The sequence below is a fragment of the Seriola aureovittata genome, chromosome 10 (genome assembly GCF_021018895.1).
Source record: "Seriola aureovittata isolate HTS-2021-v1 ecotype China chromosome 10, ASM2101889v1, whole genome shotgun sequence".
NCBI classification, from domain to species: domain Eukaryota; kingdom Metazoa; phylum Chordata; class Actinopteri; order Carangiformes; family Carangidae; genus Seriola; species Seriola aureovittata.
In genome coordinates this window covers 16,558,712-16,698,262 of record NC_079373.1, presented here as the reverse complement: position 1 = coordinate 16,698,262, position 139,551 = coordinate 16,558,712, and the positions used below count along the sequence as shown (strand labels likewise).

Below are 139,551 nucleotides of genomic sequence, written 5' to 3'. Positions count from 1 at the left end.
AAATGCAGCTTTTATTGTAAAGAGCAAGAGGCTGTAAAGCAATTATCATTTAGTTAGGAACCTCATGAGTCTCCTAAAGTACCCCCATTTCCCCTCCACACACTACTGTTATATTATGGCAGAGCCCTGCAGTTTTCCATTTCCACCAATAGATGTCACAATGTCACCATAATGGACGAAACTCAGAGCAGAATCGTCCAGTGTGCTAAACTGAAGCTCCTCTTTTCTGTCTTGCTATATTGTATATGTCAAGTTTTGGTTTTGTCAAAAATAGTTACTGATATTGATTTCGATGTAAAAAAAAAAAAACAAACAAAAAAAACCATTCAATCTCATATCTGCATATATGTTGGATTCATGGCAACTATCTACATCACTGACATCAATTTTTGTGAAAAGATGACTGACTGTGTACTATCTCACTAGTCGCCCCCTATTGTAATTGTAATGTCCCCCCTTCCCCTAAAAGAAACCCTGCATCTCATCTTACCCCTCCCATCCCAATATCCGCATCACATTATGATACATCAGATAACATATGATACCATCTCTGACAGCACAACACCCATCCCCTCTCCTTTCCTTCCCATCACTCTACCTGCCCCTCGCTTCCTAATAGTCCTTTATCCCAGGCTCATCTTTCATCTTCTCAACCTCACGCATCCCGTAATTTTCACCCCCCCCCCCCCTCCTCCATCCTCCAACGTTAGGAGCATTTCTGTCATCACCCCACTCGCCTCTACTTCATCTTAAACTCTGATGCTGGAGGCCCATGTTTGCTTAGCCCGAGCCCTTAACCACACAGACTTTAATTAAAAGCCTGCACGCTTCTCTTCCACTGTCTGTCCCTGTCTCTCTCTGCCCGGCAGCTGGTGAATTGGCAGAAGGGAATTTCTACATGTGTTTTCTGGCCCAGAGGATGCTCTCCCTTCAGTTATGCCCCACAAGAGATGAGACCAGGCCAAAATGAACGTTAAGCCAGTGGACCTTCAGTGGGCACTGACGCAGAGAGCAGTAAACATGATGTGAAAGATGACAATAAGAGAGAGGGGTAATAGCGGTAGTTGTGTTGGGTGTAGTAGCAAGGAAAGCGGTGACGTTAATGTTCATGCAGATGAGGATTATTGTTAACAGACTCCATGGCGATATTCCAAGGTGATGGAGGAGAGAGACTAGTTTTTCTCTCTTGGGGGTCTTTCATTTGGCATTACCGTAGCCGCTAGCTATTGGATACAGTGCAAGTGTGATAAAGCCGGCTAATATCCCACTGATAAAAAAGACCTTTAATTCTAACTAGTGCTGAATGAGACTCTTGAGGTGACTGAATATTGAATTTGCTCATGTGGTCTCTCATAATGTTTCTTTACCAGAAAAAGAGAAGAGAACTAAAGCTGAAGTAGGGACATAAATACAGATTTAGCTGCATAAGAGGTCCACTGTTCACTTCACTTTTACTCATGCAGCTCTCTCTCAAGGCCACTTTCACTCACACATATACCAACATGCACACTCACTTGGCTGTTGTGCCATAGCTCCAGTGAACTGGAGATAAGACCCAGTGTTTTCACATGTAAATGGTGTGAGCGTGGAGGGGAAGGCGGGTGCATTGTTAGCATGGAGCAGCTCTGAGGGGCTCTGAGGAGCTCCGCTGAGGGTTTGGCCAGCGCGGCCCTTATCAGATGAAGAGCAGGCCTCTGAAGGAAGGAGGGGTCGGCGAGGGACGAGGGCTGGGTAGGGTTGAGGGGGCCAACAGGAGAATAGAACAGCTGGCGGAGTCACGCGTGCAACCCCAAAAACACACAGAGCCCAGACACGCTGAGCACGGTGGGAATCTCCTCAGCTAAGAGATCCACAAACACACGGCCTCTTGTGTTATTATCAGCCACCAGCCAGCAAGTCTGAGCACATAATCACACACACAGCAGCACGGAAAGAGGAGCATTTCACACAATCACGAATCACAAATACACCCAAAAACACAATCACTGAGAACAATCACAAATACACATTTCCATACAGGCGTCTTTACACATCATTAGGCTAACATGTACACACAGCAAAAGAAAGAGCGTGGTTACCCCGACACACACACAAAACTAAATCGCCATTCGGATATTCGCTTGTTTCACTGACCGAGAAACTCAGCAATAATTTTGACTGCCACCTGGTTTCAACTTCCATGTCTTGTGCCTGTTCACACATTAGACAGACTGCGATCCCTGCATTCGTCCTGTTTGTCAGCGAAGGTCAAGCCATTCTTTCATGCCATAAAGGCTCTAATCATGCTGATTCTGCACATCTGACAACAAACAATATGTATTTTTGTTCCCAAATCAGTGCATGTCACAGTCTGATAACCACTGCAGGGCTCAACGCATAAGTTCAAAGCCAACCATAAAGTTGAGCTATGGCCTTAAAATCTTAGATTTTTTCATAAATGATAAAGAAACTAACTGGTTATTGAATAAACAAGTTTTAGGTGTATAACTTTGCAATGCAATTTAACAACATCAAATTTAATCTCAAATAGCAGAGCTGTCATTAAGTCAGTCAGCATACCGATAGTAAGAAAAATTCCTCTCATATGTATGCATGTATGCGTATATATGCATAAGTCAGGCCGGCATTAGCAGCTGAAACAGTAACACTTCCCTGCTTAAGAATAGGCCGGGGTGCTGGCTCTTGTCCTTTCCATTCAGGCCAGTGTTAAACACACAGACTAGCATGCTAATGGGTAATCCCTGAGGACCAGCCACCTTTGTCCCAGCCCTAAGAGGATGTCTCTCTCTGGGCACTGGGTGACAGCCACCAGGCTGCCTGCTACTGGACAACCAGCATGTTGCCAGATAGTGATCTCAGTCGTCCAGAGGGATGCCAGCAGGTTGCCAGGCCTTGATTGGTATCTGATGGGCGGAAGATTGGCGTCTGCCCTGATTTCCTTTTTGTTTGTTTGTTTTTTTTGTTTGTTTTTTTCCTGTCTGTGATTCACCGGGAGGAGGTTTTCTATCTTTCTTGGTGAGAGGATAGTGAATATGTGGCGTAGGGGCGCTTTGTCATGCAGCAGGTGGTCTGTATGAGTCGACAAAGAGCTGCAGTTAATCTGATAGACTACAGTGCGAGTGGTATGAGGTTTCTACTTTTACTGTTTGTCTTAAAGCTCCATTCAATGGCCTCAACAATGATCTGAAACATTTCAAACAAGCTTTGAAAACAAATAATTGATCAACAAGATAAATGAGCAACAACAGCTGATCACATGACATTGAATTATCTTTTGCAATTATCCGGCAAATGACAGGAAATTCTGAATTTGAATGCTGTCAGGTGGTAGAATGGGTGTTTGTTTTTTTATGCAAATTGGTGAAATGTGCTCCTGTGGTTATAAGCACTTGTGTGTTTGTATTTCTATGGATTAGGGCATTCCACATCGCAAGGTGGACAGTAGGAGAGGGAAGCAAGCTGAGAAGCAGAACGTCATTGATTTGCCAAGAGGAAATTCCATAGTGCAAGGTGCAATAAGGAAGCTATAGGAGGAGGTTGATCCCTTGGGAATACTAGTATTTCTAATCCCTGTGATGTGATGAAATAAAGAAGATGTTATGTAGATTACACAAGAAACAGAGGGAGGCTTCAGAATTGATGAGCACATCGTGTACCGTGTGTGTGGTATTATAGGTTGCTGGCCATAGGATAGCCATATGATGATTATTTTAAACAATTTATCCAGCCCTGGTTCTATACTGTCTATGATGAAATATTGTGGCCTCGTCCCAGCACTGAGCCCTCATCTGTCTTTTCACCCCCAGAGAACTGAGCTCCACATACAGCAGCACCCAGCATATGTGCACACACACACACACATACACACACACATACACAAACACACATTCACACTACAAGCACATATGCACACACAGGTTACACAGTGGAATGCACAAGTCTCGTCTCTTTTCCTATTAAAATATAGATTCATTTTATTTTCATCATCCGAATGTAATAGCAATTGATAGATCATGAAGATATTTGACATTTAAGTCAAACATATAAACATTGTTGAATTTTTACAATCGTGGCCAATGTTTATCAGCTTGAGAACAGATGTGCTGGTGTTAGACTTTTCTTGCAGATTCATCAGGGAGCTGGATCCCACACGATGCTCAAAAGTGATTCTTTTTTCCTCAACATCCTCCTTCATCTCCAGCAATTCCCCACCCGCAGCTACATCGTTCTTCACACGTACTTCCTCAACTATATATACGGCATGGGCCCTCGCGTCCCTTACACACTTCTTCTCACCAAGGCTTGTGCCCTCCCCCCCTGTTTCCATCAACACTCCAACGACATAGAAAACCATAACCCCCCCCCCCTGGCCCAAGTACGCCTACCACCCAGGGCCACCCCATGCCTCGCACGTTCCTCTCAGACAGGGAGCACGACACTGGGCCCCTCCATCCCCGTCTTCCCTGTGGCCCCCCCAGCATGTTCGTACCCCCCAGTTCCATCCATCATATCTGCCCCCCGGCCTCCATCACGTCCCCACAAAGGCAGCTAACCCAAAGAAAAGAAAAGGCAAAAAAAAGAGGGGAGAAGAATACAGCCGCTACCATGCAGAACAGTGCTGGACGGAGGACCGTCTTTTGTCCTGGGCCCTGCCTCTCCTCGCCTGGTCTCTCCTGCAAACACACCCTCTTCTCTGGGGGAACAACAGCCCGGAGGCTTGGGGGATGGAACCGGGGTGTGGTTCGATCTAAAGCAGTATAGTATGGCCCCTTCGATGGCCCCCTGGTCACCAGCAGACCCTGTGTGTTGAGCTGTCAAACGGGGCCGCCCTGGCCCTCCCCTTGCGTCCACGGGCACTCCCTCTGGGGGGCAGTAGGGGCCCTGAACTCCTGACTCAGGGGCCCGCAAGCCGAGGCTCACCGTGGTCTGCTGATCTGACCACTGATAATCTGTGAAGTGGAACAGTAACACTCAGGTGAGGAGGGGGACTGAGTGCACATCTGCAGGGAGCTTTTAAAGGGAGATGGATAAAGTCGAGGATTTACATAGGTTGACATCAAAGACACCTTTGACTTTTGTGTGATATGCTCACTCAACTGTACTGCTGCTCGAGCACAGATTTTATTTCTGATAGCACAGAAAAGGAAGAAAGAAAGAGAAAACCCTTTTATAGCAGCGCCTTTGCTGAAAGAAAAGAGAAAAGAAACCAAAAATCAAAAAGAGCTAAGACTGAGGAGGGGAGCGAATAAGTGAATGGGCAGCATCCATTAAGTGCAAACAAAAGCGGGTACCTTTCTGTTGGTGCTGATGTTCTGTTGCAGGCCATCCTGCCTTTGTGACCCAAGGAAGAGAGGGAAGTCCCCGCTTGGTCACGTTCACACCCTCTGCTGATAGAGCACCTCTCACTGCTGGTCATGGACGTTAGAAAGCCCTGCAGCTGCATGGGCACGAATGGAGGTGATGGGGATGAAAGACAGAGACGGGACAGAGGCAGACACAAAAACAGAGTGACATTTAAAAGATGGATTTAAGAGAAGGATGAAGAAACACAAGAAAAGACAGAAAAACACACCAATCATCCTCAATTTCCAACTTATATAAAGAAATTAATGAAAGGAGTTGTATAAAAGAGAAAAGTTAAAATATATATATATAAAGAACAAATGAAACAAACCTGGAAACTGTTGAGGAAAAAAGGTTTATGCAGAAAAGGTTAGAAGACAGGGAAATTATTAATGAGGAGAAAGCCCTGGTCGGGGGAAACAAAGCACATGTTGGATTGTCCAAATTCAGTGTGCTAGTTTATGAGACCCCAGAGACTTGTGAGGCAGATAGCAGACTGGTGGAATGAGAGGAGCCTGGAGGGGGTGGAGAAAGGGACCGAATGTGGCACTATACTATTGTTAATTAGGGCCTAACACCAGCATGAAGAGAGGTGGGGGCCATCACATCTTGTTACATATTCTACATATCCCACTGATGGCAAGATTGGTCATTTATTAAATATAATATTAATTCTTTGATGATGTTAAAAACAAGGAGTGTAACAGGGAATACCTACAAGACTGGAGAAATTACACATAATAACACAAGAAAACATTAACACAAACACACACACACACACACACACACACACACACACACACACACACACACACAAACACACACACATCAGTCTTCAAACACACAACACACCCTAATGGAACCGTGACTGACCACGTTCCAGCTCTATTCACTAAAAGGACAATAGTGTGCTGAGGCTGCAAAAACTCAGTTGAATATGTGTTTCTGGTTTTGTGTATGTGTGTGTGTGTGTGTGTGTGTGTGTGTGTGTGTGTGTGTGTGTGTGTGTGCATGCATGTGTGCGTGCGTGTTTATATACATAGGCCTGTGTGGCCGGTGCACAGATTGTGATTTTCCCAGGTGAACAACACCATACGGAGCACTGCATCTTCAAGCTCATTAAAGACCATTCTAAACCATTAGAAAGCATTCAGCAGGGTGTGCATTCCCCCAGACTCCGGTGTCAGGGCACAGAGCCATGCCCGAAGGCCCCAGGGTGGGGACCTATGCTAAACGGGCCGAGGGAACACACCAGAAGGAGCTGATCCTTTTTCTTCAATGAGCACTGGTTGCTGTGTAGATGGATAGGAAAGGGGGTGGGGGGGGGGGGGTTGTAACAGCTTGTTGAGTTCCCTTACTTGGGGAATTCAAAAAAATCAAAGTAACTGTTGAATAGAGTGAAAGATGAGTTTCCAAATGAATATCTAATTTCATTTTTAAGAATTTAAAAACCAGGGGGAAGAAAGCAGAAAATTCTGGACAATCATTAGTAGAATGATCAATAAAGATTTTTTTATGTCTGAATGAATAGAGGATGACATAACGCTGTGGTGACTGTGATGATAGACCAGCAAAGACAAACAGTCCCCCTTGTGGACAGCAGCCAGATCTTCAAGCATCAGCCATCCATTGATTCCGCTGACTATAGAGCTGGACCACGGAGCAGTGTGATGCCATTCAGTGCTGAGCGTTGCTAGGTAGAGTGCAGTAGTCCATAGTTTGTGTGTGTGTGTGTGTGTGTGTGCGCGTGTGTGTGTGAGTGATGGAGAGAGAGAGAGAGAGAGAGAGAGAGAGAGAGTGAGTGAAGGAGAATGAGCTTGGTAGAGAGACAAGGGTGCACCATCCACCCCTGATGGTTATAAATGAGAGTCATGTCAGCAAAGGGACCCCAGACCATCTGTGATACTCACAGATGATCTCATAGTGTGCATACACAGCACACACACACAGCACACACACACACACACACACACACACACACACACACACACTCATGTGAAAGTGATCCTCTTGGGAAGCATGTTACAAAGAGGAGAAATATATACACAAGTTTCCCAATCGTCTGTGACAGGGATACCAAAACTTCAGTACATCTGACAACCTAGTTTCTAAGTTTAGGTTGTTTTTTTTAGGTTAGAGGAAATTTGGGATATTTTTCAACCTGGGTCTTATTCTCATTGGGAATGGGTTTCTACAGCCATACATGGCTCAGATCTGAGACGAGACTGCAAAGGAATGTGGGTAGAAGCGGGGCAGGCTTTAGCGGTGTTTTACTGATAACAGGCTCAAATTTACTGCTGAATAAGAGGTTCTGTAGGATACAGAGGATAGGCCCAAACTTTTTCTAGGTCTCCCAAAAAACATGATCTATGTTCTCTTTAAGTCAATTAATCAGACGGCTTGCCACCCTGTTCCCTCTGGTAAGGAGAGCAGGAATAGGCAGAGCCTCTTCTCAAGATGAGGGCTCGAGGAAGGAGAGTCAAATATTTATAGAGCTACACACCAGGATTCATTTCTCTCTTGTGACATTCACTAACTCCTGCTTCAGCGAATAGTGTTTTGGCAGCCTTCTCCAGGTAGATAAATAGCTGAGTGTCCAATCAGATGTGAATTTATTTTAGCTCTTCGAGAAGTCAAATATAAACATCAACCGGCCCATATAAGAGAGTGAATCATGAATCATACCCAGAGGAGAGAAATTAAAAGTCAAAGTGACCTTTTGGGGAGAGTCACTGGTGAATACATGACCAGAGGAGGAATGCTGCCATTTCCTCCAAACTACAGTAGGGTGGTTAAAAGGAAAGGCAGTTGCCGCGGTAACTTGTGGCGGTATGTTTCGGTGGAGGCCGAGACAAAGCAACACGTGACAGGCTCGCCGTCCCCCTACAGCTGTGACCTGTCTCCCACCCTGGAGAGGGAAAGAGGAACAGGAAGGGAGAATAGATGGATTGAAAGAAGGAAAGAAGTGGAGGAGAAGTGCCTCTGATAGAAAAATGGAGAAGAGGAGAAGAGAAGAAGAAAACTGGACTGAATGAAAGAATAACAAAAAAAACAAAGATGACATCAAACAAATCAAGAGAAGTCATTTTCAGCATGTCTGGAGCAATACATTTCCCCACCAGCTCAACCAGTCCTGCCCACTGCTACTTCTACCCCTCCCAACAATGAGGAAACAAAGAAATCGTAAAATAGCACAAAGTTGTAAAAGGCAAAGAAATAAAAAAATAAAATAAAAGAGTGGCTTCACACAAAAAAGTGCTGTAACAGTGAGGGGTCACAGTGGCAGGGGGCCGAACTCTTGACCTCCCCAATGACTGGGACTGCCACCCAGTTAAAACAATACACTCAAAATCTCTCCCCCTCCTTCACCGTGTGTGGGTGTGTGTCCGCTTGTCTACTAGTGCCTATGGATTGAGATACGTCCTGGTAGGCGTCTTTTTCTTTTTTTTTTAAATGTCCTCTTCATCCATAACCATGTCTCCCATCCTCCCACCTTCTGCTCCTTTCCTCCCCCCGAGACCTCCTCCATCGCAGACCCTCTCCAGCTCAGCTCGAGTGGGTTGCCTGCCTCCAACAAAAGACATCTTCCTCTCATCCTCCGAGGAGGAGACAGAGGGATGAGGAGATAGAGGAGTGTCAGCTCATCCCTTTAATCCTGGGTAGACAGAGGGACTCTTCAGTGAAGAGGTGGGAAATCCACTGATCAGGGGCTTAAGATGCAAACTCTTCAAAGGACCTGTGGATGCGTTTGGGGTCATCGCAGCATTTCAAAGTGTTAATGCACACTATGCAAATACACACATTAACATAGTAACACATGGTGCGACATATTCATACACATACACACAAATATGGATATAGATGGAAATTAAGGGAGGACGATTATGGCTTGAATCAATATTACGAAATATGATTCCGATTTTGACACATGGTGAATATTTGTAATATGGCATAAGAGAAAACTGACTTATGTTCAGTGCAGGAAACTGCCATTATAACCAAACCACTGATTGTGTAAGGTCTTAATTACAATGTGCTCTGAATCATTAACTGAAAGCTTGCTAATTATTATTGTATTATCACCCAGGATTAATTTGGGATATTCTCATTTTGGTCAATAAGACTTTTGAACACAGAGCACACATGATCCTCATATTGTTCATAAGGTGACACAACATTAGAACAAATTTATATTTTTAGCGGAGTTAATGTTCAAATCTCTGTGATATCTATTTAGTCTAATTTTGGTTTGTAAAGTTATGTTGGTTAACCTTGAGCTCGGTTAGGTTCAGGATTAATTTTTTGGGGGGATTTAACATGTTTGGCTTTGTACAAAAAGGCCTGGTTCAGTCCAAACTGCTCCGACCTTTTGTGATCATCATATAAACACAGGCTCACACAACACTGGAGGAATGGTTTTCACACATTATAAAAAGTGAATAATTCTTGTAAACCTGCAAGTGCTTGCATTTGTGTATCAGTATGAGCATGCATATCCTTACGTGTGTGTGTGTGTGTGTGTGTGTGTGTGTGTGTGTCATTGTGTTTCCATGTGTGTGCGTGTAAGGCGGCGAGCGAGTGTGTGCCCGCATTCAACATCTCCCTGCAGCTAATGAGTGGCGGCCCACCTCTCCAGCAGGCCTGGCAGTCCTTGGCTATGGGGCTGGAGCTGGCTGTTTTCTCATGGTAATCACACACTTTGTCCCGGGGTGGATAATCCTGCACTGGCTTTGTCTGGGCCCCAGAGGAGAGCCCCACAAGGTCGACCCCGCTTCACAGAGAGCCACAGAGACCCAAATGCAGTAGCAGCACCCCACTCCAGGCCTGCGCTCCTCAACACGCACCCGTACACGCAGACACACACAAAAACTGCATGCTTGCACACAAATGCACGCACACCCACCGGCGCACACTCATTAGTTATTCTCGGTTTCAACAGCGAGGCCTGGAGTCATTAAAAACGGACTGCTTGTGCAAAAGCACAGACACACTCACTCTCATACACATATGCACAAACTGAACATGCAGCAGAACATTTTAATACATTTTTAACAGTTTTGTAGGACAAGTTATTTGTGATATTGCAAGCCAGCTAACAATACAAGATCATTCTCAGTAGTGTCTACACTCATATAATGTATAAGTCATACCTCTTCGATCAAAACATATTTTTGCAGCCCTTAGCTTCTCCCACCATTGGCTGCATTCCACTCTCTATAACTCTGATGTGTATAAATAGGCTGTATTGCTGGAGGGGAGAAACATGCTCAGGGCTTGGCGTGGCGTCAGGGAGGATCAGCTCACTGAGAATATCTGGAGGGGCAGAGCAAGAAGACGAAGACTGAAGCGAAGGAGTGTGGAAGACAGGCTCCCACAGGTCTCTCTTACACTCCATCTACTCCCGAATCATTAATGAGCTGGCCTGGGAGGAACGAGGATAACAGTGCTGACCTCTCGAAGCATTAGAGCCACAAGTTGCAAACAGCGCTGAACAGCAACTGGAGCTCAGTGGTTTAGACTCGGACTTCCTTCAAATGACTTCAGCATCATTATAAGCCTGCAGGCCATTAGCTTTTGAGACAACCTTTCTGTGGTGCTTTAAAAATCCTGCTCAATAAATGCATACAAAGAAGAAACCAACAAGTTTCTTGAAATTGACAAGATTTGTGCAGTTTATAAGCAATGAAGGAGTGCACAGGAATCTACTGCTGTGATTTCTGAATTTCCCAGATTCCATGGTAACCAGCCTCTGGTGTTTAAATGTTTAATGTAAAGGAAATATCAGGGATGAGCCCAGATCTGAGGTCTGTTTGAAGGAATGAATGTGTCTCACTGGGTCATTAGCCAGGGGGAGTGGAGCACTGTGGGCCAGTGTGAAGAGGCAAAGAGAGGGTTTGTAATCCTCTATGGCCAATGGGACACAGCCAAATGTCTGTCTAAGGACACACTAGGACATTTTTGTTCCACCAACAAGTGAGACACACACACACACACACACACACACACACACACACACATACACACACATGGCCACACATGCATACATAGACACACACAGAGACACACAACTCTAGAAATCCCACTGTTTCCAGTCTAGTAATCCTCATTGGGTATTCCGACGGAGTTTTGCTGTGGACACCAAGTTGACAGACAGAGTTAGAGAGTAAAAGAGGAACAGAGGGGAGGGAGGAAGGGGAGAGGAAAACAGACAAAAAAAAAAACTTCACCCTTCTCTGCTCTCCCAGCCGTCATTGGTTGATGGCACAGGGTCTTTTCTTTCCTTTTTGCTAATTGGCCACCCAGGCATTGACTCTGGCGTGAGTTGTACCCCAAAACACGTGCATGTCCCTCAGTCCCATGAAACACCCCCTGGCTATTCGCCACTCACCTTGCCATTTAAATGGCTGGTGAGGGGGGTGGGTTGGGGGTGGCTTGTTTCCATGGCAAATGGAGGCAACTCCTAGAGGAGACGGTGAAAACATTTTGCCACAGGTGCAAAAACAGTCATCCTTCACATGAGTTATAATTCTGTTTGCAGCTGTAACTGCAAATATTCATAGTGTGAAACTTTTCACTTGACTGTGTCTCTCCAGTTAATGTGAACAGAATTGATGCCTAAAGAAGTGGAGAGACATAAAGAGACTTCACATTTATCTATTTGTAACATGAATAGGTTTATTATTTCGTGCTGCACAGCCTTTTTCTAAAAAGGGCACGTTTTTCCATGGAGGTTGTGATGTTTGACCCCCTGAGGGTCTTCACCTTTAGAGCAAGGCATTTCCCCCAGAATTCTTTAGGGCATGATGGACAAGGGATGATCTCGTTATTTCATTAACTTATTAGGAGCGGCGGAATTCGGTCACCTCTTCCACTTATGCCATCCCTGCCTTGAGGTCTGCGATAATTTCTTTAAGAAAATGAAAGAAGAAAAGACGAATAGGGGGAGGTGGAAGAAGAGAGGAGAAAAAAGTAATTTGATTGTCTGGAGGCTCCATATGGTTCCATGACTTTTCGGTTCACCCTGGCTGACTGCTAGCAGACTGAGTCCTTTCACTGTTTCAACCCCGATGACAAACTTCCCTATCCTCCCTTCATCCCACTTCTCAATACCCCCCTTCCCCCCATCAAAAAAAAAAAAAAAAAAAAAAAACCAAAACACCCTGAATCTGGTTAGGGGAATAATAGAAGAGGCTAACAATGAGGGGGCAGGAGGGGGGTGTTGGAAAAAAGAAGGGGGGGGGTGTCAAGTGACCCACAGAAAACACTATCAAACAAGACTGGAACTCTAAGGGGTTGACAATGGAGCGGCCTGCTCTTTTCTGTGCTACGCCACTGGTGGGGCGAGATAAGGGAATTCCTCAATACAGCAAAAAGGGAAGAAAGGGGAGCACTGCTTTTGAGAGATTCAGACCTCAAATCCAAACACTCCCCCCATAGATTATAGCTTGTGTGTTTTAAAGGGTGGCTGAAATAAAGCAGCACTTTGTTGGACAAGTTAGCCTTGTTGGTGTTGCTCTGCGCTGCCATTGTGAGATGTAGTTTTATGCAGTTCTATGCAGATGACAGGGAGATTAGCAACGGCCTGGACTACACAGGGCCTTTAAAGTTTTTATACAGCGATCTATCAAAGTAATTCAAAAGGTAACACAATGGCACTAACTGCTGCAGCTGTCTGAATTTATTGAGCCTTAAAACGCTATAGAATAAACAGCGGATTTAGCTGTTGGTCCCATATTCCTTATCAAACCTCTCGGTGCACTCTGTTTGACTTAGGTGCTCCGAGCCAGAACGTCTGCTGTGTTTGAAAACCAATGCTACGATAATGTTATAGACTGACTGATCTGAAAGTCAAACAGTGGGCAAGGTAGTAAAGTCGGCTTTGGGCCACATGAAAGGAGACTCGAAGTTGTGGAGAAGTCAGTGTGTCAGAACATTTAGATTTACAGTGACGCATCGTCAAAACGCACGCAACCCGGGGCCATGAGAAGAGGCTGGCTGCTCCACGTCAAACAAGGTGAAACATTTCGCAGAGGCCTCAACATGCCAACTAACTGTCACACACACACACACAAACACGCACATACACAGTGCACAGCTTTTATTGGCAGAGAAGGAACCACTGTCTCTCCTGGCATATCATCATAAACTTAAAAAAAGGCATCATTACTACACCACAGTGGTGTGTTACACTGTCCTCTGCTCAGGCTGAGACTGATGGACCTGGACCCCATCCAACCAGCAGACTGACTGATGGTCTTTTTTTTTTTTTTTGCTTTTAGGTATAACTCAAAGCATCCCGCGTCTAACCCCACAAGACATTTTGGCGACAGTAAATTATCAGAGGAGTTTCGGAACTTTCATCTGAAACATAAAGCTTGGGTGGCAGGGCAGGTAAAAGAGAAGAAGGGAGAAGAGAAAAAAGCACAAAGAGAGAAGGGAAGAAATGATGATAAAAACTGAGTCTTGCAGTTCCCTACTTTTCTATCATTCTTCAGTGTCTTTTCTGTCATACTCCACTGTCTGTTATCCAGTAAGAGAAAAATGTTATAACTCATCCCGTCCTATCTGTCTACAGATACAGGTGCTGATAAGAAAAATTGCTGTGAGATAAGAATTTCACAATTGCCTCTGCAGCAGCATTCAAGTCACTCCCGATGCCAGTATATCCAATGTGATTTGATGTGTTGTGCGGCTCTGATGGAAAACAAAATGGCATGAGAGAGAGCCAAAAAAATTGACCGTTGAGACATTGCTCTCTGAATAAAAACCAAGCCCAATGCTTATCTCAACGTTTGGGGCAGAAGGGGCTTTACTTTGGAGCAGAGCTGCTCAAATATGCGCTATTTGCACAGCGTACAACTTCCCAGTCACTGCGGATTAGGCAAACAATACAGCTCCCCCATACTGCCCCCTCCGCCAAAAAAACCTCCACCCAAATTAGTCTTTCTTTGGCCAGTTATAAAGACCTGAGTATGAATGAGGGCCTCTGTTAGTCCAGGGAAGATAACACACACTCACTCACAGTGAGGGGGAACTAGTGTTGTGTATTCCAGCCTTGCTCAGCATCTGATTGGTGAGAAATGATTTATCTTGACTGACTTCGCTGTCGTGATTCGCTGATGAGCATAACTGACAGCGGCATGGTTTACACCATCCAACTGTTCACTTTCATTGTGTATATTCAGCCATGTCTACATACATGCATGCGTCCTTACACATGTATGTTTGTACCAGAGATGAAAAGCCGTCTGCTACCTCCTGATTAGCGCTCAGAGAGCTTGGTCATTAAGCCATGACAACCTGCCAGACTTGTACCAGACTTGCAGACAGACAGTGGAGTCCGAGCCGAGCCACCACACAAACAACAACATACACACACACACACAGAAAAGCCAAATCACCAAAGTTGAATGGCAACAACCAAAATGTCCCTTTTAAGACAGTAAGTTCCATTTCTGGAGAAAATTGCTTGTGTGGTTGTCTCCGGCATGTACAGTATGTACACAAAACTGTGTGCATGCATGGGTGTTTTGTGGTGCACAATATGGGAGCCACAGGGTGGAGGTGTGGTGAAACGCTCTGATTTATGGAGCTCAGACTTTATCAGCCATATGAGGTTGCAAAAACACCCAGAGCAAATTTCCTGCAGTCAAATAAAGTGTAACATGCCGTCCACAAATCACTAAGTGGAGGAATAACATGGCCATTTGGCAATACTGCCTGAACTGAGTCATGAGAGAATGTCTTCCAAAAGAATTTGTATGTGTCAGCCAGAGAACAGTAAAAACAAACATTTGAGCAAATGAGGGAGTGACTGACACATATTCAGATGACTTGATTTGCATCGCTGACTGACGGTGCTTTATCAAAACTGTGGTGTGTGTGACAGATGACTGACTGGGGGATGAGGCACAGCCGCCAGGTTAGACGGTAAACATGATGTGCTTTAATTCCACTAGTTGGATGCTGTTGGGGGTAAAAGAGTACCCACATGCGTGTGCATGTCTGAAAGAGAGAAAGAGAGGAAGTGCAAGGTAACACAGCGACACCAAGAATGTTTAATTAAATTCTGGAACAGGCTCTGGGTGCTTGTGCTCTAAATGGCCCTCCAGCTGAAAGGAAGGATTAACACAGAGCACGGACAGGCCTGCAGCCACAGCACGCTCATTACTGCAGGATGGAAAGATAAGTCAGAGAAGAGGGAGAGAGACAGAAGGCGAGAGAGACAGAGAGCAGAGGGACAGTTGAAATGTAAAACGGAGAGATGGTGTGAATTTGACTGAAAATGTGCACGTACAGACTTCTAAACTGTAAGAGAAGGATGTGGGTAACGGTTAGTGACTTGAGGAGCGGAGAGCGGAAACTAACAAGAAATCCTCATATTTCACATCCACAGTTCTCATATATGCAAACCTATTTCTCACCACATCAAAGGAAAATTTCAGCCTATTAAAACTTGGGTCTTAATTTTGTACTTTTCACCATCTTCCTAATGGTAATAAGGAACTTTACTGAAAAGTTCATCAGACATAAACCTCCAGGGTCCATAGGAGTTGACTTGTAAGTTGTGTTTCTATTCTCATCTAAATGTATTTTGTGTATCCTCACAAATTGCACTGAATACTTTACCTTGACACAAAACGTAAAGCCAGTTATTTCAAATATTGCAAATCTTGCATTTTTCTGTACCTACCATATCGTTTTGAACAAATGTGTTGTTGCTGTTTCTTTTTTTTTTTTTTCTACACTTGTCTGTTCTCATTATATTTTATTTTTATCTATTTTTGTCTCTCTGCTGCTGTTAACAGTGAAACAGCGTGGAATCATCTGTAGTGTTTCACATCATGTTGCTGCATGCACATGCACATGATGCAAACAACCACACAGTTTTTCACTTGCACTGCAGGATATTATTCATGACATATATGTTTCAGGCTCTCATTTAGAGTTTAACTTCCAAAAAGAATAAATAGATACAACTAGATAATCTAGCTAACCTGCGGGGTTGTTTACAATCTGTCTGACAGCTCCACCTGCCTGTTTTGTAGTGTTCACACTTCTCAGCAGTGACTCAGTGACTACAAAGTTGCCATTACCAATATAAGTTATGGCCAAAACTACAAAAATAAAATTATAAATTGATAAATTGTAATAAACCAGAATTATCATTTAGCACCATCTCTACATTTATATTAAAAATTGATCAAGTTGACTTTTTATTGTAAAGTTTTAGTGAAATTATTTGATTTTGGTTGAGGTTGATATAATTAGAGTTGATTAATTAGGGCAAATTGTAATAAGGCAATGACATTAAGGCAATAGTATGAACAGACATGACTTCAATGGTGAGCAGAGGAGAAATAACGGGGGGAAAAAAAGTCTGTAACATTTCCATCACTTTTGAAGATGGACATTATGGAGAGTGGGCTCTGGCGTGGCCGCTGCTACAAGGATTAGCGTCCTTAAGCTCAGACATGCAGACAGGCTCTCTCCAGGGCTTCTGACCGACTGGGCAGAGCAGGGTTCGACCCCAAGCCAAGCCCCCTGAGCCCCGGCCATGTCTGCATTATAGCCACAGCCAATCTAACTGTGCTCAGTGTCAACAGCTCACACACTGGACTCACAGGGGGCAGTTTGCTCAACATGCAGGCTACACCCTCAGACGTCCTGTTGACCCGGCTGCTCCAACTGGCAGGCAAATACGCACATTTACACTCTCGCCCACAAACACCACTTCATTAAGCTTCTTGAAACACTGCAGTGGAAGCGGGTTGTTGGGGAAGTGCAACACAAATAAAAAACACACATGTACTTTTGGTCCATTCAGCTTCTACTGGGATTTTTGTAAGACTTAGCAAACGTACTCAAGGAACGTATGTACGCGCTGATAAATGTAAGCATTACACAAACATCATCCTTGTTAATGGACTAATTTAGTAATTGGAATGTAATGGCAGTAAGTACGTGAGAGTGTGTTTAAGTAAGATCAACATTCTTGTGCAGAGCAAAGTGCAATGTCAACAGGCAGGGATAATTTGATTTATGAAGCGGCTTTGCTGTTTTTTGCACTTAAACAAGTAAAGCTCCATTCACAGAATCATTCTTTTCCTCCAATAACGGAAGGAATTTAAATGGCAAAGAACCATATATGTTTGAGACACTGTAGGGATTTAAACTACCTAGAGATTTATATTCAACATCATATCATAGACAGTATGTAAGATTTTTACAAAAAATAGGATGAAGTAGATAAGGAGGAACTTAAAATTCAAACATTTGATTCTAAAAAAACAAAACATATTCAAGAACATCAACATAAACAGCTGCTGATGCTGAAGTCTGCATCGCATTATACTATACACAACATGCATTTTTCTTCAAAGGAGACTGTAGGTGGTGGACGCCTATGGAAACTATACAATGAATGTTCTTGATGTTTCATTTCCTGGACTCATGGTTCTGTTCCCTTGTCCACTTATTTTTGGAAAGCAGCATTGAGTCTATAAACTTGGTATCCGCACTCACGGCCCTTTCTCTTTATGTGTTACTGTTATTGGACATTTCTATCCTGCACATAAAATTTTATAAATAAATCACAAGCTGTATTTTCAAATGCATCCTATGGTCCACTGAGATACACTGAGATGTGACTGAAAGCTCCAGGAAACGCTAGTGGAGCAGACCTTGGTCAAACTACCGTCTCCAAGATCAAGAATTTCACTGCACTATAATGCTTATGTGTGGTTAACAGTTAACAGTTTAATTCCAAGACTGAAAAACCAGGAAGAGGTTCCTCAATGCAAAAGTTGTGCTAAATTATAATGGAGTACTTTAGTGTAAATTTAATATATAAGTTACAAAAAACATTATTTAGCACAAGAGATTTTATAGAAAACTTGGGAATATGTTTCTGTAATTTGAATTATAGAAACACAACAGCACATTGTCTTCATGGTTTAATGATTGTTGGTATAGACAGGAGCCTCCTGTGCTAGAGTCAGCCTCTTTGTGCATCTATCCCTCCATATAGATCAATCAGTTATATTTAATCAGCAACTCTTTAGGGATCACAAAGAATATAAAACTCACCATGAAGTCTGTCTATGAAAGTACTTTTTTTTTGTGCCTCCTTGAAAACAAAGCAACATGTAAATATTCAATTCAAGGTCAAACCAGTGCAGACGTATAAAAAATACAGGAAATGAGAAGCAGTTTATCTCTAGACAGTTAACACTGACTTCTATTTAGACAGACACGAGCAGACAGAAAGGTCTGAACGGCACGTCTCTTCCCAATCACTCCTGCTTTGTGATAGCTGTGAAGGTAAAGACCTGCCTGTGAAGCTGCTTATCTCTGTTTATCTAACTGCACATCAGCATCTGAATCATACCTCTGATAGTCAAGGTGTTGTCATAGTGACAGCGCAGTGGGTCAACATGACTGAGGAGATGGATTGCCGGTGAACTTGTGTTCAAGTTCAAAGGAAAACCTAGATGGGTGAGAAGATAACGCCGTTACCATTGTTTCAACCTGTTGTGATTGAATCTTGGCTCTGAAATTTCTACTGATTTGTTAGTTGGTGGAAAAAACAACATTTACGAAACAAAACACCTCCCATTCATAAATCAACACATAGTTTCCCAGCCCGAATCCAAGCCTGTCTGTGTGTGTGTGTGTGTGTGTGTGTGTGTGTGTGTGTGTGTGTATGTGCTCATCTCCATGTATGTAAGCCTTTTAAGATTAAGAGTAAGCACCAAAGAGAGAGCGAGAGAGAGGGTGTGTGTGTGTGTGTGTGTGTGTGTGTGTGTGTTTGTGTGTGTGTGTGTGTGTGTGAGTGTGAGTGTGAGTGTGAGTGTCTTGAAGTTGCCTGTGGGATTTGGATCCAAATGAGTGGAGTGTTGGTGCATTAATGAGTAACACACAACCCTCATCTCCAACAATAACCCTCACACACACACCACAACCACCCTATGCCTTCCTCCCTGTCCGCTGACATTTCAAGGCTGTGTTGGGAGCCAGAGGAGGAACTTCTTCATTTGGAGTGTGAGACAATGTGGCAGGCCGGTTGGCTTTGTGCTCCTGACATCCCGCCGAGGCACAATATGGCCCCGTCAGGGATCAGTGGGAATACACAATGCCCATTACCCACGGGGCCGTGCGGAGGGCCTCAGGGGCAGAGTTGGGATGGGCCACTTTCCAGACTACGGGGTGTCTAGGCCACACTGAAAGAGAGATGGAAAGAGGAAAGAAGATCAGAGAAGAGATAGAGAGACAGAAGATTAAAGATAAAAGGGAGGGTAAAAGATGAGATGGGGATAAAGAGACACCGAAATAAAAGTTGAGCGAAAGAGGAGGGAAAGTGGAGGAGAAGGAACTGAAAAATGGGTAAGGGTTATGAGAAATAGTAGAGTGCGGGCGTGATCGTCTAAGAGCAAAAACAAGGGGGATACAAAAGAGGGGGTATTGAAAAGAGAATAAACAGGGAGCAGGTCCTCTGCCAGAGATGGGGTGCAATGAAAGAGAGAAGACACTGCCTGGGGGTGCATCTCCCTGGGGATACAGAGAGAGGAGAGGGTGGTGGGGAGAGGGGAGGTGGGGAGAGGGGAGGTGAGGGGGGGGGTTGGTTTATCTTGGAGCTGAACTTGGTTGCTTGATCACACCCAGCATAATGGCAGCCTTGAACAAACAGGCCGGGGAAGAGATGCATTTTCACCTTCACTGCTGCTGCTTTGACCCCGGGGACGCAGTGGGTGGACAGGAGCACACTGGGGGTGGACGTCAGGGGCCAGGGGGCCAGAGGTGGTGACCAGGGGCCACAGAGGGGCATCTAGAAGGACAGAGAGAAAGATAGAGAGGGTGGACGTGGGTCAACGAGCCAACTGAACTTAACCATCAGTCTCCCACGAGAATCTCCCCTCTGTCAAGTCTTTCCACCTTTCAGAAACCGCTAAACCAGTTAGCTGGGCAAACAATCTGTGATGTAGAAATCCTACCTTGAAACGAGCAGGGAGGGTGGGAAAGTGTAGCAAAAGGGGATACCATGACCTCTGTGTTGAAACATTAGATTATCCCAAAATCAACCAGCCCCATTCAGATGTTACCTGTTTCCTTTTTAATTTCAGATGAAAGACAGCAGGGCACGCATGATCTGAAGTGCTGCTGTAGCTCCTGACCAACCGTTTGCTCTCACCTTAGTTAGGGGTCAGTACAAGTCTGATTAAATGGGTCAGTGCTCAACTATTTTCAGCCCTGGCTGACAGGGAGATGCATTAGTAATCTAGGAGTACTTCCCTGGAAAGAAGGGGAAAAGATAAAACTGCTGTGCCGGTGGGTTTGCATGTGCCCCAGGAAGTTTCTCTGCAAACCTCCCAATGGTGCATCTTTCCTGTGATAGAGGTGCTCTTATCTACATACAGCCTGTTCTGGCAGAAATTAAGTGAATTTGTGTCTCGCTGTGGTTTGTACTCCTTCAAAAATATCCTGCGCTCATTTGGAGCTGTGCGCCGAACTCTTCTCTGCCCCCCTTTTTTTTTTCATAGCAGCCGGCTAAAAATTGCCAGATGACTCTCCATCTTTCTATCGCTCCCTCACATTTATTGTCTCCCAGTCTGTTCCCGCACCGTTTTCTCACATGCATATTTAAAGTCTTGTGCAAATAATCTCATATAGTTCGGATGCATAACAGAAAACTGGGATTTAGTTCACACAGGGTCAGGGATGGAGGTGGTTATGTAGAGGTTCAGTAATGCAGAGCTGCACTGTTTTGTACAATGAGGTAAAAACTATACAAAGAGCGACACGGACCTCTGGAGAAAATATGTGACAGCGCACAGTATGCACCCAAAACAACAAATAGGCCCTTGTTATGTGTCGCCTTCAAAATGTCTTCACTCACTTTATCCTCTATCTCAGCCTCCTATCTACTGCGCTCTGTGCTAAAGGCTCCACCCTGGGTGCTGCCACAGGTTTATTTAGAGCTGGGGGCATGTCCACACTGCACAGCTTGTCTGAATGGAGACTCACAACATGTGGCACCCCCCCCCCCCCCACCAACACTCACCATCTGGCCTGGTCTTCTATGAAACCCACACACAGCAACACGCTAGGGAACATACTGGGAGTGCACAGATGTGCAATCAAAATATTCCCATGCTCATGTGCATATGGAGACACCATGATTCTTTTCTTTTCTTTCTTTCTTTATTTCTTGCAGTACAGAATCCAGCTCGTATTCCTTTTTGCTGTTGTGAAGTTTCTGTTTTTATCAACACTGTCACTGCGTAAAATACTAAAAAACAGCACAAGATGATTTTTTTAAAAATATTGAATAGTTGTGTTTTTGTCCAACTCTTGGTCAGCGATCCCTAAAAGTCGTCTAAGACCTGGGTAGACAGACTGTTCTCCAACAAGAGCTGAATGCCCATAAGCATGTTGACCTTTTGGGGTCAGAAATCATTGTGTCCTCTCCTTCCACTGTGTGGTCTCTGGTGTATAATTGACATTTAATGAAGGCCTCCGTTAGCATGAGGCCATAATGGCACTGGGTAAAAGAATAGAGAGAAGGGGGGAAGGGGGTGAAATAGGGGGAACGGTAAAGAAAACATTTTCATGGCAAATGTCGTGGGTGAGAAGTGGAAAAAGGTAGATAGGGTGAGCGACGTGGATGAGGAAAGGGTGTAAAAGACAGAGATAAAGAAAACAGGGCAATACGAGGAGGAGGTGGAGGACAAGGGGCACATGAGATTACATGGGAGCGAGGGAAGAGAGCCGGGTAACAGACGCAGAGGACGGCAGCCTGTTGTCTGGCTGCCAACCCCATCTGTCTATTTTCACATCACCTCCATCAACCACCCAGACCACGAGAGCAAGAGAGATGGAGAGAGAGGAGATGAATATGCTAATGTGCCACATGTTGACACCATGGCCTGATATGTCGTGATAATGGCATACCACTGCATCAGCGGAGCACATAAGTGATCTGTTTGTAGAGGCCGGAGCCTCTGAATAAGACAAATCACTGTTATATAACTACTGGTAATTATATTCTTCTCGGGGCATGTCTGGGCACGAGGTTCATTCTTTTCGCCAATCAAACAGTTGAAGGAGAATCTACAACAGTTGCGTGCCGTCAGGACGAGCAAAGAAACGAGAATGACACCAAAGTAGACGTAATATCTCTCCTTAGGTCTCAGAACAGCGTGCTGTCCCATAAAGGATCTGATATTGCCTGTTTGCATTCATCTTGTAATTTACTGCCCTCTTTCTTAGAAGCTAGACTACGAGTTGCTGCATCTGTCATTCCTGTCATTTTCATCGGCACGGTCGTGTGCCGTTGACAAAGGCTGGGACTTGTGAAGCAGAGGCGGGTGGGGGTGAGGGGGGGCAGCATTTTTCTGGACGTTTGCTCATTGTGGATAGTCATGGGATCTTTGACAGGTGACTGGCTATAGCCAGCTACAGACAAGTGTGCTTGTTAAGCTGCCCTTGACTCAGCTTCCACCACTCTGAGATCGGTTGTGATATTGAAGGCTACGGATTATTATTCACATTGCACAGGTGTGTGTGGAGACTGTACTTTACTGTACTTTTTCTACACATCAGAAAAATGACTTCAACAATCTTTTCTTCTTAATCATGAAGGGGTAGCAAATAAACAAGCAAATTGCCATGATTTATCATCTCAAATCAGTATACGAGGGGTGATTGAAAAGTTTGTGGCCTTATGTAGAAGGAAATGAGATATAGGCCTAGCTCTTGTTACATGCACGCCCAGTTCAACTCTTTGAGTGATTATGCGGAAAGGTTGAAGTTAATAACTTTTTTAATAACTTTTGTGAATTCAAAAGATATTTCCACTGTCATGAAAAAGTATGTTTTAGTCTGGTCCAACGTCACAGCTGAACAGCTGAATCACACATTTAGATGATGGTTTGTGGGCGGCAGAAGGGGTGGGGGGGTGGGGGGTGGGGTAGTTGCATCCTCAGCACTACTGCTTGTGTGAAAGTCACTGCATGCCATTGATCTACAGTTCTAAAAGGTGTGTGTTCTTTCCACCGTCTCATTTGCCTAACTCTTAGTAATGGAGCCTGTGTTTCTAAGGAGTGGCTGCTTTTTATCTGCTTTGAACCAACTGAAGTTGGCCCGGTGTCAAAGTCTACACTTGGGGAAAACCAAGTTGAATCATAATGGTGCAAAAATGTGATTAATAAACAACTGTTTGGCCAGAGGTTAGCCATTGTGGTGTGTGGGATGTGGGATTAATAATGCTGCAGTAAAAAGGGTTTTTCCTGAGATCAGACAACAAGCAAGCAGCGAGAGAAGTTAACAAAGCACACAGCACGGAGAAGACACCCCCAAAAATATATGTTACAGAAAAACGTGACAGCTTATTTTAAATCAGATTAGCTTTCTTGCTACATTTTTAGCCTCATAATCTGTTTGCTTTAAAATTCAAAGTACAGTTTTTCATGACTGGGTAATGTCCAGCTTGCCTAGTGTCAACACTTTGCCATGCGGCACTTTTCAACTAAAAACCACCTAACAACTGTAAAACTTGGTGAAGTGCTGAAGTTCATAATGTGTTGTTTTATATGCTGAAAAGATAGCTGAGGCAGTATAATGATTTATAACTATGTGGAAAGACAAAACAATCTGTCTTGTGAATTCTAAGTAGATAGCGTGCATTTATATGCACTCTCAGTCTTTTATATTAATACCCAAATCCATTTGACACACTTAACACATCTGGGGATTGTATTTTCACAGAGATTACAAGCATTTTCAAACCTCAAGCTGAAACCCTTCTGCGAGGAAAGAGCAGGGTAGATACAATATTAAAGTAGGGCACACCTGAGGGCTGAGGAAGTCATTCCAAAGAACATTTCATTGGGGGAATTTGTTTAACTCACCTACACCACTATGATGTTTATCATATCACATAGTCCCAAATAGCATTTGAATGTGCATGAACACACTAAAGACAGAACAACAAAGAATATGTTGCTTTCAGTTGAACCCACAGGCCTCTCAATTTTGAATACATTTTACATTGTTTGTTGTTTTTATACGTCTCAAATTATGGTGTAATTATTTTGTGTTGACTTCTTGGCTGGATCAGAAAAGTCACATTTAGGAATATATTGGCTGGGTAATTATACCTGGATATGGATCTGTGACTCTCAGAACAGAAAATGTATCAAAAAGCCACATTAAAAGTCAAGAGGAATTTCCTACCCAATAACTGCCGTGAGAGAAGGGAACAGACACTGCTTCATTTTATGCTGAACACCCATACAACAGGGTTACAGACCCAGCACTCTTGAATACATCAAATTGCATCAAACACATATACAGTAATTATACTGTGACCTATCTAAAGGTCTATTAATCAGCCTAAGTATTTCTTTTTCCCCCTGTAATTTCATTGCTGTAACCCTATTAGCAGTTAAATTGAATTCAGCCATGGTTAATTATGTTGTTATATTATTGTTTCCATGTAACTAAATTGCTGCATCAATACTTATTTTATAATTAATTGTAACTGAAAACATAGCCACATCATAAGGGATTTGTAAGTCTAAATACCCCGTCATTGGGACGCTTCAGTGTGAGACTTCATTGCAGTGTCAGGGCAGTGTGCCATCTCTTTTCTCCAGTGGCTTGAGTTCATAATCTGTTTTTATGGCTTGGGATATAAAGCAAGCAAGCACTCTGCTCTTTCCTGTTAGAAAACATTGAGAATCATTTCAAAGAGTACATGTTTTGGAAACGCTCACTTCTTTAGTTACCGGAGAATGCAGCCTTGCAGAGTGCAAGGCAGGCAAAAAACTAATAGAAGTTCTCTTTCTCTGGGATTCAAAAACACTCGAAAATAGAGAGCGGTGCAGCAGAGTCAGTCCTCAGGGAGGAGCGCAGAAAGGTCATTCTTCCTAAACAAACTTTACTTAGCCATGCAGCTCTCACAGCGCTGTGATCTCTTTGCAAGATTATACATTACGGCTGTTTACAATTCACTTTGCAATGTCACATTAATAACATAACACAACATAATTACACCTGAGATTTTTAACCCAGTTTGCAGATGATTGGCTAAATGAATGCATGAGATAAAAACAACCACACATCCCTCTCTCTGCACCTCCCTGTCTGTCTTATTGGATTCCTATTTAAAGTATTTATCAGCGCCTGCACAAAGAGCCACAGAGACGAGTGCATCGAATATCTAATATGTAATCATAAATATAGCAAGATTACACAGTGTCATGGGAATACAAGAAGTGTGACAAAATAGGAACACAGAGAGCAGAATGGGCGATATGTCAAGCTTGGGAGCAGAAAAGAAACAGGAGTTTATTTTCACTTGAATGATCCCAGTCATGTTGAGTTTTGCGAGGCTGAGACTGGTCAGACACTCAGGAACTGGTTTTCTGAGTTGGGCATGATGTTTGTCATACCAGTTGAACTGAGGACTGAGGTCATGCAGGATCACATGGGATTTTCTGTTCCCTTATACATAATTTCTCATCACATCTATCTCACTCACACACATACACCCATTAACACACACACACAAACACACACGAAGAGGAAGACTTTAACTTTCCATACGCCTGTCATCATCCTTCCTCTTTTCCCGTATTTCCCCTTTATGAGTGTCTCCCATTCCTTCAGTCTAACTGCAACCGTACACTTTAAGCAGTTAACGGTCGCAGTAGTGTGAATGTGTGCGTGCGCGTGCGCGTGTGTGTGTGTGTGTGTGTGTGTGTTTGTGCGTGGGTGTGTGTGTGTGTGTGTGTGTGTGTGTGTGTGTGTATGTGTTTGTGTGTGTGTTTTCATGGACATGTGTTTAATATAAACAGACTTAGAGACATCCATCTGTCAAGACAAATACCCTGTCAACACAGGGAGGCAAACAGTAAATTATACACACATGATTTTTGTTCAAGTGCTTTCTGTGTGTTTGCATGCGGGTATATGTGTGTGTGTGTGTGTGTGTGTGTGTGTGTGTGTGTGTGTGTGTTGACTTTTTCACGCTGTCTTGGAGATTGGCATGTGAGAGGTAATGGCTTGTAACTGGGTGTCAGGATTACCAGGCCCACAGCTATTCTTGCCATAATGAGAAATCATTAGCTAAACCACAGTGAAGACACTCACAGGCCCCAGCAGTTCACTGTGTTCCCTCATACAGATGTAGTTGAAAAAAAAAAAAAAAATTATCGAGGGATTGTTGTTTTGTTGTTGCTGGAGGCATCTTCACCTTATATTTACACACAAACACACATGCAAACATACACACACACACACACACACACACACACACACACACACACAAACGAAGTTAGGGCTGTGTGTTTGCCTGTCACTAGCTATCAGGTGTTCACACATGTGGAGATGGAGGGAAGCGCAGTGTGCATACCTGGCTCTCTTCCCTGCAGGTTACCTGTCAATCACAGCATGTCACGGCTCACAGAGGCTGCCCTCAACACTGTTGAGTAAACTGGATATTAGTGCTCACACAGCGCTAATAATCTCAATCACTAGTCATAGGTAGGACCAAACAGCATGTTTTTAAATGATGTGACTGAAAATCATAAACCATGTCAGGAGCCTTTTCCAGCAAATTGAGATACTATAATTAAAATCCAACTGTGTCAGGACTTTTCTTCATGTGTATGTTTCTGCCAAGACTGAAATGATCCCCGCTCACTGAATTATTTTTCTACATTTACGTTAACAGACAATATTTTAAGGATAAAGTTATTCATAAGTTGCTCAGTATCGTATACAGGCAAAGTTATAGCAATAACAGGCATGTATATGGGATTACACCAATCAGGAGGTATAGTTAGATAATCTACTGGCCACTGTCTGGAAGCTAATGGTTGTTTCTACCATAGATTTTTCATTTTCAGTTAAGAGTTCATACAAGGCCTGAAGCTAAGCTGAGGGAAAGTTAAAAAGGTCAGAGATGTGAAGAAGACGACACTGTTATCTGTCATATTTCCGAACTGAGGCATGCTTCACCTTGAGAAAGGTTTGGTGGGAAAGTAGAAGAACAGCCGCCCGGAGGGTCACTTCATTTCCTTGTAACTGCCTTCTCGTTTTTCCGTCTCTCCTATCTCTCACTTTTCTCAGTCCACTTCTTAAGATCAGCTTCTCATTCACCTCAGCCAAACAACCAAACAGTCACAAATTCAGGGAAACTGAAACCAGGCGAGCACATGTATTTTCAGAATTCATAATATCTGACAGTAACCTATGCATTTACACTACATTTGGCACAGGAGTACTTCTGATTTTCTTTTCTATGATATATGATAACATCAACTAGTAATCCAGCTGTACAATAGTCTCTGACTGGTGTAGGGAAAAGCGGCTGAGCCCTGAGTCATTTGAACTCAGTCCCCTTTCAATATTTTAATATTGCAGTTGCACGTTTGTCTGCATGAGTCAATGCAAAGCCATTCACTCAATGAAAACTTTAGACACATTTGGCTTTCAAAGAAAAAAAAAATGGGCTGAAAGAAATGTTCGTTTACCTACAACTTTAAGGTAACTGCCGCCACTTTAATATAGAACATGTTGAGTCACATGTTGGTGGCAATCAAGGTTGGTGAAAATGAAAACGTCCCCCTGAGAAAATCAGCATTAAAAAAGTTTTCCTCTAGCTTTAAGTAATCCAGATCCTGTACTCATCTGCTTTATGTCCTGTTCTCTTTCTCCCTCACACACAGAACAGTATGGGAACCTGCAGGCTATAGGTTTCATAATGCTTTAATGGAGCATGTGCCATGTGTGTGGTGCGCATGTGTCTGTGTGTGTGTGTGTGTGTGTGTGTGTGTGTGTGTGTGTGTGTGTGTGTCACTTTCTCTCTGGTTGACAGGTATAGAGAGAGAGAGAGCAATTCCTTACATCTCACAGGTAATCGTCTAATGAACCTTAAATTACAGGGAGCATCCAAAAGAAAACACACACAGTACTGGACATACAGTACGTACTGTACTATAATCTATACATGTAGTACATATATAAATACACACTACCTGTCAGAAGTTTTGGAAAAACCCTATTTTTTCCAGTTTTATTGACATTTAAATTGTTCAAGTTCAGTCAATGACTTTAGTCAAAGGTAGGTGGTAAGTGAATGACAGTGCTGTATATTGCTATCACAATGGTGAGTATGTGTTCATCCTACAGCAAAAAAATGAGCCAAAACATTAGAAGAAAAGAAGTAGACGATGACTTCCCATGATGGAAGACCAGCACAGTCTCCAGACTTAAACCCATGGAGCGGGTTTGAAATGAACTGGACAAAAGGTGAGAAGTAACGTAACAGTGTTGGGACAAACTTTAAAACACAATGTTTCATTTCAATTGTATAAAGATTGTCACGAGTGTGTTCGGCTGCTGATTGAGTCGGAAATTTACACATTCATTATGCTATGTAAATTTCAGAAACAATAGGAAGAATGGAGATGTTCTAAAAACACAGCTTTTTTTCTGCTTGGCATGAAACTGTTAACCTCAACCTGCCCTGCCTGTTTTCATATATGTGAGTTAAGAGGGGACACAGAAAAGGTGAATTAGAAACAAAGGAAGAGGGTGAAATGGATACAGTGTCAAATTATAAAATCTTTATGTGTTTGCTATATATATTTTGTATGCTGTGTTGGCATGATGTGAGCATGCACTTACATATGTCCATGAATACCTTTGAAAGCATGAACAGAGGCTTTCAAGTGTGTGTACAGGGAAGGGGTACCCAGCAGCATCAGGGACACCCAGCAGCCATTTCTTGTGCTTGGCGGAGCTGTCAGAATGCATCGGCTCGTCCCCTCTCTTTCAGGAGCGCAGGGCATGTATTCTTCCATCAGAGAATGAAAGGATGAGACCTGGGAGGTGTCTTCGTCCATAAGGACAGACAGAATCACAGAAAAAAGGTACGGTAGACTTGTCAACATATAGAATCTGACAGTGTGAGTCTGTGGAGTGGGACACAGTCCGAGTCTCTTGTGCCAGTCACGCTAACGCACCTCAGTATCGGACGGCAGGGCAGAAGCTGGTGTACGATGTGAGACATTTTACTTTACACAGCAAATATAACTGAGCTGACTAAAGTTTAAACAAGCCTTGGATGCTTTCCCAAACAATGACAGCAAAAATATTGTTCTTGCCTTATGCTTTCGACTTAACTTTCTGCTGACACTGAAATACATGCTTAGAGAGTCAAATCCATCCTTGCTCCAGGCTTCTTTCATTCTCTCCCATGTGCTAAGACATGAGCAGACCTGCCTTTCACATCCTACGCCAAATTATAGCAAGAGAATGCCCTCAACCGTCATCTGGCTTCTAATAGGTGTTTGAGGATATATAGTACAGTATATGTATGTGTTAAACATATAAGCACATACATGATAAATACACGATAAATGTATCAGCCCAATCTCAGCTACTAATCCATTTTATAACTGTAAATTAACCTATTGCCAAAAGTTCACATTCATAAATCATGCCTTACAACTATCTCAATACATTCCTCGAAGTTCAAACATTCCCAGTAACTGTGGCATATAAAACTCATAACTCATACTGACTGTAAAAACATTTGATTAAATACCAGCTGCAGAATTTTGAAAAAAACAAACAAGTACAGATCCAAAGAAAAGCAGCGTCGGTGAAATTATCAATGTATCAAGTTGAAGAAAATTGGAACTGAAAATGCGACGTTGTTGCTGAAATCTTGTTTGGTCACCAGGCTGGAATCATCACCGGTGGCATGTCACAGCAACAATAGACCAGTATCTGACTCCTTCACGCCTGATATAAATATAAACATTGGCAGGAGCCTCCTTTACAGCTCCAGTGCTGTGTGTATGTTTGGAAGCTTCACACACGGAGGGATGGAGCGGTTGGCCTACACTTTGACTGTCTGCTGCCAACACCTTGTCTGGTTGTTTACTGTACAATGAGATAAGCAGAACCCAAAACATAGTAAATGCTCAGCATGCTCCAACACTCATCCTTTTCTCTGGAATGTCACTCAGCTTCTCCGAAGGCAATCGGTTTTCACTTGAGGAGGAGAGGGAGGAGGGAGAGTCATTCATTTAAATCGCACACAGTTGTTCACCCAACTGCAATATAATTTATAAAGGTGATGTCGTTGAAGCTCCTTGGTTGGACTGTGACCGGATGAGGAACGTGAGATATTTGTACTATTGTAAAGGTGCTGGTAGGTGGACTTTGTTACCTTTTAGAGCACAGCCAGGTTTACTATTTCCCCCTGTTACCAGTCTTTGTGGTAAACTAAGCTAACTAGCTGCTGGATGTAGTTCCCTTTCACTCCATCCAGCCTTTCACCTTCATCCTTGTTGTGTTCGCTGTCCAGTTAATGGGCTTGCTAGCATGTGAGTCAGCCATTGTGACGCTCCACCAGCTAGTACTAGCTTGAAGCCTCTGTACGAGAGGAGCAGTACGCCAGAAGCACATTCACGTACTGATTGACACCCCCCCACACACCCCACCCCACCCTCTTCACTTTGGCCTTGTCTGATTGGTTAGAAGGGCAAGGCTCACTCAAAAACTTTAAAAGGTAATATCTCAGCACTGCTGCCTGGCTGTTCAATGACTCCGGGTCGCAGAAGCGTTTGACAGCTCCACTCCACATCGCAAAATGATTGGGAGCATATTTTAACTATATATATTATATTATTATAATCATTGCTTGGAGGTCAGAGATTAACAACTCTTTGATTTACCTCCATATGGAGCAACAAGGAGTGGAGAAGCCAAGGGCGTGAATACAGGCACTCACCAACACCCACATGCATACAAATCAACACACACACACACACACACACACACACACACACACACACACACATGTATGGGCACATTCTATCACACAAATGCACAGCACAATCCTGTTTTTTGATCAGCCTTTTTAATTGTGCATTCCTGCATCTCGCCTGGTGTATTTACAGAAAGCGTAACAAGGCCATTGGAGCCAATTATACAAAGAACTGTCTTCAAACCCATCGTCCAGGCGGAGGAATCACAGAAATATTTATCCTGTTTAAAAGTTTAGGAAGGAGAGAAAGGGCCTTGGCACTAAACCCTTTAGTGAGGCAAGGGGAATGAAAACCTCCAGTGTAAAAAGACCTATTAGTCTCAGGACATGGGCATTAGCATGATAGTAGACTTATCCTCGGGGCTGAAGGAGAGGGACGCTGTCTCTACGCTTTCAGCTAGCAGGAGAAGGGGGGTTTCTATACATATACACACACACACACAAGCTCTCTGATAGGCAGGCAAATGCAAAGTGGGGCCCTATACAGAGCATGAGGCACACCAGCGACCCAGTAAATAAGGAGGAGGAGGAGGCAGGGAGGAGAGAGGGCGGGTTGGGGACTGAAGGAGGGTGATGAAGAGAGAGGAGAATTAAACTTGCTAACAACAGACCAAGAAGAGGAGAACCATTAAAAGATGTAAGGAGCAATTTGTAAAACTGCAAGTGACAACAATGCTCTGCAAGCATGAAAAGGGAGTTTATACCTTCTTTTCACTCTTCTTTTTTACTTTTTCACTCTTTTAAGCCGCAAATGTTCTGCTCTGCTCCAGTCTGCAGCGATGAGTTAACAGTGGAGTGCTATTGTGTGACGGAAACCTGTAATATGAGGCATGAAAAATGTAACTCGATAGTTTCAGATGGTCAGAGAGTCCTGAAGATTTCTACGTTTGGATGCACTGTGAAGAAGAAAAGAGGAGGAGATAAAGGGAAGGATGCTCAAGAAGAAAACACACAGAAGGGTTCAAAAGAATGGGAGGGGTTAACCTGTGCAGAACAAGCTGACCAACACTTCACGCTGAGTTTGGAGAGAAAGAGTGCACACAGTCAGACATCACTATTCCAAACACACACACAAACAAACACCGAGTGTACGTTCAAACACGAACACAAGCACAATCATGTGTGGTCACATAAACATGCAAATGTGCAAATGTATGTGTGTGTGTGTGTGTGTATGTGTGTGTGTGTGTGTGTGTGTGTGTGTGTGTGTGTGTGTCTGTGTGTGTGTGTGTGTGTGTGTCTGTGTGTGTGTGTCTGTGTGTGTGTGTGTTGGGTGGGGGGGGGGATTGGGAATTGATGAAGGAGTTTCCTCAGTCTGGTCACAGAGGGCATTTATGTACAAAGCATGTGTTGATATAGTGTAAAGATGGAGGACACACAAGCAACTCATGCAGGGAGAGGGCAACAAGTGAAGAGAATGAACCTCATTGTACGTCCATTATGGAGATGCCGAGCATGATGGCGCAGTGGTAGCGCTGTTAGTGGAGGGAGGGGGTGTCTAAAGCTAAACAACAAAACTGAAAGTGCATACAAGCATTGAACTGTGCACTGACAAAACAATCAGTAGGGAGGAGGGGGGGGGGGGCAGGTTACAGAGAGGAGACACCTCCAGTGAGTCTCTGAAAATATGATAAATGGGCTGTTTAATGTCAGCATTCAGAGTTTTGAGACAAGGCAAGACGTTGAGGGATTAGGCCGTAAGAGTCAATATTAGTGTTGGTGGCATGACGAAAGCCCTGTCTGGTTAAACAGAGCAGGGAAATAAAGCATTTCCAGCTGATGTCAATGTTTGAACAATGATTCTAATCATTTGCACAGAGATGAGGTCTGCCTCGGTTTATCTGATAGATCAGTTGCTGTTGTGGGGCCGATAGAAAGAACTGCATAGTAAAAGGGGCTCAGTAGTTTCGTGAATGGACCAATGGGGTTGGAAAGTGCTGAAAACAAAACCATAGCTGGAATTCTGTTTAAAGGTATCATATTATAATTACTCTTTTCACAGAATAAGTATAAATATCAGCAGTGCATTGATCAGCAAGTGTTACTGATCAATGCTAGTCACTTTGCTATATTGCATCAATGGTTGCTGAGATTTAATGATCCTCGAAGAGTGAAGACTGAACTGGCCTAATTTGGTGGATTAAGCTCTAAGCCTCTGCCACCCACTGAACCGCCCACAGCATGCAATGCTATTGGTTTATATTTTTCACGTCAATGAAGATTCTTAAAGATGAAAGGAGTTTGGGTTTAATGCTTCTGAAAAGTTGGGATACTATATATTTATTGTAGATGCCACAAAGCAAACATCAGCTAACCTAGTAGTACATTGCACCTTGTCTTATTTTGTCAGAGATGAAGTACACGGGTAGAAATGTATGCGATATCATCCAACCAAGTCTATGGGCAAATGGACACGCTTGAAGCGCACATCCAACTGGCATTTGCAGATCACTCTATAAAGTGGGCATGACCTTCAGATTATCTGTTCCAGGAAGTTTCAAAAATCAGTTTGGTTTCATGCTGTTTATCGATTATCCAACAAGCACTTTGTTTTAAACATATTCCTGGCTCCTATATGTAAAATGACCACAGGCAGGGAAGAGAGCAACTGCTTGCACTCACAAAACCACACTAAACAAAAACTGGAGGACCAAAGTTCCAGTGTGGTTGATCATTTGCCACCACTTCACCAGTGTTCAAAGATTTCAGTTGAAAAACTGCAGTAGCTTCAAAGTTGGATCATGTGCTGTGGATCTCTAAACAGTGTTTAAAAAACTTACCAATGTTCAAGCTCTTACATTGCCACCATCCGCCCACATAAGTGTTTTCACTTGGATGATCTGAGATCTTAACAGGGTCATGTGGTTGTTCATAGATTGTGCTTGTTTTATGTCTACTTCATTATCTGTTTAGTTTTCATTGCACATATCAAGGTGGGACAAATTTACACCTTTACCATTCTTATTTGTTCATAGTTTGGTGAGTTTGATACCTCCACTAAACTTCACCCTGAGCCGAAGTCTATTCAGTGAGAACTGAAAACACTTTTGTGGATGTGCCGGTCCTTGAATCCTGCCATAGTGTTAACCATTCCCTCTATTTGAAGCCACACCACAATGAAAAATATTGTGATGAGATGAAGATGAAGAAGGTGGCCAGCAGCAACGTCTTGTATTTTTTAAAAAGTACAGGTAGGCCCAAATGCAGCCAATAGCCGCAGTGACAGATTTACTCGGCAGCAGCAACTGATCACTATCTGAAAGCACAGTTGTCCCTACTGAAGCAGCTTAGCTGAGCCAGTTTACCAATGTTACACAAAACATTGTTATGCAATCTCAGGTCTTGTTATCTTAGAGGCAGTTATTGTTTTTTGCAGGTGGTGATAATTTACAGACAGCACGTTATATCAACATCTATTGGCAATAGATGCAAATAGGCGTCTCTAGGCAGATATTCTGACTTTTCATAGTAGGAAAAGCACAGGTGTTACTAATAAGGTTAATGATGACTCTGTTCTATTGTATAAGCGTCCCAGTAATAATCCAGCCATAATCGTGTGAAAGTGAGCCAGCATGCACATTACCAGGACCCTGAAACTGAAGCAGCTAAATGCAATTCAGCCATCCTTAATTGTATAATTTACACCTGTGTTTTTCCTGCTCCAGCATGTCAAAAAGTCTTCTGTGAAAATGGCCTATCAGCACAGTCGTTACCCTCCCAATCAGTCCTGAGAAGGAGCCTAACTAGGCCAGATGATTGAAAGCACCTGTGTATAGGTGGACCTTCTGTGTGTTGAAACAGAAATGTCAATCTAAAAATACTGACTTGTTAGTAAACCTGAAAGTGTGCTGTATGAACATGAGCTTTGCTACCTCTGTATGCTTACAAAGGGGGGGGGGGTCTATCTACAGCATGTATATGATTTTTAATTGGGCAAAGTGTGGTCACCCTCTGAATTTGGAAACAACAGAATGATCATATCTCATGATTTATGGTTGTAAGTTGCCTAAAATGTGGGCACGCATAAATTATCCAATTGTATTTTTTGCAATCCATCACACAGCAGCTGTCAAATCAAGACTATGGAAGGCAAAAAAATAAATGAAATCAAACAAAACGAAACAGGCATGGCAACATTTACACTTAAAAAAGGGTCCCATTGCTTTTCAAGGGAGATTTTGAACCTCATGTTTCAACAGTTTGTTTTGCTCTGGATGATTTGTGAGTCTAGTACAGTAAGAGGCCAAGGATGTAACTGCAATCTCAAAAACGACCCCACACTTACTGGAAGTTCAGTTCCTGCTACAGTATGTCAGGTAAATGAGGACGAATGGCAAATCAGATAGGACAGATAACAAGCAAATGAGACCGCAGTCAAGATTTCCCTGCTAAGTAGGAGAGTGAACACTTGTGACTCAAATTTATGTCCCTCAGAATAACTGCTCTACAAGTGTTTGCATACACATACCATTTAGACAACAGCAAACTGGAACTATACAGTTATGCTGAATTGTGTGTGTATGTGTGTGTGTGTGTGTGTGTGTGTGTGTGTGTGTGTGTGTGTGTGTGTGTGTGTGTGTGTGTGTGTGTGTCTGTGTGTGTGTGTGTGTGTGTGTAGAGGTATCCCTATAAGACAGGGGGAATATGCTTGGCCCGCCTACAGCTGTGATGAATGGGTCTGAGGCTTTGTACCACAATGCCCCTCACTTCATTACTGTCACACGGAACAGATGGTGCCTTTCACCGTTGCATCACATGTAGACACACACACACATACACACACACACTCACACTTTCTTTCCGGGGATGCCGTCGTTCTGTGATGTGCACACATACACACGCAGGGGACAAGCAGGCTTAATGAATTCTACACCACATGCAGCTTCTGTGCTCAGCTGAAGCATTAATTCACAGATCTGAGGAGCAACCAAACACAAAATTAGATCATGAGTATGAAATGTTAAACAAACCAAAGAGGGGGTAATTGAATGAAGCAGGGAATAAACAAAGACCTGTGTTCCATCTTCCAAATGGAAAATTGTTTTGGTGCTTGGGAATCTTGATTTGCCAGCACAGCAACTCAAAATCCCAAGACGTTTGAGGGAAAACAACAATGTGTTTGTGCGTGGGTACATGAGTGTGTGCACTGGTGCCTCAGGGAAACAGCAGGTTACACACTCTTCTTTTCACTGTGTACCTCAACTGGTGTTCAGCCTACGACAAAAATACAAAGTGCAAAGCTTAAGCAAATCATTTTTCTTTATTATGCATGCAAACAAATTTACTAAACCAAATATGCCATAAATCACATCAAATATTGCACTTATTTTCAGAGTAAAAGAGATGCGTGAGATGAGAATAAAAATCCACCTACTTATTGCACACTTGTCTTTTTATTCTTCTTTTTCATTCAGGCCCAAAGGTCCTGAGCCTGGGGATGTGTGTCACATTTGTGAAGGCCCGCTGCTTGAGCAGCCTTCTGTTCCCTCTGGCCTCGAATCAAGTTTCCCCACCAAACCCAAGCGTTATCCACTCTCCTCCACACGGGTCACAAATTAACAAGTCCCCGAGCACTCAGCCACACAGAAGCATCCCTGCAGCGCACCAATGTGGTGGGGAAATGGAGCAAAAGCCAAGAGGGCTGAGCTGTGGGGTGGAGATGTGTGAGGAAGAGGGGCAGTGGTTGGCAGAGTAATGATGGTTGTACAGTAGGTTTTACTGATGGGGAACCGGCGACTCGTACAGCTAATGTCCCTCCTCGTCCTTCTTCTCCATCTGTCTTTTGGCACAAACTGGGTCTCACCTGTCCAAGAAAGTGAAAAGAAGAAAAAAGTCAAAAACACTCGCTGCCTGAGGAGCAAAGTTCAGAGGACTGCACACTCTGCTTTAAAGGTACACCTGCCTATGAGTGGGGGCTGTAAACACTATCTTTAACTTAGCACACACACACACACACATATCATGGCTTCACTATCTAACTGAAAATCAGAGCCACTGATACAGGGACTAAGACCACACGCCACACATTGCCCAGTCCAAGCTCTATCTCTGAATGGAGCGAGTCCAGACAATATGGTCCCGGCATTATCTTATTGGTTTAACATTAAGCAAACTGTGGCAGCACACCACACCAACAGCTATTGGTTCCTCTTTGCTTTATTATATTTCTATTTACTCTGCTTTCCTTCTGCTATCTTGAAGGGAGCTATTAAATCTCTCTTATTTACAAGTGAACTAAAACAAAGTGTGTGTGTGTGTGTGTGTGTGTGTGTGTGTGTGTGTGTGTCCATTTGTGTTTGGGTACTTTTACTTAATTGAGGTTATGAGAAATGGAAGAGAAGGAGAAAATGGGGTAAATAAGAAGGTTTTTTTTTACCATACCATGTATGCCTCATAGAATTGATGAAATGAAAGGAATGACAAAAACCCACATAATTGCTGTCTTTTAAATTAGTACACAAAGTCAAATATGAGATATTGAAATGAAATACAGTTTTACAGTTTACAGGAAAGACACTGCGTCTTTATTTCAAACAACAGTGTACCACAATATACCGACAATGCCTGAATGAGTGGATGTTTTTTGGACTATTAGTAGAGTAACTGGTCCCAGTGGGCAGCAGATGCAGGACAACCTCCCCACCGTGTAACAATAGCTCCCAGTCCATGCTGTCCATCCATCTGTATTTGTCCAGTACTGTAAAGAATCCCTGCAGGAAAACCAACTGGCATTCTTTTGTTGTCCATTGTGATGAAACTATAACAGGAATGGATCACTAGGAAGACAATCCAACCTAATTCTTTGATCCCAAACCAAAAAGAAGGCAACGAATGGACTTTGATTGATCAGGGAACAAATGGACCAGATTCTCCCCGCCTGCATTTCTCTGCACAGACTAGCATCTGAATGCCTAACTTAGTTAATTTCCACGGCCTGTGGCTTCATCCCTGTCAAAGTCTGACGGAGTGGCTTTTTTCAGTAGGTGGCTCTCGTAATGACCGGGAGGTTCATACATGCTACTGCTGCTGCTGTAGGTCTTCGCTGTTGTCTCTGGGGTGGGTGAATGTAGACCCCCCAGTAGAGGTGAATGCACATCACACATTCCCGCGTCTCCAAAGGGAGATTACTTATCACTATCACTGCAGTGACACTGAACCCATCGGACTCAAACATAGACACATGTTTTGCATCGGTCCCTGGAGTAATATATGAAGTGACCTGATGCATTGATTTATTGGTCCAGAAATATGCCGACTTAAACTTCATTAGCAATCAGAACGGGGCGATGCACCATCTCAACATTTATCAGTTTAAATCGCTGTCTATGTCCTGTGATTGCAGCAGAGTGATCTATCGCGTTTATGAGCTGGAACCTGTCACAGCATGAAAAACGGTACAAGCTTCTGGGCTAGTCTGAAGCATCAACTCTCTCTGCTCTCAATGCCTCCACAAGTTTTATGAGCTAATACACCAACTCTTTTTACATTTTTTTTCATATTTTACACACAAAGAGAGGTAGATATTGTTTTGTTTTAGAACATGAAGATTCATAATGTATGTAATTATCTTAATATTATACATATGGGCTACCAAAGAAATACTTACCAGGAACAACTAGAAGGGATAAGAGAGTAACACATTTGTGTTTAGGATGGATGAAGATGTAACCAAGTAATTAAATAAGTACTTACAGTGTAATTTATAAACTACAAGTGCTTGTTTGCAGTTGTTGACAAACGAGTTTAGCGCAAACTACTTGTGCTCTTTCACTTAGTAAAGAAATCAAACTTAAAACTAAATTTTAATGTAAAATATGACTTTCAGTTAGCTACAGGAATCTCTGCAGTGTGGTAAATGCTACCTTTGTTGTTGCTAGTACCATCATACATGTTGTTGGTGGTGAGTGCTAATAGGTGGATATATTTTTGTTTAATAGTATTTCTTGTGATGACAGACTTTGTTGCTGTAAGTAATACAAAATATCATAGCCCGCATTCCCAATATTTACTTTGTGATGGACTTTAAAAAAGATTTACCTTCATGGTTAATGTTACTACCAAGCTACATAGTAGCAGTACCCGAGCAGGTTGAGTCCCAGAGAATCCTGCAAGAACAGGGCAATTTCTTACAATTATGTCATTAGTTTTTGCTGCGCAAGGCCGACTTGAATGTGTAACAGCCACAGGTTGATGTGCTTGCTGCCTGTCTGCAAGACGGTAAAGCCCCAGACCTGGACTCTGCCCAGAGAGGAGGACTGGGGGTTAGATGGAGGGATGAAGGAAAGAAGGGTTTCATCTTTATAGCCCATAAAGACCCAGGAGTGGAGTCACTCGTGTGCAGTAAAAAGCGCTCGACACCTGCCGGCATGTTGACTTAAAATCTTTATCACCAATATCTAATCGCTTGCCTTCTCCCCCTGATAAATGGTCTCATGTCGGAATTTTCCCCCTCCAACTAAAAGACATGCTAAACACAGGTGTGTGTGTGTGTGTGTGTGCGTGCGTGTGTCAGTGTGTGTGTGTGTTTGACAGATAGAGAGGATATGTGAGGACCTGTGCATTTATTCACTTATGGGTGACGTGGTTAATGCTTAAGCAGGTGTAGGTGTGTGTCATATTGATGCCTGTGTGTTTACCAGTGGATCTTCTATATACCTGAGGAGGCCATGAACCTGGACAGGACATGAAAAGGAAAGAGAGAGAGAAAGGTTGTTATCTAACGAACTGCGATTAATGGTGAACAGAGCAGACCTGCTGCCACATGCCACTGAAATTAACCCAAAACACATGCACAAAAATTCAGAGAGATATGCTGTTTAGGCTTATTATAAGGCACATAATTAAACTGAATGAATGTGGTGAGTCACATTTTTCTTTTTCTAACTTTCTTTCTTTCTGTCTTTCTTTCTTTTGTATTTCTGAAGACATTGCCTCTGACCCACAGTACCTCTCAATGAGTAAAAAGCAGAAAAGAAAAATCAAGTGACGTTCAAAGCTGAAAGCAGGCTGAAGGTTGCTATTGATAAATAACAATGATCGGTCTTTTCCAGTGCTCTGTGTGATGTGAGGTACTGAGATCTTACACACTTCAAAGTGTTAGGATTACACCCTTTGCCTCTGTTAATCCCAGGAGTCAAATGACAAGAGCTGCCTGTCCTGTTCGCTCACAATGACGGCAAGGGCCAAAAACTGTTACCGCCGGCAACAAAAACACAGAGGGGAGAAAGACGAGTGCTTTCTACCTGAATCTAAATATTGACTCTGAGGTCTGTCACTGCGTCCAGTTTTGCTTGACTGCTTTTCACACAAGAACAAGATGATTCGAGATGCAAGCGCCGCACTTAAGGGAAGCATTACAAAAGCACGAACAAGAAACATGTTGAATGGTAAAACTAAACCACATTTTTCCCTCACTCGTGACTACAGAGCCATAAGGACAAACATCACCCAGAAAGTGTTCATAGAGGTAAGCCTGCCTCCGTGTGCAGGTACAGACGATAAATTGGTCAGGTTTGACGAGTGACAGTAATTGTGATGTGTTATGTCAGGACCTCAGGAGCACGGAAACACAATGTGCTTCGGGGGCTCCAGAATAACCTGAAGGTCTAGCACGTGTGTGTGTGTGTGTGTGTGTGTGTGTGTGTGTGTGTGTGTGTGTGTGTGGTGTGTGTGTGTGTGCGCGCGCTTGTGTGTGTTCGTCTGTGTCATTGGTCTGACCATGTAAACAACGACACTGTCAGTAGAACTAAAATCTTGCCACACCCAGAGGTGCATGTTACAATGGTCCAAATACAATGTGAACAGACTCGACACACACACACACACACACACACACACACACACACACACAATAAAATACACTAAAACACACTTATGGATGCACACACAGTGACCTACACTGTCTGAAAAGATATACTGCAAAGTCTTTGTCAGGTGGTGGAATGTAATAAAGTACATTTACTCAGATATTGTACTGAAGTACAGTTTTAAATTACTGAATGTGTAATTTTTACTTGAGTGCTTCCATTTCATGCTACTTTGATGCATTAAGTACTTTTACTCTTGATACTTTAAGTGCATTTGCTGATGTCCTGTCACATACTGCATACAGTTCTTATTGTTACTTATCTGTACGCATGCTAATTATGACTGCTGTCCCACTCGGCCATTAACTCTGTTACAGGCCTGCCAAAAATAAATCACTCTCCCTTTCACTAGTCTGGCAGAAATAACAGATTTACTATGTTTGAATGGACTCTCTCTTCAGTGGCTTTATAGCATCCTTAAATTGAGCCAATGCAGAATAATGACTCTCCTTACCCACATGTGACCCCTCTGAACTTATTGACTGCACCAGAACGTGTTTACTTGCTTATCTGCAATAAAAGAGACTTTTACGAATGAAAGTGAAGTAAAATGAATAAATTATAAGGCAGGCTAGGGACAGAGCAGGTGAGTACACACAGACACACACATCTCAAAATGGTCAGCAGATAGGAGCTGTCACTGAACAATGGAAGCAGGGCTGAGGCCCAGCCAGCCAGCGCTGCAACAGCAAGGATTCACAGAGGGGACAGCAGAGGGGACGCAGACACATACTGATAGTGGACGACCTGATAAAAGCAGAGAGAGTGAGAGAAAGGGAGAGGAGGAAGACCACCTACCAACAAGGCCACACAGGATCAGTCACATTTTACTAATTTATCTGACCCCCAGTCGGCTTCTGTTTGTGTTCGTTTGTTTATTTGTTTGTTTGTTGGAGAAGGGCATTTTTGCCAGTGATAGCAGTAGACTGGCACTCTGCTCTATGGTAGAAGTTTGTCTGGTTTCATTTATTTGAAATTCTGGGCACAGAAATTGTTCAGTCTCCTGGCATCAATGAATAAGGTTGAAATAGGATTACACACTGACTTGTCTTCATCTCAGTCCTCCACCCTTTTTTTTTTTTTTTTTTTTGTCTTTTTAGAGTCTGCTCTGGACCCGGCCCTTCTCTCAGGTCTACAAAGCCACACTGATGAGCCTGACTGGCCCGAGCTCTTAGGGCCAGTAATAATCTCTCTTTAGGAGGCTGAGAGGGTGAAGTGAGCCATAAGAACCCTCTCTGTCAGCTTTAACCGACCAGCAGAAAGAAAAAGTCATAATTATAGTACTCTCTCTGGCTGGATTTAAATAAAGCTTCCTGGTTGGGCCCCTATAGACACACACACACTCTCTTCCTCACACAAACACACACACACACGCACTTCAATAAAGAGGCACTAATCAATCAGGGGTTCCCCTGCCACGGCTTCATTGGAGCCCCTGTCTGAAAGAAAGACTGACAGCCCTCAACCTCCCAGTATTGTCAGACAAGACTGATTAGGCTTCTGACTGGCTACCTCAGCCACCAGCTAGAAAAGCACAGAGGTTAAAGGGTCTCCATTTGAGATCGACGAGCACTGAAAAGTTCTGGACACCTGCTTTTTAAAGTGATGCTTGTCTCTGTGTTTCTATCCTCCTTTTTTGTTATTTGCAATTTGAGGGCAGCACAGGGGAGAGGGAGAGAGTTGTTTGAGAGAGTAAAAAAGGGTGTGTGTGTGTGTGTGTGTGTATGTGTGTGTGTGTGTGTGTGTGTGTGTGTGTGTGTGTGTGGCTTAAGTTTTGAAGGGGGAGCTTGGCTGTGGGCCCAAGGCTGGAACAAAGAGGGGACACTCTTTACATGCATAGCCAGACAGAGTAAACTGGCCAGCAGCACTGCAAGCAAATACAAGGCACAAAAACAGACTTAGAGAAAACGGAAAGAAGAGGGGGGAGAAAAAAAAAAGGAATATCAGACTAACCCAACCATCAGCTTGCTCCACCTCTGAAACTTTTCATCCTTCGTGTTTGGATAAAATGAGAAATGTATTGGGTGGAATGCTTATAAGGCATTAAATGGCACAAGCTGCTTAGATTTTATTGTGTTTGCATTCAAAATGAAGCTGCGTGGCCATGAGTAAACGGAAGCTATCCCTTCACAAACACCCACAGGATGAACAAATACAGGCAATTAGTGGAGACTGTGCGGCAGCAACAGAGAGACAGGTGGAGGGGAGCAGAGGAGAGGAGAGGAGAGGAGAGATTGGATTCACCTGGAAGTATATCCATCGGGTATTACTTTTTCCCTTACAAGCATTTTCTCCATTATCTGTCGTGTGTGTGCTCTCTCTGTGAACATGAAACCCAACAACACTTGGCATGTCACAACACTGTATCTCTAACCTCTGAATGTCCCAACAGCAACTGAACAATTCCTCAGTGCCATTACACTTCAGAAGAATGATTTCTAAAGGCCACCTTTTTTTTTCTATCACTGTTATTTTTAAGAAGGAGGTGCAGTGGATTCAATTTCTTTTTATTCCCTCTTTTTCTTCCCCTCTGAAATCAGCTTAAAGCTCTGCAATGATTTCGCCCTTTAAAAAGGAGAGCCACTCCATCAGTGAGGGACAATAGTATATTCTGACAAAAAGTCTGAGGGCGTTACGCCACCCTGCCATCACCGGGTTCCTTTCCATACAGCCTCTGCTGGTGACTGGTAAATGCCACTTTCAATCTTTCTCTTTTCTCTCCTCTTCCCCTTTCACTCCTCTTATTCCTCGCCCTCAATGGGTGTGTTAAGTATTGTGCATTCTGATGGGGGCGGTGAGTCAGTCAGGATCATTAAAAGCAGGCCAAGCCTTTGGCCAGATCAAAATAATTAACTGGAGAGGTCACAAGCTAATGAAATGAAATGGGGGCCTGAAAGGAGCCCCTAAATGGTGCTCACTAATCCTCCCTTTACCTTGTTTTAGGGAGGGGGCAGGACTCTATAAGCCAGGGCATCTCTGCTGATAATAGGTTGTGGGTTGCATGGGGACCTGGTACTATGGATTTGTGTGTGTATATATAGTGTGTGTGTGTGTGTGTGTGTGTGTGTGTGTGTGTGTGTGTGTGTGTGTGTGTGTGTGTGTGTGTGTGTGTGTGTGTGTGAGAGAGAGAGAGAGGGTGAGAAAGAGAGAAAGAGAGATATCACATGATCACATTCTGAGTCATTAAAAGAAATATTTTTCTAGAAAACAAGTGAAACAGTTGCCAGGAAAATGTGATCTTTTCAGTTGCTCTGATGCAAATCAGCAATTACGTATGTATCATGGAGAGCAGTGAAGCGTTCTTCTTGTTTCAGGATGTTAACTGTTTCTTTAAAGGTAATGTTGAATAAGAAGATAAGTAAGTTCATTATGGAAGCAGGGTGTCCCTCGTCGTTATGTCATACTCTATATTATAGTCATTGTTTCTCAAGTTTTAAGTGTTTAATTGTTGTAGCTGGTCAAGGTGGAGCTCACACTTTATATACAGTTGGGTAGTAATTTTTTCAATAAAAGTGCATATTTTATAAGCTGGTTGTTTATAAGTGACGAGAGAATTAAAGCTGTCAAGCAAATGTGGATTAATGAAAAGTACAGTATTTGCAGCTGCAATGGACTGAAGCAAAAGTCTAAAGTAGCGAAAAATGTCATTATGTTCAAATTATAATAAATGTACTGTGCTTAGTTATGTTCCTCAAATGCATGTAAGGAATACAAAGAGATCAAAGAGAGTAAGAGAAATATTTTAGGGATAGATAATACCCAAATGTATTTATATAGCTCTATGTTGCCAAGATCAAGGCTGCGAAACCAGACAACTCAACTGTGGTTTAACGTCACTGAACCACCTTCACTTAGAACTCCAATTTTTTTTTTTTTGTCGTTGTTGTTGTTATTCTAATCCTGCATGTGCTTTCATGTTTCCATTCAGAATCCTTACTCACAACCCCTTTCATGACCAGAAGCAAGTGTACACTAAGCTTTGATACCATAAAGAAGGCACCTCTATTGTGTCATGCAGAGACATTCACAAGACATATAAAAGAAAATATCTAAGTGTCCCACTGTCTGTGTGAATCGAACAATAGGAGAATGAAGCATGTGATTTGAAGCTGAGGGCGATGCATGTCAGAGACTGAAGAAGCCATGGTGTGTCACTGTGAACAGGTTCTCCAGGGGCAGGCTCCAACCTGCTGAAGACCCTGGGACGTGACGTGTGTGTGCGTGTGTGTGTGTGTGTGTGTGTGTGTTTGTGTGTGTGTCTGTGTGTGTGTCTAGGGAGGAATCATTCTTGCTCTGAGTAAAAAAGAAAGTAGAAGTAGAAAAGTGGGTTTCAGGGTTAGAGGTGAGACCTCTGACACATAGACTTTCATAAAAATTTGCACACCAGCCCGCACGTACACAAACTTTGAGACATTACAATGTATTGATGAGTGAAGGAATGCACCTGATCTCAACAGAGGAATGGGTGAAAGCTATTTAAACACACACGCAAACACAAAGACAAACGCACAGGCACACACATACACACACACGCACACACATACACACACACACGCACACACGCACACACATACACACACACACACACACTCACACACACACAAGCCCGCACATAACATGTTTTTTAGAGAGACAGTTAAAGGGAGTTACCCTCTTTTTTCATGTCATCATCACAAAAGTGAGGGCAGAAGAGGACAGGATGGGTGAGGTCCTGGTGAACTGACAAGTGGTCTGTAGAGCTGCAAACAAATTGATGGTGATACTGAAATCAAATCACAGTGTGCTTAACTGATGTATGAAAGAATATAATGGAGCGAATAGTAGCTATTGTATCATATTTAAGAGGTAAATGTCGTTGTTGAGTCTGACTTGAGGAGGAATCACTACAGCTGTGTTGAAGCCGATGCCCAAGTGTCTTTAAGGTCCCATTTTGTACAAAGGTAGATGTCCCTGTGTTCCTTGATTATAAAGCAGGTCTAGGTTCTATGTTAATACTGTGAAAGTATCAAGCGCTCAGTCCACATAAAAATGCACACAGCCTATATTCAGCAACTAATCCTTAAAATGAGCCGTCAGGACTTCTGTAACTTTGTGATGTCACAACAAAACAGTCACCTCTGTCAGCCTGGACCAACCACCCAACCTTGCAGGATTTGGTTTCTCTGAGTATTTACCTGCAATCTGCTGTATTTTTATTCACTCAGAAAACAGTCAGCCAATCAGAAGAGAAGCTCAGAGCCTCTCTTCTCCTCTCACCAACCTGTTGTGACTAGAGCTCCAGAGATATATGTATATATATTCTTATGGATACCAAAACTTCAAATAAAACATCAGAAAAGTGTAAAATATGGGGCCTTTAAAATGTAGCTTCGCTATGCTGGCTCAAAGGCAAACCTCTATTCTATCAAGGAGATTAGACAAACCCAAACTTCTTATTATTCTACTTAATATTGTTCCATTAAAGGGCTAATCCAGGCAAATGATTACTGGCAAAATCACCAATATCATGTGAATGACACCATGGGAGATAAGTGTCCTTCACACTGCACTGGAATGCAGCAGGCCTGAGGCTAAATCCCTTTGTATCACCAGTTCATCTTCCTGTTCTCATTTGTATATTACAGCCTGCTGCATGTTCCTCCTGGCCAACCTCACTGTGATCCCTAACACTATATCTTGTCATGTCCATCACCAACTTCAATCTCAGCTTGTGACAACCTCCACCTACAGTTGCAATTAGTTTCCTGTATTTAAGGGTATCATCCCATACCACTGTTTGAGTAGCAGCCCCAGTTTGTTGTCCCATTACTAACTCCACTATCCTCTTTCCTTCACCTAACCATAGACATTAACTCCAGCTCGGCTCTTCTTTCCCAATCAGCCCACACAAGTACAAAAATAAAAAAAAAACATCTCCCTCTCCAGCTCTGTACAAGCAGTCCACTCCAGGCTGCAGGCTGCAGTCTCTCTGAACCATCATTACAGTCATTAGGCAAGAATAAGCTCTGTATCACAGGAGTCCACCAGCATCCAGTTTAACCCAGCACAATTAGCACATCCGTTGGAGTAGAATTACCCTGTAAAATGAGAATGCTCTGGACAAAAGAGGCAGGAGAGTTGGAGTTGAAAAAAGAGGGTAAGTGTGAGGGAGAGGGGGAGAGAGGAGGAGAGGAGAAATAAGGGAGGACAGGGAGAGATTAAAATTGTTTGAATTGAGTCCACGCTCGCCCCATTCATTTAGTATTCTGCTCAAATCACGGCTTTTGTTCAGCCTGGCGTAAAGTAGTGTCAATCATCTCGACCCGGTTTTGTAGAATGGGGAAATTTATTATGAATTTGCTCCTGCAAATAATGAGGACTACCCCCTGCCTGCTCTCCCTTTTCCCTCCTCCTTCTCCCCGCGAGCCACTTCTCCTCACTCCCCCTTGCCTCCACCCCCATATCAATGCTGCAGAATAGGCAATAGAGAGTGAAGTTAGCAATCTCAGGGCCACTCGCACTCTGGACCCACATCAAAGTGACAGAGACGTCCAATCAGATTTGTCTTACAGGCATTACATGATGAATATGGTGCGGCTGTAGCACAAAAGCGCCTTTGTGTCTCCTCCGAGCAGAGACTATTCACAGCCCGCCACAGCCAGCCAGAGTGGAAGTAAATGGCCAAAAGGGCCCAGGCCAAAAAAAAAAGCACCCAAACTTGTGCAGCACAATGGCCCATGCAAATCACAGCCCCCGCCGCCTCCACCCTACCACACATCCCCACCTCTTGCATCCCTCCACCCTTCAGGCCTGAGCTTGGTTCCTCCTCTGCTGGGTCGTCTGAAGTTTAGGGCCTATTCAAACACATACAGAGGTGTCAGTTAAAAGTGCCGAGCTGCATTGCATTCAAACTCCTTTTTCATTTCCAACATTCATTTGAAAAGAGAAAGATTTCTTTCTTTTTTTCTTTTTTTTTTTTAGAAAGATAGAAGAAAAACATGAGTCGAATGACTGACTTTTTTGTCAGAGAGTAAGAGTGACTTGGCGACTGTCAGAAAGACTCCTATTTAGTTAGACTTTTTGGTGTCGTGAAGAGGTTTTCCAGAGAGAGAAATTATGAATTGAAATGTGATGGGCCTATTTTGGTACTTCTTAATGATCCACATATCTATTCCTTAAACACAGTGATGAACAACTGACTGCACTGAATGGTATGATGACTCTTAAGCAGATATTAAGCGGGTAACTCACAACATCTCCCACTCTGGGAATGGAAAATCTTAATGATGAAGTCTGAATTTGAAACCCAGAAACTAAACAATCAAGAATGTTTGGACTATGGACTGACTTCATTACAGCAGATATTAGCATCCACATTTTTCAAATGTTAGCCCCTGCTGTGCTTACAGGCTAAATGAGCTTCTCTTTTAAGAAGAACTGACAAGGAAAACTACATGTTCTATGCAGAAGACTTGCTTTGAAATTTAAAAGGTCTTTATCATCATGAGTCAGGACCAAGTGACTCGACTGACCATAAGTTCTATCGGGGCAAAAAAGAAGTAATGCAAAAAACTAGCGTGTCTATAGCACTTATACGAACCAGGACCTTACTCAATCAATAGCAAAAGGGTCAACAGAGAGAGAGAGAGTGTGTGTGTGTGTGTGTGTGTGTGTGTGTGTGTGTGTGTGTGTGTGTGTGTGTGTGCGTGTGTGTGTGTGCAAATGAGTCTACTCCAAATCAGTTCACTACGTTTTCTGTCTGTGTTAAATATAAACATGTCTGTGCCTCTGCTTAAACATTAACACCTCTGTAAGCATTGCTCAAGGTCGTGCGCCACCTCTTCATCCATCCACATCACCGCTCTGTCTCTGATCATCCTGCCTTCGTCTGAAACTGTATTTATCAAACATTTGCATCTTTACAGCTGTGGTTCTGATCACTATTTCACAGAGCAACAATAGTGTGTGTGTGTGTGTGTGTGTGTGTGTGTGTGTGTGTGTGTGTGTGTGTGTGTGTGTGTGTGTGTGTGTGTGTGTGTGTGTGTGTGTGTGTAGTTTAATTTATTTGGATCAGTTGAAAATCCGTCTGTGAAAATAACATCAATGGCTTATTAAACTGAAAACAAAATTATTCCAACTTTATGGGCAACAGTGTATCATTTTGACTGTTAAGCACAGTGAACAGAGATAGATATGTCTTTGATTGGTAATCATTAAAAAATCTGACATGTAGACAGATGGAAGTGTAGTCTCAGGTAAGGTAAGGACAAAGTCAGGTCTCCTCAGTCCACTTCTTGCTCTAGTCTGCAGTTCCTGATGCACCTGTTGCTCTGCAGGTGGATGGAGGTCTAAGCTGCGATTGGATGAGCCATGCATTCACATCTTCCACTCTTGGTGGGCTTTAATTACTTCAGCAACTGCATTACCTCCTTAATACAGCCATTTCGATCTGATATTTAGGACCCGAGCAGCGAAGGTGCCAGGGCCGGGATGTGATACTGAACCATGGTACTGAGGGTGCAATGAACCTATTATTTTTCAGGGGCTTGGGAAAACACAAAACTCATGAAAATAGGCACACACATCAGGTCTGCCAAAAATTGCATTATTATGTAGTGACTGGTGACCTCAGGTGTGGCCAGCAGACTCCATAGCACCCCCAAACACAAGGCCATGTTAGGATAAAGTTGCTTGGATGTTCACGAAATTCGATTTGATTATTGAGCTCATCATTCTGGACATGATACATATATTTATTCTGACAGGAAGTACGCCATGGATTTCATGCATCAATTTTCATGCCCTAAATGCAACAGGAAGTCAGCCATTTATAATTTATTTTGAATTTTTAGTGTAATTTTTATGCCATTTAGAGGGCTCATACTTTAATGAACTCCTAGAGAATTAATCAGAGCGGCATCATATGAGGTCAGTCTCATCTAACGACATTTGTGATGTTAAATTGCAAAGCTTTTGAGTTTCCATTGAGCGGTGTGTCCGTGGCGACAGGGTAACTTTCGATGTTATCACTCTGACATGGATGGTTCAGTCTGCCGCAAACTTCACATGTGTGACCCCCGGCCTGAAGACACCTACATGCTAATTTTGAGACATAATTGTAGCACCATCTCAGCTCAGTAAAAATATGACTTGCTTTATTGAAAACAAACTCACTTACTTACTATTTTGTGTTTGTTTGTTTATTTGTTTCAAGTCAAGGTAACTTAAAGCAGGTAGGCTACTTATAGGTCACGTCTTGTGACTTGAAATGAGTTGAATGGATTTCCCACTGATCATTTACAAAACTCTTCAAAGTTTATAAAAAAAAAAGTCCATGATGATGGAGACCTGCTGTGTGTTGCTTCTTTCATGATTTTTCTTTAACTCTCTCTTAGACAAAAATCACAACAGAGCAACCATGAGGACTTGCATCCACTCCAGCCTTTACCCTCATAAAATTTAGGGCAAGTCATCATCATTATCATCATCATCATCATCATCATCATCATCACAGCTGATAACGAGAAACCTTGAACCTGAAATTTGATAGCCAGATGTGTACCTGAAACTCCTTCCCTTTTGAAGGAAATAATGTTAGTGGAAAGCAAATTTAATCCAAGCTGGTTTCTCAAGTTTCTTTAACTTAGAACAAATAAAGGACAAACAAAGGATTGAAAATTTGGTCAGTTATCTCACATTTTCACACTTATATTTTGAAGTTAGTATAACTTGCTATTTTTCACTAATAATAACAGGCCTACCCATTATATATTTTCTAAAAAAAAAAAAACAATTAAAGAGAAAAGTCATGAGAGAGAAGTTCATGGCAGTTAGACTGTTATTATGTAAATATTGTCTGCCTGAATGCCTGAAAATGAATCATGTTGTGGGGCATACACTGATAAACGTTTTTTGCCAACGGGGTAAAAACATAATCCACAAACTAGTTCAGCAATGTGCAATTTACTCACACACAGGGAGAAAGGACGGCTTCCTGTTCCTGCAAAATGTTCCTAAAAGCACGGAGCATTCTGATGACTGCATTCAGAGCAACAGATGACCTCTCACCACCCGACTCTTGGCCAATTTTGCCCTATATTATAGTCCCCAGTGGTTTGCGCATATATTATGGCTTTGCGCACGAAAACGCACGCATAAATTGGCTGCATGTGATTGATTGTTAAGAATTGGATTACGCCAAAATTAACATCGCCCTTATGTATTGTCAAAGTGAAAATGACCCACCGACAAAATGACATGAATAAATGTATTTTCGCCCCTGCTCCTCCTTATATAGCTGAGGAGAAAATTGCATATTAATCTTAGGAGGACAAGAGACAAGCGCTTATTTTCACTTTGCGCTATGGCCTCTGTCTGACACTGAAGGACATAAGAAACACCATTTCAGCTCTATAATAATAGAGCCGCGGGGTGTTTTGCGTCCAACATTGATTTGTCTTTTTGAGTCCTGGTGACGTAGGAGGATATAAAGCAGAGCGTAATTAATGTCATTTATCACTTGTTTGATTTGGTCACTGCAGGACGCTCATAGACTACGCGAGCCATTAACCAATGGGAGAAGCAGAGCCTTTGTCACCGCGTACAGGCACGTGGCTTACACCTGCAGGCCTCAGTATGTGTGTGTGTGAGAGAGAGAGAGCGAGAGAGAGCGAGAGAGAGCGAGAGAGAGAGAGAGAGAGACGGGGTGTGCATATGCGTGTACCACACTTTCAGGTGCAAAAAAGAGAAAGTATCCCACACGTCTTTTAGTGTTCTGAATGTAAGCTACTATAAGACCAGCTTCAATCAGCCTCTCTTGGTCCCAATTTTCTACTCCCCACGGAGAGCACCAGGTGAAATTAGACTAGTTATTTCTCGTTCTGCCTCGCTGAATTTGGCATCAGTGTTTATTTACAATGGAAGATCTTCCATAATTCGCATAATGAGGCGCAAAGGCGCACATAATAGTGCTCACAATGGGGTGTTGTGCCTCCTATTTCGCCAGGAGATAGGCTTTTTGATTGGGCTGTGTGTGCCATGAAAAACACAGTTGGGGATACAACTAGTCTACAACCCCGGGTTTTATTTAGATTGATCTCAATCGGGCAATAAGAATTTTGACCCGACTCATTGTCTTGCTGACTTTCCCCAGGCCGTATTTCAAAGTGTCTATACCCTTTGAGCGGAGTGAATTGTACCCCTCCTCCCCCCTCCCTCTCTTCCCTCCGCTCCAGGCCCTCTGGGCTATTGGGTAAAAGCAGAGTATGCAAAAGAAACAATGCAATGCATGAAACGTAATATTAATCTCCCGGTCGTGAATGCAGACAAAGCGCTGTAGAAGGTGCAAGTCTATAATGGTTATTGAGTGCTCACCCAGCTGCGCAATTTTCCCCCGTGTGCCCAACCAAGTCGGGAAAAGGTCATGCAGGGGCTTTGAATAGAAGAGAAGCTCCCTAGTTTGCTCAATTACTGCCGCCACTAACACACACCCCTCTCTCCCTTACACACACGCACACACAAACACACACACACACACACACACACACACACACACACACACGCACACACACATACACACACACACACACACACACACACAGCCTTGAGTATAAATGTATGTAATGCCATCTGAAGAACCAAACCACTGCAAAAGCATATAATATAAATAGATTCATATTTATTTATAAAACTTGTTTTACACAAAATATATCTGTTAAAATCAAATATTTACATTTTAGGCTACGGAAAATGGAGAACAAGTGCATACATTAATAAAGGTGTCCTTACCACCTATTAAAAAACAAAACAAAACAACTACAATCTGTCACAGGTAGTAGCCTTGATATTGCTGTCCAGTCACACAACTCATACATGCTAACAACTGCTTTTCTGACAGCTGGTTCTCAAAACACTGTCAGGAAAAGTGGCAGTGAATGTTGTTCAAGAACATTGTTTGTCTGACTCAATGTACAAAAATATGTCTTCATGGTAAAACATTTCGTTGTATGATACAGTTTTGTTATGAAAGGAGGAGGGATGGGGGGGTAATGTACATCACGTAAGAAAGTCTGTTGACGCATCATCTTTGTTGTGTCTTCCAACAGATGTGGCAGCAGAGGAAGGCAGTCCTGCTCTGATGAAACACTCATCAAACAAGTCCTCTGGAGCCACAGCACCGTCTCTACAGAGCCTGCTGCTGTATCACGTATTAATTGCACTTATTCAAGCATGACATCAACAGTTCTTTACTTCCAGTGAGTCCAACTCCCTCCTTCTTGTGGGGACTTCAGGGCGACTATTTATGCTCTATGCAACAAGAGGCTCCCTCTCTCCCCCCTCTCTCTCTCTCTCTCTCTCTCTCTCTCTCTCTCTCTCTCTCTTTCTCACTATTGCTTTGCTCCTGCAGAAGCAGCCCGCGTGAGGGAGGGAGGCAACAGATCACTTCCAAGCACCGTGGGCGAGACGGATCTGACGCCTTCATCAAGTCTTTGTGAGCATTTCTGAAAGAAGTCAGCTGCTTTTACGCACAGACGCTGCTGTGTGGGGTTGACGCTGTCACTCTCAGTACCTGTCGAACCAGGTTGTAAAGTCCAACAGCTCCTGTTCCTCGGAGCTCAGAGGCTCGTAGCCACCTTCATCTGATGAGTAGGTGGAGTGAGGCGACTCCGGGTCGGCAGAGTAGCTGTTGGAAAGTGTTGGGGATGGCAGCCCGCACTGGAAAGCAGCCGACACGGCGTCATGTTCGTCCAGGAGTTGCTGTAAAGCCCTGATGTACTCCACCGCTGACCTCAGGGTCTCCACTTTGCTCATCTTCTTGTTGGCGGCACCATTGGGCACATGTTGACGCAGCGTCTGGAAACCCATGTTAACCTGTTTGACCCGGTTCCTCTCTCTTTCGTTCCGCCGGGCTACGGCCACGGGCTGCTGCTGAGGGATGGAGTAGCCGAGGCCATTGAAGCTCAGGCGCCGCTTGCAGCGCAGGAGCTCCGGCGAGCTGGAGCGCTGTCTCTTCAGCACCTTGGTTTTGCTTTGGTAGTCGGCAGCGCTGGTGTTGTTGGGGTGCACGGCGGGGACGGCGCAGTCCTGGGCCGGGGCATGCAGGCTGATGCTGGCGCATCTTTCAGTAAGTCCAAAGGTAAATGCAGTCTGCGTGGTGGTGATGGTTGTAGTTTCCATCTCGCTGACAGTTGTTGACAGTTGTTGTGAAGTGATGGATGCAGGGGGCGAGTGCGGGGCCCAAAGAGTGTGGGACTAGAAGAGGAGGAAGAGCAGAGAGGGTTGGCAGTGCACAGCTCTCGTGTCCTTCGCGTGGGCACCGTGTGGCTAACTCTAGTCCAAGTCTCTCTTCACTGCTTACTCCACGAGCCGATCTGACCCAAACTTTGGCAGCACTCCTCTTTTTCAACACGCGCCCCAACCCACCCCTTTTTTTTTTTTTTCGGAGACGCACGCTTCGTGGCGAGGCCCCGCCCCCGCTGTGTGATTCTTCTGCACGCCGACTCCCCCGGGCCAGGCGCGTGGCTCCGGGAGCTCAATAAACAATCCCGAGCTTTCACTGCGCCGGGAGCACGCGCTGGGCTCATTTACATTCCAATGTCTCTAACTTGAAGGCCCATTGGTCGATTCAAACGGCCTGCAACCGTGCGAAAAGAAAGAAAGGAGGGGAAAAAAAGACAGAGAAGGAAGAAAAAAAGAAGAGAGAATGAAAAAGTGAATGGATTGGTTCTTTGAAATGCCTTTTGAATTTGACAATGTACCCCTGGCAAGTCTTCAAATTATCAGTCTTCCCCCCTCGGCCATCTTTCTCCTCTGGCTCTTTACAATCACAAATACCAAGGACGCTCTCTCTTGTATCTAGGCTACAGCTTTACACAACTAAATAAATTGCAAGCGTGTCTCTGAGCACAATAATTGGCACTTATAAAGCTTGCAAAGGGGCGCGCGTCAATTTAAGAGTAAACATCATGTTTATCACATGCAGGCGTCCGGATCAGCATATTGCAGTTACCTCTCACCTCAGTTCCCCGCAGGTCCACTTTGTTGGCACATGTTTGACGGGTTATCTCTGCAAAGTCTTGTTCAATCCTGTAGGCTCTTAAACTCCTTTCTCTGCTGTATATTCTCTTTTGTACGTTCATCGGGACCACACGGTGAAAGCCAAACCCAGTGCATTTCAGCACCACATCTGACCGGACAGTTAAACACATCTTCCTCCTCTAGTTTTGCATTTGTACCGATTTAAGTAGCATTAGGTTTTTTTTTTAAATTCAGACTTAGTTTAATTGAGTATTGTCAAAAGCTCTTCGAAAAACGTTTTGATTGTGGAAAAGTCTCATTACCAGCAAACTCCAGCAGAGCAATAGTGTGTTGAGACGTGAAGTCAGTCGCACATATAATACATATGGGACACTTGCGGCCTCTGGCGGCGAATAAAAGCAATTACTTCCTGCAACTCAAGTTTTGTGCTTTCTTCTAGTCTGTTTAATTCATGGAGAGGTGGATTCCCTGACAGCCGGATGTGAATCATTTCTTTCTCTGGGCTGAGACTACTCTTGACTATAATAAGTCCATATGAGTTCACAGGACACCATAAATTCATATAAACAAGAGTGCTAAAATAAAGGGAAAACTTTCACGATCACATCTTCAGACTTTCAGTGTTCACAACAAAACCATAAATCATTTAAAACACTGTATAACACTAGAGATCAGAGTAAATACTAATTTGATCATCTATCTTGGCGTCTTTTCCAAGCTTTTGAGGCAAATTTAGAAAACATGGACAATCACTCCATTTTGTGATCATCTTACCATCGCACAGCTGTGGCTTCTATAAGGGTCGGTGCATGAAGTGTAATTCTTTTGCAGTTGTTCACTTTGTATAAATGAAAAATGCCATCTTATTGCCTTATTTCATTGTCCTACTTGTGCAAGTGCAAATGTATGTGGAAGTTGCCAATGAACACTGGGATTAATACAAAATTCAGGTATGTAGTTATTCATCAATTTATTAATTTTATTAAGGTTACTTAATCTGTTACTTTGGGTGAATATTAAAGGCTACTCATATGTGAAAAGTGAGCGTGTCACACACACACACACTTAATTGCTGTGTGCAGGTTACCATTTATTGTCATTTATAAAAGGTATTGAGGAGAAAGAGAGGTGAGGGGGTCAGCTTGATATATGGTTGGAATATAAAAGGCTTAGGGCTTGTTGCACAGCTTAACCCAACCAAAATGACTGAGGAACAATGTTGAGTCTTTGTAAATAATGTGGCAGCCTAATAAAAGTAGACTACTAAAACATCTCAGTGATGTATAATATAGTAGACAGTTGACAAATTAAAGAAAAAACCAAGATAAAGTGTAGTAAGGTGTTGAACCAAAACAGCTTCAGTGGTTGTTAAACTGGGTTGAGATCTGGCGACTGTGAAGGCCACAGCATATGATTCACATAACTGTCATCATCAAACCATTCAGTGACCCTTCGTATCCTATGGATGGAGACACTGTCATGTGGTCTCTCCACTCAGTCTTCAGGTTTTAATTTTTCACCATCTGTATATTCACATACGTTCCATTTCCAAGGTCAGGGATACACTGTCACTTCTGTTAACTCTTTATCTACATACAGTATGTAGTGTATGTAATAGATACTGTATGCATATATGTGAATTTAATATGTCTGTAAATGATAAGAACAAGGTTTTTCATGATGGTTCTGAGCTGTATGTATGATGCACATGTGATCAGCTGATGCAGCTGTCATTGTCCTCTCAGACTGAGGCTGCAGACTGGTCCAGCAGCAGCACAGCTGTCACTGTGTGGATTATATGTTGTCATTAGATATTTAGCAATGTTGGACATCCTGAGCCTAATGATCCACACCAGCATCAGCAAACACATCTTATTACAGCACTAATTCAAACGTCCACTGCTCTTATACAAACTTCACTTAGGTGTGTGTATATCATATAGATAATAACAATAGGCAGAAAAGAGCAGAGTAGAAAGAGAGCAGAAAAGTTCTCATAACAAGATGACTGATATATTTTGGGTATAATTCATGAGTTGATTGTCAACTGATTTCTGTCATTCACATCGAATATGTTAATGTTGAGTTTTCATTGTATTGACCGTTGAACCCTGAAAGTGTTACCAGTATGAGTAAACCACATGGTGTTTTATTGATCAATTACAATTACATGTTATGTCCCTCATACATGTTACAAGTCATGTAATGCAAAATGAAACCATCAACAATAATAATAATAATGCTTTCAAACAAAGTGCAGATTTAGAAATATTTTCAAAGACAATAATGTAATATAATATTTTAGGAGCCATCTATTAGCTCTGTATTTATGGTTCTTTATATGTGTAGTCTAGGTCAAGCCATATCACGGGTGGTAGTGTAGAGTAATGGGACAGGTGGAGTCTATATGTGGCACAGGTCCAACAAACCAGCTAATGATTAATGGGTGACGGGGAGATCTCACGGTTTTTACCGCTGTCATGCTGGGCACACAAAAGCTGAGCCAGCCATCGTACCATTTCATTACTTTCATTTCTATATATAAAAGTAATTTACTGTGAACTAAGTTCGTGACTGATCAAAAATTAATTTTGTTTACATGAAATTATAATGCACAATATACCTAATCATAAGCTATGACATACACTCATGTACCTGGGATGAACTGGTACAGTTGCACACCTGGTGGGTCCTGAATGCACCATAGGTGGTACCTCTGTTTACTCCAAATGTCCTTGATACAGAGGGAATCAAGCAATGGGACATCCAGGTTGACATGAGATCCTGGATGAGGAGGGCCGTCTCCTCTGCCCTATGTGTCCTCCTCTGAGAGAGGAGCCTCCACTCCTCCCATGAGATCCTCTGGATCAACTTGGCATCAGTCAGGCCGAACATCCTGTGCTTCCATCTAGCTAGGACCGCTACGCCTATATGAGACGGCAGGTACATCCAGGGTCCACCTCAAAGATGTGGCCTCATTAATCCGGCTGCCATCCTGTAAAGGCCCTCAGAGCCCTCGGGGCAGGTGAGCAATAAGCCCCTGGCCCGTACATGATACCAACATTGGTAACCCAGGTAGCCCTGTGATAAGCAGCACCAGCGAGCTGTGTGTGTAGGTGATGTGGGCGCGGTTTCCCCTACCTGGCTCTGGAGAGTACCACACCTGCATACCATTACCTCATCAACCACTGTACAAATACTCCGGCCTTTCCTCCACTCATCGCCAAATTGTTCAGCAACCACAGTGGTAGCAAGTGCTCTGCAACTTGTAGTTTTTGAACATGTTTTTCATATTCCTGAAACCTTAATGCTTACACCTATTTTTCGCTCTGTGTCCCAGGATTGAGAAGTGTGAGAACAAACCACTACTTTACATCAAAATAAACATGACTTGAGGAATTATAATGAAATAAACTCACTCAACACACTCAAGATAAAGGTGAAATGACAGAAGGAACCAGCTCAGCTGAAGTGCAAACACAGAATGAACTCAGGACACAGAACAAAGAACAATCTAGGCACCTGTATGACCTGCCCAGTTAGCACACCTGTTCTCTTGCTGCTCTTCAGCCCAGCAGTCATGTGACGCCACGTCCAACAGTATGTCTTTATTATCTGTGTAAACATTTATAAAAATGTCCAAAATAAGAGATTAAGTAACCTTAATCAAATTAATAAGTTGATGAATAGCTACATGAACCCCATAAAAATTTCCAGTGTTCATTGGCAATTAATTCCCAATCAGTTGTAGGCTAGCGGAAAACCCCGTTATGAATGATGTTCATTATATGAACAGTTTATTTATTTAGCTTAACTCTCCTTAACGGCTGCAGCCAGCACGTTTGTTCAAAACGCGCAACCTTTATTTTGAAGACGAGCTGTCTCTGTTTCCGGCTCTCCACTTCCGTGTTCAGTTTCCATGAGACAAGTTGGATAATGGAACAAACTAACGTTGTAGTGTGCACGTCTTCATTCTGTGGGACAACAACACACGCAAAACGTTAAGAGCGTTTAGGCAGCATCGGCTAATGAGTTCACAAACGTCAACATACATTTGCACTTAGCACAAATATGACAATGAAATTAGGCAATACCCCCTAAGCTTGCATTTTTCATTGTACAACGTGAACAACTGCAGAAGAATTATACTTAATGCACGGATCTGGGACTCAAATAAACCTTCATCCCTGAATTTAAAAATAAAAACTCCCGTGATGTGCGTTCACATAAGCCAGAGAGTGAACTAAAAATACTGCACAACCCTAACAGCTATTATCACAGACAATACTCACTTGTGTTGGCATGAAATATGTTTTTTTGTAAAGGCAGCCAGCAGCTGGTGCTCCAGTCTGCAGACAGTGTGTACCTCTGTTGTGTGCTTTTCTGGGTGGAGACGGAGGTCCTCCTCCAAAAAACAGTAAGAGGACATACAACACAAAGTCATTCCCCACCACCACAAGCAGAGGACGAATTATCACAGGCGTTGAAACCTGAAAATCGTCCTGTTCTGGTAGTTTTATGTGCCACACATACCGTGCCGTAGTGGACTAGTTTGTTCACGTTACAAATCAAGGTGAGTGCTGAATTAGTTGGTTGTTGTTGTTGTTGTTGTTGTTGTGCAGTTTGTGTAATGAGAGTCAGCCACGAGAACTTCTGCAGAACCACTGGCGTCGCTTATGAAAAACTGAAACATATTATCTTTTAAACCAGCTTCAAAGCAAACCCACCCCCTCGACCGGGGACAACAGGCTGGTGAACACCGATAAATATGGACGGATTTACGGTGCAAAAAAAAAAAACAAAAACGTCACAGTTATGTATTGTCTTTCGGGAGTGACGTGTCTGTTTTAATGTCTCTGTCTGAAGAGTCAGTCCTCAAATAATCTGCTCATGGACTGAGAACAAAACGAGCTCAAAGTGAGGCGTGATCATCACATACAAGCCCAGACATTTTTGTTGTTGTTGTGTTAGAGAGTTAAATTTGAACAGGAACTCGACAACTTCAGTGTCCGCGGCTGTTGGGAGTTTAACCACCTGTAAGTTAACGTTAGCTTATGTTAACGTAAAGTTAGTGTTAGCCTAAGTTAAGATAAGGTTAACGTTAGTCTAAGTTAACGTAAAATTAGCGCAGTGAGCTAAAGAAATGCTGTACGTTAGCTACTTAGCTCAGGCTAGGCCTTTAGCCAACTAACTTCTTACATTTATAAATATGTTTAATTTGAAACCTTCATTTCACGGGGTGTGTAATGTTGTGTACCCATCAGTCACTTTTCCTTTCGTGATCTTTGACTTTACTACGCTTTGTTCTGGGCAGATTTCAAAACAGCATGCAACTTTTAAAACTCAAATTCAACTCTCAGATCAAATGTAAAGCTTAGTTTTCAGCTTTGTGGGATCCTTTCTATTTTGTGAATATGGAGTAATTAAAAAACAAAATACAGTACGGAAGCTGTTAATAATACTACTTAAAACTTAGGGCATCAGTTTAAGTTTAGAAAATCTGTCTCTGCTATGTGTATTTTAACTTGTTGTAAAGCTGTGTGAAAGATTGTGAACAGGTCTGCCTTGTTTTGGGATCAGCAGCAGCACCCAAAGCAAGCTCCTTTTATTTTCTTAACACTGTGTACTTGTTACAGCCCCGTTCCTAACATTTACACAGTTAGGGCCAGTTTGTCACATATAAAACATACATAATATGACATATATAATATGCAACCATGTCACAATCACATTGCATTTGAAAGTTAAAGCTGCTCATACATGTATCAGGTAGAATGAGGTGAGACTATTAACTTCAATAAAAAACCTGTAAGGATGCCAGGGAGAAAATTATTTTGGGTATCAGCATCGTTGTTAGATGTAATTTCCCTACAGATCCCTGTACTAAACTGTATTTGTGTTTATTATGCATTACAGTCTTTTTTTGGTAATTGAGTCTGTCATTTACTTTCCCAGAGACATGAGTCAGGCAGAGCAGGTGCCTGAGGACGTGCCTGCATACCTAGAAGATGAGCCAGTAGCTACAGGTAAGTAAAGCTTAATTGCAAAATTCTTTTGTAACCTAGATTTAGCACAAATTCTAATCAGAAATGTTCTGATCTCTGTTGAATTAGTGTTTTGAGAGATTTTGGTGGTCTTACTTTTGAATGGCAGCACAAGTGTAAATATGTTAAAACACTGCACTTTTTGACCATTTTCAGCTTAGTTGGTTATAAAACTCAACAAAACTAAAGGTGCATCCCAAACTTGTGTAAAAGGTAAATTAATGATTCCATGTTTTTGAAAGATCTTTTTTACTTGAATGCTTTCCTCTTCAGTTACCAAACGTAAAGCGTATCGTAATCATTGTGCAAGCATCTAATCTACATTAAGACAAACAAGAGGAAACCGTGTCATGTAATGATGAAAAGAGTAGCTGTTGCATAGCAATTTTTATGATTAGTAATAATTTAAGTCATTTTTAAAAAAAATAGATATTCTATATTTTTGTTATTGTCAGCAAATCCAATGAAAAATACAAAACGACCAATGAACTGATTGTCGTAACAAGTAGAATTGTCTGTGTAGCCAATGCCTCATATGGATTATTTCTCTGTCCCATAGATGTCCACTGTAGTTAAAAAAGAAAACACATGAATGAGCCACATTGTTGCGCTGGGTTCCTTCTTTGCGATAAACACAGACACTTTAGTTTGTTTTGTGCACCATGCTCCTGCTGTAAATACTCACTGGCACACCAAATGTGTATTAATAAGCAGCTGAAAATAGGCCCCAACAAATGACGACACAGACAGGGTAGAAACCTTAGAAAGTACTGAGAGACTGTTTTTTTCTTTTTGTTGGACTTGGAAGATGAACTAATTTCAAAATCATATGCATCAATCTAACATCATTATCATGGTTGGCATATTGTGTACTATTCATTTGTTAGGTGTCGTACCTCTGCCATAAAACAATCTGAGAAGGCCTCTGAGGAATATGACCAATCATTTGAATCTTAAAATTCAACTTTTGTTGTTTTAAATCAGACAACAACAAGGACCACCCACAGACACAGCCTGGCATGTTCAGCAGGTTGGCGGGGGGCTTGTACGGTGCCACCAAGGGAGCTCTTGGAGCTACGGTGGGCGGTGTGACCTGGATAGGAGGAAAGAGTCTGGACCTCACCAAGACCGCTGTCAGTTCTGTAGTCGCTGTGCCTGCCATGGGAGTGGGGCTGGTTAAAGGAGGAGTGTGTGCCGTAGCCGGAGGCGTGACTTCTGTCGGCTCTGCGGTGGTTAGCAAAGTTCCCATAGGAGGATGCAAAAAGAAGGACAAGTCTGACTGACGGAGAGAGGCGGAGAGTGAACGCACACAGCTGAGTTGTGTGAGCTCACACTGTGTTGTAGGATTCATGAACAGGAAAAGATCTAAAGAGGACTCAAAACTTCAGTGTACTGAACTCAGATACAGTTCAGTGTACACATTTTGGTGAGGGGTCTGTGCTTCATTTATTTCTTTTGTTTGTTTGTTTGTTTGTGTGTTGGTAAACCCACATTCATACAATTATGTGGCATGGACCTGCAAACCAAGAAGTAACAAAGACTGTCCGACTGTTAAAGGAAAACACTCCAAACTATTATCACCTGTGCCTCAAATTGTTCAAAATGTCAATTTTTCATGTTTGATAATAAGCTACAATGCTGTTTTCACTGCAAACTGTTGTACTTGTCACATTAGTTAACTTTAGTGCAGGAGAACAGCTCAGAGTGTAAATGTGCTTAAATTTCACTTGCAAGACAATCAGTGATCAATGATGATCTATAACTGGCATGATATATTTCACACTCCAGTTAATCACCTTTGTTCACAAATGAACAAATAAGTCTGATCAAAGACGTGATTTGAAAAGAACAATCCAGTTTCATATCTAAATCACTTGCTGGCTGTGGGTATTTGTGGGAATTATTGGGACAGTTTCAGTTTTCCTTTGAATTATGTTGCCCTCTGGCTTTTATTTTGTCAGCTCTATGGAAGGCAACTCGTGGGCTACTGTTTATACAGAATCCAATTCACTAAAATAAATATTGTGACACAATATGAAAGTTAGAAGATTATGATTACAGTGAACTTTATTTCCAGTTACAGTGTTAACTGATTCACTGTGACTATACTAGTTGAGTTTGTTGAATCACATTTTACGCGTTACACTTCTTTTGACTAACTATATGTTTTGTTAGTTACTGTGACATGTCGGTTAACATTGTTCTCAGATCAAAGTCTCTTAACATGTCTCCTTGGAAAAATAAAACTGCCATAGACGCTTGATGATGCCATAAATTTCTGCTACTGTACCAAAGAAGTTTAGTTCTCAACCCTAACATTTCTCTAATGCTCTTCCATATTGCTTAGAGTCACTGTTTACTGTTGTAGCAATTTGATGGCTGGATTTTTTGGATGATACAGTCTATATTTCAAGTGTCAGCTACATTTTAAGATGACAAACCTGTGAAAGTACATTTAAGAAAGATAATTAAAAACAATACCGTTTTTGTAAATGTAAAATGTCAAGGCAAGGCTTGATGGATGATTTTGTGGTTGTATCAGTGTTTTATCAGCTTGTTCAAATAAAACATACGCTGAAGGTTGTGTGTGTACCGTCTTGTTTTCTGTAAGTTACTAAAGTAGACTTACAAAAACACTTCATATGAAACTACTGTAAACATTTTTTTTCTTCTCCTGAATGACCGTAACATTAAACATTTTGGTTCAATAGTAAGTCCAAAGTATTTACACACATTTCATTTCAGAACCTGATCTGCATCTTCAAACCTCAATTTGTAAATTTGTAAATGTATTCATATTTTGTAGACTAACATTTATTGTTTAAAACAGCTTTAGAATCAATTAAATTATCTTTTTTTTTTTTTTATTTATTGCAGCTGAAGATTGTTGAAGTAATGTTGAAAATAATTTTTCTACAGCCAATACTAAAGTGATATTTAATTTGAATTTTTTCAGTAGTTTGTTTGTGTCTTGGTTGTACAAAAACCTCTACCATATATATTTCATCATGTTAACTGTAATCTTAATCTATCTTTAAATATAAAACTTTCTTAACAGTGTTCTCTCCTCAACTTTAGAAAATAATTCAACTTGAGATTTATGCAAAACAAAAGTCAGTAGACTGTGAAAAATATCAGTGGGAGAGGAATTTAAAATATTTCATTTTTGAAATGAAATTAAGTGGCGCACAGTTGATAATGTCTGCGATACTGTATTCAGCACACTATTTATTTGAAATAGTGAGGTACAATCTGTTTTAATGGAGCACTGTTTATACTAAATACTACATCCAATTAATACTACAAAAAATATGTAAATGCATTTATAATCAAAAATAAGGATACAGCCCTTTTATATTCCTTCTGAAAATTAGACTTTATCCCTAAATGTTTGGATATTGTTAATATACCATAGGTCCTGTCATTATTGGTTAAGGTCTGCTGACCAGGTGAAACAAATACAGTACTGGTAAGATTACATGAATTTTTATTTTTTATCAGTTTTACATTTATAATAAATGAATTCTGAGATCACATCAAGACAACTACATCAAATGGAATTGCTACTATTTGCTAGTTACAGTAAACATTAATAACAACAAAAATATATTGTATTTTTGTTTTAGGAGAGTCATTTTAAAACCATAAGTTAAGCACTGCTGCCAGCCCTTCCTGTATGTTAGAATGTCACTGACAATTAATTAAAAAAAAAATATTATGTACAAAAATAATCAGAAAGTATATACAGCATATAAAAGCCAATATTTTTTAATATAAATTTGACTTCAATAGGGGGTCCAGTTCATGCTTTTGACACTTTGACACTTAAGATCTTTGGCATACATTACAATATATGTCAGTTTGATCTTTCACCATGAATAACTGAACCATGTTAATGCTACAGATGTTAATAAATGGTCTACTACTACTGGTTTACTAAATGTTCTCAACTAAATTCTTCAGCTAGGCGCTCTGTGCTGGTTGCTGCACAATGTTCACAGGTCCAACAGAAGCCACAACCTTTGGCTCACCTTTCCTCTGGTCCACAGCCTCGACATCTCTCCCTACACACAGACAAACAAAGATGGTTAGATTTATGAGCATATTCCTCCTGAATTCTGCAGATTATGAATTCATTTCTTACTTTTTCTGAAGCATGATGGTTCACAGGAGCGGCCCAGAGCAGCAGTGCACACAGCTGTGCTACAGTGAATGTACACCTGAACAAGAACAACAATGTTGACAGGGCAATATGGACATATTTCATTGCAGCAGTTTCTCATCACTTGCTATATACATTACCTGCTCCTTCAGGGGCACTAATGAGCGGCCCTCCAGGAACGTAAACATTTTGAAAATGAAACGCCTGTAGTGACTTGGGTAGGCCAGACCAGAGGATTGATCGACTGGAACCAGTGAGGACAAGTAGCGATCATCCCTGTTTGGACACCTGTATGGAGAGCAAATTAAATCAAGGCAACAGCAGTGAAATTTAACTGACCGAAGAAGTCAGTGTTTGGTATTCATTTCCCTATTCACTGTTCCTTGTGAGCAGACCTGACCAAAGTTTAATCTAAACTTAAACATGTTGTGTGTAAATTACATGTGTAAATTGGTGTTTTAGTTACCCATCGATCAGAATGTCCCACTGGGGCAGACTATGAGGGTTGGAGCTTGTGGTTGTCCAACAGCGACCAAGAGTCAGGACAAGGTTTGGATCTGTTTTGTCAAGGAGTTGAACCTCCACGTACACAGGGTCCCTCAGTACTTTGGTCACAGGGTAGTCTGCATCCGTGTAGAAAGAGTTGTAGGCCACATCCACTGTAAGAGCAGAGTTATTAGTTAATATGACGACCAACATTATGAAATGATTTATAAATGCAGCAACACAGCCAGGCTGACACACACTTACATTCATTACAACCCTTTGTGTGGCATTGCCCATTAGCCAACATCAGGTGTACTTGGATGGGTCCCAAAGCAGCAGCTGGTAGAGGAGGATCTTGCAAAGGTAATACCTCTGCAACCACAGTTTCAACAGAAGTACCAATGTACCTACACTTGAAGAGCAATCTGCCAAGAGAAAATTGGCATTATGTGGTTTTAATTTTTATGTTGTGTTTTTGTTTGTTCTTACTTGTAACACTGTAATGCTCTAAAAAATGATCACCTACTCATAATAGCTGTCCCTGGTAACGGCTCCATGGTCGCCAATTCCTACTTCATATGAGGAGGACATCCTGTTCTCATAGATTATTACACCAGGCTCCTCCTACAAAAGACAAAATGGCATTTTATGGTGAAACCACGCACAAGCCTAATTTATAGCTGATTTCATTTGTTGAAAATAAATACAGAATAGATGTTAGAAAATCAAGGTCTTACCATAATAACAGAGCCACAGGTGGTAACAGGAAACTGGTAGATGGCAAAGTCTGAATTAGAGTCAACGTGTGTGCAGCCCTGACCTCCCCCCAGCAGAGAGACTGACTCAAGGTCAATGTGGGGCAGAGTGGCATCTCTGGCCACTACCACAATAAACTGGGCATCCTTGGTGCACTGGACAGTCACTAGTGGCACAAATACAGGCTTTAATAAGTTGAGTGGTTAGATATTATTGATCAAATGTAAATAGCATAAACATCTTTTTACCATATTGTTTTGACTATAAAAGTGCTTTGAGTTTTTATATCCTCCATTGTAGTTTGCAATAGTCTATTTAATCAATTAGTATAAGGCAAGCAGAAAAAAGTTAATGTGCTCTTTCTAAAGAGAATGATAGCCCTCAAAAACTCACCTGTTTTTCCAAAGTAGCAATGTCGGCCATCAAAGCAGCAGTTTATGGCTTCACATCCAGCAGCAGAGATATCAGGACCTCCGCATGTGATTCTCACTCTTTGTGCCACTTCACAACTCTGGGCAGGTGGTTGCTTTCGTATCTGTGGCACTGCAGGGTGCTGTGGTTGAGGGATCTTTGGCTCCTGGGGAGACTGATCATGGCTACGTTGAGGATATTTAGGAAACGTTGGTGGTGGAACAGGTAGAAGAACCTCAGGACGTGGATGAAACTTTGGCGTCTGAGCAGGAGGAAGAACCTCAGGACGTGGATGAAACTTTGGCGTCTGAGCAGGAGGAAGAACCTCAGGACGTGGATGAAATTTTGGCGTCTGAGCAGGAGGAAGAACCTCAGGACGTGGATGAAACTTTGGCGTCTGAGCAGGAGGAAGAACCTCAGGACGTGGATGAAACTTGGGCAGCGGAGCTGGTTGGACCTTTGGCACTTGATTATATTGAGGGGTCTTTGGTGGTGGAGGAAGCAGAACCTGTGGAGGTTCAGGACGAGGAAGCTTTGGTGCCTGAGGAGGTGGAGCACCCTTAGACATTGGTGCTGCAGCGTTCTGCCACATTGAGCCCTGAGCCTCTACAATTGTCCCAACAAAGCTTCCAAGCAGTGCAAGTGCCACCAAAGAGGTGGCACTCCAACGCTTTTCCATGGTTTCACAGCCGTCTAACCTTGGCAGTCCCCAAGTGTACCTCTTATGTGTGCTGCCACATTTATATGTGACCAGACTTGATGTTTAGAAAACCTTACCTCCAAGACCAAATAACCACCAATCAGGGCTTCCCATCTTTCACAAGACACCTATAAGCTTCAGGGGTGTATTGTGTATTACAGTGTTTGTTAGCCTTTTGGCAGCTTCACAAGATCAGTTGTATGGGTGGGACAAGAGGATGAAACACGTGTCCTATCAGATCAGGTCACTGAGGTGGATGACAGTTTGACATTAAATTATTTATTGACAAATCCAACGTTTGGGTCACAAAAACCTTTTCAAAGGTCTTTGCGGCCTGAAGCTTTATTTGTCACCAAATGTTTATTTTGCTAGTGCAAAATGGCGAACATACAGAATTGATTTTGTGATAAAGTTTGCCATAAAAATCACTTGAGCCCAAATCAGGTCAGGCTGTATTTTTTACTTGGCTACTGTGTATTCTGTTAGGAACATATTCACTCATGCTGCCTGTATTTTTTTTTACAACCATGTTGCAGTTTGGTGAGTTTTAAACCAAGAGTTTTAAATCAGCTGTAAGACAAACATGCTGCAATGGTTCCTCAATCTCTAGTCTCGAAGACCTTTCTAAATATGACTCTATACAGTATTGCATAATTATTACGGGGGGGGGGGGGTTATAAGAGCCACAGTGCTACAAATAAGGTAGAATAAAATAAAATAGAACATTCTAAATTGATTAAAATAATCAATAAAATAAAAATCAGGAGAATGACATTGTACAATAATTGTTTTTTAAAAGCTTAAAGTAAATTCAAACCCCAAGCCCTGAGAAAGCACACCTATAAAAATGTGTCTTAAATAGGGATTTAAATGAGGATAAGGATCTCGCTTGTCTAATCTCCTCAGGCACGTTGTTCCAAAGTGCTGCGGCCCTAACAGAAAAGCCTGGTTGACAAGTTGCCTGCAATGGGCTCCAGCTTCAACATTTATTATGTAGGCTGATTTGAGTGATAAGATAGTTAGCTAATAGTAGCTGACTACTAATTAAACACCTCATCCCAGCTATTGCTAGTAGTCAAACATAATGAATGCTTTTGAAATTATATCTGGCTGACTTTGTCATACAAAATAATACGTTTGATTTTACCAAGGTTTCAGACATGATTCAGTTTATGACTACATAGCTGGAAGTAATTGAGCCAGCAAAATATCCTAAGTCTTAAAAACTAACATCAGTGCACATCTGGCCAAAGTTATTTAGCTAATAACAAATAGGCTTTTTGCCTGTTTAAGTCCAAACTCACAAATGACACATCAGACATAGGTCCTTTTGGTAATACTACAATAATATGAATAAAGCACAATGTTTTTAAAATGTAATTAATCACACATATTGAGAAAAATATGACCTTGTGTGCAGAGACTTTAAACTTCTGATTAAAACAATAAGTGTGATAACATTTAGTGAATGAAATCAAAGTCTTACAGTATTGATTCTTTTTCTGGGAGTATTATGGAAACAGGTCTCATACATTTTTCAGGAAAATGAACCTGTTTAGCACATACCTACATAGGATCAGAGGTGGAAAGTAAGAAAATTGCTCAAGTACTGTACTTATACTTTTTTGTATATATCAAGAAAGAGGACTGAGGCTCCATCAGAGCTGAAGAGAACTGAGTCCTCTTTCAAATTAACTCACAATGCAAAAACAACTGAGTATCTTTTCTGTTGGTCCACTTCAAGAGGAATGTGTTTGGTTTGTTTAAAAAGGACTTTATCTGGAAACACCCTAAAATTCTATTGCTTCTGACTGTTTCTCTGAGTCATCATTTCACAATTAAATATAGCCAAAATCACAGCACAGTCTTTGTGTTTAACTTAGGGTGTGTTTGGTAATTTTGTCAACAACGTTATAAAATCAGGATCTTAGCAGCAGCTTTGAAATGATTTGAAAGTGACTGTTGGTTCACATGTAGTCTTAATAGGCCGTGTTAGAGTCACTGTTTCACTCGTTCTGTTGTCTGACAAAAGAAATAGCAAAACATTAAATGAGAATGGCTTTATTTGGAATTCAGTTGTGTTAAAATACTGTATATATGAGCCCAGAGAGTAGGAGAGAAGCAAACACATAAAGGGCTGAAACTGGCTGACATTAGGAAGAATGCAAATTGTCTAATGCAGACCAGCCATACACTATGTTTTGACGTGTTGTGTTACAATAATTACTTTTACTTTTGACAATTATAACAGCGTTTTGCCACTAATATGCTGCATTTTTACTAGCAAAAGTAAAATGTCAAATGCAGGACTCTTGTTTGTGTTTTCATATTGCGGCACAACTGTATTTTTTTTAACTTACTGCATATAAAGGGTCTTCCACCACTGTACAAGATAAATCTTTATTGATTGATTTTGCCAATATCATACTTTGTATTACTGGTATACACTTGGTGTGTTTGCTGGCAAATAGGCTACTGTAAATACACATTGGTGCGATGACATGAATCTTGAGTGAAAATAGTCAGTTTCAAAGATTCAGGCCATGTCAGGACGGTTAGGGCCGATAGAAAACCAACAGCTCGTTTATGGTGAACATTTCGGCAAAAAAGAAATGAATGATAAATTGTTTCATTTGCATCTTTTATATCTATCAGACATTCTAAACAAAGTTCAGTATTAATACCAACATTGAACATTTATTACTTCACTGATTCCAAACAATTAATCAAAAAGTCATGTGCTATAGATTCAGTCCATCTGTTGTATCTCCTGCGCATCTTGGAATGACCTGCAGTTATTTAGGTACTCTTGTTCAATGTAATGTAATCAAAATCAATACCATACATTCTTTGTGGAGTTTAAAATACCTTTTAATTGACATTTTTTGTTAAAACTGTGACAGACAGGAGTTGATTTAACAATATTATTATTTTCAGTGCTGTAATTAGTTGTGGTATTGTGCTAAATTGTAATATATTGAGAGATGTTTCTAATTTTCTGTTTGCCTCCTTTATGTAAATGAAGGCTGGTAAAACAATAGAAACACTTCAATTAGTATACATACATACAAAGTGTCAACAAGCACTAAAAAATATGCAAAAATGATTTATTAAGGGTAATTGTATTTTATTGCATTAGACTGTTAAGGTGTTTGAAATAATCTGGTAAGCCATTGTGTTTTGTAAAATGATCTTTCAGAGCACGTCATAGCCAATTTTCTTGAATAACCACTTGACGGCAGTAATTTGAGGATCCTCCTGCAGAACACTTTTGGCTCGTTACTAGTCATTTTGCAAATACAAACACAAATATGTATGATACATTGTCATTTTCATTTCATACCACAAATAACTGAGCCATGTTAATGCTACAGATGTTAATAAATGGTCTACTACTACTGGTTTACTAAATGTTCTCAACTAAATTCTTCAGCTAGGCGCTCTGTGCTGGTTGCTGCACAATGTTCACAGGTCCAACAGAAGCCACAACCTTTGGCTCACCTTTCCTCTGGTCCACAGCCTCGACATCTCTCCCTACACACAGACAAACAAAGATGGTTAGATTTATGAGCATATTCCTCCTGAATTCTGCAGATTATGAATTCATTTCTTACTTTTTCTGAAGCATGATGGTTCACAAGAGCGGCCCAGAGCAGCAGTGCACACAGCTGTGCTACAGTGAATGTACACCTGAACAAGAACAACAATGTTGGCAGGGCAATATGGACATATTTCATTGCAGCAGTTTCTCATCACTTGCTATATACATTACCTGCTCCTTCAGGGGCACTAATGAGCCGGGGTCCACGAAGGTAAACATTTTGAAAATGAAACGCCTGTAGTGACTTGGGTAGGCCAGACCAGAGGATTGACCGACTGGAACCAGTGAGGACAAGTAGCGATCATCCCTGTATGGACACCTGTATGGAGAGCAAATTAAATCAAGGCAACAGCAGTGAAATTCAACTGACCGAAGAAGTCAGTGTTTGGTATTCATTTCCCTATTCACTGTTCCTTGTGAGCAGACCTGACCAAAGTTTAAACTAAACTTAAACATGTTGTGTGTAAATTACATGTGTAAATTGGTGTTTTAGTTACCCATCGATCAGAATGTCCCACTGCGGCAGACTATGAGGGTTGGAGGTTGTGGTTGTCCAACAGCGACCAAGAGTCAGGACAAGGTTTGGATCTGTTTTGTCAAGGAGTTGAACCTCCACGTACACAGGGTCCCTCAGTACTTTGGTCACAGGGTAGTCTGCATCCATGTAGAAAGAGTTGTAGGCCACATCCACTGTAAGAGCAGAGTTATTAGTTAATATGACGACCAACATTATGAAATGATTTATAAATGCAGCAACACAGCCAGGCTGACACACACTTACATTCATTACAACCCTTTGTGTGGCATTGCCCATTAGCCAACATCAGGTGTACTTGGATGGGTCCCAAAGCAGCAGCTGGTAGAGGAGGATCTTGCAAAGGTAATACCTCTGCAACCACAGTTTCAACAGAAGTGCCGATGTACCTACACTGGAAGAGCAATCTGCCAAGAGAAAATTGGCATTATGTGGTTTTAATTTTTATGTTGTGTTTTTGTTTGTTCTTAATTTTAACACTGTAATGCTCTAAAAAATGATCACCTACTCATAATAGCTGTCCCTGGTAATGGCTCCACGGTCGCCAATTCCTACTTCATATGAGGAGGACATCCTGTTCTCATAGATTATTACACCAGGCTCCTCCTACAAAAGACAAAATGGCATTTTATGGTGAAACCGCGCACAAGCCTAATTTATAGCTGTTTTCATTTGTTGAAAATAAATACAGAATAGATGTTAGACAATCAAGGTCTTACCATAATAACAGAGCCACAGGCGGTAGCAGGAAACTGGTAGATGGCAAAGTCTGAATTAGAGTCAACGTGTGTGCAGCCCTGACCTCCCCCCAGCAGAGCGACTGACTCAAGGTCAATGTGGGGCAGAGTGGCATCTCTGGCCACTACCACAATAAACTGGGCATCCTTGGTGCACTGGACAGTCACTAGTGGCACAAATACAGGCTTTAATAAGTTGAGTGGTTAGATATTATTGATCAAAGAAAATGTAACAAGACTACAGCCATGTAAGTGACTATTTGAGGGTTTATATATGGTACAGCTCTGTTAATATTAACATGCTAAGACGCTCATAATGACAATTTAAATATGTTGATGTTCACCATGCTCACCAGCTTAGTTTAGCATGGTAACATGCACACATTTGGTAATTATTACCAACTAAAGTACAGCTAAATCTGATGGGAATGACAGTTTTACAGGTATTGGACAAAATTAAATTTTCACCTGATGGTCAGAGCGGAATTTTATACAGCAAACGTTTATCAAAGTTAAACACATCAAAGAATAATTTTAATAATTTATTGTATTGTGCTGAAGGATGCCAAATCAGGTGATATCTTGGCCTCATTAGTAAGGTAAGTGTAATATTATGAGTATGATACAAGGTTACTGAGGAAAAGGTTCTAAAAGCTTAACCAAAGTACTGCATCATATTTTTGAAAACAAAAAATGGCAAATACATAAAGTTGAATGTACAATAAGATTTATGTCATCCATTGCTGATACAAATGATACAGTATTTACTGAATATAATCAGAGAGTAATAACAGCCAAAAACCCACCTGCTTTTCCGAAGTAGCACTGTCGCCCATCAAAGCAGCAGCTAATGGCTTCACATGCAGCAGCAGAGATATCAGGACCTCCACAGGGGACTCTCACATTTGGTGCCACCTCACAACTCTGAAAAATAGGCTGCTTTGAACCAGTGGACGGGTAAATGGAAGGGTCCTGTGGAGATGTATGTTGTTTCGGTTGCTGTGGATCATATGGTTTCTGTGGTAGAAGGACATCTGGATCCGACTTATAATTGGAGACTCCTCGAGGCTGAAACTTTGGTGCTTGAGGATATTGAGCACGCCTTGGGGGAGGAGGAGGTGGAAGAACCTGTGGTTGAGCAGGTCGGGTCTGGGGTATATTAGGATAATGAGGAACCTTTGGTGGCGGAGGAGGTTGGATCTGTGGCACGTGAGAATATTGTGGAACCCTTTGAGGCGGAGGAGGTTGGACCTTTGGCACGTGAGAATATTGTGGAACCTTTTGAGGCGGAGGAGGTTGGATCTGTGGCACGTGAGAATATTGTGGAACCTTTTGAGGCGGAGGAGGTTGGACCTTTGGCACGTGAGAATATTGTGGAACCTTTTGAGGCGGAGGAGGTTGGATCTGTGGCACGTGAGAATATTGTGGAACCCTTTGAGGCGGAGGAGGTTGGATCTGTGGCACGTGAGAATATTGTGGAACCCTTTGAGGCGGAGGAGGTTGGATCTGTGGCATGTCAGAATATTGGGGAACCTTTTGAGGCGGAGGAGGTTGGATCTGTGGCTCGTGAGAATATTGGGGAACCTTTTGAGGCGGAGGAGGTTGGATCTGTGGCACGTCAAAATATTGTGGAACCTTTTGAGGCGGAGGAGGTTGGATTTTTGGATAATGAGGAAATTGTGGTGAAGGAGGTGAAACCTGGGGTACTTGAGGACGTGGAACAGCCTTTGGTGGTGAAGGAGGTGAAACCTGGGGTACTTGAGGACGTGGAACAGCCTTTGGTGGTGAAGGAGGTGAAACCTGATGTACTTGAGGACGTGGAACAGCCTTTGGTGGTGAAGGAGGTGGAGGAACATATTGTTGATCACGATATGGAACAATCGGTGGTAATTGACCATACGGAGGAGACCTTTGCGGTGGAGAAGGTTGGAACTGTGGAATTTGTTGGTATTGAGGATCCTTTGGTGGTGGAGCAGGCTGATGGGTCTGTGGTGCCTGAGGAGGTGGAGCACCCTTAGCTCCAGCGTTCTGCCACATTGAGCCCTGAGCTTCTACATTTGTCCCAACAAAGCTGCCAAGCAGTGCAAGTGCCACCAAAGAGGTGGCACTCCAACGCTTTTCCATGGTTTCACAGTCGTCTAACCTTGGCAGTCCCCAAGTGTATCTCTTATGTGTGCTGCCACATTTATATGTGACCAGACTTGTTGTTTAAAAAACCCCACCTCCAAAACCAAATAACCACCAATCGGGGCATTATGTAATGTTTGATAAGCCTTTGGCTGCTTCACATGATCAGTTGTATGGGTGCAACATGGGGCTGAAACACGTGTTTTTCCTATCAGATCAGGTCACTGGCGTGGATGACAGTTTGACATTAAAATATATATTTGCAAGTCCAACATTTGGGTCACAAAAACCTTTTCAAAGGTCTTTGCGGCCTGAAGCTGTATTTGTCACATTTATTTGTGTGTTTTTTTTTTTTTTTTTTTTGCAAATGCACAATGACTTGATTTGGTTTAGGTAGCAATTTGTCTTACAGCTATAACTTAAGAGTCAAAGGTTTAGATGACACTGAGACGGAGGACAAGAAAGAACACTTGGGACATCTATATCCTCAGAATCTGTTTTGACATAATAGTTTTGACATACTATGCCAAACTGAACTTCATTTTACCTGCCGAAATAGACTGGTGGTTGCAGTAGCAGATAGATTTGCACTGTAAAAGGGGAGATTACTGGGCGTAACTCTAACCCTTGTAAAGAACAATAAATTAAATCTCTATAGCCCTACTTAAAGAGTATATAACCTTTCTAAACAGGTACCTTTTAGGCTCCAAGTAGAAATTACAGAATTATATGGAATTTCCCTTGAATTTGAAAGACTCTCTGGTTTCGGTTGCTTTAAAGACATCATCATGAAACAAACTGCCTGAGGGCAAGTGGAACATGACTACAAGGAGGAAACAAAAACGTGACACCTGTTGCGGAACGGTTTATTTAATTCTCATTTTACTTTTGTGATGAGACCAGTGAAGTAACTGTCTATGACATGTAGCATAACAGTAGCCAAGTATTGAAAACTCAAGTCAGCAAACTAATGTTTGTTACACATAAATATCAAATTGAAGTATGCTAACATTATCCAGCATAAGCAGCTGGTCATATCAGACCATGTAAGGCTGTACATGATCTGGTATGACCATGCAGCAAAGCTCCTGAGTGTACACGTAACTGCACAATAATTCCTTTTGCTCACAAAACAAACTGCCAACAATTGTCAGGTAAGTTTAACTGTAAAGCTAGAGATTTAAAAAAAAAAAAAAAAAAAAATCCATGCAATACTTGTGTTTGACCATGTCGTGGAGCTATTTCCTTTGTCTCTGCCACAAGCGCCATGGATACATTACAGATGGACTGCTATTGACACCTGCTAAATAAGGGCTAGATTTTTAATTTATTAACAGCAGACCAGCTGCAGAAATTGTCACCTTCATTTCAAGTCTTGATACCCTGATCAAGGGTGACACCTGACAGTTGTGTTTGTTTGACACTGACAATAGCCTATATGGGTGAAAGGATGATTTCCTTGCCCCTTACTATTACATTTCAGAGAGATATGTAGTTTTTACTTTACATATATTTGAGAGGAGCTGCATAGATTATTTGGATTTTACATAGGTTATATACAATTATATATTATTTTATATAGGCTGTATTTTTGTATTTTATGTACATTCAGGTCTCTGAATGAGATAAAATTAATTTAAAATAAAAGGATGTCTTGTAATAGTCAGACAATATAACAATAACGATGTCTTTTACTTTTGATAATATATTTTGTTGCTATTTAAGAACATTTTAAATGCAGGACGTTACTTAGAACTGAGTATTTTTCCATATTAGTTTTAGTACTTTTACTGCAGTAAAGGAACTGAATAGGCCTACTACTTCCACCACTGCAGGCTTTTGTTACACATTAGAGTAGTTTTACATGGTTTACATTCGGTTTTCCCTTTCAGCTGCTCAACCACGGTGGCCTACATTTCCCACAATCCCAAGCCGCCAAATCCTCCGTGAATCAGTGCGTCCGCGGCGTCCGTTCGCTGACGAGAGGAGCGGGTCAGACAGTCATTGGACTAAACTGTTATAAGTCTTAACGGCGAGGCGACGGGCGGACATGTCTCTATCATCCACACAGAGCTCCAGCACGAGCAGCCGGAGGAGGAGGCCGCCTGAGCACACGCAAGGTGAGCGGCAGAAGCTCGTGTTTGATGAAAAAACTTTTTTTTTGTAATAAAGCCGACTGTGTCTTTAACAGCACAGTAAACGCATTCTCCATTTCAAGTGTTGTTTACAGTAGGCGTCATTTGCCGTGATGTTATTACGCGAATTAAAAGGGTAAATACGGTCGGCTCGGTATTGACAGAGCTGTTGCATATCGCACAGTCACGTCGTATTGATTAACGAGGTGGTTCTCACAGTGTGTGCATGTGCATATGCCAATTCTGCCTCAGTCTGTGCCGAAATGTCAAGGTTATAAAAGTAAAAGTGTCATGTGACATTGGACACACATATATATATATATATATATATATATATATATATATATGTTGTGATTGTTTTTTACCAGTCTTGAAGTCAAGTTGCCTAATTGTAGTGTTTGCTGTTGTGAGATGGACATCCTGTAGCTGTCCAAACTAGAGTTGCAACTGGTTATTACTGGTTACTGGCTATTATGATATAACAAACCAGAAAATAGTGTATAATCCATCACAGCTTCCCAGAGTCAAAGGTGATGGCTTGAAATTTTTTGTTTTTTTTCTAAACAACAGTCCCAAAACCCCAAATAAATTCGATTTACAGTAGTATAACAGAGACAACAGCAAATTATATTTGGGAATTTTTGACATTCTTTCTTGATAAGTAGCATAAAGGATAGCATAATTGATTATCAGATTAGTTTGATTAACTAATTGATTAAGGTAACAATTGTTTTAGTCCTCCAGACTTTCTTCTTCACTTTGTGTAAACATATCTAAAGTTTCAAAAACTGCTAAACCTGGAAGAGTCTAAATGAATTGAGGAATTGACTTAGTTATTCATCTATTTTTATGTATGTATGCATTTTTAAGTAATAATAAACAAAGGAACAAAAGGGCTATCTTTCATGTCTTCAAATGCTACTGATGAAACCAGCTATCTAGTGGTTACACTGAGAGGAAGTTATTAACTGTCAGAAACTTGACTTTTCTTTCCTGTCGTAAGATTTCACATTCATTATTAGCTTTAAGGTCTTCCTGCTCCACATCGAAGAACAACGCTATGAGTCGTGAATCAAGACAATGCTGCCAAACCCCCTCTGTCAATACACAATCACTATCACTCAGTGGCACGTTTTCTATTTGTGTACATTTCAGTAAGCAAGTACAGAAACAGAAAGAGGAAACAAAGCAAGACTACTTCTACCTAAAAGTATGTTGACTACTCTGAACTGATATAAAAGGGGGAAGTCTTGATTATTGTGCTTGCTTGCCTCATGATGCCAGTGATCTGTAAAAATTTGTTCATTAATCAAGGCCGTATCTTGGAAGAGGCAAACCCTAGAAATGAAAAGAAGAATGAATGATCTGATACGATTTTTACTCTTAATTACGCCTCCGATTTCCCTGCAGAACAAATGCAGCTGTGGTCAGGCTGTCAGAGTTGGTACTCAGTTCACAGATAGAGGAGGAAGTTTGTTTTTTCAGCATACTGTACAGGCTTCAAGACATTGACACATGTATACATCTAGAGAAAGACTCACAATCCAAATGCATTGATTCTTGACATACATGTGGACATAAAGGCTGTTCAGTCAGAGGGGTAATGCATTTAAGGCTGGACAAAAACGTGTAAAGTAATGTGAAGAATTGATTGAGAGGATGGCCAGTGTCATGTGCTTTTTGTGGGTGTGGTGCGTGTGATGTCTCTGTTTGCTGAAGTCTTAGAGGTTGGGGGTTGGGGTGGGTAATGATTTTTGAATCAGTGTGTGTGTGTGTGTGTGTGTGTGTGTGTGTGTGTGTGTGTGTGTGTGTGTTTGTGTGTGTGTGTGTGTGTGTGTGTGTGTGTGTGTGTGTGTGTGTGTGTGTGTGAGATGGGTTTTTTTCCAGTGTGATTCCAAGACATCTGAACTACCAGCTGTGCCACTATTGACAGAGGAGGGGTTCTGGGCTGTACAGTGAATGTTGAGAGAGCCAGTAATTTGACTCATCCCCTCTGACTCTGCACTGTAAGGAATGCACTGCAGTGCAGATACAGTGTGTAACTGACACAGAGCAGCAATAAGTCAGAGCACGAGGACTTTGTGCCCAAGACAAAGACTTGTTTGATAGCAGAAAAGCAGCAATGTTTAAATGAAAACTGCTTAATTTGGGCAAATACAACTATCATGTAGAAAAAACTGTTGACTGCATGACTGAGTCTAAAACAAATCACAGGTTTCAGCACCGAATTAATAAGTTAATAGACACCTAAAAGTTATAATGCAGTCAGTGCTATACCAAAACAATAAATTAATCTAAATTATGACCTAATGAGTAAACATAATATCATGCTATGCCACTTGATTTACTACAAATAATGAAATGTGACTGGATCATGGACAAATGGTACACGGTAGCTGTATGTATTATTGTTAATTCTATCATCATGTTGACCAATATTTCGACTACTAACTTTGTGAGTATCTGAAACATCTTTTAGTTCTCTTTAGAGTAATTTGTTTCTTTTTTGGCGATGCAGATCCTTCATGGGAGCATGATCCTCAGGCAGATTACAATCATGAACCGATCCTTGACCGAGGTGAACGACTTAATTCAGCAGACACATGCACTCCGCCAACACATCAATCCATGTCTCCCACACTTTGCACAACAAAGTGTATACCTACACACACGTGTGAGTACTGGGTGCCAACTTATTTCGTTTTTTTCAACAGCAATGTTGGTAGTTTACAGACGTTTATTTGTCATCTGGTTGCTTGTCATTTTAGGTTTGAGCCATAATGCTTGTGATGACAGCTGGGAGGAGATTCAAAGCAAGAGAACCATCAGAGCAGAGAACGAAGTGGAAGCCAACAAAGTGGTCAACAACTACAGGGTGAGAAGCCCGAAGGTTTTCTGCCACAAATAAAAATGATTGGAGTTTAGCAGAGCCGGTAAACTCAATATTTGATGTGCGTGTGTGTCTGTGTGTGTTAGTTTGGTTTCAGAAAATGGAAGAGCCATGTGACAGAGCGTCCGTTTGAAGACAGGTCAGAGGTTGTGAAAGAGCTCTACTCTGAACTGAATGTCATTAAGCCACATTCAGGTCCAGGTACAGGTTATTGTCCTTTTGTGGTGTATAAGCTTTGTGTTGACAGATAATTCCGATTCAGTACAACTTGGACCTTATTTTTCATGGTCATTGTTTGAATTTATTATGGTAACATTAGGCTCACCAATGTAATCACTGAGATCTGAGGACAAAAACACGAGGGGTTCAGAAATGTAACAAATAATTTCTTGTTAATCAGTAAAACTGATCAAATCAGCTAGCTCGGCAAATCATTTTACTGTGTACATTCCAAATAAGTTTCTAAATCACTTACTCATCCCCTTGTGCCCCTGTGGAGCATTGAGGCAAGCACAGACTGTCCAGTTCTGGGCCAGTCTCTGGTCTGTGCTGTAGTTGAGTTTGGCTATTTGCATAAAATCTGTCTGATCTCCCCATTTGACTTGTTTTTAGAGATGTCACTGTTTTCCCAGATCTCAGCAATTAACTTGACAAGTACAATTGTAATATTACTGAGAGAAAAAAAAGGGGGAAAATGCAAAAAATAATGAGTAAAAAACCATAAAGTATCCTGTATACTGTAAATAATTCACATGGAGAAAAAATTTTTAATGTGTTTGCTGGAGAACCTACAACTAATGGTTTTTGTCTGTTTGTCTTCCTGATGTCAGGTCATCTCATCACATGTGGAAATATAGCATATGTGTTTCTCTTTGGCTGGTGGGTGTCCCTGGTGTATTTCCTGGTCAGCATACTTATGTTCATCACTATCACTGGTGTACCGTACGGTAGGTGAGCTAATCAACAAAGAATAATGATTGTGCTCATTACTGATCATCAGCCTTTCCCCTTATTCTTGTCTTCGTCTCTGTCTTCAGGCAAGCTTTGCTGGAAGTTGTCTTGCTACTTCCTCTGGCCATTCGGCAAGTCAATCCACGAGGTACTGTTTGGATCTGGGTTTAGTAAACGCTTGGGACGTTGCTCCTGTTGATTCTTTTCCTTTTTTGACAAACTGAAATTAGGTAGATGGACAGTAAAAACCTGTCGTTTCCTCACCACCCCAACCTGTGGTCGTGAAAGCAGAAGTCTTATTTATATTTATTTATAGTTATTTCTGAATAACACCACAAGTCTGCAACACTACCCGCCATTTGCAGCAACTTGTTATTGCAAAACATTTAAATGCAGCTGACTCTTTGAACAGATATCCATCAAAATTCCTCTGCTCAGTGAACACAAACACAAACACACCTACTTACATTTTCAGTAACAGTAACCTACACACATTTCAGCTGTGAGTAGGTGTTTGGTGTTAGGAAACATTTCTCCTTTAAGCCAATAAAGAATGTAGAATAGTTGTTGACATGTTGCCAAACCTGCATGGATTGGGGAATAATATTTTCGAAACAGTTTCACCTTGCAATCTGATTATCTAACTGGTAGATTGTTTTTTTTGGTTATCATTAGACTGACAATGACGACCTTTCACCCAGTCTGCTCGGTCAGAGAGACAGAGAAGATAATAGTGATAGAAGAGGGTCGTGATGACAAGAGACGAAGGAGAGATAGTGCAGCTAGAGCAGCATCATCAGCTGAGCTTTAGGAAAGAGTGGAGAGATGCTGCAGAGAGAGGATGGCTGCAAAGCAGGTTGTGGCGTACTTGCAGTTACAACAAGGGGCTGTAACTGAACTGACTGGATGCTACAGTGACTCGCTAGTGACTCTTGAGGTACAAAGTGGTATTACAAGACAGCTAGCTGGGCAGAATGCCAATTTCAGTAGATGTCTCTGCAACACAATACATAGATTCAACAACTATCCAAATAATTGCTAATTGATATTATATTGATAGACCTATTGTGTCATTGACAAATTTTTGCCGCTATAAGCTGTGCCAGCAATCCTGTTATACTGTCACAGTTTATTGATTTCTTATAAAAATCAGGAGGTGTCATAGATACATCAGTAGTGCCATTTCCTTATCTGCAAATGTTACTGAACTGAAAAGTTACTATGCTCTCACTCCCCAACATTAATTGATATATTGATACATTACATTGATACGCACAATTATGTCATCCTGTGGAACCAAATTACCCTGATGTCCTCATATTGCTCACATTCTAACCTGCTGGTATTATTTGTTACATGTGTGATATCAGCCAGTTGTTTTCTTTCGTTCTTTCGCAAATCAGTGCAGTGAAAATCACACATTCCTCTGATTGTGTTTCTTCAGATCGGAAACACATTGAGGAGATGTTGTGAGCATGCACCAGACTGTGAGTGCAACATAGATGGGGTGGAGGATAACTCACCAGTTCTGCTGCCTTCACCCACAGAGGTGCCAATCGAAGAGTTGCCAAGACGACCTGCGCACACTCCCTTCTGGGTAACCTTCCACACTTAAAGAAATATAAAGTATACAGATACAACATAGATGAGCACCATTCTGCACATGATAAGCTGACATGGAAATAAAGTGTAGGATATCATTACCTCGTGTGTCCTTCTGGTTGTGTAGCATCGTTTCTCCACCTACATGTGGCTGCTGCTGGGATACCCTCCTCTGGTGGTCATTCATTCCCTGGCCTGCTTCTTCTCCTGGATCCTGGTCTTCACCATCCCTGTTTCCAAGATGAACGCACGGACCATGGCCGTCATTCTTCTCTTGCCTCCTGAGGATGTTTCTGTTTCCTCCTGCTCACAGAGGAAGGCAAGGGAGGGAATTAATATTTATCGGTCACAGCACATAAACATGGAGAGATTAATCAGCGTTGGTTTTATGCTCATGCACTAGTTTCTTTATTTTTTTACTTGATCTGTAGCATCAAGGCTATGAGACCAGAGCGCTACTGTGCTGCTACCATGCTGTAAACTGGTACTACTACAAGTACACCGTTGATGGGATCAATGTGTTCGCTGTTAGTATCCTTTACCATTATATGTGAGGCGTGTGTGTGTGTGTGTGTGTGTGTGTGTGTGTGCGCGACATGAACACCTGTTATCATCTTTGACCCCCATCTCAGACCTCCTCCCTCTAGTAATAGTTGCCATAGTAATTGGATATATTGACAGAGAAAATCACTATGCCAGCTCTGATGTCAAGTTCGCCATAGCAACAGGCTCCATCATACCTCTGTCTTATTACATTGGTATGGGCATTGCCAGGTAAGCTGTTTTCATTACCTTGAAACACACCTGTGAAGTGACACTATGCATCTCGTGTAACAAACATGTTTAACAGAGTTTTAACATAATTTTGTAGCAAGTGCTTCTGATGTTAATTGTTGATTTTTGCATTTGCAGTATCTCAGCCCAGAGTAACTTTGCTGTGGGGGCAGTGGTGAACGCTACCTTCGGCTCCATCACAGAATTGACCTTCTACATCACAGCCTTGATCAGAGGTCACCATGCAGCCAACCCTTGTCTGCAGGAGGTTGTTAAAGCAGCGCTGACTGGCACGCTGCTCGGATGCATCCTCTTCATTCCTGTGAGCCAACCTGCATTTAACTCACATTTTACATTTTTAAAGTCCTTAACTTAAAATAAAAAACCTCTTTTCTCAGTACATTTTCCTTGCCTCAACCATATGACTGAAACTTGAAGTGAATTTGCATGTCAGTCCACATCCTTAAAGGCGTCCTTTCAACATGCAGCCTCGATGAGCTGTTCACTGAATCAGTGTTAATGCCACAATAATGTATTAAAAAAAAAAATAAAAAAATGCTCACACACACAACACCAATCCGACATGTATGAATGAGGCTCTTTGCTTTGTCCCTCTCTCAGGGCATCTGCATGATAATCGGCGGGCTGAGACACAGTGAGCAAAGATTCAACAGTCGCTCTACAGGAGTGAGCTCTGCTTTGCTTTTCATCTCTGTAGGAGGTAAGTCTCCAAAAAAACAATATCCTATCACCTTGTTGCACATTTTTGGAAGTGTCAGGCACAGGTGGTGATAATGACAAGAGCTACGGCACAGAACCTTTCACAGGGGGCAGTAGTAAACAATTTTCTCCTTTTTAGCTGTACTTTTTGATGCCAACCACCTCATGAAACTGGCTCCTAACTCACTAGCAAACTCACTTACTCACTTTTAGTTTGCTGCAGTTTTTCCATCAGGAGAAGCTGTGCGGTCATTCTCAGACATGCTCCACACTGCCTGCTTGTATCACATCAGGAAAGGAAACTAGCAGGGTCAGCAGTTTAGACCTCCATACAAGTAGCTGCACCACATTTTAGCAAACATACATTCTAAAAGATTTACACAATTGAGCCACACTGCTCTCTAGTGGATATTAAATAATCAAATGAAAATAATTAGTGACTTTAAAACGTTGCTGAATTTGTAAATGAATTTAATGCATTTTTTTAATGCATAGATCAAATCTGACATGAAATTTCTCGATGGTTGCTCAGGCGATGATGGCAGTGACAGAACCAGCTGTACAGGTCTATTTGTGTGTGCCAAGGGTGAAATCAACTGCCATATTAAAGCATTACCAAAATGTCTTCAATTGAAACCTCCTCTTAACTGTAAATGGCAGGTGTATTTGCCCCAACGTTGTTCTCCAAGGCCTATGGGAACCTGGTGTGTGAGGCCTGCACCAACTCCACTGGAGGAAACAGCACGAGCAACAGCAGCGGACCGTTTGTCTGCCACAACTGCCACTACGATCTGGTCAGCATCAGTAGCCAGGAAACACATCCTAACATGCACTGACTTAAAGGCACTGTGCTATGTATAATGTATTTTTTATTATTTTTATTCAACAGAACAATGGCACACTCTTCCACAGCCATGTCGAGTAAGAAATCTTTTTTTTTTTTTTTTTATATACCGATAGTCATCAAGAGGAATTAACTGACCATTGGTCTTGCATTTTTTTGCCCTTTGACTACAAATTGCAAATTACTATGACTACCACCATCACTCCTATTTAACTTTGCATATCATACGCTTGTATATTGATGCAGCCCTTCCAGCGAGCTGTTTCAGTCAGTACAGTATGAAAATCACTTGCAGAACCTTGAAACATGCTTGAGATAATGCAATCTATTGATGGAAACAAAAAAAAACTGCCTGTATTTTATATGTGCAAGAAATGCAACTTGTGAAGGAAGACTTTCCTCAAGCAAGTTTCAAAATAAAGGTATAAATATATGTTAAAAAAAAACGGCTAAAACATGTTAAATCATCATATGGTCCTTTGAGTTTCTAATGAATTCAGTCAGCTGTAATACCTTCCATATATTTCGTCCTTCACATTTACTGTGTGTGTTCTTGTCGTCAGGCCGTTGGTGTACACAGTGTCCACCCTCCTGCCAGTTGCCTACATCATTGGTCTGATATTCACACTGAAGACACACTCCCACATTTACAACATCCATGTTGAAGAAGGACAGGGTATGAATCATTCTGGTGGTCACAGTTAAGAGCTAACACAAAATTGCACCTTGCATAATTACTCTACAATACAGTGAGGGTTCATCCATCGAATGGTAACTTACCACACCATTATCTCTTTGTGTATGTTCACACAGTGACTGGCCACCATGGTGCAGTGGTCCACTGGTCACGGTGGAGGTCTCTGGTCATCCTCATCATGGCCACTGTGCTCACATCCGCCTGTGCTGATCTTGTCACTGAGCACATCCAGCCCATACTAAACCAACCCAGCGTCTCTCAGGTCAGGGAGAACCATGCATCTGAGCTGCTCAGGCACTTTTTATTTGGTCGTTTTCCTCTGTTGGTGCTAATATTTCTCTTTGTTTCTCCAGTATTTCATTGGGGTGACAGTTCTTGCTATGGTTCCTGAGATCCCAGAGATTGTTAATGGGATCCAGTTTGCACTCCAAAACAACATCAGTCTCAGGTTAATCACGTCTTATTAAAGAAAGTACCAGGACAGGTTAAAAAGTGATATCTGCATCTAAATGATTCTTTCTTTTCAGCTTGGAGGTGGGGGGCTGTATTGCTGTGCAGGTCTGCATGCTACAGATTCCAATACTGGTCTTATTTAATGCTTTCTATGTAAGTCATCCTTCTCTCATTTTCATCATTGATTCATTCATAGAAATATCAAATGTTTGCTGTTTTATAGTTTCCTGTGATTGAAGACCACCTCTGCTTTGTGTAGGATGTGGGATTTGTGCTGCTATTTAGTGACTTGCACCTGTGGGCCAGCATTTTCAGTGTGATTGTGGTCAACTACATCTTCATGGACGGCAAGTCTGATTATTTTCAGGGTGAGTTTTAAAACTTTTACAGTTTAATTAGACATTCTTGGAAATTGAAATTTGGATTTGTTGGAACGCCAACAATTCCCATGTGCATGTAAATAAAATGGCATTCAGCAAAAGTTTTTAGATTTATCCCGACGTTGCATTTCATCCCCTTTACGTTTTGAAAACCAATTGTAAACATTTGGTTTGATTCGTTGTCTCTAAAGTTGATTCAGTCAAGAACACTGTTCTTTTTTTATATATCAGTCACTGATCCTGAGGATGTTCAGAGGTTTATTCAGCAAAGTTATCTGAATATCTCAGTAGATCGGCCAAACTTGCCTCAGGGGAAGTTGTCACAAACCAACAGTCCCTGTGTGCATCTGAATTTCATTATGATTATAAATTATTACCACTGACTAAAATTTGATGTCATATCCCAAGATCGTTTCAAATCTCTGCAATGGCTGCATTAAAAACAAGAAACATCTCTAAATACATTCTCTTTCAGTATTCCTAGGATAATGTTATGTTTAAGAAGTGAAACATGCTTATCGAGTGACACCTTGCAACGATAGGGCGTGGCATGTAAACCTTCCATCCATTTTTATTTCCCGTCTTCTTTTTTCTCAGGTACGGCTCTGGTGGTTGTTTACCTTATCCTGCTGGCTCTGTATTACTTCGCTCCATCTCCAGCAGGCTGTTGAATGTGGATCAGCGATTTTCCAATTTCTAAGCCTGGAAGAAACTGAACGTGCAAATTCAATACCACTCCCGCTTGGTGATATTATATCCTGAATGGATTATGACTGAATGATCATGTAGGACTTTTATTTTATTTATTTGTTTTGTATGTTGTATCCTGAATTACACAACTGATGAAACTGAACATTTTAATCTCAGGTAGGTACTTTTTGACTGCATATTACTCCTAAAACTGAAAACAGTTCAGTAGGTAAGCTAACATACGTGACTACTTATGCTCTAAACTGTGGGGACTGAGAGAGAAGCAGTATTTTTATAATACAAATGGATATTATGATATAAAGACACTGCAATAATGGTATTTTGTCGAAGGTACTGTTGTGATACATTTGTACACTTTTTAACTCCAATGTAAAACTGGTACATGTCTATTAGAGTTAATTGTGGGGTTTTTTTTTTAATAGTTGAAAAAGTGGCATGGCTGGCTATGCATTGCAAGAGCAATAATATCTCGCAATACAACATTCTGAAAAACCGGCTGCCCGTGTTTTTATTGTTTGTACAGACAGGAATTACAAAACATGATGTACATTATAGCCGTAATTGTCTTTGAGGACATATTCACCTTTTCTCCAAGGAGTTTGTGTAAAGTGACATGCACAGCATACTGACATGCAAAAGAGATCATTCAACTCTCATTAACATCAAAAATGATGCAAATATAAACATCTCAATCTTAAGCGATATGGTCTGAGCATGTCATGAAGCGGACCCTGGCTTCACAATAAGACACAAATAAGGCCATAACATGTCAAACTCAGAAAAAAGTGACTGAAGTGGGATTTTGAATGTGAACAAGGGAATTATAATACAATAACTTTCAGATGAGTTTAGCTTGATATTGTACCAACACAGCTACAGTGAATGTGTGAAATAAAATGCTGCCGAGATACTCAACTCAATATTAAAATTGAAGATAGAGATTAACCAAACAGATGAAAGAAAGGCAAGCAGCTGGAAGTGTTACTACAGTATTCAAGAATTACAGTCCACAGTAACAGCAAAAGTTTGGTTTTCATCAAAGTCATGCAGGGCGTACCTAAATCTGATTTCACAGAAATGACTGAGCCTGCTGACATTTTAACGATAGTTAATGTTTGCGGAGCCATATCACAGTATTTTACATCCTGAGTACGCCTGACATGCTCCTCACATACAACTCATACCTTGTTACAGCACAATGTTCTCTCGAGAAACAAGACCAAAAGTTTAAAAAAAAAAAACAACTAGAGGTTAAAATGGAGTTGAAGCACAGACATTGACAGGACAGTGAAATCAGGTAAAAAGGAAATATAGCTACATGATCTGCTACAATTCAAAATTGTGTGTAAAAATATAAATTAAATAAAACAGCAGCATGGTGAGAAAAATAAATAGGTAAAAATGTCAGTGGATTTAAGTAGATGAAAAATCTTTAGTGGCAGTGGTATCTCCTGAATAATCATGAGCAGAAAAAGTTCAGCAACAAAAGACTCACTTGGAGAGCACCAGCTAAATCACATGGAGAAAAAAGGCCTGCATGTACACAGTTCAGACAGTAATGAAGAGATAAAAGTCTTTAAAACATTTTTTTTTTTAACTGTGTGTGATATTTTGGTCATTCAGAAGGCACCAAATGAAGAAATAAAAAGGCTTGAGAATTGCTGTGGAGCTACAGGTGTGTAAATTCATTTCTAAAGTACTCAGCTTCATTTTTCCAAAAAGAAAAATAGAAGAGGCACAAGATTCACAGTGATGCAATGTCACAGATGATTTTAAAGAGGCCTTTGGGTTTTCATCTGATCATAAGGCCTAATGTGACCAGTGAGGGAAACTTTTTTTTCAATTTAATTACAGCTCGATATTAGCATACAATCAGGAAGTCCTTGAGGCTAAAACATGATTGCTTAAATAATTGACCTAGTTAGACTGATGAGAGGTATCACAGTTATAACATGCATGATGAGCAGTGAGCCACTTTTCAGAGAATTTAACATATTTCTAGATGAATAGAAATGTAAGCGTCTATAAGGATGAAAACTGGTCACAAATTTCTCCAGTTTGAAACTGCAGTCATCTCTAAACCTTACCTATGTCACAGTGGCCGTAGCAGCAGCTGACTGGCAGCAACACATCTTCACTTCAACAGTGAAACAGGCGCACCTCTAAACAGAAGCTGAAATTACTCGAGCAGAAGCGACATTCATTTTGCCTTTCAAGAAATGGTCTTTGGAAGATTTAACAATTCTTGCTCATGCTCCACAAGTTTGAGTGACAGCGATGTGTGGTAAAAAAAATTAATAAATAAAACAAAAAACGGAGTATTGCACAAGATACCCCTGAGCAACAAGGAAGTGGAAATCAGCATACAGTGATTCTGGTTTCCACACTGATGCATGGCTTATGACGGGTACGTGCAAAGTCCAATCTGACACGTTCACATACAGAGAAAGTTAAAACATTGCACTTCGTATTTAAAAAAAAAAAAAAAAAAAAAAAAAAAAAGCACACACATTTACATAAGACTGGAGTTAAAAGGCATTCAAAGTATTTTCATAACCATCTGACATCAGAATTTGTTTCAGGAACTTTTTTGCCTAGTTAACTGCAATATTACAGCCAGTGCTGCTCCATCACATACCGCCTCCTACAGTCTCTGCGCTCCCTCTATTTGAGCCGCTGAATTAGTGTGTGTGTCAGTCCCAGGCTGAGCAGCTGAAGGGTGGACAGCTGGGCTAAGTGAGGGAAAGTTTTCAGCAGTTTTTCCCAGGTCAGTTCCAGCAAGCTAGGCACCACCAACCACACTTTGTACAAAGAGCCAGTCCTCCGGTTCCCGGACATGTTGACAACGCCGCCGTGGACGTACATACAGCCAGCCTGAAGCAGAGGACCAGTACAGGACATTAGAGCTGCAACAATTAGGCCATTATTCGCTAAGTCAATTGACATAAAATTAATCAGCAACTATTTTGATAATCTTAAGTAATCTTTCAGCAAAAACCCCAAATGTCCTGTGTTTTCAGTTTTATCAATGTGAGGATTTGCTGCTCAAATCCGTTTTAAAATCATTGTGAATTGAATATATTATCTTTGGGCAGTTGGTCAGACAAAACAGGACATGAAGATGTCATCCTGGGCTCTGAGAAATAGTGAGTCATTTTATAGACTGAACAATCAGTTAATTGAAAAAATAATCAGGAGATTAATAATGAAAATGATCTGAATCATTAGTTGCAGCCCTACAGGAAATAAAGCTCTCATCTAACTTTGTGTAGATTTCTTTTCTCACTCAGTGTAGAGGACAAATCTGTCGACAGTATGGATGCGACACGTGTGAAAATAAATTTTACTGACAGGAGTGACTGCAGCACAGTGAAAGTAGGCTGGTTCCGGCATGATGGCAGGCAGCTTGGTCCACTGAAAAGTCTGCAGGTTGATCTTCCAAAGGTCCGACAGGATCAGCTCTCCATTATAACCCCCACATATAAACACCTCTGCGGATTAAAACAGAATGAGACATGATTTAAAAAAAAAAAAAAAAAAAAACATTTCAGACATGTACACAGATGAAGCTGCTGTGTGAAATACTCCTTACCATCTTTGACCTGCACACAGCTGTGACAACGGCGGGCAGCAGGATATCCTGTCATGAAGATAGCAAATAAAACAAAGTGAATTTATTGTGTTGTTTTCAAATCATTCATTCAGGAAAAATAAAATAAATAAAAGACCTGAATGTGGATCACAAACCTATTTTTTCATGGGGTTTGGTGATTATTTCCTCCCAGTAATTTGTCTCCAAGTTATATGCATGAATCTGATGAAGACAAATAGTATTAAATAGATAAAATGAAGAAGTAGCACTTTGTGCTTATGTAAAATATGTGGCTGGCTACCTTGTCCAGGGAATATGATGTCCAGGAAGTCCCACCTCCTAAAATGTATATTCTCTGTCCATCATGAACTAGTTCATGTCTGTACCTGTAAAATCAGGCATTCGTTTTCAGTACGTTTCAATTATCATGTTGGGAAGTCACTACAGGTCAAACACTGTGTGACTGTTAAAATGATTTCTGTTGTCTGACCTCTCCTCAGGCAGGTCTGACGGTGCGTTGTTGGGTTTGAGGTGGGCCCACTCTCTGGTGGTGAGGTCCAGCCTGTGCAGGTCAGTGCTGTAAAGGTAGCCTGTTGTCCCTCCAAACACATAGAGGTAGCCATTTATGATGACCATCGCCTGGGAAATGGAGATTACTCATAGATGTTTGTGTATGGAATACACAGCTAAAGACAGTAGTCAAAAAGTAGTGAATAAATGATGACACAGAAAAAGATTTTAGGACTTAAGCTGCACATTCAACCAGCTATAAAGAGACAAACACTCTCACCTGCCCGTAGATCTTGTTGGGCTTTTTCCCTCTGCAGTTGAGCAGGTTCCATCGCTTGTACTGAACATTGCAAACATGGACATCATTGCCATTGTTTTCACCAAATGGAATCCCAGTACCACCAAACACAAGCAGGTTGTTGCCATGTAAAACAGCTGGAAGCGACAGACAAGCAACACAATCAATCTCTACTACAGTTTTAATATCTTGCAGACTATCCCAAGTGTTTCATGAAGCAAGTGTTTCTATTTTCTCACTCATCAGAATAAACTAAGAAAATCTACATTTGCCCCTGAGTCACTGAAGAAATCAGGTTACTGTAGAGGGCTGACTGTAATCTGGTTGCTTAAATTCATGTAAAACACGCTGATTGTTTGCAGTGTATAAGTTTACACAGATGGCCTTAAAGGTGTCATGAGGATTTTTATTGTAAACTGTTTATATTCAATTTTCTTCCTCATTAAACATTAACAGAGCAAATTGTTCTTATATGTTTGAAACCTACATTGTTTACATCTGTGTTTATTAGCTAGCATGCTCCTTCTTCACAGCCTTTGGTGGCACATTGCGGCATTTCTTGGTGCATTACAGCCACCTGTAGCATTGACCCACTTGTAAAAACACTGCTTCGAAGCCGTAGCCTGTGGCCAAACACTCCATAGGGTTCCTTTAAATAAGACCGGTAGCTGGTTTTACCTGACATAGAGGCCAGCTCTGTAGGCATGTAACCCTCCGTGCGGACTTGTTGCCACGTGGCTGTGGCAAAATGAAACCGCCAAAGCTCCCTGAAAAGAGGGTAGTCTTCATTCTCTGACCCGCCTGCCTCCTCAAAGTCTGGGTTGTAGCCCCCAAACACGTACAGGTTGGTGCTGTCTGCAACACAGCGGTGTCCACTCCGGGCGGGAGGTACACAGTGTCCTGTTGGAGGAACAAGGAAAAGACAGACAGACTTTTTGAGCCCCTGATGTAAAGGGAAAAGGAAATGAAGATGTTTACCAAACTACATCTTTGCTGTTAAATATTAGACAACACAGTGTCTATCATCTTGTCCTCCTCAAATGTGGGCTTATTGTCTTTACCTACAAATACTGAGCGTAAAACTTGGTGAGTTTTACAACAGCTACAGTATGCATTTTACAGGAGCAGGATCACTAAGTCAGTTTATATTGACATCCGTTTCCATCTGTGAGGCAAAAAGGGTCGGAGGGGGAGGTCATGCAGTTTCAGCACCTTCTCTCAGAAACCTGTTGGGGATCCGCAGGTTGGGACAGGAAGGGGAGAAGATGCGTCGAGCCTGAAGCCACCGTGCCCGCTTCTTAGAGCCTGTAAGTCAGTCAACAGCAGGGAAAGAGTCACACACAAGCTGACTGAAATATGAACAGTTAATGTACTGACACTCTACTAAAAAACTGTAAGATTTGACCTCTTGACTATGATTCTGCATCAAAAGGAAACTGAATCATTTTAGTGAGTCTTTGGTTGAAATGTTTATCACCAGAACATTAAGAAGGGCTTTTGCCACTAGTCGGGAGTTAATATTGTCTGCTTTTATGTCCAGTCTCAACCTTTTCATTTAGCATACTGTTAATGATTATGCAAAAAGGTGTCATACCATAACATTTTGTGGAGTTGAAGGCCGTTTGACACATCAAACATACAGAGTTTAAGTTTTATAACCCATGATTTCATGTAAGTAATGTCTGTTTTCTGAACTGTATCAGTGAAGTAAAGCTAACGTTGTGTGTGCGCTGTTGTCTGCAGTGGCCCCTCCTGGTCGCTAATACACGTCCCCCACCATCTTCCTATCTGCCTCTCATATGTTAATCCGTTTTTAGGGACAATAACAATAGCTCTGTTGATGACTGTTGGAATTCATTCACTCACAAATGTTTTGCTCTCTTCCGTAGCAGCTTTAGCTAACGTTGGCCTGTGTGCTTTGGCGGTGATGCACCACAGCTAGCATCGCTAACTCGCAGACAAATTAGCATCCTGGTGTAAACAAAGACTTCATCAGCCATGGCTACTGTTAGCTTCCTTTAGTTCGCTGTTTGATTTTTCTGACAGCGTGAGGCAGCAGGGTGGTCGGTGCTGTTTACAAACCTGAGTCTCGGATGAAGGGCCTCCACGACAGTTTCTCAAACTTATTGAGCTGACTGAAGGTCCCGTCATGTTGGGCCGACGACATCTTAACAGGAGAGCACTCACACACACACAAAGAGGGAGTCACACCCAGACCTGGACCAGCACCCGCTTCACTTTCACCAAACGCCGTGGCATGAGACTGCAGGCTCGACAGACGGACCAAAATAAAGTGAAAAAAAACTAGTGTGTCCGTCCACACCTGCTGCTGCCTGCAACGTCACAGACAGCTGCCCTCAACTGACCAATCACAGGAGGAGGGACCCTGCATGTCGCGTTCAAGAGCCACATTGAAATGTTTATAGTTTTTAAGTGTTGGCATACAGTATGCACAATCGGCTCAAATATCGCAGTACATAAAAGCTTTACATTCTCCGTGTGGTTAAAAGGGAGACAATTCCTTACCTTGCCTAAGACTCGTACCCATTGGTGTTGCACCAAAATCTGGACCCCGCACTACACTACTGCAGTCTCAGCGCGCCCCCTTCCTCTTTTAACACATGGAAGCCCATTTCCGCCACTGTGATGCAAAAATTCTACTCACGATTAAAGTAGTCTTTTGATTTTTGAAACTGACTTGGCATCTAATAAAAAATCCCAAACTATTATTTTTTTAATCAATTGATCAATTGGATCAATTGATTTATAAAATGTAAGAAATTCATTTCGTTGAGTTTAAGGGGACATGAATTATTTGTTTCGTCTAAAACCCAAAGATTTTTAATTTATTAACTCATGGGACAAAGAAAAGCAACAAACTCTCACAAATGAGGAGCTGAAACCAATGAACGTCACATTTTTGGTAGAAAAATTAAACTTAAACAATTAATTGATTATGATTGTTGGATACATTTTCTGTGTATTTTCTGTCAGATAGATTGGCATAACTGTATCTGGTAATGTTAAACTTCAGTGAGAGATATCCTGAGTTTATGTAAGCTACTGTAATTTGTTTGCTTGCTGCAGTAAGTCAAGATCTACATTCTCCACCAAAGTGTATGGTGACTTGCAACCTGACAACTGAACCAAGTCAACCGAGTCAACCTTTCCCCCAGATCTTCTGGGGCTGCTTTGCTGACATGTGGTAATCTTGATTTGGAGCTCACTGGGATAGGCTGAAGTAGCAAAACAGAACAGAAAGATCAATCATCACATGAAAAGCTAACATGGATTGTTCAGATAGCGTCTGTGAAAATAAACATAATATACATAAGAACTGTAAGAGTTGTCTCAGTGACAATAATAATGAACTTTTTTGATTACCAGTGTTGTTTCGCTGCAGTTCACTTCACTAAAAGCATGTCACAGCGCATGTGTTCTATGTAAATGCATGTTAATGTTTAACATTTCAGGCCCTTGATGCCTGTCCAGACTCTGCAGTTGTTCCAGTAAAATAGCTCTTTGTGGCAAACTTTTTGTTGCACTCCTGATCTGTTTCTGTTGAGATAGCAGTGCACCAGTCATTCAACCTGAAGGCACTGGTGTTTTACACAGTACACTATGTTCCTTCATAAATGTCCTTCTGCATTGCAACTTCACTTAACATCAGGTGGCACATTTGTTAGCAGAGAGAGTCTCAGTCTCGGTGACTCAGTTAACATAACATTTCCTCAGCAGACTGACAGCGAGTAGGAAATGAAGCCAGCCCTTGAAGTGTCACCAACAGTAAGAAATTCCTGATCAATGAGTTACAGCTGTGTTAATGAGATTAAACAGGAAATGAGTTGTCAACTTTTTGTTCCTTCCAGTGATCTACTCATAGATGTCTGGGGATCAGCACTTGATACAATCTCCACCAAATGACGTCAAAAGTGTTTTGTATTTTTGTTTGTTCATGCAGGAAGAGTTTACAGTAGATAACCAAAAGACTCTAAAGGCTAAGCAAAGACCTGTGTTAAGGTTTTGTGTTAAACTGGAGATATGGAAAATCATTGCGCAGATCAAGTTTAACATATACATGCATGAGGGCATTACATAGCTGGCATGCTCATGGCTTTAGGACAGACTGTCTGGAAGTTTAACAAAGACATCAGTATTGAGTGAATACAAAGCAAATATGAGTTTCAATCTGCAATTGAAAATTTTAAAGGATGCATGGACATGAAGATTCAGTGGGATTTGTGCTTGTGGATTCAATCAAGCAGTGGGGTTTCTTTTGCTGACTATCTCCTGCTTGTTCTTAGTTTTAGCAAGCTCAAAGTGGCTGCTGTATATCAAACTCCTCGTCCATAATGCTCATTGGAAAAAATGATCTTCTTTTTTCTGTATAATTAGCTGCATCCAGGATGGTGCTGTCTTTTTTATTGTTGCTCTCCACCTTTGACCACGGACAGATGGATCTGTAATTGGAGACAGTTTACTGACCTTTGTACCGTATTTGACAGCCTTTAATAATACTGATGAAATCAGCCTTTAGTGCACACCTTCCATAGATTGCTCGCCCACACATGCAAAAATCATTCAAAATGTGTTGCCCATACACACTCTTAAATCTTGACTTGCAAAACTGACTACAACTTGAGTTTGTTGATTTTAGCTGATGATAAGCTCATCAAGTTAAAGTTAAACTGTTAGACGGAACAAAATATACATATCTTAAATTAAAAAAGACTTCTAAGGAGAGTCTGTAATGCAAGAGGTTTTCAGTGTTTCTATATGCACGGCCATATTTGGAGTGAGACCTTTATATGCAAATTGTAATGAAACAAGCAATGATGTGCGAGACACCAACAAGGAGGGCATCATTTCAGAGCCACCAGCCCATGCCCAGAATACACAAACAAAGATTTACACACTCAAATGTTGAGAACTACAGCATGAGTGACGTGGTGGTCTGATAACTCAGAAAAAAAGCATCTGGTGTTTGCCACATTACTGAGTCATCGCAGGTAACAGATTGTTTAATAACATCAAGCCAAGGATTGTATTGTGTCAGCCTTTTCCAGGTATACGTGCAGCCAGATATTTTGTTTAAGTCACATACATGGCTCTCCTCTTGACTCCACGTGGCTGGAGTACCAGAGTTTTGACACAAAACATGTTAATGTGGTGAGTCCTACGTGTACATAAGCCTGACAAAGGGGTTTTGGTATGTTACTTGTGGTTGTCATCTTATGACAAGCAGGAGGTCATACTATGACCACCCAAGAACAATCTCAGGTCATGTGAGATTCTCAAGACCTGAATTTGACTTGGGACTCAAGGAAAGTCGACTTGGTCACATTGTAGACATGGAAACAGGAGCGATTGCAGATCTCAATTTGAACAGAACTGTGTGTGAAGATTTTGACAGACCTGAGCTTGAAGACTATAAACTGTCATCGCCTCCTCATAATATAATTGCTGGGAAAAAACCTTTTTTAAGTTTCCTCTGTCAGAAAAATGTTAACAATTTCTTTCTGTACTCAATAAAGATGATCTACTTAGCTAAATCAAGGCAATTTTTTATATAGTTCATAATCAAATTTGCTTCAGAGGGGTTTACAATCTGTAAAAGAGGAAAAACAAAGAAGAGATCCCACTTATGGGATTGGATGGGGCTGGCTGAAACAGGATTTCTCCTTTTTGTTTGATTGTTTCTTTGTTTTTAATTTGTACACATTTGTTGTTTCACTTTTGGTGTTTGCACCTTTCCTGGTTGTTTAGTTTCTGGTTTCTTTATTATAGTTGTGGGGGATTTATTTAATTGCAAATATCAGTGGAACTAAATAATAGAAACACCCCTCAATGTCCAAAATGACCTACAGTTTAACTGACATCTCTTTAAAACAGGTTTTCATATTACATATGACAGAAGTGTTGCATTAGAATGCATTCTTTTTAGCTTTGTGTACCTGGTAAACTGTCAAGTATGTCGTGAGCAATACGAGGCTAAGTCACTCATTAACTCTAAATATTTGTGATTCATATCATTCATGGACACAGACTGAAGAAACACAACTTTGGCCTAATGTGCTCGTTTCAGCCTTTTAAACAAGCCAATTCCGCCATAGATATAGGCATGATAGACAAGCACGCACTTTCTCTCTGAGCACTATTTGAGCAGCCTCTGGAAAAACAAGCCGGAAGTACATTTTTTGTTTAAATGTGAAGTTATATATTTGCAGATTTGACCACAGCAATTATATCCACATTCAGAAATACGTTACTAACAGTGCAGTCGTGTTCTGTGGAGCACATTTCTGTACCTGGGCCCCTCCTCTCGTCAGCCTGGTCGCTGGAGGTTGATGTCACTGGCAGAGTCCTCAGGACAGGAGGACACAACTAGGTAGAGCTGGTCTCAGACAAACCGTGGAGATCCAGTGAGAGGAAGAAAAGTGGGCGATGTTGCAGCTAGGATCCTGTTTATGGACATTGTGGGAAGACTGCTGATACAGTCCATCCAAGCTGAGAGGTCGAGGTAGCCTCATCGCCGCAGTATTTTTGATCACTTCTTTAAAGGAATACAAAAATGTCGTCTCCAAGTCCAGGCAAGAGGCGAATGGATACCGACGTGGTGAAACTGTATCCTTCCCAGAACATAAACAAGCCGAAATAGCCAAATTAAATAGGCACGTCTTGTTTTATAGCCATTGTCAGCTCTCTAATGTTGATTAAATACGTCATTTGTTCCCGATGGCTGTTGTAACGATGTGTATTATTCCGCTGCTAGCTATTTGAGATTAATGTATATTGTGAAAAGTGAGTAACGTGAAACACCGTGGTGTTAACGGGAAGCTGTGTGTAACGCTAGCTCACTGTTAAGTTAGCAGAATAGCGAGGAAGCTACACGTTTAATGTTATTTGTGTGGACTCACTTGCCTCTTCGCCAGAATTATCTCGCTAATACATTATTAATGTTTTTTTCTTGTCTTGTTTGTATCCATCGAGAATTAGCAGCGTAATCTGTCGCAACACAACGCTGACTGGTTAAACTCTGTGTTAGCTTTGGACGTTGTTAGCCTTAGCTTGGGTACGATAAGTTAGCCTGCTAGCCAGTAATATGTGGTCCCACCGGACTGACAACATAACGTGAGGGATAAGCGAGGACTCTTTTACATTTTCGAAACACTTATTTGGAAAGTTAGGTGTATTTTTTTCATGATTTGGTAACGTTTACACTGAGGAAGCTAGCTGTTTAGCTTTCACCGAGAGAACAAATAAGGTCGATGTAGCGTAACAGAGACGATCTTTCGACAAATACACAGAAAGTCGACCTCTAACTACATTTATTAACGTTAGACAACAGGAAAAACCAGACATTGACATTTTGTGCTCATTTTAAATTGACGCCCAAATACAAAAATATTTCAAATAGAAGATAACCAGAACATAAATTGTGTTTATAAAGAATAATTCACGGTTGTTGTGTGTACCACATATTATACAGTAGAATTTATGAAGCCTAAATGTGATTTTATCTGAGTTTAACGATGTTAAAAAGAGGGGGCTTAAAAAGCGAATGTATATGGTATTGTCCTCTTTAATATTATTGTTTTCAATAACATTACTTGGATATCAAATGATGGTATGTTTTAATTTGTTGACAGCTGACTGGTGTAGTCTTGTTGAGTGTATATCGTTGTGTTGTGGCTCATTATTTGCAGTTTTCATCTGAAGTTTGCATGAAAGGTTTTCTGACAGCGTGAGCTGCATTGTTTTGTTTTTGTCCTGCAGCTAGACGCTGCTCTCTGATTGGTCAGCCTGTTACCATCCGGAACATGGCAGGGGGCGGGGCTTCACACACAGCTGATCGAAGAAACAACAAGCGTGCTGTCCGGGGCACATGAAGGGGGGGGGGGGGGCTTCCAGTCCACAGCAGGGACAGGGCCGCACACCGTGCTTGATCTTAGTGGATGGACGTGTTGTTTTCACTTTTGCAGAACTAGGGTCACACAGCTAGAGCTGAAACAATCATGATGATTAATTGATTACTCAAACTAGTCAGTGAAAATTATAATGACCATATAATCGTTTAAGTCATTTGAAGTCATAGCAAAAATCTTGGTTCCAGTTCCTGGAATGTGCGGATTTCCTGATTTGATGTTTTTATGTTTTCGTGTAAACTCACTATCCTTGGTTTTGGGGCTGTTGGTCAGACAAAACAAGCAATTTGAAGACATCCCCTTAGCCTAGGATTGGATTTTTCACAATTTTTTGACTTTTTAACAATCTCATCCTCTCTTAATCTGAATGAATAATCAATTAATCATAAGAAAGTTTATTGAAATCTTAATTGAGAATGAAATTAATCAGCCCTACTGATGACATACATAGAGAGAAAAGCGTTGGTCCTTTATAATGGAGTATGTTAGTCTTTTACCTAAGATGCTATTAGTGAATGAAATTGGGCCTAATATTTAAGTATTTGAATTTCATATCTTTCAAGACTTAGACACAATCAGTTTCACAACAGAAAAAAATGACTTAATGCATAGTGTTGTGCCAGGATGCACTTTTACTTTTATCAATTTGATAATTCAAAACTTCTTATTATTCCTTAAATTTACATATTTTATATAACCTTCATTATAACCAGCCATTAAACCTGTTATCAATCAATTAATTATAATAATGATGTTTGTGACCCCTTACCTGAGAATGTTGGTTAGAGTTAAAATACACGTGTGGTTCTACCTAGAGCTACTAACATGCTCAAGTGCAGGCAGATTTAATGATGCCAAGGTAGATAGGAAAGAGTTTATGTGCTATTAAGTATGTAAAGGTAGTGAGTCATTCAGGTTGATGGATTAATTTAAATTCTTGTATTCCTTCCGCTGCATATATTGTATTGTCTTTGCTGTTTCGTTGATTTGTTTTCAGTTTTCATGATTCTTTATGAATCCTTACCTTGAAGAGAGGATTTAACATAAGTCAAAGACATGTTTCTTACCAAACCTGCACATCTACGTCAAAAAAGGAAATATACATATACATTGTACATATACAATGTACATGTTTTTGTAATGTCTTAAGTGTGCGAATCAAATCCAATCAAACTTAGAACATTTTTATCACAGGTGTGATTGTGGACACACAGTATTGTCTATAAAAAAGATGCAAACAAAGGAGAAATTCAAAATAGGGTAACTGTTTTTGCTTTTCGTTGACGTGCTTTATAAAGTATGGAAATAAAGCCGAAATGTTCAGCGTCATGAGAACTAGTACATCATAACGCTGATAAATCAGTGCACTGAGAGCTTTCGTAGAAATAAAGGTTTTCCCTTGTGTAGTTACTTTACTCTTGAGTGAGCATATGTTAGAGTTTCTATGGATAACCCTAAGGGAAAGGCAGAAGAGAGAGATGCACAGTTTTACTGCACAAGCCTGCAACTGTAACTGGTTTTATTTATAGGACCCATTGCTTTAGATCACATTTAGAGCTACCCTGTCTTCTTGGGTAGTGGTTTGCAAACCTTTTACTATTCAGTGACTGAGCTTTTTAAACCTTCTTCTCTGGTAGATGTTTACAGTTATTTTGCTGTCTGAAAGTTATGTAATCCAGCATTATCCTAACGTTTCCTTTGTTAGACTGTTGGGATTGAGATGACAGAAGGATTTACGACAGGATGATGAAATAGAGTGTAACAGTTCGTTGTGTGGTTTTTGTGGGTTTTTTTGTTTTCCATCTGTCATTGTGTCAGTCTCACAGTCGTTGACTGAGTACGTTCGACCTTTCTGTGTTGCGGTCAGACAGTTGACTCAGTTTCATGTCTCTTGCTGTCACCACACACTGTGATTATGACACATCCTTCTCACCCAAGTCAAGTTCCATCTTCTCCAGCTGTAGCTTCCTTCAACACAGATCAAAGTTCCCATCAGTCCTCTCAACAGCTAAGGTAGCTGAAGAGAGCAGGTTTACACTGATCATCTTAATGTTTGGTAGTTGATAGACCCTCCTCTGATGTCTGTGCTTTCAGTATTATTTTCCTTTTTGTAGATGTTTATTGAGAATAATGATTCGTGGCCATGAAAAAATCACCACACTTTCCTGATTATGTCCAAGTGCAACAGTTAATGTTTGCGGTTTTCTGTTTTGAGAAATGTGGAATGGATGTGCAGTGGAAAAGCTTTTATTGTTGTTTTTTTCTTCTGTCTTCTTTCTTATTGTAAGATGTTTTGAGCTGTTGTCTGTTGGTTGAGTTTGTCTGGCAGTGGACACTGCATTATTGATCTCACTGCCTCATGTTATTGATTTTAGGGTTTGACCTCTGCCCAGACAAGTTCACAGAGAGTGAGCCTCTAAGGTTTTAGACACAGTAGCCCAGCCTGTTTTGGTGAATGTTTGTCGAAAATATATCTGATGTCTGAATTTTCTGCCTCTTGTGTTGGTTGAGTTTTGGGTGTGGCTTTTCCTTAACCAGTCATCAGCATTGAGAGCAAGCACGAGGTCACCATCCTTAGTGGACTCAACGAATTTGTGGTCAAGTTCCATGGACCACCTGGAAGTAAGAGCCTCCCGAAAATTACAGATTTCCGATTCTCCTTTTTATAGTATAAATTTATGAGAGTGGTATTGATCCTCTCGACTGTCAAAGAAAGAGAATAAATGTGTTTTCCAAAATACGGAACTCTTCCTTTAACAACCTGGACAATGCTGTTTGTTTTGTGTGTTTGTTTTGAGAATATATTGATTGATCTTACTTTTTCCAGCACCGTATGAAGGAGGCGTGTGGAAGGTTCGGGTGGACCTGCCAGATAAATATCCCTTCAAATCGCCATCAATAGGTATGAAATAATAGGAATGTAATAATCATGCAAGTGTTTAATCCTTGTGAACGATATAAGCTTTGAAAATCTTTATGCCCATCATTATTATCCTTGCCTTGTCCAGTAGTGCTGTTAAACAGTGGACATCAGAGTGATTTGAACTTGCTTCTCTCTCATTTTTTTTTTTACAGGATTCATGAATAAAATCTTTCATCCCAACATTGATGAAGCGTAAGTAGGACAGTTATTAGATATCAGTATACAGTTGTACCTTTTTTTTAATGCAGACACCCTGACACCTACAAACATATCTTAAAGTTTAGTATATGGGAAATTATTCTTGCTAGTGATAAAATGCTGCTGTTTTCTCTTGAACTCACCCAGAACTCACTGTGCACCCTCCTCTGCTGTGACAGTGTCTTCTTTTTGTATCATTCACAGTGGTGTGTTTTGTCTTTTTGCAGGTCAGGCACTGTGTGTTTAGATGTCATAAACCAGACGTGGACAGCTCTCTATGGTAGGTCACAGTCACAGCTCTCATTATGACAGCCTCATATTGTGTATATACAGTACTTTCACCAGTCATTCTGTTAAACTGACTGACAGTAAATGGCCAATAAAATAACACATAGCGAGCAGCTTACACCTCTACAGTGCAGCTTTGGGCAGAGCATCTCGGTTTAATCGGCTTACACTTCAATGATAACTGCAGCTTGTATTAAGGTCATGTATTGAGCATTGATAGATAAGAAGGTCCTGAGGCTGAGAGGACTCTGAACAGGATGTAGTGAACACACTCACGTGGAGGGGATTTTTCTCACTTTCTTTGTTTCTGTTGTTCCAGTGACTGTTACAATGATTGTGAAACTCCTTCAAACTTCTGCCAGTAGCTCCCAGATTTTGGTTTACACTTGGATCTTTGTGCGTTTATGTGCAACAGATGAGTTTGCACACTGTTCACTTGATCAAGTTGTGAGTAATATTGTTAGGTATCTCAGAAGTACATCACTATTTCAAAAAGATGGTTTACACCTTTTGGACTTTCTGAGGTGTTCCTGCATTTGGAGTCGTTTTGTAATTATCTCTAGTGGATGATGATATAGTTGCAGACATGACTCCAGCTTGTTGGTGGTTCATATGACCTGTGTAGGTTTGTTTTTCTGTCTACTGACTAATCTTTCTCCCCACATCCACCAGACCTCACCAACATCTTTGAGTCGTTCCTCCCGCAGCTGCTCGCCTACCCCAACCCCATTGATCCTCTGAACGGGGATGCAGCCGCCATGTACCTGCACCGACCAGAGGATTATAAACACAAGATCAAAGGTAGCACACTCAAAGTCGGAAATAGTGGCTGTTCAGATGAAAAACAAAATGACATGTATGTGGTTACTGTAGGGTTCGCTGTTTTCTTAATATTTCTACATTGGGAGAATATAACGTTTAGATTTTGTGCATTCCCAGAATGCAGCTGTGATTTTGCAAGGAGTTATTGTAGCTATTCAAGCTAAAGGGAACACGCACTGTTAAAATCCAAATATTATATTAGCAATGTTGGAGATGTTTGCAACTTGCAATCAAGTTGTATATATACATGTATTTCTAATCTAATGCTGGTTTCCATCTACTGCAGCCACATGAATATTCAGAGTTGTTTTGTTGAGATAAACAGCTGGTGGCGCTAATTCTCCAGTCAGGTTCCATTTAACCATTGAAGAAGAAGAGGGCGCAACAAAATGCTGACATTAAACGAAAACCAGTCAAAGACAGACAGTGGAAAATGATGTGGATTTGTGACGTGAATTAATTTGAGGAACATTATAGTCTTCTCATGTGTTCCACACAGGTCTGATGTTTTCATCTGCCGCCATTATCTAGTCATATACAAGATTTATTTCGTAAGTTTCAACTGCACTATGTCACATTTTGTTTTTATCAATGCACCAACTATTTCACCGGAGTCAAGTGTGAAAACCTATTTTTGATATTTTTACTTTTTGAATTTCTGGCTTTTCTACTCAGGTAAACTATGATGAGGTTTCATAAGTTACAGAGGAGTTCCTCACCATGACTGACATAACTGAAACACCTGTCAATGTGCGAGAGTGTTAGAGGCTGCTGTGTCGTTGCTGAGTTGCATCACATGGACTCAGTCAAGCCATCTTTCTCCCTCCTCGTGTTTCTCTTACAGAGTACATCCAGAAGTACGCCACAGAGGAGGCCCTAAAGGAACAGGAGGAAGGAGGGGGCGACTCTTCTTCCGAGAGCTCCATGTCAGACTTTTCGGAGGATGAGGCTCAGGACATGGAGTTGTAGTGAAGGGGGAGATCCTTTCCACTTCACCTCACAACAGACTATCATTTCCTAAGAGCAGAAACTCAGTACTATATTCATATTTAAACAAGACAATTTTTTACAGCAACACAAGGATTTTTATTGCTACACAAGGATTTGCAGTATGATATTGCAGAATATTTACCGTTATTTAGGAATTCATCACCTGCCCCTTCCCCCCTCCTCCTTACCCGACAGAGCCTTTGTAGATCAGAAAGGAGTGCATCATTCGATTCCATGATCTTTAGTGGCTTTAGGCAAGGCACTCACACTCACCGAGTCTAAGCAGGAGGCAAGAGGACTGTCATCAAAGCAAAACTACACTGTTTACACTCAGTTTCCTATTTGGATCCACAAGACACACCTCACCAGCTTCTCTGTTGTGACATGCAAGTTTTTTTTTACCAGTATTCATTCAACATTTTACTGCTTCATCAGGCATCTTTTCTTCGCTGACAGAGCTCTGCAGGATGACAATCCACTATTTGTGAGCGATCTCAACTTCAGAAGCACGTGGATTCTTTTTTTTTTTTTTTTTCACCATTCATTGTTTGACACAACTGCCCCGAGGAGCTGCCATTACAATCATCACTTCTGAGGAGCCGAAGACCACAAGCCCACAGCGCGGTCATGTGTTCGCCGTGTACTGACTGGTGTGGCTGCAGACAGCCTCTCTGACAGGACTGCATGGCACACACTATCAAGCAACCAATGCATCAACCATGACAACGCCACAGAATGTGTGTGTGTGCGTGCGTGCGTGTGTGTGTGGGGGCATGCACCTGTGTGTGTTGATGCATGAATGTAACCCAGCGAGAATCATGGTGTGTTGATAACCGTGTTGTACTGAACCCTGATGCTCAGCAGAAGTGGAGGAGAAGGTTCATGATCCTGGTCATTCTCATCTTCAATACCCATCTCCTCCTCCTCCTCTTCCTCCTCTCCGTTTTAGGAAAGTGTCTGTCATTCTCTGAGTATCTTTGTATATTGTGGCATGACACAGAAGTAAAGTTTGTGTAGGGCTTTGTGGAGCTGTAGAAATGAAGAGGACACCTGTGTGCAGGGCCTCTGTGAACTGGGTGGGGTTTGATGGGTATTATCCAGGTCCTTGTTGAATTGTTGAACTTCTTAACTTTGCCTATTGCTTGTGTTGAACTATAATAGGTGTTTGACTTGCGTAGGGATAGTTTGTTTTTGTTTTTTTGCGGGTGGTGAATTTAATACTCATATAACACACTAGTTTGAAGACTAATTGTCCTGTTAAGATGAGGAGAATTAATACATCTTTGTCTGTGGGATGACTCTTTGTTGAATCAAATCCTCCAAAGACGTGTTGCACCCCTGCTCCACTGCACCCCTCTTCTTATGCAAATGTATCCATCAAAGATAATTTACATCGTCGGAGAAGAAGTGCTCTTTGTTTCAGCCATTCAACACTGTCGCATTTCCTTTTGTCACACTGTTGATGGCCTGTTGTTTTCCAAAATGGCGAGACCAAAATATAATGGCTCTACAAGCTGAGTTTCTGATATATCCCCCCCAACCCCTCAGACTGGATTTGGGGATAAAGAGTTTACTTTGAGGTTAAGCGAGAAGATAAATGAATAACTGAAATGAATATTCTCAAAGCGTCAAACTCTTGAGTGGTCAACTCAGATTACTTTAAATTTAAATTCAGGCACAGGTTTCTCCTTCTTCAGGGGACAGATTAATAGCTTTTGCCCTGAAAAGGTCCATGTGCCTGATAGCAACTGTGCAGAGGAAGCGTTACCAGAGAAGTGACAGTTTACTGTTTAATTTCATGACAGTGCTCTGGTCTGTGTGTAATGCAGACTTGAAGCCTGATCATACATGTTTGTAACAGGCACTCAACGCACTGTAAATCAGTTTGTATTATGTGTTATTTCTGTAAGGAAACACAAATTAGTATCTTACTTCATCGCTATCAAAATGGGCTATTTTGTCTACAATCCAGAAAAAAGGATTGTAGACAAAAATTGAATCAATAATAATCCCTTTATAATTTTTTAGGATGATATCAGGATCTCTTCCATGGTGTCTTGCAAGAGGGTTTACCTCCATTTGAGAATAACAGGTTAAAAAAACTAGCATTTCATAGTTTTTGACATGACATTAAAAATGTATTTGTTAAATAGCCTAGTTAAAATGGCTCTAATTAGCATTGGTAACCAAATATATGTTGGTGTAGGTCTTAGGACAACATGATACACAGTCAGTTGTCATGTGCAACAAAAAAAAAAACACTGTCCAGCCTTGTTGTCTGTTATCATCTGGATTCATCAGTGTATTATGTATTTTTTATTAATAAGACATATATTTGATGCCTATAATTTGTTTTGAATGTTTTTATTTTTGTCTTTTAAGCCCGATGTCCTAGACACAAGTCAAGATATCCCTGATTTTTTTTAAAAGCAAAAAATGAATAAATGTGCTTCCCTTGTAACTTGAAGACAGAAATAAACAACAAAAAATAAATATGAACTATGTCAGTATCATGCTTCTGTGTATGACATGATGTCAGATTACATCACTGCTGAGGTTAGAAAATAAGTTGTGGTTTTTCGTTTCGAAATGTCAGCTTTGTTTACCCTAATATTCTTAGACCTTCGGACTGATCACATACACAATGGGTTTAAAGTCATGTGCTGGGGATAAATGGTGTTAATCCAGGGAAATTCACACTGAACGATTGTAACACCTGTCTCTCATCAGTCCACTAGATGGCAGTCCTGTCTGTCTGTTCGTTTTGCAGACTGCATAAGCCTATGACTTTCATGAGGAGGCTCACCCATAAAAATTACACCAGTTTTAGATAAATCTTCATTTATGTTTTTACCCATTTTTCCAACACACCCAGCTTTATTCTTTATAAAAGCACAATAAAATGCTTAACCTATGAAATCACATTGCAAAGTTTTACATGACCCATATCTAATTCTACATTATGGTTGTTACATGTGTTTTATGTCTGTGAAGAGACATTTTTGACATGTCGCAGTAGGAAAAGCACAGGTGTAAATAATGAAAGTAACGATGGCTGACTTCAGCTGCTCCAGTGACAGGGTCCTGGTATTGTGCGTGCTGCTTCTCCGAGACACTAAAACAGAACAGAGCCATCATTAATGTCATTAGTAACACCTGTGATTGATGACAAGACAAAATGTCTGCCGTGATAAAGGTCTGTTGGTGAGAGTTGAGTAAGTATGGAAGCTAAAGTCTGCCAGGGAAAGAATGAAAATAGATTTTTTTTTAAGTTAGCCATAATAAAAATGTATTTTTATGATGTACTATTTTAGGATTTAGACTTCTGTCAAAGTCAAAGTTTCCAGGCAGATGCTTCCATAGCAAGTAATTTTCTTCACACAAAAAACTTTTTGTCTAAGAAGCCATAAAAAAAAAAAAAACACCATTTTAATCCAGTCTGGGAGTTAGCTGGATTATTAAGGATATTCTTGACTTTCCATTACACATATGGATCTGATACAGTAAAAAAAGAAAACTTGATTAAATAAAAAGCAGACACGGTCCTGCATGTTGAGCTGTTGGAGTGTGATGCTCTTAAACAGACACAAGCAGACAATGATCTTATGAAATATTCATACTTGTGTGGCTATGGAGCCTCTTTCTGATTATGTTCGGGTTTCCTGTTTCAACATTAGTTTAATCATTAATGCAGATTAAGCTTTTGACCACTGTGATTATTTTCTCGAGAAACTCATTCTTATAGCGTTAAGGTAAAACAATTATTAATGGAATATTATATTATAGTTATATAATATGTCAATTAAAAGGTATTTTGGACGAATGGCTGAATGATAGTAGTTTCCCTCATATCTGTTTTTAAGCTCTGATTAGAAGAAAATCTGCAGAGAATGAGAGCAAAATGATGAAAAACGGGCACAAAACAAACACAAAACAACTGCAGAGCTGTAAAATGACTAGAGACACAGAAATACAAGAGACACAAAACCACCAAACATGGTCTGGGGGGCTTTTACACATCTGTGCCCAGAGTCCCATCCTTTCGTGATCCGTCCATGTCTGCAGCATGAGCATACAGTAACTCATTTTAGTCCAACAATAACTATACTGTGGTAAGACATACAGCAGCCGGCTAATTATTGCCAGTGTTATTTTAAAGATAAACTCGTAGCAGTGAGCGGAACTTCGTTTTTTTAGTTCACCAACTATGTACAATTCGCCAATAACGGAGAGAAACGAGTAATGATTAGTTTCATGAGAAATAAAAAAAATGGATATGATCTGGTTTTTAATAACGTCCGGCCTGTGATGAGTAAAGTTATGTGAGAGTAACGCGAGCAGCAGGAGAAGCAGAGGGCGAGGAGCCGCTGCTGACCGGCTGCGTCTCCTTCATAATGTATGGAGAGGACAAAGGGCGAAAGGGTTGATTTCAGCGTCAACTTTGAAAGAGCCGTAACCCAAACCTGTCCTGTCCCACTCTGACGGATTCACATCAGCTGAAAGGATGATGCCTCTTTTTCCACCTGCAATCTGTCTAATAATCACCGACAGCAGGTAAATGAGCCCTGGAGGGACCTTTGGGTGCCCGTATATAAGGAGGAGCAGAGGAGGCCTGGGCTCGCAGAAACTTTCAGTCCCGCGCAGAGACAGACAGAGAGAGAGAGAGAAAGAGAGAGAGGGAGAGAGAAAGAGAGAGAGAGAAAGAGAAAAGAGAGAGAGAGAGCGGATCTGGCTGCAGCTGGATGCCACACCCGGTGGATGCTGGTAGGTCGGCTGTCTGTTAACAAACATCAGGGTTTTATTATGTAGAATGTAAAGAGTTTAGTCGGACTGACAAATGGAGCATGGTTATTGAAAGCTAAAGTTTACCTTTTTTTCGTCTAACAAATCTGTTTTATTTCAGGCTTATATGGCTGTTGTAATATACACTTATCTTTGATGATTCTTTTTGTATGATTCCTGGTTTTGTTTGAAACTAAAATGTGCAGCATTGAATTACCAATCAACCGGTTTTCCAGTGTCTCTCACCCTCGCCACTGCAGTGCGCGCCCTGTGCGTAAAAGGCGCAGAGGAAATGTGCTGTAGGCCTGCGTATAGAGGCGGCAGAAGGAGGGGGAGGAGGGCTGCGTGGATTACTATACTGCCAGTGGGTTAAGATGCTTACCAACTAATTACCTGTCCACTAGAAAATCCCCTGCCATGCAGCCCAAACAAGCAGGGAGCCGGGCTGGACGGAGAGATGGAGATATGAAGAGTAAATTGAAGCTGTTTGGACCAGAAGAAGTACCTAATAAAAAAGTCAGCTTTCATCCTCTTGAATGAAACAACACTGAGCAATTCTCTCATCTCTGATTCGATTAAAAGACTGTCTGGTTGTGAAGATATTCCACTGCTGGATGCTTTTGGAAGCTTGGCTCAATGAAGAAAATGAAGAGGTTTCCTCTTGTATTTTTCTAACCAAAGGGTTGTTGCGGCTGTAAGGATTCAGGAACTACTTTTTAAGGTAAGAAGCCCAATACTGCATCTGAAAAAAAAAACAATTTGCCAAACACTTGGCAAAATCCTGCATAACGGTTTGATAAATGCATGCAGTCCCTACCTAAATGAGAATAACCTGGCTACCATTCATGCCTTATCATAAACAGCATGTGTAAATAAAGCAGTGGGCATTCATGACCTCCAGTCAAGCTGATTGTCAACACAAGGCAAATTAAAAAAAAAAAAAAAGTTTATCTTTGAAAATGATGAGCTCATGTTTTTGTTTTAGCAATTACTGCAGATGACATAATGTAAAGGTCTGGGAATGTTCTTCCACAAACAGAATGGTGATATTACACAAGCTGTTGTTGGTTTATATTCCACTAGAGCCTTGATTAAAACCAGCAACTGTTTCTGTTGAATATATTCTATTCTCTTCTTGAACCTGTTCTGATAGCGAGTTTCATATCCTCCGTCAGACACCTATGGACTAACCAGTAACTAAGATATGAGGGGAAACTAAAGAAATGCAAGTCAGTCCATCAACTTCTGTTTGCTTGTGATTTCTGTTTATGCTCTCTCTGTCTCTCCCCCTCTCTCTCTCTCAAGCTTTTTACTCTATTGATCTCTCCCGGAAACGGGAAGATGAGCCCTGCTTTGGGACCCATTTGGAGCATCTCAAAAATCACTTAGCGCATCATTCCCTACAGCCAGGATCAATCTGAGCAGCCGACCTGCTCCTTCACCAGGATCAGGATTGCTCTCATGGAGGCTAGAAATGTCCCAAAACACTAAACCTGACAATAATCCAATGATTATGAGTAATTTTAGAAGGATATAACTACAGCTCTAAGTCTGTGAAGATTTTCTTAAAGAATGTGCGTGAATGTGGAAATAAGCACAGGCAGGTCTGACCCAGCAGCAGATGGCACGGCTGGATTTACTCTCCATCCTGTGAGGTAAACAGAGCAGACATGAGGGAAGGACACCGCTGGTTATGATAGTGTCTGCTCATTTCCATCCTACACTATTACACTGTTAAGAGAAGATCCCTCCAACTTAAAACTGGTCAACAGACAGAAAAGTAGAACCTGAGCACGAAGAAGCAAGGATGCCAAGACACATGTTTGAAAGGAAAAAGATGTTCAGGGGTTTAAAGCTCTGGTAGCAGTAATGTGGGCCTGCACTTATATCTCCTCCTGTTCTGTGTATGGCACTGGTAGAATTCACTGTCACAGCACACTATCAGTGAATTACCATAGGGCCATAAACAGAGTAGAGACAGAACCACACTGCCCGTGTCCGTGTCCAGATTCTGCTTTAACTTGAAATGTAAAACAGCAGACAGATCTCGCTCTCAACCTCAAGAGCTGTTTCTCAAATGCTTTCCAACTTCTTTGCCCATTTTGGCACTAGCACATTTTTGCTTTGTTTCTCTTTGTTGGAGCAATCATGTGTAGTGCCAATATGGGACGAGACAGACACTCTGCTGTTCATAAATATTCTGGCATCTCCTGAGTGTTTCTGTGTGAGAGAGAAACACACAGAGAGGAAAGGAGAGGAGAGGGATGGACGATGGTTCTGATCGATTACGCCCTCCCTCTCAGATATCACCGGTTGCCATGGAGGCCCGTGTTCCATCTCTGAGACGCCATCCTGTGTAACCTGAACCCCAGTTGTCACAAAGATCTGGTGGTGGTGACCGGCGCACTCTCCCACAGTGTTTGGCAATGGTAGAACTCACTCTGGTGGGCTGGAAGGATCCGGTGGTTCTAGACTTGCCAACAACTGACCGAGAGCTTTTACCAGTCGCCCCTCCACCGTCATCCCAGGACTCCTCACAGGAAGAGGATTACTTTATGTTTAGAAATGAGTCATTTTATCCTCCACTACAGGTCTGGGTGTTACAAAATGTCTGGGGTGGGAGGTTTTGGGGTGTGGGTGTGGATGCTGGGTTTGGGACTGACTGCAGGTGGAGCAATGAGGGTTAAAACTGAACCCACCCCCCTCAGATGTTTGATGTACCTTCAGGGTCATCTTGGCCACACTTAGCTGATCATGACATCAAACTGTGAGTGTAATCTTAGACATCAAACACTGAAGCTATGGACCAAAGGAGCCCTTTGACTATTGGGCCATAACCCATAGATCCATACACAGACCATTAAGCACTGAGTTGACTATCATCTGCCCTAATCAATAAATCAATGGTGTTCATGTGGTGGGCTGAGAAACCAGAAGATGAAGGCCTGTGGTTGTAAATCCTCAGCGTTGGCGTTAGCAGCAGCAGCAGCTACCTCAGCGTATGGTGCAACCTGATCCCGCTCAGTCACAAAACGTCCGAGTTGAGGCGCTGAAGAGGTTTAACACAAGTGATGTTAGCGCTGCATCAAACCTTTAAACCCCACAGACACTTTGGTAAATGCATCATCATGAACCCCTGGTGTCTGTATTAGCATTTGTATAACCTACAGTACTTCACAGGGTGGTAACTGCCACCGAGGTCACATCTTCTGTCTTGTTTCTGGGAATTTTAAGGGCTTTAATGACCTGATGAGAATAATTAAACACAAATAACTGATGGTGAGTTTTTATAGCCTAATTCTGAGTCAGTTATTGAGTTAAAATTCTAACGTCTAACTGTTTTAGGCCTAAAGAATATTACAGTAAATACAAAAGTTTAATTCCCGGTGTTAGGCTTAGAAACAGAATTAAGACAATCCTGCAGGAAAAACTATATTTTAATGGTTAAATATTGAAAATATATGAAAAGAAACATTTTTTGGGGTCAAAATTGGGGCTGCTCTGTGGCACTTCAGACCTCAGTGTTTCTAAAATCTACAGCACTGGTGTTATGTCAGGCAGTAATACAGTAAAATGTGTATAAAATGATCCACTGAGACATGTAGAATTTGTCTTTGGATGCAATGCAGTCTATAAAGTTTTTATCTTGGATTAAATATATCAGTTCTTATAAGTGCTTTAGCTTAACTGAAACAGGCACAGAACAATTTGATCTAAGTGTAACAATGTGAAAAAATGATGATTCATGAATGAATGAGTGAACTTCATTGAGATGAGCATATGAAGTCTGGTAAAAACGAAGGGATCAATGGTGGCCAGGAGGAAGACAGAAAGGAGGGATAACCGAGGATAAAACATAGACAAGAGGAAGTATATATTTAGTATATTAGCACAAATTATCTGCAGTTTTAACAGAAGTACAGGACCAAACATAGTACTGGTACTGTATCTGTGAGGGTTTGTTAAGATGGGGCCGTCAGAGCGATCAGCGGCTGATATATGTTCATCATGTTACAGTTTGAACGCTGTGAGAGTCCATTATGGCCGACTGCAGAGGATGTGAGGTTAAGTGGTGCCAGTGGACGCAGAGAGAGGAAGGAGGGAGGCCGACACACTGACAGCTGGTATGGGTGATTAGACCTTGTAGTGATGCAGAGAAGGCATCAAAGCTCTTTAGGGAGAATCCCTAACGGGCAGGAGGCAAGGACACACACACACACACACACACACACACACACTAACCCCTCAATACAGGAGAATGAGTGGTGTCGTCAGATTAGATTGGGTGTGGAAGTTAATGGATCTCCTCATTAATCTCTTACACTAATGGCTGTTTAATTGCTATTGTCTCAAATGTTCCTTTGCACTGTACGTTGTTGTGTTACTTGTCCGTTGCATTAAAGGTATTTCACACTAATCTCAACAGCATGGTTTTTGTCAATTCGTGTGGGATTAGTTCACAATACAGAGGACTGCTTCAGAGAGGTGATGAAAAGTGACCTAGAAGTGAAACAGACCGCCAACTCCTCTGGTGAAAAATGAGCTTCAAACGCTGATGAATTATTGGTGAGCTGATTCAGTTATTGTTAGTGCAGTAAAGAAAGAGTCAGGGAATGAGACGATTGAGGTAAATTAGAAAACTAATATGAGAGAGGAAGGAGGAGGAGGAAGAGAGACTGGTTGCATTAGCATTAGTGACTCACCTTTAGTCTGTAGTCCCAGAGAAACACAGTGTACTTTTCAGTAGGGATCTTCAGCCAGGCCATGTCTTGGCACACACACACACACACACACACACACACACACACACATGAACACAGGGAGGCGCTGGATTACAGTAATCCAGGAACAGGGGGGTATTTTTAGTACTTCATGATCAGAGATAGACAGGATGCAACAATTGAGGAAAACAGATAATGATTGTTATATGACCAGCTGGATTTTCGTGGAACAGGGTTAATTACGTAGCGTCTAGCAGGAACCAAAACTAATGCTGACTGCTCATTCTGCGAGTAAAGCTACTGTTAGTGTCAGAAGATATTTGTGAACTGATACGAAAAAAACAAAACACTACTTTAAATTGCTCCAGCATTTCCTGAATTAGTATTGAAAGCAATTTTCAATGTAATGCTTGAGACAGTAAGTCACTGAAATAAAGATATGACATTATGATATGAAAGAAACTAATATTTATCAAATTATTTTATTAGATGGATTACATCACCTTTAAAAAATATTTAAACTGGTTAAATACATTGTCAACCAAGTCTTATAGCACATCTCCACCACAACAGTCACAGAGACAGGGTCTTTGCCACAAATTTCTCCAGTATCATCCATCATAATTATGTGTCACATATTTTTCTTTAATTTGTCCATTTCACATCAGAATAATGAGGAATGGCTTTATAATAATAAGTATAGTATGATGATTTAACAGTATTTTGCACGTGGGCTGTATGTGGATACTGTTAACAACTCTACACTCACTATTAAAAGTCATATTTCTTACCAAAGCTCTGAACATGTGTCATCATCAAGAAGACAATGTTATGTTTGTATGTAGAGGACCCCACACAAATAGATGATGAATTTCATTATCTATCTCCTAATTAACAGATTAACAGACCCAGACTCTGTCCACTTGCCACTGGATTTAGATTTTATCTCAGTGCTCAGCAAAAAGACTGTGATGTGTATGTGTATGTGTGTGTGTGTGTGTGTGTGTGTGTGTGTGTGTGTGTGTGTGTGTGTGTGTGTGTGTGTGTGTGTCTGTATTTCTGTCTATCTCTGTGAGTGGACAAACTATGGTAGGTGTGAGTTGATTCAGGATAGAAGGATAGAAGCACTGAGGCCTTTTATAGAAAGTATGACCATTGCTAGTATCACTCAAAGTCAATAATAAATCTCTTACGCCCCCTAGTGGGTAAAAAATGTCACATCAACAAGCAGGCCCAGCTGGTGAGCTTTGCCATTAGTCTTTGTTTAATGGGAAACTGGGGATACAGCTGTATGTACAGGGTTGTGTGGTTGTATCAGTGTGAGTGTGAACACAGATAATTTGCGGATGTTTCTGACACCAAACAAACAAAAATACTGTTACATTTTCCAAATTTAAAATGCCTTCTTATTTTTGTCTTATTAAAATTATGAAACAGAAACACTGTTTCAAGAGCAAAACTGTTCTTTTTATTATATCTTGTGACTCTAGTACAATGATCTTTTAAAGCGTTAAATCAATGACAATATGTTCTAGCCTTACTTTATGTTCATGGTCCACTGTTGCCTCAACTGTGCCTCAGAACAGCAGCAGCACTGTCTCCGCAGGTTATCAGCTCACTATGTGAGATTTATACGTCAAATATCTGATTGTGAAGTACATCTGTTCAAATTTTCAATGGGCTGTTGGTAGACTTCAGTTTAGGTTAGTAAGTAAAAGTGGCAATGTTAGATTTAAATCAAGGGCATGAGACAGCAGATGAACTGTGCTGCAACTTGTAGTCTACACGTGATTGCTGCTCCAGGGAATAAATGGTGTTGATTTATCAAGCAGAAGAGTGAAAAATTAAAACATTCAGCACTTTGTTTTTCTTTTCATATTTCAGTCAGCTCAGAAATACCTGTGATTACATTCCACACGTACAACCGCACATACACAGACAAAGAATTGAACATGAGTCTTCATCTGCTGCCTCAGTGATATTCAGACTGTAGAGGGCGTCAGAGGGTTTTCCAAAATAAAATCCACAATATCACATCGGAGGAGCTTCTGTCCTTCAGCGCTACATCCAGAAGTTAATACCTATTTGAAGAATTGCGTTTTGTTAAATAGAAAAAGTCGGATGTGCGTATCGTTTGTGTGTGAGAACAGTGTAAAGTGTCTTCACCTGTAGTAGTTGGGTTTGAAGGGACCGTGTTTGCTGATGCCCAGGTACTTGGCCTGATCATCACTCAGCTCTGTGAGGTGAGCATCAAACGTCGACAGGTGAAGACTGGCCACATATTCATCTGAAAATTTAGACATTTAGGCTTTATCATTTTAAAATCTACCTTTTGACTGTATTGATCAGGAGAACAATAAAGGTAATGTTTGTTTTAGGGTATTTAAGCAGAGGACTCGCCCATTTTCTTTGGCAGCAAGTAGACGTCCTGTTTGTATCGTCCCTCCGGAGCGTTGTACAGCTCTATGAGAGCCAGTGCCTGAAACACAACAGTCAAAGTCTCTGTTAACACAAGAACAGGTGACCAGCCTCAAAATAGCAGGAGTACTGACACTTAACGTATTACAATACCTGAGTTGCAGCGGTGATGGAGAGGACAAATGAGGGCACTGTGGAGCAGCTCAGATTCAGCAAACGGCCCTAAGAGAAAAATCGAAAACTGAAATGACATACAATAATGTGACAGCAGCCACTGATCATAATCTACGGACATCTGAATGTGTCGTATGTCAAATAATTATGTACAATAAAGTTTGAGTGTTGGTATCCCTCTGTCTCTCCTGATGCACACCTGAGCACCTTTAACAATGTTCAGGTAAATCTCTTCCTGCTGCTCAGCTCCTCAGCGGTAACGCCTTCAACCACACATGGCAACAATATGGGAAACACTGTTTGAGGGTGAAACAGATTTCAACAAAAGACACTGTTCTGTCTCCCCTCGCACACATGAACAGAACAGAGCCATTGCTAATGTTGTGAGTGACACTTGTGCTCATTTAGATCACATTTCATTCACCCAGCAATAAGGTTTTGGTGCTTATTTGAAAGTATTCATCAATCATCACTGATGACACTAAACGCTACCTGTAATATCCAGCATATTTTTATTAAACTGGTTGTTACTTAAGACGTCGAGTGAAGACTTCAGATTTAATTATTGTTATCAATCTTGATAACAATAACTCTTTTAATTTAGCAGGTGCATTAGCGTATAAGGTAGCTCCCTATAATAGGCCAAATATATAATAAATGTAAACTGTCCAAATTCTTTGCATCCATTTGTTTCAAATTTAAATGCTAAAAACTAAAGATTTAAACATAAACATAAGTATTTACAACACAGTCTGTGCACCTTGATACCTAACACCTAGCAGCTCTTCCCGGCAGAATATCCACACCATCAGCATTGAAAATAGCTTCTGTAGCTTGCGCTTGACTTGTAATAATCTAAATTCAATATTTCACCTCAAGTGATGAATGTGTTTTGTAAGTAGCTGTGTATTAAACAGGATAATGTGCAGAGAGCCAGTCAATAGAGCAGCATGAGTCTCTTCAGGGCTACATTTTACAGTAAATGTGTTTCTGTACATTATCCCTGGGTAGCGGTGTATAATAATAGTAATGATATTAACAATAATAACAGTATTATCACCTCAGCCAGCAGGACAATTCTCTTGCCGTCTGGCCAGATAACATGGTCCACCTGAGGCCTCACATGCTCCCACCTCAGGTCTGCAGTCCGCAGACTCACCTAACAAGCAAGAGTCTATATTTTACACACACAAGCATACACATATAGAGGTCTATACAATCATAAGCAACATGCAGACACACACACACACACATACATACACACACACACACACACACACACACACACACACACCATATATTTACCATATCTATCTCAGTGTTGGAGTGTCCCATGTTGCACAGTATGCAGCCGTTCTTCATTCTGTCCAGATGTTCCCTCCCCACCACGTTTTTATTGCCTGCAGAGAAATTAAATTTAAATAAAATCCAATTGAAAGAAACATTAATTTGGTCTCTCATTCTCAATAAGACAATTCATTGTTAGAAGGACAGCAGTTACCTGTGCAGGTGATGACCACATCCACCTGTCTGACCACCTCACTCAGGTTAATCACTCTGAAGCCGTCCATGCTAAGAGGAGCAGGGGATGAGAGAATGGAGTTCAGATTTTTACAATGAGCTTCTGGGAGGAGGGGAACACGCTAAACACATGTGCTGATACAAGCTTCTTCCACTCATACCAGGCCTGAAGGGCACAAATGGGATCCGCCTCTGTGACGTACACAACAGCACCCAACGCTTTCAAGGCAGCGCAGCAACCTTTGCCAACCTACAAGGAGAAAGAAAAGAGGTTGGTAGAGTTGCTTAAGTTGAATCTCTCTTTTTTAAAGACACATGTTTCACTGAAGCACTTTTTACTGACCTCACCATATCCGCACACCACCACCTGCTTTCCTCCAAACATGACATCAGTGGTCCGTTTCAACCTGAAAGAAGAGTTCAGCACAGTCAGGTCACTGCTCTGTGCTGCACAAATGTTTTTACTTGTGTACCATCACAACATGGTTCATCACCCGTCCAGTATGGACTCCTTGCAGCAGTAGAGGTTGTCAAATTTCTGCTTGGTCACCGAGTCGTTAACATTCATGGCAGGGACACACAGCCTGCCTGCCTTGGACAGCTGGTACAACCTGAAACAAGAGTCGAGGGACACACATGTGAGCTGGAGAATCATTTGTACAGCATTTGTAGAAAGATCTGAGTTTTGTGTGAAACCGACCGATAGACGCCAGTGACACTTTCCTCCACGATGCCTTTCATCTTCTTGAATAGGCTCGGGTACTTCTTATAGATCCAGTGGGTCAGGTCACCTCCATCATCCAGAATCTTATAAGAGTGATAAAGAAAGATAAACTCTCCATCACCACAGTCTTTGTAGCTGTGACTCTTAAACACAATGATGTGGTGTTCAAACTAAAGTTCACAGTTCACCCAAACATAATAGAATATATTTTAAAAGGACAGTCAATTTTTGATTTGCTGAGATTTGCATGCATTGCCAAGATGGAGACTGCAGCCTTCTCTGAGCTTCCAAACTGCTCTCAGAAACCTATGGATGACATCACGAAGACTACGTCCATCTTTAATTACAGTCACTGGCACCACCAGTCAAATGCCATTAAACTTATATCTCAAATAAAATAGTTTACGCCTTGGGTAAAGATTTAATCAAAAGTTTAATTCACTTTTTGATTGAACAGTCTTTCTGATAAAAAAATAGTTGCACAGTGGTGTTATTGTTTGATGTACTTTACAGTACCATGTCGGGCTGCCAGTTCTCTGCACCAACACATTGGTCAATGCACCACCAGAAGTCCTCCTCCGATTCTCCTCTCCACGCAAACACTGAGATGCCTTAGAGGGCATGAAAGATAAAGAGCATGTCATGGTCAAAAAGAAAGTACAGAAGGACAAAAAAGATGGAGGAGGAAGAGCTGGTACACAGCTGGTTTTACCTCCTTCAGCCAGAGCCGCAGCAACAGCATTCTGAGTGGAGAAGATGTTACATGCTGCCCAGCGACACTGAGCCCCCAACACACACAGAGTCTCAATCAACACCTGCAGGAGACCAACACATTCAGAGTCAACAGGACGTATGTGAAACTTCTGAAAAGGTTATTCTATTATTTATAATACAGATAAGAAAAGATTAATGAAGTGCAGAAAAATATAAAAATTACCATCAATTTATTACCTCCCACTTCAACACTCTGATAAGAACTTTATCTTTGTCTTAAATAATGATGCCATTATTTAAGCCAGGCTGTGTCTGATGCACTCACTAAACCACTGTCGGTGCTTTTTAGTTTGATTGTGTGTGTTGAACTGACCGCTGTCTGTGCAGTGATGTGGGTACAGCCCACCACTTTGGCTCCAGCCAGAGGTTTCTCCCCACCAGCTCGTTTCCTCAGGACCATCAGTGCTGGCATTTCTAAGTGTCACAGACAGTGACCAAGTGACAATCAGCATGAGGACAGACATCATGAATGAATACGTTTTATATGTATCGCTTAATATTCTCATTTTATCTCTTCTTCTCGTGTGTTACTTTTCTGCTACAGTGTCTTGAGTATGCTACATAAATCATATACATTTATCAGTTGTGAAGACAATAAACAGAAGTTTGAGGACAGAGGTTTTACCTTGCTGTGCCATTTCTATTTCCCTGCGCCCAAAATCAGCCTGCTTGATGTTTTTGATGCAGAAGTCAGAGAGGCCCTTGGAGGTCTTCTGAAGCTTGTCTTTAGGAGAAGACTCATCCTCAGAGCTGTCACTGCACACTGCAACACAGAAATTAGGCATTGTGTATAAAATAAATCAGCTGACATAATATCCGCGAACAAACATGGTTAAAGCAATAGAGAGACACGTGATTTGTTGGAAAGCTTTACAGATATGAATTGGCTCTTGTTTTGTTGTTTCTGATACCATTTTTGGAGTCAGCCTTCAACTAGGTGGGTCTTTTATCTGAGTCTTTGAAGTCTGCATAAACTCTAGCAGTGACTGACATGTTGGAGTAAGGCTCACAGAGCCGATTAGGACCAAATTAAAGAGACTTAATTCTTCTGAAGACTTTTCCTTTTAATTAAGGTTTAGCTGAAGGAGAAAGCACCGAGGCTAATCCTCAGTGCCTGTAGTTCTCGTGCTGCTGGGACCATAACCACTTCAGTTTATATATCAAAGACATGTGATCAGACTTAAGAGTGTGCATTTGCATGTTTCCTTACCTGAACTGCAGCTATCTGTCGACGACTGTGAGATGGACCGAGACAGAGAGCGACGACCTGTCTTGGTAGGACGTTTGTTGAATTCTTGCTTCTGGTCGGTGAACTGTATTTGCTGTGGAGACAAAAATGCACAAAATAGACAAGATGAGGAAGAGGCAGGTCACAAGTTTAGAGTCTCATCAAAGTCAAGCTTGAAACAGACAGACCTGATGCAGACATAATGATGCCAAATTTACACATAAGCACCGCACATCGCAGCAGTTTCTTGTAAACTGCCAGCATCTCTTTCACAGCCTGTCACTGTCACACATACTGTCTAGTGCCTGTTCGTTTCCTGACTCATCTCTGTATCTGTTGCTGTCTCACCGTCCAGTGTGGCTGTCTGAAGGCTGGGCTGCTGCCACACGAATCCCACTTGGCCATGTTTGCTTCCTGGCAGCTAAATCTGACTCTGCTGCCTGAGCCTGAGCTGCAAAAAAAAAAAAAAAAAAAACCCATGCACCACAAGCTTATTCCTTACGTGATCACACCCACCAACCAAGACACACCCCCACACTGACCCCACCTCCAAAAAATGTGTTTGAAGCTCTAGGGCTGTGAGTTTGTGCACAGAGCTGCAGTGTACTGCAGATCAATTATACTCCTGTACGCATACACACCGTTGGATCAAATCTTAAAGGCATTTAGTAAAAGGGGCACTACACTGATTTTACATATAAATGTGGGTTTACTCACAGGGAGCACTACCCAGTTGGTGAAAACAGTTGTACAATCCTCCTGTGGTTCTGGATGAAATTTGTCAAAAGAAAATAACCCTGGTGATCATGGCGATGTCATCAGGGTTGTCGCGGCCTGGGCTCTGAGACAAATTGTAGCACAAAGCTTTATTTACAAACTTGGCGTGTAGTTTGAAAGATGTGGGAATTACCAGTTAGGAATAATGAAAGATTCTATTGAATTGCATTCAAGGAAATGTGGGATCAGTGTAGGATATTTTTGTAGTTTGACTGATACCTGGGAGTAGTCAGTCAGTATGTCCCAGCTGCACAGATTTTGACCATTTATGGTCCAGTGCCCCAGCTTTATGAAAGTGCAATGGTTAATGGATTTGGTGGAGTAACCCTTAAAGAGATGCAAAGTGTAGGTGCTGTCTGTTGGTCCTCTCTTCTACCCCTCTGCTGTATTGTGACCTCTATAAAAGGTCATCATGAGTCTTTCCTCAGTTGTCAGGTCATATGTAAGTGCACTGAAAAAGCGAAGTCAGTTTTAGAATACAGATGGATTCAGGGTTGCAAAAATGCAAAGCTAGGGCTGAGTGACATGGAAAAAATAATAAGAAGATAACAAGTTGACCTTGTTCCAGTTTCAGGAAGGTTTGAATTAAAACTCAAGTAACAAATCCGTTATTAGACGTTTATCCCACAACTCAAACTGAAACTGTCGTCTGACATTTCCAGGTTTTTCAGAAATAACTCTTGCAGTAAGCTTTCTACTCATAGTTAATGACATTCATTACACTTGCATTAGTACAGTAAGTGGGGAGAGGCATCAGTATCAGTAAAGATTAGGTGAGGCATCTTTCATGTGATGCTGCTGCTCAAACTGAGCCCTCAAATCCTCATTAGGAGCAATTAAACCTGAGACCTGTGAATATGTGAAGTGAGGATCCCTGTGGTTTTTTCAGCACTTTGTTTTCCTCTGACTTGAGTTAGATGATTTATTATCTTATCCTGGTGGCCTATAGGGTTTAAGACACTGACACTCAGTTACTTTTGACAGGGTGATACAGTGAGGTCCACAAAGCTGAGCCAATCAATCAACAGAGATCCCCAGTCACACATACTAACAGCACCTTCACTTCATCATCAACATGTTTCATATAAATAAACCACAGTTTTGTTTTCCTTATAATCCTCCTGATTTAAAACATAAAGGAGCACAACATGCTTCACTTAGATTGGCTGACAGTTGTTTCAAGTCACTTTCTTTTGGCAAGTAAAATCTAAATCAATTAACTTTGTTGAACTTGTTGATGTAATCTGTATAAAATAAATCCTCAATGTAAGTAAAAAAAAAAAAGAGCAAATAAAAACGTAATATCAACACGCCTGGAGTTCAAATAAAACAATATTTTCAAGCACTGGTGCCTCTCCAAAGGCAAACTGGTGTAAAATTTAACTGTTTTCACTCGGAGTAATGATCACTTGAATGCCATTTTTTTGAGTGCAGCAGGCAGTTACTCAAGCAGCTGCTTAATCTTCAACACAAAAAGACAATAAGATGTGACTGGGAGCGGTGTGAATGTTAACTTAATGGTCACAAAACTGTCTCTTACAGGGATCAGAAAATAAGTTTGAGTTTAGGCCAAATACTGAAGTTGCTACTGGGAGTGCAATGAAAGCCAAAAATTATTTCAAAGTTGCTGTGAAAAAAACAATCTTTTGGGAGACCATTTGTGCATTGATTTGCTTGAAACGTTCCAAATGGCGCATTCCCTCTCTTACATTTCTACAAGAAAATTCACAGTTGACATAGTTTTAAAAAAGCAAGCATAAAGGATTATTATTTTATAATTTCGTTCAAGTACTCTCATTAAAACAGCTGTATGCTCACGCCTTATTCCTCATGAAGACCTGACTCACTGCCCTTCAAAAGAAAACATAGAGCAAGAGCATAACAAAGCAAACAAAATGATACCTTGATACAGATGGACTGCACTGCCTCCTGGTCCTTGGCTTTAGTTATGTTCACTAGACTGTATACTTTCTTCATGCTGGCAGAGCGCTCCCACAGTGACCCTCAACAACCCTGCAGAGCTGCAAGCTGATGCAGTTTCACTGAATGCAGAGTTCACACAGTGGTGCTTTATGCCACACCCTCGTCCAACAGGCCCAGGTGACAGGTGGAGAGAGGACAGAGAGAGGAAAGTGGAAATAAATAGAGTCTTTGTGAGACTTACAGAGGGGAACTCTGGGAAAATATAGAGAAGAGAGACAGGTTAGAGATGGAAAGACGTAAGAGAGTTGTGAGGAAAGATAAGCTCAGTCAAGTTTCACTGGAGGCCACGGATTAATGTGTAGAGTAAAGTGCACTCTGCTCTCAGGGTATGCATTCAACAGACAGCAGAGAGATGTACTTACATGACCATACATTCATTTGTTAGTGAGAGAAAAGAAGAGGGCCCTATAGCAGACAGAAGAAGAAGCTTTGTTGCTGCGTTCAGGGACACAGGGCAGCTTAGGTTTCTCTTCATAAATCAGACAATGGAGCTGGAGTTTACTGTTCGCTGTCCGCTAAATGACCACGCAGCTCTGCAATGATACTCTTAAAGGCACCGCACTGATTTTACACATGTTGGTCAATTTAGAGGTGGCTTTGTAAAGTCAGATAAAAAAGACCACAGATGATGTCATAGTGATGTCATCAGGGTTATCTTAGTTTGGGCTTAGGAAGTCAATTTTATGAAAGAAAGTCTTTGCTACATGCAGCTGAAAGATGTGGATATTTACCAGGCAGGGAGGGTCTAATAAGAGATGCTATCAGGAATTATGGGAAATGTAGGATATAGTGTTTTTGGAACCTGGCCCACATTAGGAAAAAAAGGTCAGGATATCTCACTCTGCTGCTTCGATGTTGATCACTCTATTTTCAATCTGTCTCCTAGAAACTTAAATGAAATGTGATACTGATCACTGTTAATGTTAAGGTATCATTGTACTCCTATAACATTGTTAGACTCATGATGGACAGTTTAAAAAGGACCAAAATAGATACGACAGAACCAGATATATTGTGGGGTTTTTTCCCCCAAACATTCTTCTTTCATGTTAAAAATTTAAATCCCTCATTTGGAGATATGGTTGTTTTTTCTTTTTTCTTCAGAGCCAACCAACAGTGACTCAAGTGACATCACTTAGGGCAATATCAAATTCGCAGCTCTGACCAAAGCCACAAAGGACTTTATACACCTTTTTTTTCCACATATGCAGCAGCGCTCCCCAAAACCTGAAAACAGACCTGAAAACAGACCTGAAAACGCAGTTCCCCTTTCAGTCTCTTTCAGAGAAACAAAATGGGTGTGTGGGTGTGCTGGTCATTCATTGCTAGAGGCCTGCGCATTGCAACTAAAATCATTAACAGCCTGAGTATATGCAGGTTCACGCTGCCTGTGGAGTCAGTAAGAGTGTCCTTGCTCACCATGTCGGTCTTCAGAGCTTCAGTAACCAGCTCTCCTGTCCCAGAAGCCTCTGCCCCGTCTCTGTCCCGACCCTGAGGAGTGCACCTGCTCTCTGCTGCTTTTAGCATCTGCAGCAGGTTCGGGCTGCATTTTGCTCCCTGATCTTTGGTGCTTTCCTCTGTGGTACCAGACGCATCCCCCTCTGCCCCTCCATTCAGCACAGATCCTTCCTCCATATGTGGTTCGGGATAATCATCAGGTAGTGGCAGGTGCTCCCAGGACACTGTCTGGTCCTTTTCCTCTGCCATGATTCCTCTGGCAGCCAGCAATGAAGTGAATTAGATTCCTGCTCAGGTGACAGTTCAGCCATATGCTGCCCACATACATCTGATATGTGCATGTGTTTACTCTAAACAGCAGCAGTTCTTGGGTTACTTTGACTAAATGTAAAATGGCTAATTAGTCATGGATGTAGTGTGTACAGGGTAAACAGTGATGTGAGCACTGTGTTCTGCCTCAGAGGGAAATGTAACCTGGAAATGTAGGAATGTAACTCCTGCTGCTGAAGTGCCATGTTTGTAGACGTCAGTGTGGACCCCACAACAGTCTTTGGTACTGAAAGTGTCTCCTGTTTATACCAAAAAGAAGCACTTAATGTATTTTAGACTTGTGGAGCCACTTCTTGTTTTTGTGTTGTCTTTGATAACACTGGATAACAAAGACATGAATGCAACACAAACCAAGGGTGACATTATAAACAAACAGGCATGGTGACATGTTTACAGAAAATAGTGGCCCCATGGTGACCAACCACCCCCCCACCCCACAAGTATGATGCCAGGCTAAAAGACAAGTGTGCCAAGCAGAATGGCTGCTGCTAGTATGCACAACTATATTATTATCCACACCGCAGTTATAGGCAGAACTGCTGTGCCCTCAAATAGACAGACGTAGTTTTTAGCCTTGAAATACACAATGCTATGGATGTGAGTATGGTTATCTGAGTGCATGATAAGAAACTGTGAGATTCTTTCAAGTCTGTCTTGAAACAACATTCAGGTTCCCATATGTACACTGAAAATGTGTAAATCCTTGTTTTGTGTGAAAATGTTGTGTTTTCCCATCGTACTGGGTGTACAGTAGCAAAAAGAGAAGTTTGTACCAAAAGGACGGATATCCTCTTGGTTTGTTTAACTGCTGTAGCCATTATAAAACCAGCATTTGTTGGTTTATGTGATTGGATGCATTTCCATGTGGCGGATCTGCTCTTGCAGTCAGTTTTTGAAAAGTTCTCTTTCCCAGTGTTACACACACAACAAAGTATTTCACAAATGTTGCAACTGATGTTGTAACAGTGCAAACACACTTTCTTTCTTCCAGTCAGCCTTCAGGTGCAGGAGTATCAATAGATTTGCTTTATCTTCCACTAGAGGGTGCAACAGTTCCACAGCCTTTACTTTTCTCTCTCAGAGCAAAGACTGTGGGATGATTTCAGTTTGGTTCCTCTCTGTTTCTGTGTCTGACGGGAACCAGGAGAGGTTCATGACACCTGGTCCCAAGGGAGGAGCATGGGAAAGAGATACTGTCCAATCCTCTCCCTCTCCCTCTCTCTCTCTCTCTCTAAATCTTTCTGATACTCATTTCTATTCAGTGCAGGAATTTCAGCCTCTGGTGTTGAATTGGGAGGGGTATAAAAATGTCCCTGTGGTGAGGTTTTCACTAGGTCCCTTTAAATGGTTAATTTTTAGGCCAATATTTAAGAAAATTGTGTCCACCTGACCTGCCTGTCTTTTGACTGTGGAGGGAAACTACAGGCGCATCCACAGCAGCGTATGTCATATATGTTCTTAGTGTTTAAAAAAAACTGAATCTTTGACGTCTCCGCTGTGAAGCATCTTTATTCTTGTTTGGGACTGTGGTTACATACGAGACTCTGAACATCTATTTTACCAGATTAATCCTGAGCACATATGAGACGGTTCTGACATGAAGTCTTTTATTTAGAGAAAATGTGTTAATATGTGAAGAAAGACAAGAAGATGTGGACAAATCTTACACTTAGGCTCATTTCACAACAACATGGATTACAGATGTTATTAATATGACTGAGTAAATTTACAACATGCAGACACACGCGCACACACACACATACACACACACACACACACAATCACGCACAAGCATCAGATTGCAGTTGCTGATACTTATTTTTCTTTCTTAGTTGAGACCGATTTTTCGGTTTGATTGATTTTCGTTTTTTCTGTTTCACAGCTCAGTGTTACTTTATGCAATAACATAGCAATAATACGGTGTATATCAATAATGCAGTTCATCTTCTTTTTCATTGTAAACCTACAATTTTATCACATTAACCACACTTTTAATGCTGGGGGTAAAAACAGGTTGCATATTCAACAACGTACTGCACAAGCTCATGTCGAAGGAGCAGAGAGGGAAATATCCTGTCAAGGTAGTCAAATGTACTTTTTTTTGTTTGTTTTTTTACAATAAACCTCATTCCCACCAGAACACATTGTCCAGAGCATCATAATACAATACCACATCTGTTTTTGAAATCATTAAAAGTTAAGTATTATTATAAATTTAAAACAGTTTTATTTTCAGTGGCAGTGGTGTAATAAGTTGAAAACAAAATGGAGTGAGTAAACAATAAGAACACATCTAGTCTATATTTCAAAAATGTGTTCACTCCAATATTCTCTTTATCACATTACTTTGACTCCATCACAGACTTGAGCCAGTATTTTGCCCCTCATCGTGCCGTGCGTATGTTCTTGTACTGGCACAGAAGCAGGTGCTTGAAGGTGTTTTTGAAGGTGGCGTTGCAGAGGGCGTAGCAAGCCGGGTTGATGGTGCTGTTGATGTAGCAGAGCCAGTAGCCAATGGTCCAGAGGGAGTTTGGGATGCAGATGGAACAGAAGGTGTTGATCAGGACCATCACATTGTACGGCGTCCAAGTGGCAACAAAAGCAACCAGGATGGCCATGATGGTGCGCGTCACCTTTTTCTCCCTGGAGGAAATGCCCCTCTTTTTCCACTTTGCCACAGCGTTCTGCTTTGTTACCTGGAAAAGGAGAGTAGAAGAAGTGGACTTTTTTATTTATCATTTAAAAAAAATATATATAGATTTTTTTTTCCAGCCACTTGGAGGCAGTGGGGGCTCGCTCTAAACTTTTCTATCACCTTCTGAAGTTGCTGTGGAAAACATGGTGTAAGAAAACAATTATCTGTTTACACATCCGGCAAATGGAGCAACATTATAATTCTTCTGGAGTCATGATTCTGTCCACATGCAAATATGAATCTATTATTCTCTCTTTTCAGCCTTGTTTTAGTCTCTGCTAACTCCTTATCTACATGCTCCACTGTGTTCACTAGCTAGTCGGTAAGCGTGTCTGTCTATCATCTGGTGCTGAGCTCTGGTGGTTTTAGAGCATTTTGACTGAAACCAGCTGTGAAACTCAAACAGTGAACAGTAGACTAAAGTTTTGGCCTGAAAAACTAAAAACCACCAGAGTCACTGGATTCTTCTCTGGGAAACATGAATAAAAACTTTACTGCAATCCATGCAGTAGTTAAAATATTTTAGTCGTGGGGCTTAAAATGTTTAAAGCTGAAAATCAAGTGAAATTTGTGATTGATGATTTGTGGTTTTTGATGTTCAAACATGTGCAGTTATCAGATTTACCTTAAACAGTGTCCTCGTGACCAGACTTTGCCTGTCAGCGGCTGAGTTCTCCGGGGAAGGTGGCTGTGTTTGATTGGTCTTTCTCCCGTCATTTGATGATTTCTGTGATGACGCAGGTGCAGCAGCTGTGTCTTTAGATGTTGAAGCGTGAACGCTGTCCGAGTCCACCTGGTCAGTTCCCTCTTCCTTGCAGGGGCTGCCTCCGTTTGACCGCTGCAACACTTCCTTATCCTTCCCATCTCCAGCTTCCTCCTGAGCTTCTCTTGTCACGATGCAGTTGTTCTGACTCCCACATCCGTCCTCCTGGCTGTGAGAGGGGCCCTCTCCGATACTCGTGCCTGATGTCTTCCTGCTGTCCCTCCTCATGCGGCTGCGGCTGGCCTTGGAGATGCGCCAGTACAGGTGGATCATGATGGCCACGGGCAGGTAAAAAGCCGCTATGGCTGTCCCAAACGTCACCGCTGGGTTGGAGAAGAACTGGATGTAGCACTCACCTGACGGCACAGTTCTCCCGCCCACAATGAACTGCCAGAACAAAATGGCTGGAGCCCACAGGATGAAGGACAAGACCCAGGCCGCCGCGATCATCAGACCCGCCATCTTGGTGCTGCGGCGTGCTGGGTAGCTGAGTGGTTTGGTGACACAGAAGTAACGGTCAAAACTAATGATGAGCAGGTTCATGACTGAGGCGTTGCTGACAACATAATCGACAGCCAGCCACAGGTCACACACCACCGCTCCCAAAGGCCAGTAGCCAATCACAATGTAGACAGTGTAGAGGTTCATGGAGCAGACGCCAATAATGAGGTCTGCACAAGCCAGGCTGAACAGGAAGTAGTTGTTGACGGTCTGCAGGTTCCTGTTTACCTTTAGGGAAACAACATGGAGCAGGCTGTCAGATGCTAATCTTTTTTGCAAAATGTGATGTGTGTTTTCTCATTTCTATTAGATTAACCCTCTGCACAGGGTTGCACATGTTGTATTCTTATCTCTAAGTCTGGGTGGGCTTTTCAGGGTGTCCAGAGATGGATGCTTGAAACACACTCATTAATCACGAATGATCAAAACGAAAAAAACCCAAACCTTTATGGAGAGCATGACCAGGATGTTTCCAATGACAGTGATCAGACTCAGAGATCCAGCCACCAGGATGATGAGCACTATCTCCACAGTCGTGTACGGACTCCCAGAGAAGAGGCTGGCGTTATCAACACTGCTGATGTTGGTGGTATGGGATGAATTCAGAGCCTCCATCCTGGCTCCTCTTGGATATCCTTCTCACAGATGCTTCAGGCTCGAGTCACATCTGTACAGTACATGGTAATGAAAAGGATTGTGAAAGAATCAGCTTCTTTACAGCTATTTTCATATACTTCTGATGTTGATGCAATATCTTTGCGTCTGTGTGTGCGTTTATCTGCCCACACAGTGACAGATGCAAAATCATGCGTAACTTTGAGTGTGTAAGCAGGTGGCAGGTGTTTGAGTGTTTCTGAGCTTGCGGCTTGGCCCAGGTGTGAAGGATGGACAGGTGAGCAAATAAAGGCTGCGGCAGCTGTGTTTAGAAATATACAGCACATGCTCATATCAGGAATAACACATTGAACTGGTTTGGAGTTTATATTTAAATCTGCACAGTGGGTGTTATCTTGCATCTTAACTGACCTGGAAATCTTAATGCTGATCAAATCTGACCTGACAGGTTGACCAGGACCATGTAAAGAGGCCACCCACACCTCCAGAGAGTCTTGAAAGCCTTGAAAGTCACAAAATGCTCCTTGAGATCATTTAATCTGTGTGAGAGCCAAATCAAAGACGTCAAGTTCTTATTTTGATCCTGCGCTTATAGAAGTCATTTCCTAAAACATATGTAGATGAAATTGGTGTTGCGTGGTTTGAAAACTGGATTTTCATTTACTGAATGTGTGTGATTGTTCATGCATGTGTCCATTTGTGCTATTGTGTGCCTGCCTGTATAAACCTCTATAGAAGCTGTGGTTTTAATGTCAAAACAGGACGGATTCTCCGAGGCTAAAGAAAGATTATCAGCAGAGTAATTTCAGCTCTTTGAGTGAGGAAAAAAAAGTCTGTACACCCACTGTTTCAATGAGTGTACAGAAGGATTTCCACTGGGGCCACCCACGCAAAAAAAAAAAAAAATCCAGGCACTCATGGTGCTGTTAGGTGCTTTGGATAAAAGCATCTGCTAAACAACATATGATATGCATATGCAGATACCTGTTCTTCTGTATTTATAATGGGTTGTGTATTCAAAATGGCCCCACGCATTCAAGCTAACCGCAAAACATCACAATTAAGGCAAAGTATCATTACTGTTACCATTATGTTAAAGAACAAGAAACATCAGGAATAGACCTACAGTATGTACACAGCATAACAATGTGATTATCTGATGTATTCTGATCAGAAAATCAATGTAAAGACACTTAGATGAGACCAGGGGGTTGTTGCATACTGCTGAAATCCTGTAAGTGACTCCATTAGACTCCACGATAACATCATACTGTACCTGAGAGATGTTTCCTTCCTGCTCTTACAGCAAAATGAAACTTCATTACAGCATCTCTAACTCTATCACTTACTCATCAAAGACCCATTTTGGGGCTTTTCTGTCACAGATGAAAAAAAGAGCTGATGTGTGTGTGTGTGTGTTAGCGACCTAGCCTCAACAGTTTGTTTAGAGTAGACACACACATACACACACATACACATATATTTTTATATATATATATTTAAGACTTGGGCTAATCTAAGAATCAGGATTGAGGTGACGTGTACTTGCATTAATCATGTGGTGTGGATGAGAATCTGTTCACATGACCACAATGCCTCATTTTTGGAACACTTAAGTGTCAAAAGTCAAAGTGCTCATTTAAAGTGTATTACGTATTTCAGTGTTGTAGCTGGATCAGGGCCTAATTGTACTTTGCTTTTAAGTAATTTAATCTATAACAATGCATCATATTCTAAACTGATCATATGTTTTATATATAAAACTTCAACTTAAAAGACATGTTTACCACACCTCTGCAGCCCAGTCCTCATCTCTGCTTGAGGCTAGCATCTCGAGGCTTCATCAGCCACCACTAGCGAGACACACCTGCATCTCTGACCAAATTGTCTGCAATCTTGTTGCACTGTGGGTAATGTAGGCACCAGGAATATGCTCGGGGGAAAAAGATGATATCTGTGGTTCTACTGCATCGACTTTGATACTTCATCATGAGTTTTAGGAGTGCATGCTACATCAGTGGAGTACTCTTAAAATGTCAAGTAACTAGTAACCACAGTGGTACACAGTGTAGTGGTGTAAAAGGGGCAATATCTTCCTCATATGAAGTAGAAATACTCAAGTACAGCTGTATTTAAATGCATCCCTTGGGTGAATGTAATTCTGCTTACTTACTGTCCACCATTATTATGGTGTTACATTTGTAAGATATTTTATGGACACATAGAGGGTCAGGTCTATTTAGCTGCATGTGGCTGTTTAAATGACTTTACTGCCAACCTCACATTCTCCAAAAGATGGGTTGTTAAAAGCTATCAGGACACTGAGGTTGGTATCAAATCCTACTAGTTTCCCAAGTAAATTAGCACCATGTATATTAACAAGCTGTTTAATAAGCCATAGGATGTGATGGCTGGTGAGAGGGGATCGCTGCCTGCTCACGAAGCCCGGCTTCACTTCTTCCCTCCATTCACACTCTAATAAGACCTACATTACTGGACCTCCCTTGTTGTTGTTCAGGGCTACTGGACAGAGTCATGGAGGCAAACAGTATTTCTTTGACAGGCACAGAGACATGGTAATTAGATCCAGCAGATGCTGCCTGCAACAGCTGTACCGGTAATATGCTTCTAGGATATAGTGTTACTCATCTGGCAGGGTGAGCTCTGCTTTAAAAACTCTGTACTGTCTTTGATATCATGGACGATACGACAGTCGGTTACAGAGTCAGTAGTTATCGGCAGATGAGACAGTGAAACAAGGGGCTTGTTTGCAGAGAGAAGAGGAAGTGAAAACACATCTGTGACTGCGGACATTACACAGAGTACACAGTTGCATCAAAAGAAGGATTTAACAACTACAGGCTTCAAAGTGGTTTCCTTTTTAATTGCAAAATAGATTTTTATCTCATAAATGTATTTTATTGTTTACTATGCCTTTTCAGGCCAAACTTCGGACTGGAAATCTCATAATTAAGCAACTGCAAAGCACAAAGCATACAATGTGTATCCATATGAGATAAAATTACTTTGAAAAGTGCAGCACACACACTTAGTTTGAGGCTTTGTTTGACATTTTGAAAAAATGTCAAATTTCCTGATATTATTGCACAAGTTACTGTGAGAAGTGTAAGTAAGTGATTTCAGAGGAGTGTGTCCTGATTCTGAAGAGTGGGAAATTTCACATGAACGTGAGCTTTGGCCTCACACAGCAGTGCAACGGAGAGAAGAGAAAACCTCAATGTCTGTGCTGCAGTGGAGCCAGAAAAAAAAAGGCACAAATAACCAGGGTGGAGAGGACTAAAAAATAAAACTAAAATGATGAGGCACAGAGGAGATAACTCACAAAGCAGGGAAAGATGTAAATAATAAAAATAAAAAGGGCACTGTAGTGCCTCATGAGCTAAGGAAGTCCATCTCAGGGGACATGAGTAGGGGAGAGTTAATGAGAAAAGATTAACAAACATAACTTGATTTCATCTTGTAGGCCTACAGTTTTCAGGGAGGAGCTGTCTGTTTCAAATCTAATTTCCCTCTTAAACACAAACACAGTGTAACCAGGGGGATTCCTCGGGAGCAGGGAGACTGGGGAATCCAGAGTCGGGATCTGATGCTGGTGGCTGATTGAGACCTTTCAGCTCAGCACAGAAATGAAGATAAAGATTTCCAGAGCAGCCACAATACAATACAACAATAAAACCCTACGATAAATAGAAACTTCCTCAGGAAGCTGAAACAGCATGTGGAGGGCAAATTTCAATCAATATATTGATGTATCACATTATATTCCTGGAATCTCCCTTTTGGTGTGTCTGTGAGTTTGCAGTGACATTTTTATCAATATTTTTTATGTTCCCATTATATTGATTTGAATTCTTATACTGTCCAGTTTTATACATGACTCACACAACTGTTCTTATTTGACTTTAACATCTTTTCAATCAAGCTTTTTTTATTTTATTTTACAGCAGAAGAAAGATTCACATGGTTACTATAATTCGCACCTTGAGGGGATTTGTGTGAAATTTCAAGATATGAGAAACTTTATAGATGTGCCGAAATATAGTTGTTTTTACTGGTGCCTCAGCAAAAAGGTATTAAAATGTCTCCCGAAAGTCTGTGATCTTTAAGTCAGGGTAATTTTCTGAAAAAGTGTCCTTACCTGCAGCAGTTTGGTAGAAATCCACAGAGAAATGTTGTCTTACCTTGTCTGCAGGGAATGACATGGATGAGCTGTTTCAGTTTCGTTCATGTTCCTGTCACTTCTGTCGACACACTGGAGCAGAGAGAGAAGCAGAAAGTAACCCGACGTTGATGTTGCTCCTCCTCTGACAAGAACCAGTGTGTGTGTGTGTGTGTGTGTGTGCGCATGTGTGTGTGTGCATGTGTGTGTGTGTGTTTGTGTGTGTGTGTGTGTTGGACAGAAAAAGAGACTTACAGTCAGAGTAGGGAAGGGTTGTGGGCGCTATTAGTGAGTGTTGTGTTGAATCCCTTGAGCTACGGTCGCAAATTTGAATAAACAATAGACGGAGACAGATAGAGACAGAGAGAGATGTTTGTTTCAGAACCATGGAGAGCAACTGGCCACTCCAACACAACCACACCATGTCCTCCTGCCCCACCAAGCTGTAGGCGATCATGTAGAGAGAAGTTTGAATGGCGGTGGCATGAAATAAAATGGTAAAGCACGATTAAAAAGAGGACAAAACAGAGGGGTCGCACTTCTATTCTCTTGCTGCAGGACGTTAACCTTTAATACTCTGTTGTTTTGACCTTTTAACCAAACCAGTGACGCAGTCTGCCCCAGTTGGTGGATGACCTTACTTTGATGGAATTATCACAGAGAATAATGGTCCCTATCCACAAAACAATATTGCAAATGAAACAAGGAGCGTGCCATCAAACAGGCCTGAGCTGGACATGTAGACATGATTTGATATGAGAAAAGTTGATTTATTGTCCTGGTCCAAACTTAAAGCACACTGATCACATCAACAGTAGCATGGCAGTTGATTTGTTGGAATATGACATAGACTTGTAGAAAACTTTTCTATTATTTTACTACTTTCTAATTTCGATGTGGTGATGATTATGTAGAAAACTGTGCGGGTGTGGCCATGAGCCATGAGCTTCACTTCCGCTGTTTCACAATTCGTCATGATCACAAATCAATATGAGGCTTTGACTCTGTCTCCATGACGTGTGTGTGTGTGTGTGTGTGTGTGTGTGTGTTTGGTTTCCTGTCTCCTAGAAGCTCCTTGAATTTCTGGGACTCTGGCATGTATTGCTATTATTTGTAGTGATTGTCACTATTTGAAAATCATTATATTTAGCAGTATTATTTGTATGAATGGTAAAATAGTTAAAGGAACAGTTTGACATTTTGGAAAACACAGTTTTCTTCCTGAGAGTTAGATGAGGACATTGATACCACTGTCATGTCTGTACAATCAATACTGTATGAAACCAGCAGCAGGTAGCTTGGCAGAAAGACCAGGGGAAACAGCTTGCTACTGTGTGAAATAGTCTGGTTTACAACCCCCTGTGAATCTATTACTTGTTGTTTTTACTCACACTGAGAAATGACATGTCAATCTGACTGTATCTGTAATGCAAGCACATTCTGCTAAAAGAGCGGTTTTGTAAACCAGTTAGTACTGGCGTAATAGACGACCAAATGAGAAGTTGGATATTTTTCACATACAATTGTGACATCAGAAAGAGATACTCTTTACTTTGTACATCTGTGAAATAATAAAACCACATGTATCATATGGTGGTATACCTCACGGTTCTTGTGATTCCAGGCGAAATGTAAAAATGTAACTACAGTGCCGTGTTCTTGATGCTTCCTGTGGGCAATGGATCGTGTGAATTTAAAGCTTGACACTGAATTTATAATTCATGAGGGTCGTACAGTCGTGGTGTAGTTCTTGCTGGCCAATGGCATTTGCTTTTCATGGTAACATCTTGCAAGGCCTTCATTCTCGCACAGCCACTGAATTAGCGTCTACATATGTGAAAGTTTAAAGGTCTCAGTTTCATCGAAGGTTTCATCCTTTGTTTTATTGTAAGAGGTGGAATATGTTTTACTCCAGTGGAGTCACACGCAAGCTGACCTCCGATCAAAAGCCCGACACAGACTGTCATGTACACTCTACATTCATGAAAGTGTTCAGAGTTGAAAGGAGGACAAAAAGAAACCATAAAGGATGCACTGCTGCAGGGCATAGGATGAATAATATTGCACAGCACCATGAGTGATAAAAGCCATCGCTCCTCACAGACACACACACACACACACACACACACACACACACACACTGCACTTTCACACAAATCATCTCTTTCGTCAGTCCATTTCTTAATATTTACACACATTTCATCTTGTGTAAGCACAACAGCCTCACACCATGAAATATATCCCTTGGCGTCTTCACAGTAAGAGGAGCACCTTCATTCAGACTTTTGCTGCTCTATGTGCATGAGGAATTAAAAAAAAAAAAAGAAAAAAAAAAAAAACAGCCAACAATGAAGCTCTTTCCTCTTCACTATATGAAGAAAAGCCCCAAGGCAGCAGGGAAATGAGGTCATCTAGTTGGAGCCAAGAGCAGCTGTTTGAATGGGAGAAGGGCCACACACAAAAGCAGCCTCACATTTTCTGGAATTTACTGGTGCATTCAGTTATTAATAAAACCGTGGAGTTCATAAAAATTGTAACAGAAGGAGAGAGAAAAGTCACACTGCAGATTTTGCCTTTCTTACAATCTCTGGATTTATTTCTCCCTGAGAATTATTGTACACTACATCATATGCTGATGGGCTAATGTTGATGACACTTGGACATTTATTGTAACTCTCCTCAGTGCCTCGAGCAAATTGTGACTTTATAATCTCTTGTGATGATTCATTAACGACAGGCTGTAATTCATTATGGTGTCCAGCTGGGATTTGGGCCACCTGGACTACGGGCACTGATATTACTTCTACATGAATTAGTTTGTGTGCCCCATGAATTACCATTAGTTTCAAGTCACAAAGTTATACATCAGTTTGTCCCGAAAATAAATAAAATAACTTAAATAACCTAATACTTTACCTACTTTACTTACTTTACTTACTTGCTTATAATTGTCAAAGCCTCTTCTAACCATCTGGATGAAAATACATGAAGCATGTCATGTGTTTAAGGGTGATAAAAATCTTGTTTTTGTATTTGTCATGCAGCGGACAGAATATTTTTTCATCAAGATTGTTACAAGAGAGTTTGAACATTTTGGAAATACTTTCAGAACAGCGGCGAGTGTCAAACAACCTTCTGGGTTTTCCAAACACTGGTACAATGGAGGCTTGGCTCTGTGGCTATAGATAAATAGATTTTCTCTGTAGATTAACAGTTGATAATCCCCTAAAGTAATATCATTGCCAATGAATGGTGACTATGTTCAGCAGCAATAAAAGATAATAAGATTCAGAAAGCAGCACTTCATAGAGAAAGTTATAAGAGTCATGTAGCCTATGTTTTTCATTCAAAACCTTTGCTCAACAATTTTTGCTCCTATGCTTCGGTATAGAACACAGCTTTCTACAACAAACATAACTACAATAGAAATACTCTTACTTTCTGTTAAAGGCGTTCTTCAGCTATTGAATAGTGCTATTTCACACAGTTAGGGGACTCAAAAGAGACAGATTAAAAAGAAAATGAAGACTGGTCAAAATAGAAGCAGCTGAGGTATTCTGACTTTTAGTCTCTGGTAAAAACACTGGAAAAAGTAGAATTTTCCATGATGCAGATCGATGACGTCCTTCTAAATGCCCCATTTAAATCGCACACATACACAGCTTGTAATGACAGCTTTTTCTGTTAATTTTAAACCTTAACTTTCATGTGTGCAGATGATGAACTGAATAATAGTAGCTTTCATCTTTCTGGGGATCCACTGACACTCACATGGATCTGTTGGAATCGTATCGAATACTTTAGGAATCATTAGTCTGTGACTGTCGGTTAAAATCACCTCACCAACACATAAAAACACAGATGGAAGGTATTGTCCTTTGCTCAAAGGTTAAATGTCATCCCTCAGCCACCGGTCACCTGCTATCATGTGTCTGTTTTGTCCTGATTGTTTGTTTCATGCCTCTGCTGCCATCTGGAGGACTAACGTTTTCTTTTCTCTCCAGCTCCTCATACAGTCTCGTGCCTCCCACAGAGCTGCAGACGACTCTCCATGTATGGCACTTTTCGGCCTACTGCATTAATACAGGCAGACAAACGCAGCATGAAACTGACTGGATGTTAAAACTCGAAACTAATGTGTAAAGCTCAAAATAAACTTAAAACACAGCATTGTCTGTGTTCTCAGCCTGCCTTTGGTTTGACAACAAATCAAAGCACCTCACTAAGTGAATGAAAATGAATGATTTTTATATACATCATGTGTGACCATCTCCAACTACGCCTGCCTTTGGCTTTTGCACATGCACTACACAAAGGTTAAGTGTGTGGTGTGGACTGCCTGACAAATGCATTGCCTGGGCACGCCTTCACAGCGGTCAGGATGAAAGAAAAAGGGGGGCGGGGCTGCTAAAAAGGGGTTCAATTATAGTAGAGAATCAATGGGAAAATAAAAATATAAAATCATTACTTTTCTTTTATGATTCCAAAATCTTTTATGTCCTTAATATCGGTAGTTAACTACACAAAAATGGCAAAAGGTAATTCAACTACTTCAATCACTATGCACCTATGAATTAAGCTGAACTACCAGAAAGCTACTGCAAAATGTAGTTTCACCTTCTAATTTAATCACGTGTATTTCAGTATTCCCCAACACTGCCACTTTATACTGTTTTTATGTTATTCAGATATTCCGATATTTGGTAAACATGGAAAAAAATATGGTAGAGAGTTGTAATCGGTGATTTATCTAGCAAATGTCAAGAAATATGATAACTCAAGATCTTTTTACAGGATGTTTTTCAGCACTTTCAACTGCGTCCCTCCCGTCTCAGCTGATGGAGTTGGCGCACTTGTCATGGAAATGACTGTGTTGTCATCATGCGACCTAAGTAGGGGGTCACTTAATATGTAATTGAAGGAAGGTCCTTGATGTCCTTCTTAATCCTCCGCTGGCCAATCCGCTCACTCCCAGATGATGACTTCTACTTCACAGCTGATGCTACGACCATTTTCTGGTGTTGTTGAAATCTCAGTCATATCTGCCAGTTTATTGAACTATGCTCCAGTCCTGGAATTATTCAGGAGTGATCGGTTGACCATTGATCTTTTGAATGTAGAATGTGATGTGATGCTTGAGGCTCACAGAATGAACTGTACTGAAGTAAAGATTGAATAATAGAGAGTAGTAAATGTTTTGCAGCTATCTGTACAGTGATATAGAGGCCTGTACTACGACTACACTGACACACACACACACACACACACACACACACACACACACACATTAATTAATAAGTCCCACTCGGAGGCCATGATCTCTGTGGAACATAATGAACATCAGAGTGCTGACAAGCTGCTTTGTCGTTTCACTATTCAACTCACACTCGTGAGGCTCGATCACTTGAAAGAGTCAGAACGTTTCCTGTTGCTTGGGGTGCTATCGCATGGCTGTGTCATAGCAACAATATTACCCCCCGTGCCCCCACCCCTCCGAGTCAGAAAAAAACAAAAAATATCATAATACATCCTCCTTTCAAACCCTGACTAGTTTACTGCACCATCTTGCTTTGT

The 139,551-nt window shown here is 41.4% G+C and overlaps 8 protein-coding genes, 2 long non-coding RNA genes and 1 pseudogene across 17 annotated transcripts; 4 read left to right on the top strand and 7 right to left on the bottom strand.

The window, feature by feature from the left end:
• Nucleotides 1–52,691: 52,691 nt before the first annotated feature.
• ascl1b (achaete-scute family bHLH transcription factor 1b) lies at nucleotides 52,692–55,669 on the bottom strand. The gene has a single exon (XM_056387568.1). The coding sequence runs from the start codon at nucleotides 54,208–54,210 to the stop codon at nucleotides 53,596–53,598; it is 615 nt and encodes a 204-aa protein (XP_056243543.1). The 5' UTR covers nucleotides 54,211–55,669; the 3' UTR covers nucleotides 52,692–53,595.
• A 1,529-nt stretch (nucleotides 55,670–57,198) lies between these two features.
• LOC130176879 (uncharacterized) lies at nucleotides 57,199–59,500 on the bottom strand. Its single transcript, XR_008828928.1, has 2 exons — nucleotides 59,364–59,500; nucleotides 57,199–59,045 (listed from the first exon to the last, which is right to left on the bottom strand). It is a non-coding gene; the product is annotated as an uncharacterized LOC130176879 (long non-coding RNA).
• On the top strand, nucleotides 59,491–63,698 carry tmem263 (transmembrane protein 263). Of its 2 annotated transcripts, none has more exons than XM_056388280.1 (3): nucleotides 59,491–59,644; nucleotides 61,027–61,097; nucleotides 62,100–63,698. In XM_056388280.1, the coding sequence occupies exons 2-3, from the start codon at nucleotides 61,031–61,033 to the stop codon at nucleotides 62,396–62,398; spliced, it is 366 nt and encodes a 121-aa protein (XP_056244255.1). In that variant the 5' UTR covers nucleotides 59,491–59,644; nucleotides 61,027–61,030; the 3' UTR covers nucleotides 62,399–63,698. The 2 variants fall into 2 exon arrangements, with proteins under 2 accessions (XP_056244255.1, XP_056244254.1); XM_056388279.1 differs by lacking the exon at nucleotides 59,491–59,644 and adding an exon at nucleotides 59,710–60,107.
• A 1,319-nt stretch (nucleotides 63,699–65,017) lies between these two features.
• LOC130176211 (zona pellucida sperm-binding protein 4-like) lies at nucleotides 65,018–67,609 on the bottom strand. The gene is made up of 8 exons (XM_056387161.1): nucleotides 66,913–67,609; nucleotides 66,501–66,685; nucleotides 66,290–66,387; nucleotides 66,028–66,188; nucleotides 65,744–65,936; nucleotides 65,418–65,565; nucleotides 65,260–65,335; nucleotides 65,018–65,179 (listed from the first exon to the last, which is right to left on the bottom strand). The coding sequence occupies exons 1-8, from the start codon at nucleotides 67,607–67,609 to the stop codon at nucleotides 65,079–65,081; spliced, it is 1,659 nt and encodes a 552-aa protein (XP_056243136.1). The 3' UTR covers nucleotides 65,018–65,078.
• Nucleotides 67,610–70,053: 2,444 nt separating this feature from the next.
• On the bottom strand, nucleotides 70,054–74,363 carry LOC130176416 (zona pellucida sperm-binding protein 4-like; annotated as a pseudogene).
• A 2,257-nt stretch (nucleotides 74,364–76,620) lies between these two features.
• LOC130176430 (uncharacterized) lies at nucleotides 76,621–87,282 on the top strand. Of its 2 annotated transcripts, none has more exons than XM_056387524.1 (20): nucleotides 76,621–76,750; nucleotides 79,284–79,439; nucleotides 79,534–79,640; nucleotides 79,742–79,856; nucleotides 80,486–80,602; nucleotides 80,693–80,754; nucleotides 82,051–82,203; nucleotides 82,336–82,527; nucleotides 82,640–82,739; nucleotides 82,841–82,982; nucleotides 83,121–83,304; nucleotides 83,604–83,703; nucleotides 84,363–84,496; nucleotides 84,592–84,623; nucleotides 85,110–85,222; nucleotides 85,360–85,505; nucleotides 85,597–85,691; nucleotides 85,771–85,849; nucleotides 85,956–86,064; nucleotides 86,674–87,282. In XM_056387524.1, the coding sequence occupies exons 1-20, from the start codon at nucleotides 76,681–76,683 to the stop codon at nucleotides 86,745–86,747; spliced, it is 2,280 nt and encodes a 759-aa protein (XP_056243499.1). In that variant the 5' UTR covers nucleotides 76,621–76,680; the 3' UTR covers nucleotides 86,748–87,282. The 2 variants fall into 2 exon arrangements, with proteins under 2 accessions (XP_056243499.1, XP_056243498.1); XM_056387523.1 differs by having other exon boundaries at nucleotides 85,110–85,246.
• On the bottom strand, nucleotides 87,270–94,127 carry LOC130176432 (kelch domain-containing protein 10-like). The gene is made up of 10 exons (XM_056387525.1): nucleotides 93,270–94,127; nucleotides 92,400–92,492; nucleotides 91,866–92,087; nucleotides 91,170–91,324; nucleotides 90,870–91,018; nucleotides 90,681–90,765; nucleotides 90,535–90,601; nucleotides 90,380–90,427; nucleotides 90,139–90,278; nucleotides 87,270–89,661 (listed from the first exon to the last, which is right to left on the bottom strand). The coding sequence occupies exons 1-10, from the start codon at nucleotides 93,352–93,354 to the stop codon at nucleotides 89,452–89,454; spliced, it is 1,254 nt and encodes a 417-aa protein (XP_056243500.1). The 5' UTR covers nucleotides 93,355–94,127; the 3' UTR covers nucleotides 87,270–89,451.
• Nucleotides 94,128–97,491: 3,364 nt separating this feature from the next.
• LOC130176682 (ubiquitin-conjugating enzyme E2 H-like) lies at nucleotides 97,492–106,843 on the top strand. 2 transcript variants are annotated; one of them, XM_056387902.1, is made up of 7 exons: nucleotides 97,492–97,811; nucleotides 101,658–101,734; nucleotides 101,940–102,014; nucleotides 102,188–102,227; nucleotides 102,461–102,513; nucleotides 103,194–103,322; nucleotides 103,843–104,153. In XM_056387902.1, the coding sequence occupies exons 1-7, from the start codon at nucleotides 97,759–97,761 to the stop codon at nucleotides 103,872–103,874; spliced, it is 459 nt and encodes a 152-aa protein (XP_056243877.1). In that variant the 5' UTR covers nucleotides 97,492–97,758; the 3' UTR covers nucleotides 103,875–104,153. The 2 variants fall into 2 exon arrangements, with proteins under 2 accessions (XP_056243877.1, XP_056243876.1); XM_056387901.1 differs by lacking the exon at nucleotides 103,843–104,153 and adding an exon at nucleotides 104,188–106,843 and having other exon boundaries at nucleotides 97,501–97,811.
• Nucleotides 106,844–108,090: 1,247 nt separating this feature from the next.
• Nucleotides 108,091–113,380, top strand: LOC130176577 (uncharacterized). Its single transcript, XR_008828889.1, has 3 exons — nucleotides 108,091–109,097; nucleotides 109,520–109,836; nucleotides 113,133–113,380. It is a non-coding gene; the product is annotated as an uncharacterized LOC130176577 (long non-coding RNA).
• A 996-nt stretch (nucleotides 113,381–114,376) lies between these two features.
• LOC130175743 (S-adenosylhomocysteine hydrolase-like protein 1) lies at nucleotides 114,377–125,144 on the bottom strand. 5 transcript variants are annotated; one of them, XM_056386268.1, is made up of 18 exons: nucleotides 123,798–123,937; nucleotides 123,355–123,627; nucleotides 120,658–120,769; nucleotides 120,073–120,210; nucleotides 119,761–119,861; nucleotides 119,386–119,488; nucleotides 119,190–119,284; nucleotides 118,650–118,756; nucleotides 118,444–118,560; nucleotides 118,293–118,356; nucleotides 118,111–118,199; nucleotides 117,930–118,000; nucleotides 117,734–117,828; nucleotides 117,489–117,587; nucleotides 116,408–116,476; nucleotides 116,237–116,315; nucleotides 116,003–116,123; nucleotides 114,377–115,917 (listed from the first exon to the last, which is right to left on the bottom strand). In XM_056386268.1, exons 2-18 carry the CDS (start codon nucleotides 123,427–123,429, stop codon nucleotides 115,911–115,913), a joined length of 1,542 nt encoding a protein of 513 aa, XP_056242243.1. In that variant the 5' UTR covers nucleotides 123,430–123,627; nucleotides 123,798–123,937; the 3' UTR covers nucleotides 114,377–115,910. The 5 variants fall into 5 exon arrangements, with proteins under 5 accessions (XP_056242243.1, XP_056242240.1, XP_056242242.1 ...); XM_056386265.1 differs by lacking the exons at nucleotides 123,355–123,627; nucleotides 123,798–123,937 and adding an exon at nucleotides 124,855–125,144; XM_056386267.1 differs by lacking the exons at nucleotides 123,355–123,627; nucleotides 123,798–123,937 and adding an exon at nucleotides 121,024–121,165.
• Nucleotides 125,145–126,808: 1,664 nt separating this feature from the next.
• Nucleotides 126,809–134,080, bottom strand: LOC130175790 (muscarinic acetylcholine receptor M2-like). The gene is made up of 4 exons (XM_056386338.1): nucleotides 134,000–134,080; nucleotides 129,627–129,849; nucleotides 128,544–129,410; nucleotides 126,809–127,919 (listed from the first exon to the last, which is right to left on the bottom strand). The coding sequence occupies exons 2-4, from the start codon at nucleotides 129,795–129,797 to the stop codon at nucleotides 127,608–127,610; spliced, it is 1,350 nt and encodes a 449-aa protein (XP_056242313.1). The 5' UTR covers nucleotides 129,798–129,849; nucleotides 134,000–134,080; the 3' UTR covers nucleotides 126,809–127,607.
• Nucleotides 134,081–139,551: the final 5,471 nt, after the last annotated feature.

What these genes read in the sequence shown, in the direction of transcription:
- ascl1b (XM_056387568.1), bottom strand. Translation starts at nt 54,210, where the DNA reads ATGGAAACTACAACCATCACCACCACGCAGACTGCATTTACCTTTGGA.
- LOC130176682 (XM_056387901.1), top strand. Translation starts at nt 97,759, where the DNA reads ATGTCGTCTCCAAGTCCAGGCAAGAGGCGAATGGATACCGACGTGGTG. An exon ending in GTTCCATGGACCACCTGGAA is followed by an intron (nt 101,735 to 101,939) that starts GTAAGAGCCTCC and finishes TACTTTTTCCAG; the next exon opens with CACCGTATGAAGGAGGCGTG. An exon ending in CTTCAAATCGCCATCAATAG is followed by an intron (nt 102,015 to 102,187) that starts GTATGAAATAAT and finishes TTTTTTTTACAG; the next exon opens with GATTCATGAATAAAATCTTT.
- tmem263 (XM_056388280.1), top strand. Translation starts at nt 61,031, where the DNA reads ATGAGTCAGGCAGAGCAGGTGCCTGAGGACGTGCCTGCATACCTAGAA. An exon ending in AGATGAGCCAGTAGCTACAG is followed by an intron (nt 61,098 to 62,099) that starts GTAAGTAAAGCT and finishes GTTTTAAATCAG; the next exon opens with ACAACAACAAGGACCACCCA.
- LOC130175743 (XM_056386265.1), bottom strand. Translation starts at nt 125,142, where the DNA reads ATGGCAGAGGAAAAGGACCAGACAGTGTCCTGGGAGCACCTGCCACTA. An exon ending in ATTTGTGCCCTTCAGGCCTG is followed by an intron (nt 118,001 to 118,110) that starts GTATGAGTGGAA and finishes TGCTCCTCTTAG; the next exon opens with CATGGACGGCTTCAGAGTGA. An exon ending in TGTGGTCATCACCTGCACAG is followed by an intron (nt 117,829 to 117,929) that starts GTAACTGCTGTC and finishes ATTTCTCTGCAG; the next exon opens with GCAATAAAAACGTGGTGGGG.
- LOC130176432 (XM_056387525.1), bottom strand. Translation starts at nt 93,354, where the DNA reads ATGTCGTCGGCCCAACATGACGGGACCTTCAGTCAGCTCAATAAGTTT. An exon ending in TCAGACCTGCCTGAGGAGAG is followed by an intron (nt 90,766 to 90,869) that starts GTCAGACAACAG and finishes CTGATTTTACAG; the next exon opens with GTACAGACATGAACTAGTTC. An exon ending in ACTGTGCTGCAGTCACTCCT is followed by an intron (nt 89,662 to 90,138) that starts GTCAGTAAAATT and finishes CCTCTGCTTCAG; the next exon opens with GCTGGCTGTATGTACGTCCA.
- LOC130176430 (XM_056387523.1), top strand. Translation starts at nt 76,681, where the DNA reads ATGTCTCTATCATCCACACAGAGCTCCAGCACGAGCAGCCGGAGGAGG. An exon ending in ATTGGTATGGGCATTGCCAG is followed by an intron (nt 82,983 to 83,120) that starts GTAAGCTGTTTT and finishes TTGCATTTGCAG; the next exon opens with TATCTCAGCCCAGAGTAACT. An exon ending in TCTTATTTAATGCTTTCTAT is followed by an intron (nt 85,850 to 85,955) that starts GTAAGTCATCCT and finishes TGCTTTGTGTAG; the next exon opens with GATGTGGGATTTGTGCTGCT.
- LOC130176211 (XM_056387161.1), bottom strand. Translation starts at nt 67,609, where the DNA reads ATGGAAAAGCGTTGGAGTGCCACCTCTTTGGTGGCACTTGCACTGCTT. An exon ending in CCTGTGGCTCTGTTATTATG is followed by an intron (nt 66,388 to 66,500) that starts GTAAGACCTTGA and finishes TGTCTTTTGTAG; the next exon opens with GAGGAGCCTGGTGTAATAAT. An exon ending in TGGGACATTCTGATCGATGG is followed by an intron (nt 65,566 to 65,743) that starts GTAACTAAAACA and finishes CTCTCCATACAG; the next exon opens with GTGTCCAAACAGGGATGATC.
- LOC130175790 (XM_056386338.1), bottom strand. Translation starts at nt 129,797, where the DNA reads ATGGAGGCTCTGAATTCATCCCATACCACCAACATCAGCAGTGTTGAT. An exon ending in TGGTCATGCTCTCCATAAAG is followed by an intron (nt 129,411 to 129,626) that starts GTTTGGGTTTTT and finishes GTTTCCCTAAAG; the next exon opens with GTAAACAGGAACCTGCAGAC. An exon ending in TCACGAGGACACTGTTTAAG is followed by an intron (nt 127,920 to 128,543) that starts GTAAATCTGATA and finishes CTCCTTTTCCAG; the next exon opens with GTAACAAAGCAGAACGCTGT.